We start from the raw sequence: 125,168 nt of genomic DNA on the forward strand, positions 1-125,168 counted from the left end.
TCAAACTTAGTATAGTTATTCCTCATCATGACCAACATCATATGACACAAGAATCATAACTCCCACTCTGATATTTCATGAGTTATCCCACCTTTTTAGCCCACCATCGTCCGATGGTGGGCTATTCAAATCACTGACTCTGTGTCCCTCGTCCGTCCGTTCTTCCGTCCGTCCGTCCGCTTACAATTTCTTGTTATCGCATCTCCTCAGAAACTACTGGGGGGATTTTGACCAAACTTTGTCAGAATGATGTATTGGTACCCTATTTGTGTCCTTCTGAAAATCAGACTGATTCAACAATTTTGAGTGACTTATGGCCCTTTGTTTATTTTTATAATTTATATAGAGAAAAACTTTGAAACACTACTTGTCCAAAACCACAGGGCCTAGGGCTTTGATATTTTGTATGTGACATTATCTAGTGGTCCTCTATTAAGATTGTTCAAATTATTCCCCAAGCATGAAATATGACCCCGCCCTGGGGGTCACATGGTTTACATAGACTTATATAGGGAAAAACTTTGAAAATCTTCTTGTCCAAACCACAAAGCCTAGGGCTTTGATATTTGTAATGTCGCATCATCTAGTGGTTAGCTACCAAGTTTTTTCAAATTATCCCCTTAGAGTCAAATATGGCCCCTCTTCAGGGGTCACATGGTTCATATAGACTTATATAGGGAAAAACTTTTAAAATCTTCTTAAAATCATAACCTACAACATTCAGATTTAGACCATATGTATAGCTTTGAGTGGAAAGATGAACCTTGACATGAGTTGACCTTGATCTTGACCAAGTGACCTACTTTTACATTTCTTTAGCTACAGCCTTCAGATTTGGACCACATGCATAGGTTTGTGTACTGAAACAAACTTTGACCTTGATTTTGACCTAGTGACCTACTTTTACATTTCTCAAGCTACAGCCTTCAGATTTGGATCACATGCATAGTTTTGTGTACCAAAATGAACTTTGACCTTTAGATTGACCTAGTGACCTACTTTCACATTTCTCAACTTGAAGCTTCATGCTTCAAATTTTGACCACTTGCATAGTTCTGAATTGAAATTTGACCTTGATTTTTACCTCGTACCTACTTTCACATTTCTCAAGCTACAGCCTTCAAATTTGAAGCACATGCATAGTTTTATGTACCAAAACGAACTTTGACCTTGAAATTGATCTAGTGGCCTACTTCCATATTTCTCAAGCTACAGCTTTCAAGTTTGGACCACATGCATAGACCACATGCACAGTTTTGTGTACTGAAATGAACTTTGATCTTTATTTTGACCTTGAGCTAGTCTTGAAATTTGGAACATTCAAAAATTGCTCAATGGTGGGCGCCAAGATCACTCTCTGATCTCTTGTTTACTTAAAATTTCAGGTTAATGTTTTGGTGCACTTCCACTCAATCTCGGTTATTACTGCCATGATTTGCTTTAAGCTTTAAATGGTTGTTCCACATCCTTAAATGTGGCACCGGTTTTTCATGAATTATGCTCCCTTTTTACTTGGAATTTATGTTAGTTTTGATGCATTTTCACTGTATCTCTTTTATTTCAGAAGCGATTTGATTCAGACTGAAAACAATTGTTCCACATTGTCATCCATATCATGTGATACAAAGGCCATTGCCTTGGCCTCAATATTATATGAATTATCCCCCATTTTTACTCAAGTTGTGATGCACTTTCACTGTGTCTCTGTTATTAGCAAACATATTTGATTTAGACTTAAAATAATTGTTCTGCATCATCACCAACGTCATATGAAACAAGATTCATAACTTTGGTAAAATATTTTATGAATTATCCACCTTTTTACTAAAAGTTTCCAGTTAAAGTTCTGATCCACTTTCATTATGCCCCGCTTCGAAGAAGGAGGGGTATATTGTTTTGCAGATGTGTGTCGGTAGGTTGGTAGGTATGTAGACCAATCAGTTTCCGGATGAGAACTCAAGAACGTTTGGGCCTAGGATCATGAAAGTTGATAGGGAGGTTGGTCATAACCAGCAAATGACCCCTATTGTTTTTTTAGATCAGTAGATCAAAGGTCAAGGTCACAGTGACCCAGAAGAGTTAAACGGTTTCCAGATAATAACTCGAGAATGCTTGGGCCTAGGATCATGACAGTTGATAAGGAGGTTGGTCATGACCAGCAGATGACCCCTGTTGATTTTGAGATCAGTAGGTCAAAGGTCACAGTTACTCAGAACAGTTAAACGGTTTCCAGACCGTAACTTCAAAAGGCTTGGCCCTAAGATCACAAAACCCAATACGGAGGTCGATCATAACCAGCAGATGACCTATAGGGAGGTCGATCATAACCAGCCGATGACTCTTATTGATTTTGAGTTCGGTAGGTCAAAGATCAAGGTCACATTGACCCAGAAAGGTCTACAGTTTCTGGATGATCACTCAAGAACGCTTTGGCCTAGGATCATGAAAGTTGATAGGGAGGTTGGTCATGACCAGCAGATGAACCCTATTGATTTTATGTTCAGTAGGTCAAAGATCAAGGTCACAGTGACCCGGAACAGTTAAATGGTTTCCGGACGATAACTTGAGAACACTTGGGCATATGACCACGGAACTTAATAGATAGGTTGATTATGACCTGCAGATGACCCCTATTGATTTTGAGGTCAGTAGGTCAAAGGTCAATGTCACATTGACCTCAAAGGTCGATGTCACATTGATCCAGAACAGTAGGACTTTTTTTTGCCAAATAACTAGAGAATGCTATGGTCTAAGATCACGTTTGATACGGAGGTCACTTATGACTAAATGATCAAAATTATTGATTTGAGGTCAGTACGTCAAACGTCAGTGCACAGTGACCAAATAATGTATGTTCCATGTGCAGTTACTGAATGCATCAAGGGGGCGCATTTTGTTTTCTATGAGCTCTTGTTCTGTCAGATTTGATTCAGACATAGAATAGTTGTTCTACATCATCACCCATAACATATGACACAATATCAATAACTCTGGTACAAATATATTACAAATTATTTCCCCTTTCTACTAAGAATTTCAGTTTAATTTTGATGCTTTTTCACCAAATATCTGTTGTTATTAAATGGATTTGATTCAAACTTAAAACGGTTGTTCCAGATTATCATCTCGATCATATGACGCAAGGTCCATAATACGGGCACCAATATGTTATGAGTAATGCCCCCTTATCACTTAGAACTTCAGGTTTTAGTTGCGGTGCACTTTTGCTATTTCGGTACTTATTTTACTAAGTAAATTTGATTTAAACTTAATTAGTTGTTCCACATTATTAGCCACATGATATGACACATGGTGTATTACTCTTGTAGAAATTTTTCATGAATGAGTCCCATTATACTTATTTAAAGTTTTGAAACACTTTATCTCTGTCTCTGTTATTACTAAATACATTTGACACAAACTAAAGCTATTGTCCTAAATCTTCATCACATTGGAGTAAATAAACACTCCAGTGACAGCTCCAGCTTCCTCAGATGTGCCCAATTTATCTGTCCAGCATAGAAATAGTCGAGCACGCTGTCTCCTGTGACAGAACATAAGGTTTGACAGATGTTTCCATGTATCATTGATAGGCACTGGATTATAAACTTTGATAGGCAAATCAACCGAGATGTTCTCTTAGTCTGAACATAATGACCAAAGAAATATCTACGAAAGGGTATCGAGCAGCTCAACCAAGGTGCACCCTCAATGTCTTAAGTAATAATTGGTGTATTCGTGTAACTTTGGTAGGTAGATCTGCGAGATGCAGTCTTAGTATGAGCTGATGACCAAAGAATAGCCTGTGTAAAGGTCTGAAGGTATATTCGTGTAACTTTGGCAGGCAGATCAACCGAGATGCTCTCTTAGTCTGAACTTGTGACCAAAGAATCGTCTGAGTAAAGGTCTGAAGGTGTATTCGTGTAACTTTGGCAGGCAGATCAACCGAGATGCTGTCTTAGTCTGAGCTAATGACCAAAGAATCGTCTAGTAAAGGTCTGAAGGTGTATTCGTGTAACTTTGGCAGGCAGATCAACCGAGATGCTGTCTTAGTCTGATCTTATGACCAAAGAATCGTCTAGTAAAGGTCTGAAGGTGTATTCGTGTAACTTTGGCAGGCAGATCAACCGAGATGCTCTCTTAGTCTGAACTTGTGACCAAAAAAAATCGTCTGTGTAAAGGTCTGAAGGTGTATTCGTGTAACTTTGGCAGGCAGATCAACCGAGATGCTCTCTTAGTCTGAACGTATGACCAAAGAATCGTCTGTGTAAAGGTCTGAAGGTGTATTCGTGTAACTTTGGCAGGCAGATCAACCGAGATGCTCCCTTAGTCTGAACTTGTGACCAAAGAATCGTCTGTGTAAAGGTCTGAAGCTGATTCGTGTAACTTTGGCAGGCAGATCAACCGAGATGCTCCCTTAGTCTGAACTTGTGACCAAAGAATCGTCTGTGTAAAGGTCTGAAGGTGTATTCGTGTAACTTTGGCAGGCAGATCAACCGAGATCCTCTTTTAGTCTGAACTTGTGACCAAAGAATCCGCGTCTGTGTAAAGGTCTGAAGGTGTATTCGTGAAACTTTGTCAGGCAGATCAACCGAGATGCTCTCTTAGTCTGAACTTGTGACCAAAGAATCCGCGTCTGTGTAAAGGTCTGAACGTGTATTCGTGTAACTTTGGCAGGCAGATCAACCGAGATGCTCACTTAGTCTGAACTTATGACCAAAGAATCCACGTCTGTGTAAAGGTCTGAAGGTGTATTCGTGTAACTTTGGCAGGCAGATCAACCGAGATGCTATCTTAGTCTGAACTTATGACCAAAGAATCGTCTGTGTGAAGGTCGGAAGGTGTATTTGTGTAACTATGGCAGGCAGATCAACCGAGATGCTCTCTTAGTCTGAACTTATGACCAAAGAATCGTCTGTGTGAAGGTCTGAAGATGTATTCGTGTAACTATGGCAGGCAGATCAACCGAGATGCTCTCTTAGTCTGAACTTATGACCAAAGAATCGTCTGTGTAAAGGTCTGAAGGTGTCTCGTGTAACTTTGGCAGGCAGATCAACCGAGATGCTCTCTTAGTCTGAACTTATGACCAAAGAATCGTCTGTGTAAAGGTCTGAAGGTGTCTCGTGTAACTTTGGCAGGCAGATCAACCGAGATGCTCTCTTAGTCTGAACTTATGACCAAAGAATCGTCTGTGTGAAGGTCTGAAGATGTATTCGTGTAACTATGGCAGGCAGATCAACCGAGATGCTCTCTTAGTCTGAACTTATGACCAAAGAATCGTCTGTGTAAAGGTCTGAAGGTGTCTCGTGTAACTTTGGCAGGCAGATCAACCGAGATGCTCTCTTAGTCTGATCTTATGACCAAAGAATCGTCTGTGTAAAGGTCTGAAGGTGTATTCGTGTAACTATGGCAGGCAGATCAACAGAGATGCTCTCTTAGTATGAACTTATGACCAAAGAATCGTCTGTGTAAAGGTCTGAAGGTGTATTCGTGTAACTATGGCAGGCAGATCAACCGAGATGCTCTCTTATTCTGAACTTATGACCAAAGAATCGTCTGTGTAAAGGTCTGAAGGTATATTCTTGTAACTTTGGCAGGCAGATCAACCGAGATGCTCTCTTAGTCTGAACTTATGACCAAAGAATCGTCTGTGTAAAGGTCTGAAGGTGTATTCGTGTAACTATGGCAGGCATATCAACCGAGATGCTTTTTTAATCTGAACTTATGACCAAAGAATCGTCCGTGTAAATGTCTGAAGGTGTATTCGTTGTAACATTGGCAGGCAGGTCAACCGCGATGCTCTCTTAGTCTGAACTTATGACCAAAGAATCGTCTGTGTAAAGGTCTTAAGGTATATTCGTGTAACTTTAGCAGGCAGATCAACCGCGATGCTCTCTTAGTCTGAACTTATGACCAAAGAATCGTCTGTGTAAAGGTCTTAAGGTATATTCGTGTAACTTTAGCAGGCAGAACAACCGAGATGCTCTCTTAGTCTCAACTAATGACCAAAGAATCGTCTGTGTAAAGGTCTGAAGGTACATTCGTGTAACTTTGGCAGGCAGATCAACCGAGATGCTCTCTTAGTCTGAACGTATGACCAAAGAATCGTCTGTGTAAATGGCTGACGGTATATTCGTGTACATATAAATTTGGTAGGCAGATCAATCAAGATGCTTTCTTAGTATGAACTTATGACCAAATAATCGTCTGTGTAAAGGTCTGAAGGTGTATTCGTGTAACTTTGGCAGGCAGATCAACCGAGATGCTCTCTTAGTCTGAACTAATGACCAAAGAATCGTCTGTGTAAAGGTCTGAAGGTGTATTCGTGTAACTTTGGCAGGCAGATCAACCGAGATGCTCTCTTAGTCTGAACTTATGACCAAAGAATCGTCTGTGTAAAGGTCTGAAGGTGTATTCGTTTAACTTTGGCAGGCAGATCAACCGAGATGCTCTCTTAGTCTGAACTTATGACCAAAGGATCGTCTGTGTAAAGGTCTGAAAGTGTATTCGTGTAACTTTGGCAGGCAGATCAACCGAGATGCTCTTTTAGTCTGATCTTATGACCAAAGAATCGTCTGTGTAAAGGTCTGAAGGTGTCTCGTGTAACCTTGGCAGGCAGATCAACCGAGATGCTCTCTTAGTCTGAACTTGTGACCAAAAAAAAAATCGTCTGTGTAAAGGTCAGAAGGTGTATTCGTGTAACTTTGGCAGGCAGATCAACCGAGGTGCTCTCTTAGTCTGAACTTGTGACCAAAGAATCGTTTGTGTAAAGGTCTGAAGGTGTATTCGTGTAACTTTGGCAGGCAGATCAACCGAGATGCTCTCTTAGTCTGAACTTATGACCAAAGAATCCGCGTCTGTGTAAAGGTCTGAAGGTGTATTCGTGTAACTTTGACAGGCAGATCAACCGAGATGCTCTCTTAGTCTGAACTTATGACCAAAGAATCCGCGTCTGTGTAAAGGTCTGAAGGTGTATTCGTGTGACTTTGGTAGGTAGATCATCCGAGATGCTCTCTAAGTCTGAACTTATGACCAAAGAATCCCCGTCTGTGTAAAGGTCTGAAGGTGTATTCGTGTAACTTTGGCAGACAGATCAACCGAGATGCTCTCTTAGTATGAACTTATGACCAAAGAATCGTCTGTGTAAAGGTCTGAAGGTGTATTCGTGTAACTTTGGCAGGCAGATCAACCAAGATGCTCTCTTAGTCTGAACTAATGACCAAAGAATCGTCTGTGTAAAGGTCTGAAGGTGTATTCGTGTAACTATGGCAGGCATATCAACCGAGATGCTTTTTTAATCTGAACTTATGACCAACGAATCGTCTGTGTAAAGGTCTGAAGGTGTATTCGTTGTAACATTGGCAGGCAGGTCAACCGAGATGCTCCCTTAGTCTGAACTTATGACCAAGAATCGTCTTTGTAAAGGTCTGAAGGTGTATACGTGTAACTTTGGCAGGCAGATCAACCGCGATGCTCTCTTAGTCTGAACTTATGACCAAAGAATCGTCTGTGTAAAGGTCTGAAGGTGTATTCGTATAACTTTAGCAGGCAGAACAACCGAGATGCTCTCTTAGTCTCAACTAATGACCAAAGAATCGTCTGTGTAAAGGTCTGAAGGTGTCTCGTGTAACCTTGGCAGGCAGATCAACCGAGATGCTCTCTTAGTCTGAACTTGTGACCAAAAAAAATCGTCTGTGTAAAGGTTAGAAGGTGTATTCGTGTAACTTTGGCAGGCAGATCAACCGAGGTGCTCTCTTAGTCTGAACTTGTGACCAAAGAATCGTTTGTGTAAAGGTCTGAAGGTGTATTCGTGTAGCTTTGGCAGGCAGATCAACCGAGATGCTCTCTTAGTCTGAACTTATGACCAAAGAATCCGCGTCTGTGTAAAGGTCTGAAGGTGTATTCGTGTAACTTTGACAGGCAGATCAACCGAGGCTCTCGTAGTCTGAACTTATGACCAAAGAATCCGCGTCTGTGTAAAGGTCTGAAGGTGTATTCGTGTAACTTTGGTAGGTAGATCATCCGAGATGCTCTCTTAGTCTGAACTTATGACCAAAGAATCCCCGTCTGTGTAAAGGTCTGAAGGTGTATTCGTGTAACTTTGGCAGGCAGATCAACCAAGATGCTCTCTTAGTCTGAACTAATGACCAAAGAATCGTCTGTGTAAAGGTCTGAAGGTGTATTCGTGTAACTATGGCAGGCATATCAACCGAAATGCTTTTTTAATCTGAACTTATGACCAACGAATCGTCTGTGTAAAGGTCTGAAGGTGTATTCGTTGTAACATTGGCAGGCAGGTCAACCGAGATGCTCCCTTAGTCTGAACTTATGACCAAGAATCGTCTTTGTAAAGGTCTGAAGGTGTATACGTGTAACTTTGGCAAGCAGATCAACCGCGATGCTCTCTTAGTCTGAACTTATGACCAAAGAATCGTCTGTGTAAAGGTCTGAAGGTGTATTCGTATAACTTTAGCAGGCAGAACAACCGAGATGCTCTCTTAGTCTCAACTAATGACCAAAGAATCGTCTGTGTAAAGGTCTGAAGGTGTCTCGTGTAACCTTGGCAGGCAGATCAACCGAGATGCTCTCTTAGTCTGAACTTGTGACCAAAAAAAATCGTCTGTGTAAAGGTTAGAAGGTGTATTCGTGTAACTTTGGCAGGCAGATCAACCGAGGTGCTCTCTTAGTCTGAACTTGTGACCAAAGAATCGTTTGTGTAAAGGTCTGAAGGTGTATTCGTGTAGCTTTGGCAGGCAGATCAACCGAGATGTTCTCTTAGTCTGAACTTATGACCAAAGAATCCGCGTCTGTGTAAAGGTCTGAAGGTGTATTCGTGTAACTTTGGCAGGCAGATCAACCGAGGCTCTCGTAGTCTGAACTTATGACCAAAGAGTCCGCGTCTGTGTAAAGGTCTGAAGGTGTATTCGTGTAACTTTGGTAGGTAGATCATCCGAGATGCTCTCTTAGTCTGAACTTATGACCAAAGAATCCCCGTCTGTGTAAAGGTCTGAAGGTGTATTCGTGTAACTTTGGTAGGTAGATCATCCGAGATGCTCTCTTAGTCTGAACTTATGACCAAAGAATCCCCGTCTGTGTAAAGGTCTGAAGGTGTATTCGTGTAACTTTGGCAGACAGATCAACCGAGATGCTCTCTTAGTATGAACTTATGACCAAAGAATCGTCTAGTATGTAAAGGTCTGAAGGTGTATTCGTGTAACTTTGGCAGGCAGATCAACCAAGATGCTCTCTTAGTCTGAACTAATGACCAAAGAATCGTCTGTGAAAGGTCTGAAGGTGTCTCATGTAACCTTGGCAGGCAGATCAACCGAGAAGCTCCCTTAGTCTGAACTTATGACCAAAGAATCGTCTGTGTAAAGGTCTGAAGGTGTATTCGTGTAACTTTGACAGGCAGATCAACAGAGATGCTCTCTTAGTCTGATCTTATGACCAAAGAATCGTCTGTGTAGTAAAGGTCTGAAGGTGTATTCGTGTAACTTTGGCAGGCAGATCAACCGAGATGCTCTCTTAGTCTGAACTTATGACCAAAGAATCGTCTTTGTAAAGGTCTGAAGGTGTATACGTGTAACTTTGGCAGGCAGATCAACCGCGATGCTCTCTTAGTCTGAACTAATGACCAAAAATCGTCTGTGTAAAGGTCTGAAGGTGTATTCGTGTAATTTTAGCAGGCAGAACAACCGAGATGCTCTCTTAGTCTCAACTAATGACCAAAGAATCGTCTGTGTAAAGGTCTGAAGGTACATTCGTGTAACTTTGGCAGGCAGATCAACCGAGATGCTCTCTTAGTCTGAACTTATGACCAAAGAATCGTCTGTGTAAATGGCTGACGGTATATTCGTGTACATATAAATTTGGTAGGCAGATCAATCAAGATGCTTTCTTAATATGAACTTATGACCAAAGAATCGTCTGTGTAAAGGTCTGAAAGTGTATTCGTGTAACTTTGGCAGGCAGATCAACGGAGATGCTCTCTTAGTCTGAACTTATGACCAAAGAATCGTCTGTGTAAAGGTCTGAAGGTGTATTCGTGTAACTTTGGCAGGCAGATCAACCGAGATGCTCTCTTAGTCTGAACTTATGACCAAAGAATCGTCTGTGTAAAGGTCTGAAGGTGTATTCGTGTAACTTTGGCAGGCAGATCAACCGAGATGCTCTCTTAGTCTGAACTTATGACCAAAGAATCGTCTGTGTAAAGGTCTGAAGGTGTATTCGTGTAAATTTGGCAGGCAGATCAACCGAGATGCTCTCTTAGTCTGAACTTATGACCAAAGAATCGTCTGTGTAAAGGTCTGAAGGTATATTCTTGTAACTTTGGCAGGCAGATCAACCGAGATGCTCTCTTAGTCTGAACTAATGACCAAAGAATCGTCTGAGTAAAGGTCTGAAGGTGTATTCGTGTATCCTTGGCAGGCAGATTAACCGAGATGCTCTCTTAGTCTGAACTTGTGACCAAAGAATCGTCTGTGTAAAGGTCTGAAGGTGTATTCGTTAAACTTTGGCAGGCAGATCAACCGAGATGCTCTCTTAGTCTGAACTTATGACCAAAGAATCGTCTGTGTAAAGGTCTGAAGGTGTCTCGTGTAACTTTGGCAGGCAGATCAACCGAGATGCTCTCTTAGTCTGAACTTATGACCAAAGAATCGTCTGTGTAAAGGTCTGAACGTGTATTCGTGTAACCTTGGCAGGCAGATTAACCGAGATGCTCTCTTAGTCTGAACTTGTGACCAAAGAATCGTTTGTGTAAATGGCTGACGGTATATTCTTGTAACTTTGGCAGGCAGATCAACCGAGATGCTCTCTTAGTATGAACTTATGACCAAAGAATCGTCTGTGTAAAGGTCTGAAGGTGTATTCGTGTAACTATGGCAGGCATATCAACCGAGATGCTCTCTTAGTCTGAACTTGACCAAAGAATCATCTGTGTAAAGGTCTGAAGGTATATTCGTTGTAACATTGGCAGGCAGGTCAACCGAGATGCTCTCATAGTCTGAACTTATGACCAAAGAATCGTCTATGTAAAGGTCTGAAGGTGTATTCGTGTAACTATGGCAGGCATATCAACCGAGATGCTCTCTTAGTCTGAACTTGACCAAAGAATCGTCTGTGTAAATGGCTGAAGGTATATTCGTGTACATATAAATTTGGTAGGCAGATCAATCAAGATGCTTTCTTAGTATGAACTTATGACCAAAGAATCGTCTGTGTAAAGGTCTTAAGGTGTATTCGTGTAACTTTGGCAGGCAGATCAACCGAGATGCTCTCTTAGTCTGAACTAATGACCAAAGAATCGTCTGTGTAAATGTCTGAATGTGTATTCGTGTAACCTTGGCAGGCAGATCAGCCGAGATGCTCTCTTAGTCTGAACTAATGACCAAAGAATCGTCTGTGTAAAGGTCTGAAGGTACATTCGTGTAACTTTGGTTGGCAGATCAACCAAGATGCTTTCTTAGTCTGAACTAATGACCAAAACATCGTCTGTGTAAATGGCTGAAGGTATATTCGTGTACATGTAAATTTGGTAGGCAGATCAATCAAGATGCTTTCTTAGTCTGAACTTATGACCAAAGAATCCTCTGTGTAAAGGTCTTAAGGTATATTCATGTAGCTTTGGTAGGCAGATCAACCGAGATGCTCTCTTAGTCTGAACTTAATGACCAAAGAATCGTCTTTGTAAAGGTCTTCAGCAGTTAAGACTACTTTTCACGCTAAGTCCCAACTCAGTCGTTTTGGTCATGATTTCTGACATGAGAGAGCGTCTTGTTAGCAGCAACTGTCAAGTTTGACGATTAAAAGTAGATGTTTGATCCATCCGATCCTAACGCAGATGATAACTTCAGATATGAGGGTCTGTCTACCCAGGTTAGGTTCAATGGGCAGGTAAATTCATCCGGCCCTTGTACGGGTTATTCTTTGGTGATTGCTACAGACATGAGAGGGCATTTGGTTGAACCTTCGGAGGTAAATTCGAGTAGCAGAGTCAAAAGTGGTGTAAGTGCAGACGTACATAAATCATGTCATGTTTCACCAGTCATCTGACAATTATGGGAAGCCGTAGTTTACCCCCGGAGTACTATTAAGTTCTCTCCATATAACCATATATGGCTATTCTTCTACTTCCCGTATCCATTGTTGGAGAAGGAGTATTCAGACTATATCGTGTTCTTCTCTACCGATTGTAAAAAAGGACGAAGAACAACCAACACCGGTATTGTACATCTCTCCATGATTTTTCGACGAATCATCTAAACTATGATATACGTGTTCTCTGTCGATTTTTGTAAGGAAACGAAGAACAACTGACCGCATGTTATACAATTCCTTCGTTTTTTGTTTTTTTTTTCGATTTCCCAAACTATATTGTGTTCTTCTCCGTCGGTTGTTAAATTAAAACTTTAGGAAAGCCGTAGCTCACCTCAGGAGTATTCATTTTTTTTCTATATAACCATATCTGGATGTTCTTCTACTTCCCTTATTCATTGTTGGAGAAGGAGTATCCAGACTATAGGCTATCGTGTTCTTCTCTACCGATTGTAAAAAAAAAGACGAAAAACAACCGACACCGGTGTTGTACATTTTCGACGAAGCATCTAAACTATGCTGTGTTCTCTGTCGAGTTTTATAAGGAAATGAAGAACAACCAACCGCATGTTATACAACTCCCTTGAATTTGTTTCGATACTTTGAACTATGCTGTGTTCTTCTCCGTCGGCTGTTAAATTAAAAATTGAGAGGAAGAACAACTTTTCTACGCAATACTATAAGATTCTTTCACTGGTTGTAGGTGCAGATGGGAATTTCCGGCCTCGAGGGTATCTGTTTAGGCGGTAACGAGGTTCCTATCGAGTTACCGCCTAAACAGTTACCCGAGAGCCGGATATTCCCATCTGCACCTATAAGCAGTGACAGAATCTTTTTCTTGCATACAGATATAAAGATATAATAATAAAAATAAAATCAGTTGAACGGCTTTCTTTTTAGAACTATTTCTTATAGCAGCGTATTTAAACAAAGCGTAAAAATACCGGAATTCCCCGTCTGGTATGCATGAAAAATCCATCTTAAGATGACTCTCGTGCTTTAAATGACGTATCACGAACTACATATATGTAGAAGATTTATGTAGTTATTTATATTTTATTTCGAAAAACGGAATAAGAATCCAATACCTTGACAGTTCCTGTTTGTTCCTGATAGTATATTTCTCGATTCAAAACACGTTATTTTATCAAAAATTCATAATGTTACGCTGGAACTGATAAAACAAAACCGGAACTAAACATTGTTATTTGTCTTTGAAACGTCATGACGTCTTTCCTGTTTACGGACGTTGATTTCTCGCGCTTTGTTTAAATACGCTGCTATAAGAAATAGTTCTAGCAAGAAAGCCGTTCGACCGATTTTATTTTTATTGTTTAATTTATATCTTGATATCGGTATGCAAGAAAAAGATTCTGTCACTGGTTATAAGTGCAGATGGGAATATCCGGCTCTCGGATAACTGTTTAGGCGATAACTCGGTAGGAACCTCGTTACCGCCTAAACAGTTATCCTCGAGGCCGGAATTTCCCATCTGCACCTATAACCAGTGAAAGAATCTTATATTCCAGCACCGGTAAAAATACCGGAAATCCCCGTCTGGTATGCAAGAATTCTCTGTCTCCTTCTCCAGCAATGAAGGTAGGTAGAAGAACAGACATATATGGTTATATAAAGATACTTAAATAGTACTCCGGGGGTGAACTATGGCTTTCCATAGGCAATAGTACTGATACCTTTGATCATAACTTTAGACAAACTGGCACTTTGGTAGACCTACCTACAGCTGTTAGGTTTTATATACATGACACGATGTCTTTAATCAAATCGTCGCTGAGAACATACGTCACGCCAAGGGATTGAACTCAGATCTGCGTTCTCCCTACTGAGCTAAGCGGGTGGGCCATCTTAAAAGAATCACATATCAAGGTAACACATGATCATTTTATCATTACTTCGAGTCATGAAGAGGCATTTTGGTAGAACCATCTGATTAATTTATCCAACACTTGCACATAATTATGATTCTTTTGGTCATTACTGCAGACATGAGGATGGGGAGGTGATGTTGGAAGAACCGCTTGTCAAGTATAGATTAGATGGATACAGCCTTATAACTTCAACCACGAAATGTCATCTTAGTATGTTAGAGTCTTATTACTTCAGACATGAAATGGCATGCTGGTAGAACCATATATCAAGTTTACATTAGAGTAGATAGAAACGGGACGACTTTTCACAGTCCCCATACGATTGCCCCCCCCCCCCCCCCGCCACCCCACCCCACGGAAGGCTTATGATGTGATAGTTAATCTAGAAGATTCTCTGGAAGTATTGAGTCTGTTCATGAAATTTTTAAAGTTAATAACATTTGTACCACAACTGATTCTCCCTGGTATCGGCTTTAGTGGAATGCTATCATGGACTCCGTGATCACGAAGGACCGTAAAACATAACAACACTGAGTATGTACAGCTGTTAGATTATACATGTTTGCGGCGAAAAACCACATCCGGACCGCCATTTCTCTCTGCTGGACAATTGCAAATGCTAGTCTTACGTGTTATTTAAATAACATGCTTATGGCATAACAGGACGTAAAAATAATAAAATTTGCACACACGCTTAGTTTAACATATCAGAAATGTTTAATTGCGAAGAAACATCGGCAAGAAAATAACAACAGACAATATTTTATCAATCTTTGTAAACAAAGACAAAGTTAATAACATTAATAACATCAAATATAATGTTTTATAACACAATTTGTAACAGATTTCATTTCGTATGATTTCGTTCATACGGCAAAAATAACCTAGAGCTGTGTATAACAAGTAAAGAAGGGCAACTACCTCTAACTAAGGACTGTCCAAAAAAGTCGATTGTCTCCCTTGAAGTATTACTTGTCAATGATCATGATGCCCGCACCATACTTTCTCCCGCCAAAAATCAATGCACTGGTAACTCTTTCGTGTCCCAAAATACCTGCTACTCTTACTTAAAGATTTTTGATGACACATAATAATTTCAAACATCATTTTTCGATCATCACCAAAAAGTTCACACTCTGGCAATCAACGCGCTCAAGTGACAGTCAACACCAGTACAATACTAAAATATATTCGTGCAGAAACATTCCCCACTTTTTGTACTTTCATTCAGATAATGTATAGAACCAATCTGATTTTGTTTTTTCGCTATCTGATTTCATTAAGCATTAGGTAAAAAGCGTTAATGAACTGTTAATGATTTATGATTTATTAAACAATTTTATGGTCAAATTGAACGATTTTATGATCAAATTGATATATAATGACAGAAACAAAAAACAATAACATCATAAAAACATGAAAATACCACTGTAGTACTTGTATGACTGGTCCAAGATCTTTTGTGAGAATTTTTCTGAATTTGATATATTCTTACAGTTGACAAACATACAGGTATTTATGAAGGTAAAAAAAAAAATATTGTCTTAAAATGGTGTACTTCTAATTCTTAAAACATCCTTCAGTTTTGAGCAAAGGCAGAGTACCCGTCCAGCCGACTGTGTACAAGAAAAAAAAATAAACTGGCAACAGAATGAGTGAACGAACGAACAAAAAATATGCACCGACATTAAATCGTCAACTACTAGTTTTCGAACCGCACCTGTTTTTCGATCATGTTAACTGTTTGTGTTACTTTCGGGACTTGAATACACGAAACTACAGCTGTCAAAATTAAGAAAAAACATCAAAATTTTTTTTATTTGTTTCATATACAAAAAGGAATGTTTTTCACTAAAACGTTTTGCATGCTTCACATGTCATATTTACCTTGCATGAATCAGTTTCTTTCCTGTTGGAAGTTAATCATTGCCAGCTCATTAAGATAAATGTGTGCAATTTACTCAAGCACATGATTTAGCCTATGTTACCTGAAGTCCGAAGAAAGGCTTGATAAATCTCAGTTCCAGAAATCTAAGTCATTGTTACAAAAAAATAATTGAACGGTCGTGACAATTAAGTTTTAAGTTTTACAGAAAACAATGACTAGAAACAATTTGGATACCTAGCTGGTTTGCGAATGTCATCTCTGCCATTGCATGTTATATCTGGCTCTGGGAAAGTGAGCTGGCACTGACAAAGTTTAACGGGCATTTACAAAGTGAGCCGGTGTAATGAAGTATTTCGACCCCCATAGAATAACGACCACCCGGTCATTATTCTATAGAAAATGTGACTCCTTTCCTGTAAAATATTGACTCCCCTTATAAAAAACTGACTCCCTTTGAAAACTCTATAGAATAACGACCCCCCGGTCATTATTCTATAGAAAAACTGACCCCTCCAAGTAAAATACTGACTCCCTAAAGATGACTCCCTTCGAATCTCATAGAACAACGACCCCGGTTATTATTCTATAGAAAAAGTGACTCCTTCCATGTAAAATACTCACTGTCGAAATTACTACATTCGAACTCTCATACAATATCGATTCCCAGACATTATTCTATTTAAAAAAGTTACTCTTTCCGTGTAAAACACCGGCTCCTAAAAAGACTTTCGACGATAATATCTATTAAAAAGTGATCTCCACCAAACCTAACGGACAATTTTACTAGATCTACAACTCTAATACCCTCCATTGCAAATAGTAACATTTTGATTGTACTACTATTACTGGTGCCGCTACTTCTATTGCTATTACTACATGTACTTCTTCTTCTTCTTCTACTACTACTACTACTACTACTACTTCTACTACTACTTCTACAACTGCTACTACTGATACTACTATACCTGCTTCCACTTATACGTCTTGTATTCACCTGGAGGGGATTACTTTTATTTACACTGTGCCATGTCTTTGGAACATCGTGGCGGTAAGAGTGAGGTTGGGTGCGCACCATAAACCGGTTTAAGCTCCCCAGTGGTGTTTTTGCAACTGACCGTTCCAAGGCGGTGCCCCACTGTGTTCCTTTGTTTGTTCGTTTTGTCCTTGTATGTTGACTTTGTGTGCGCGCGTGTGTGTATGCTTATTGTTCGTCTCGTCCTTATGTGTTGGCTTTGAGTGTGTGTGTGTGTGTTGTTCGTTTTATCCTGATGTGTAAGCTTTGAGTGTGTGTGTGTGTGTGTGTGTGGTGCACGCGTTTGCGTGCTGGGGGGTTCGTTTTGAGGAGGCTGCGCTTTTGGTGCGTGGCATTCCCTGTTTGATATTTTTCTTTGTTTTTTTGTACATCTACCTCTTCTTCTCATGCTGCTGTTGTTGCTGTCACTTATTCCTCTGCTGCTGCTGCTGCTGCTGCTGCTGCTGCTGCTACTGCAACTGCCACTACCACTGCCACTACTACTACTACTACTACTACTTCTATTACTACTTTCTATTGTTGCCGCTACCGTACTTTACTGCCACTGCTAAGTATTGCAACTTCTATTAATACTAAGTTCTATGCTAGCAGTTTCTTGTGCAGTTTTCTTCTGAAGATTACTTCATACCGAAGTTTGCAGGGATTATTGACACTGGCGTGTTTTGTGAACGTATTGTGAATTATTATTTTCCTGAAAAAAATGTATACACCAAGATACAGCGTCTAGAAATAGAATCCCTTTTCCCGTTGCGGAATGCTCTGAATTCTGTGTCAAGTGATGGTATCTGGGGCTAATGGTCAAACGGAAGGACGGACGGACGGACAAGGGCAAATCTATATGCCCACCTCCCCCGAGTGGGGGCATAAAATGCAGCAATTAGGCCTTAGATAATTGAGTTATCACTAAATTTGACCAAATGACCGGGGGTCGTTTTTTTATGGGAGTCAATATTCTTCGTGAGGTTCAGTTTACTTCACGTGGGGGAGTCATAGTACTATGATCTGGAGGTCATAATACTATGACCGGGGGGTCATTTTTTCTATAGAATAATGACCGGGGGGTCATTATTCTATGGGGGTCGAAATACTTCATTACACCGGCATTGAGAAAAATATTGAAATATTGATGTTCTTTTAAAGATAATTAAGAAGAACCTTTATCAAAATGTACATTTATAGACTTTAATAGTAGTTACAACTTTTGAGTGATAGGTGGTTCGAAAACAGACGATTGATTCTGGCGACAAGTGTGAGTACACATGGAATCAAATTTGCATGAAGATGTGTATTCTACAATTATTTTCCCCCTCTTTAAATGCGCAAGTGACCACTTTTATCTCGAAAAATTAAACTCATTTACATCCTGGATTTATGTTTAAAGCAAACCTGTTTTCCTGCCAACTCCACAAAGCTTGTCAGAGACAACTTACGGTGTAGGAATTACTAACAAAGGCAAAAACGTCACGGCTTATACGACGTGTCAAATTTGTTCAGTTTCGAGAAACAACGAAATGCAAGCAAGCATAAACAGGTATCACAACAACTGTCATAATTTCATTTCAGACCTTTAAACATTCATTAACCAAAGATTCAATGAACTTGTTCAATATGGCTTGTGTTCGGAAGCCAGTCTTAAGAACCCAACATGTCACTGGTTGATTCTGAGCACAGTCTAAACATTAGCCAATGACAAGGCTGGCCTCTCAACACTCATTTACTTTATAGTGTTGCGCAACTAGACATACATATAGTAGCCAGTCAAAGTAGCACAATTCATCCATACTTATTCTTTTATTCACAAACACAAGAATATTTATTCAGCACAACACAATTATTCTTGCTGATCAATACATTCATCACACCGCATCAGACCGTTTTCATCACACTGCATACATCGTAAGGCACAAAACTCTTCAGTAAATTCATTTCTATGTAGAGACTTTTTCGAGCCGTGGCAGAATGTGCACGGCAGGTAACGGTAGCCACCACACTTATCACAGGAGGATCGAACTTGTATTTTCTGAAGAAAAAAAAGGATAAAATGTATGAGGTAATAAAGACAGTTGTGGTTTGAAGGTAGAGCGCATGCGCGAACATTAACTTCTGTTGCTAAGAGTTTCGCAATGTGTTAAAATTCATCCATAGATTTGACTATGTTTTGCACGAGCACAATCGTGTCGTTGTCAACTGACAAAATTTTTTGGTCGAAACTAATAAGTTACTTTTTCGACTTTTATATCGCTCACCTGATACACAAGCGAGATGTGATGAACACGGATGAAGACATGCTGTCAGATGTGTGATGAAATAGTTTTACTTGCTAAGTCGAAGTTAGAAGAATCAGTCCTATCGGGCCCATATTATACAATTACCAAGGTATTTTGTATAAATATTAAATATTGCAAGAACTGGTCAAAAATGAAGTACCTTCTTTGTATGAAACACATAAGCACATAAATCGAGACGTCATTGTTCAATTTCTTGACCGAGATCATATGAGCATAAATATTCTATTTAAACATCTGTAGGACTAGTAAAGATATGAAGCTGGTAGATAGTAAAAATGGTGAAATACAATTTTTAAATTAAGGGCACCTAACTTCAGACTTACTGCTTCGATTTATAACATCGTCAACCGTCATGATATTTTAACAAAATGCATTTCTTGACTATTTCGATAGCCAAGTCTCATGAATAATTGGTTTGACTGGCCCATAATTGAACTTGGCCGATGTCCTATGGCCATACATAGTGTCCAATTTCGGCTAAGATTGCTTCAGAATCGACAAATTAACAGTTCCCTCCCAAAAGCTCATCACAAGAAATTTGTGCTTATTATACGTTTGGGAAAATAATTGTATTAACCCTTATTATACTGGACACGACTGATTCTGCCTTTGCGGACAGTGTAGATCTTGATCAGCCTGCACATCCGTGCAGTCTGATCAAGATCTGCACTGTTCGCTATTCGGTCAGTATCTTTTTGGTTAGCACCATGGAACTGCCCAAACTGAAAAATGGACAAGTTCATCATAGAAATTTAGCTGGGTAAGGGTTAACACGTCCAGCAATCACACTGCTTGTGAGTATGGCGGACGCAATATTGGCGATGCAATCAAGAGGCGGACTTGACGTTTGAATGGTAGTTTGTGTTCCTGTTTTAAGTCTTGAAAGCCACGCTATGACATCATCCAAAATCACTGCATGCGCTATAATACGAATGTGTCCGATACTTAGAGACAATAGAATCAAAGTCTGACGTTTGCTACATTACATATTAACAGAAGAAAATTGACTAGACTCAAATCACTGAGATATCATAAACTATTCTCTTTGAAGTATTTATGGACATTCCGTATATTCAATAAACAAAGCAAGTTAAAAGCTATAAACGGTAGGTTTTATGGGAGTTTGATGTAGAAATTTGCAGCATACGACTGGATAATTTCAAGCAGACGAAAAGTGACCTTCCCATTTTTCATACATGCAAAAAAAACCAAAAAACAAAAAAAGCAAAAACAAAACAAACAAAACACAACAACTTACTGTAAAGTTTTTGAACATGCTCCTCAGCTCTCCGGTATCATTCAATTTATGTACTTCATCATAGTCCTGAAAAAAGTGTACATCACATTATAAGACTTGTCGTTTCGTAAACACTCATGTTTTACTGCGTTCAAATATATCCTTCCTCGTCGCGACTAATGACTTTTTCGTCAATATTCGAACTTAATATTCCTTTAATTATTTTCCTTTATCCGTCCGTCCGTTCGTCTGTCTCTTCAACCGTCAGTCAAGACAGATAACTCTTTTCGTTGACTTTTAAAGTACAAAATTTTTCATGAAACCTGACCTATAGATGACAGCTTATTAGAATAATATACAGGTAAGTCAAACTTGCTCGAGAGACCATGTCTATTAAGAGACCACTCGGATTCAGAGATCGCTTCTTCAGTCCCTTTTGTGATGTCAAAAAACTACCTTGTATTAAAAGACCATTAGTGATTAGAGACCACTTTCTGTCCTTCACCTAGGTGGTCTCTTGCTAAAGCTGTACTGTACTTCGATAAAGTTTCAGTCTTAAAAATATGGTTTCTATGCGAATATAACAAATGCCTCTGTTGGTTGAGGACTTCCGTTGCTTGGCAACAGTCTTGTTTCTATTTGGTAGGTTGGGGGTTTGGGTATTCAGTGGTTTAGAAAGACCCTAAAGTGACCCTCTTGGCATCATTGCAGGAATGAATGAAAACCTGACCTTCCGCTGGATAGCTTATCCACACGAAAGAATTGTACATAGCAAGTTGGGTTTCGAGCCGAGAGCGACGAGAGGCAAACGATTCGAAATCAGCGACGTTATCCATCTCTACAATACGGCATAGAGAGGCAATGTTTGATTTTTTTCTACCTTGAAACTATCGCGTGTTATATAATTACAGCGATGGAATGTTGATTCAATGACTTATCTGAGATACTGTAGACTATTTCCATCAATTATTCAGAAGAGAAAAGTTCAACCTATTGGCTTATATCGCATTCATTGTTTACTAATTAAGGCATTTGCTTTAGTGCTTGGAGGTAAGTTTTCAAATTTTCATAACTTGCAGGTGAGGAAAATGTAGGTTCATTAACCATTTACTCTCCGCGAGAAAGACGTGTTAAAATGGTTGCTATACACACATATCACTATATTTGCAAAACGAAAGTGTTTGTTATTTTTGTTGCTATTGTTTAGAGGGTCAAGGGTGGTTAAGTATGCTGACTTCAACCACGTCACCCTCACCTCTGCGGGTTCGAGCCCTGTTCGATACGTCATGTTAGGAGGCAGTCAAGCTGGCTTCTGGAAAGTTCTAACCAGATACAATAACATCCGGAGGGAAGCGTGAAATTATCATGCATGTAGCGAAACTTTAACATATTGATACTGTTGTGTGAAATTATCAGGCATGTAGCGGTACACCATTTTTTTTTTACATAATATGAACCAGTGATACTTAAATTCCATTTTGTGTTGTACATGAACACTGGTAAAAGATGTCCTGCGAGTATGGTGTAAGGTCCCAATTAATTATCTTGCGTTAATCGCGGAAGAGAAACAACGTTCTAAAATCAACTTACCCCTATATAAACACCATCCGCGAAAACCTGCGGCACTCGTATTGCACTTAGACCTAACCGTTCCGTCAATTCTTTCTGATTTTCAGCACTCATAAACATGTCTCTCTCCTCATACCGTACCATGTGAGTCTGTAACATATTTCTCACAGCCTTACACTTATCAGCAGCCTCACGTACCACGGTCATACTTGTTGTATACACAATAATCTTCCCTTTCTCTTCTTGTCTGTAGTTCCGCTGCTGCAAACCAAAATGCAAAAGATAAGTAACTCGGATTTGTAACAATCATTTTCTTGTCCTTTCACATACAAGGCAATGAACTAAATACAGCTAAAAACTCGACGCAGCTTCCTTCGAATATGGTCCATTAAACTCGAACGCTTATTGTTTTTGAGTACTGCTTCTGCTAGTTAAAATCATACTAAATGGAATTCATAATGATAACGCTGAATAATATGAATGGCAACAATACTGTTTATATTTAACATCTACCATTAAAAGCCAGTTTTGGCTCTCCCAAAAGAGTTTGACCTTATACAGGAATGTAGCCTTTATTAGGATGTAGGGGTTTCCTCATAAGACAATGAAGGAGCTGATGCAAAGAAGGAGGTTTCTCCGTTTCGTGCCCAGAAGTTGTTTGTGATGGACAGTTCGTGCTGGTTTGACCAAGCAACACAAGTACACTCACAGTTTCATTCATATATTCTTTGACAGGGTATTTAGATTTTTATAAAACTTTTTTTTTCAAAACTAATTGTAAGTTAAACATCATTTTAAAGGTGTTGAAACAATTCTTTGAATTCTGAAAATTTCTCTTCTGTGACAAGGAAATTTTGGTTATGGACAGGATACAATATTTATGCATGCATAAAAGTAATAACATTGTTAAATGTAAATACAAGTTTTGTTCTGTTCTGTTCGGTAAATACAACAAAGGCACGAAGTGCTTAATTATGGGGTTATTTAGAATCAATGCAGAAAATGAGACAAATTATCGCTTGTACATAACATGTTGGCTGTAATTTATTTAATAATTATGTCACAAAATAAATCTGCCAATAATTCAGTTTCGATTGCTGTCTAGATTCAGTCGCAGAAATAGATTTTGGTGCATATTTTGAATCAGAGTTGGCGCTATACCAAAAGGAAAAAAAAGAAGAAGAAGAAAAAAAACCCCTCAAAAGTACATTCATCAATTACTTCCTTCTTTACTTTGTTACTTTAAAATAAGTAATAGATCTATATTTGAGGACAATGCACATTAAATTTAGAATATCCCCATCAAATGAATTTAGTTAGGCGAAATATAATATGGTTACTATAACAGTAGTTCGATCTGGGTTGCTGTATTCGGCTCGAATGGATTTTGCCAGATCGGATGTCACGAGGCGCGCAAGCTCCGCCGAGTGTGATCCGTCCTGGCAAAATCCACGAGGGCCGAATACAAAGTCCCAGATCGAGCTACTGTTGTAATGATCCTATTATTATATACCTCCGTTTTTTTTTTTTTTTTGGGTTCATTTTGTTATCTAACGAAATCTTTATTGTTTTTTCGATGTTAAAATAGAAACGATTGAAGTTTTTGTGTGCGCTATTTATAGAACTGTGTCAGGTCGTGAATATTAAACGACAATAGTCCGGCAACATGCAATACAAAAGGTACAATACGGATTTTTTTCTGGCTGTTCATATTTACTTGTGAAATACAAGCGGTATCTTCGACAGAATTTATATAGGTATATAATAAATGAATTTACTGTGATTTTCACCAGTGTCATGTATCAACAGACATATGTATGGTGGCTGATTCCTGCCATTTCGTACTGGCATGTTGGCGCGTTCGAAGAGTGCCAACACGTCAACACCCAGAATGAAAAATACCATGCCAATGTAATGACTTGTTACACCTGTTTTCATGGTAACTAACATTAACCTTGCAACCTGTCTCTGACGGCCGCCCTGTCATCTATAAATTCCAAGAATGGGTTCTAGTCTGATCTCAAAACTTTATAACCTTTGATTCAGAACTTAGATCTAGTTTTTTTTCCACTTCAGTTAACACGTTGTCATATGAGAAACACCCGTAGTCAAAAAGTATGTATCTGTTACCAGACGACATTTTATGTTTGGCATCCCAGACTACATTTCTGTTGAGCGCGCCTCCAGCTGATTTAATAAATGCTTTAGATACATGTGTGATATGCAAATTATAGTGTATTAATGCAAGTATATATATAAGTTTGTTAAACACATTTATATATACACGAAGGACGCCACAGCAAACACCTTGGGCTACAGACAGACATCGTATGGTAAATATATATTATAAAACACAACATCACGTAACTTATAAGTGCTACTTGTTTTCAAATCTGGTTACGTGAGACAACATATTTACAATCGCACGACATATCTCACCTTTATAAATAGGTCTTCATCGCTTCCCTGTAAAGATTTAATATCATGATAAAAATATATCTTTAACCTACCAGGTTAATCACAATAAATTTTGTTCGATAAGCCATCGAAACATACGTTTTTTTTTTATTGATGTCATGCGGCCTAGTGAACATTTGTTGTTGTTTTTTTTTTTGAGTGTCACATCGAAAATTCTTGAAATCTCTGTAGTGTTTACGAGCAAAATAAATATTTTGATATTACATGTAAAACAAACACATTTTTTCACGTCTGTTTAAAGTTATCCAATGCTCATCTTTTACCTCAATATCGTATTCTAGGTATTTATTTCAAATGTAGAAAATTCTAGCAAAATGTACTTAACTTCACTAAGTATATAAATAAATGAGCTGTGCCATGAGAAAACCAACGTAGTGGCTTTGCGAACAGCACGGATCCAGACCAGCCTGCGCATCCGCGCAGTCTGGTCAGGATCCATGCTGTTCGCTTTTAAAGCCTATTGGGATTGGAGAAACCATTAGCGAACAGCATGGATCCTGACCAGACTGCGCGGATGCGCAGGCTGGTCTGGATCCATGCTGGTCGCAAACCCACTATGTTGGTTTTGTCATGGCGCGGCTCAAATTGTGTATAAAGAGCTAAATTTATAAAGAACTGTCATACAGTAACACTCGTTTGTAACTAAAAAAACTTGCAGTATTTTAGTATGTATCTTTTAAACTTTATACAGTAGTTTCATACCAGCGATAAATATCTTTAATATGTTTGATATTTTTCACTCACTGAAAACTAGTTGAAATATTTCATTATAAAATCATCTGTATAGCTCAACAAGTTAAAAAACGTGAAGTAAATAAAATTACTTCTAAGAATGTCTTGGAACTGTCAAGGCCATTCTATAGTTATATGTTTGCTCAATATCATGATATATTTCGTTTAAAGAACAGAAGAAAAAAATGTTTTCAATAAAATGAAAATTGATATTTTTACCTAAATGTATTAAAATGACATTACTTTTACGAGCAGTTTCTCTTATCACCTGTTTTAACATAAAACAGATATCAGACGAAGTTATAAAATTTTGACCTCACTGAAGTTTCATAAAATTGATAAAGAAAACATTTGATGGCTTTCCGTTTGATTTATCTACAAGCCCCCTACCTCGAAACAAAAGGCCTTGTTCTCCATGCAAAATCAAACGCCAAAATACGGAAGTATATCGAATATTTGGCATACTGCAGAATAAAAAAGAATACATTATTTGGTTTCATGGGAAATCACGTGACATTGCTGCGTCATCATTTTTAAATCATTATTGTTGCGTTTATTTTTTTATAGAAACATCACATAATTTTTATTTATAAACCCCAACTGATATGAAGTGCTTACATTATTAATATATAATTCAAAGGAATGGGCTGTATTAATAAATAAACTGAAATGAACTGTCTGAACAAATTGATTTCAATCTTAACGAACTGTTTTAATTAATTAATATTGAAAAGAATTATTTAAGTATTAACATAAAGAAAAAACGGTCTGATTTATTGTATGCAAATTAGGCCAAATACTTCAACGTGTGTTTTGCTAAAGTCAGATTACAACCTGCGAAAAGATACCACAAACTACTGTTTTGGCCTCTCGGTCACATTTTTGTGTTGAAACTGATACAGTCAAATTGCAACATTTGTCACGGGTGTGCCTAAAATATGATCTTTTTTGACTGAAATCTGATTTCCCCAGTCGGGTATTTTTACATATGCACATCAAATTCAGTTAGTTTGTCATCAAAGTGAACAGGCTGTATATATATTTTGTTCAGTAGTAACGCTACACCATGTAACAAAATAGAAAAGCGATACAAACTAAAATGTACACAGCTAATTACATCTAGGAAGTACGTAGATATATGTCATGTTAATCATTATCAGTCATAAACATATTAAACATGGGTGCTCAGTTGTATTATTTCATAGTCGTGCATTCATTTAAGACTTTTCTGTAAGTGTAAACAGCAAGACTGATTTTGAAATCTGTAACAACAGTAGCAGCAGCAGCAGCAGCAGCAGCAGCAACAACAACAACAACAACAACAACAACAACAACTCTTGTCATCCCTGTTTTCGTCCATGACCGTAACAGTTTATCATATAACGACTTTACTTATAATGACCTTTCTGTAAACAAGGACTGAGGTGTTTTTCCGGCGTTTGCCTGTCGACTGATACCACCGTCTAATGGACAGTACTTCAAGATAAAATTTAAATTCTGTTCCGCTAGTTGCTACTCCCAGTATACATATATTTACACAAACCATGTTAAAAAAGCACGATAATCAATAAGCAAAGTAATTACCCCAAGAGCTGCTAGCTAGGAAATTTGCTCCATTGTAAATTTAAGTTTACTGAAGTTGCTTTTTGTATGTACTGGGGGAGGCCATTGAGGTTTTTTTCTGAAAGATTCCATATTTGGTTTGGACATATAAAGTTAGAGAAAAAAACCTCAATGGCCTCCCCCAGTACATACAAAAAGCAACTTCAGTAAACTTAAATTTACAATGGAGCAAATTTCCTAGCCAGCAGCTCTTGGGGTAATTACTTTGCTTATTGATTATCATGCTTTTTTGTAGCATGGTTTGTGTAAATATATGTATTGCTGAGGGCCTTACGGAAAACTGACTTGTTCAAATGTTCTTACTCATTAAATAAAGTCTTTATTATTATTACTACTACTACTATTGTTATTATTATTATTGTTATCATTATTATTATTATTATCCTTACTATTATTGTTATTATCATCATGAAATGGAAAATTTTCGTTCACAACGTTCTGTTCCGCTAGTTGCTACTCCATGTATACAAGACAACCTTGACGTGTTATACTTAATGTTATATACTCCGTGAACTAGAGGAGATATACTTTGTCAGTTGTTTACATGTATATGTATTTTGAGTTGCAGCTGTACATATTAATTTTCATGTTCATGAACAAGGACACTTTGTGAATTATAAACAGCATTAAGATATACATCATAATGCCACGTGTTGTGAATGATAAAGTACAGAAGAAATAGTAAGAGCTAGTCCTAAAAAAAAATACAGTAAAAAAATTGCGCCAAAATTTAATGTTGTGTGATAAAGGCGTTGGCTTATCCCATAACTTTTTAAAAACTTTCAAATGTACTTTGATGGTGGTTTTGGAGATACAATGTTCCCAGATCATAAAAAGTCACGACTGACTTGCTCTTCCCACTGTACTGACCGGACGGGCAGGAGAATAAAATGCAAAAGATAAAACTACTTCCTTTTCAGTGAATTTAAAAATTCTAAATAAGAGACAGAAAAAAAAAATACGAATTACGTTATTTCGCGTCTTTACCACAAGATAAGGAAGTGTGATAAATAATTTACGTTTTGTAAAATCATTTGACACCATTTACGGTGCATTTCATTGCAATATCTTTACAGTGGTGAAGGAAATCTTAAACCGTGCCCCTACTTATACATAGTTTTACTAGCTCATCTTGTCAGAAAGCATGGCAAAACGTTTAAAAACATTGCACACGATCATCTTGTTGTTTGGTGCTACATGCATCATCTTAATAACAAGTTTATCATTGCCTCCAAAATAGATGTTGCGTGTGATTATTATTTATATTTTGGCGGGAAACGCAGCTTAAACGGTTCTATATAGCCGTAGTTGTTCCGAATTAGTATTATGTATTATATATGAATTTCTGTTATAAGGTCACGGACTAAAGTTGTATAGCTTCTTAGGGTGCTTAGATATATACACGCTAGCCAGCATTCATTAAATTTTCCGAATCGTTTACAAGAAAAAAGAAAAAAAAATACACTTAGTCTTTTAAAAATGACAGACACAATTTGACATTGCATTTTTATCGCAAGTGCAGGAAGTTTGATAAACAACTGCGTTTCATAAATATAAATTGACCCCCATTTATCGTGCATATCAATGCAATATCTTGAAATAAGTGGCGGAAAGCTCTTAAGATTTCTTCAATTATGCCTCTATCTCAACAGCCCAATCATACACCCAGATAGCTTGGTGCAGAGTAATTTCTTCTTACCTACAGTTTGTCAATTTTATATTCAAAATTTAAAAAAAAAAAACGTTTTAAGTTAAAATGGTTATAAATTTACCCAATGAGAACTTTAATGCATTTTGTAGGAAATACGTGTTGCAACAAAAGCGCTGTGTCATTAAAGGCCCATAATGACTTTGTTTATAATCTGGCTGCCACATTGTTGTTACGAACTTAAAATACATACATTTTTGTTAAATTTTAATTTCGAAAATTGTTTTCTCATTTTTTTTGTCAAAGGTTTGAATACTTGGTTCATTTAGTAGGAAGTATTACTGAATCTGTTGTTTTTGATTATCTCCCTTTAGGATGCTCATTATGTAACATCATGCGAGTGCTTTTCTAAACATGTCATTATGAATACTCCTTATTTGAACAGCTGCTTGATCTGTTTTTGATATAAAATCAAAAAGCCTTAAGGGACTTTAAAGAGAATAATTCGCTTTATCATTTTATTAATAATATACACTACTTAATATTCAAATTTGCGCATACAGATTAAGCTAGCTGTGTGAAATTGAAAGTAAAAACAGCATAAAACTGCTACTGTTGTACTGAAGCATAGTATGACTGTAAGTTTTGTATTGCATTATCTTCAAGTTATATAAACCCTTATCATTTTGGACACGATGTATTCTGTCTTTGCGACCAGTGCAGATCATGATCAGCCTGCACATCCGTGCAGTCTGATCAAGATCTGCACTGTTCACTATTCAGTCAGTATTTTTTTTTTGGAAAGCACCCCTTTTAACAGTGAATGATACTGTCCAAACTGAAAGATGGACAAGACCATTAAAGAAATTTAGCAGGGTAAGGGTTTGTATCATTAGAAACTGAAGAAGAGTAGCATTTGAATATGAATTTCTATATTGTGCCTTACTCAATGGCTTGTGGCATTTTAAATCTGTCAATGCTTTTTAATCTTTAGTTCATACTTCATGTTCAATATTAAGACAGACAGGTCAGACAGCATGAATATCGCTCTAAATTACAGTTTGAAACAAGAAAACACAGTATTATAGTGTCTTATGTGTCTTCATCCATATACCAATAGCGACTTACAAGGCGAGTTAGCAATTCCCCACTACCATATACAATGGTGTTTTACGAGGACAGATCTAGCCCTGTCCCCACCACCATGTACTATAATGTCCAACCGTGTCTCCATCATCATGTCCTCCAATAGTGTCTTGGTGGGAGATAAAGCCGTGTCCCCATTATCATGTCCAATAGCGTCTTAGGAGATCTAACCGTGTCCCCATCGTAATATCCAACAGTGTATTAGTTGGAGATCAAGCCATGTCCCCATCATTATGTTCAATAGTTATTACGGGGAGCTCTAGCCGTGTCTCCATAACTATGGTCAATCGTGTATTACGTAGAGATCTAGCCGTATCTCCATAACCATGGTCAATAGTGTATTACGTGGAGATCTAGCCGTATCTCCATAACCATGGTCAATAGTGTATTACGGGGAGATCTAGCCGTATCTCCATAACTATGGTCAATAGTGTATTTCGGGGAGATCTAGCCGTATCTCCATAACCATGGTCAATAGTGTATTACGGGGAGCTCTAGCCGTATCTCCATAACCACGGTCAATAGTGTATTACGGGGAGATCTAGCCTTGTCTCCATAACAATGTTCAATAGTATATTACGGGGAGATCTAGCCGTGTCCCCATCACTACGGTCAATAGTGTATTACGGAGAAATCTAGCCGTGTCCCCACTACCATGTTCAATAGTGTATTACGTGGAGATCTAGCCGTGTCCCCACCACCATGTTCAATAGTGTATTACGGGGAGATCTGGCCGTGTCCCCACCACCATGTTCAATAGTGTATTACGGGGAGATTCAATAGTGTATTAGGGGGAGATCTAGCCGTGTCCCCACCACCATGTTCAATAGTGTATTACGGGGAGATCTAGCCGTGTCTCCATAACCATGTTCAATAGTGTATTACGGGGAGATCTAGCCGTGTCACCACCACCATGTTCAATAGTGTATTACGGGGAGATCTAGCCGTGTCCCCACCACCATGTTCAATAGTGTATTACGGGGAGATCTAGCCGTGTCCCCACCACCAAGTTCAATAGTGTATTACGGAGAGATCTAGCCGTGTCCCCACCACCATGTTCAATAGTGTATTACGGAGAGATCTAGCCGTGTCTCCATAACCATGTTCAATAGTGTATTACGGGGAGATCTAGCCGTGTACCCACCACCATGTTCAATAGTGTATTACGGGGAGATCTAGCCGTGTCTACATAACCATGTTCAATAGTGTATTACGGGGAGATCTAGCCGTGTCCCCACCACCAAGTTCAATAGTGTATTACAGGGAGATCTAGCCTTGTCCCCACCACAATGTTCAATAGTGTATTACGGGGAGATCTAGCCGTGTCCCCACCACAATGTTCAATAGTGTATTACGGAGAGATCTAGCCGTGTTCAATAGTGTATAACGGGGAGATCTAGCCGTGTCCCCACCACCATGTTCAATAGTGTATTACGGGGAGATCTAGCCGTGTCTCCATAACCATGGTCAATAGTGTATTACGGGGAGATCTAGCCGTGTCCCCACCACCATGTTCAATAGTGTATTACGGGGAGATCTAGCCGTGTCCCCATCACCATGTTCAATAGTGTATTACGGGGAGATCTAGCCGTGTCTACATAACCATGTTCAATAGTGTATTACGGGGAGATCTAGCCGTGTCCCCACCACCAAGTCAATAGTGTATTACAGGGAGATCTAGCCTTGTCCCCACCACAATGTTCAATAGTGTATTACAGGGAGATCTAGCCGTGTCCCCACCACCAATATGTATTACAGGGAGATCTAGCCGTGTCCCCACCACCATGTATATATATACGGGGGAGATCTAGCCGTATCCCTACCATCATGTACTACAGTGTCTTATGGGGAATCCGGTATAACCGTGTCCCCATTACCATGTAAAATAGTTTTATGGGAGATCAAGCTGTGTCCTCATCAGCATTTACTGTCTCTATTACCATATTCAATAGTGTCTAGCCGTGTCCCCATTACCATGTTTAACAGTGTCTTTTGGGGAGACCTAACCGTTTCCACACCATCATGTACAATGATGTCTCAAGTGGAGAGATATTTACCAAAGTTCCCTTCGCCATGTACTAAAGTTTCTGACGGGGGAGATCTAGCCGTGTCCCCACCATCATGTACAATAGAGTCTTATGTTGACAGCTGGACGTGTCCCCACCACCATGTTCAAAGCACAACAGCACCAGTTTCCCTGCCCTGTATAGAAACATAAGGTATATGACTACAGCGCACACGGCGGCACGTTTGAAACATCCCCGATATTAATACCATATTAATACCAATTCCGTGATCGATGCTGTATATATCCTTTTACAGATTGACATTGTATACATGTATTTCCAAGGAAACCTTATAGATAAATCTATAACATAGACACTGGTCAGATCCGTTATTACGGTATATGTAACGGCAATTAGAAATCATTTGTAAGGCAAGAGAAACATATAAAATAATTAAATTATACATGTTCATATTTTAACTCTAAGTGTTTTGTGATAAAACTATACATGTTTAAGATGCCTGAGTCAAAGGCTTGGTCTACCAAGACAGACAAAAGATTTTGTACTTATAACAGAAATTTTTAAATAATTCGTTTCTTTAAAGACACTGTGTGTAAATTAGTATCTTTCCGCCTTAAATTTATGATCCAAGAACTATTTTTTTTCTTACAAAATAATAGCTATTTTTAATTTTTTTTTTTTAAAAATACATATATACGTGGAAGACCGCACACTTGTGATATGGCTTGAACTTTTGTCAATAAATCGTTATCTCTCTATTTTGAAACATCGTATAGATATATGAATTGTTATAAACTTTTATTACGTACGTAGACAAGGATTTATCTCAATTTTAAGATATTGAGGCATACCGATGAATTGAAAGATATGTATACATATATAGTCACAATCTGACATCAGATAACTTGGCCCTTGCTCTGATTTTAAGCCTAGTTTCACTTTCAATTACCCAAAGATGATCCCCAATTTGCAGATGAATGCTAATGGTAAAGGATACTTATTTGGCGTAGGCAGATGAAGACAGCCCTTGCCTGGAATAAATACCTACTGTAGCCGAACCAATGTAGTCACGTTTCCTGTATTCTTTTTCCCGGCATCCAGCATAGGCCGCTACTGCTTGAATCAGTACAAGTTTCAGTGTAAGTTATCACCATCATACGGAACACTTGTTTGGATAGCAGTTGTAGCCCTTGAATCGCACCCAGGTCAATAGCACCACGGTCCAACATGCTACTGATTCCATATTTATCATTTTGTTATTTATAAATTAATTACCTAGTAATAATCAGATATAATGCTTACCCTTTAACCCTTACCATGCTGGATACGATTGGTTTTGTCTTTGCGACCAGTGTAGATCATGATCAGCCTGCACATCCGTGCAGTCTGATCATGGTTTGCACTGTTCGCTATTTTTGGTAAGCACTCCGTTTAACAGTTAATGGTACTGTCCAAATTGGAAGATGGACAAGTTCATTGTAGAAGTTTAGCATGGTAAGGGTTAAAGATAAATCAGACGGTATTTGGTCACGTGGATCCGCTGATCTTGTGCAAAGCGATGTTTCTTTACTCTTCGCTTTATTGTATGCCCTGACTAGATGTATCTACTACTAACGTGTATTAATTAAAACACTCTTAGCATTCGCACATTTTGCAGAATTATATTGCTTTGAAGCCTTCTCATCATTCGTATTCGACCACAAAAATAGCAACCCGTTATATCTCCCTTGCTATTGATCATCTCACGAAGTTTTCTACATAGGGCCCTTTATCAAATATATGTTGCGAGGCTTGCAAAGGAAAAATTACACTTTTGCATATGCCAACCGCCTCCGTGAGGGTTCGAACGTACGAGTCCACATCCTTTCATACATTCGTCTGTACTACATCGCCGCTTAAACTCGCTGTTTCTCCTAAATAATATGCAACTCTCAGCATTTTAGCCATGTCAATATTTACATTCATATACAGCCGGATTTTGAGGGTTTTTTACGACATACGTATATTTTTACAACGGCTTTAGAAGATTAGTCAGTGCGAACATGTTGCCTTTTCATTTGACATTACAAATGTTTTAGACAGTTTTGTTTCATATCATGTAAAGCGGTGATATTTCACGACTGCAGATGTGTATTTTTGCCCTATGGGCTCGGCTGGACAAAAGTAGTCGATTTATATCTTGATGATGTAAAATTACAAACTAATAACACAAGTCCCATGGGCGTCGTTTATAATAATTATGTTGAATGTGGTTTATAAGTACCGTAAGTTACGTCTTTCCCGTAGAAAAAAGTATTTATCTGTTAACCCTTTTCATGCTAAACACGACTGGTTCCGCCTTTGCGGCCAGTGTAGATCATGATCAGCCTGCACATCCGTGCAGTCTGATCATGATCTGCACTGTTCGCCATTCAGTCAGTTTTTTTTTGGAAAGCATCCCTTTTAACAGTTAATGGTACTGTCCAAATTGGAAGATGGACGAGTTCATTATAGAAATTTAGCCAGGGTATGGGTTAAAAGTTTCAGCAGCCTTAATTTAGGTTCTGTTTTAGCCCATTTTGTCGCAACAATTAAGCCAGTAATGAACAAGTAGAACATTTTTGTTTTCTTTAGATTGTGCAAAGAGGTTAAAAAAGTAAGGTTTATAATGCAAATACTTGCAACAGAATAGTTTTGTCCTAACTTTTCTATTAAACATTTTTTGTAAACGTCATTTCTTTTTATGTATGCCGATTTCGGATATTATAGTCAGGTTTTGGTGTATGAATACGCATAATGCATTCAGGAAGTTTCTATGGCAGTCAGTTAATTCGTTTTATTTTTATTTTTAAATGATAGGTAACTTCCTTGTTAGTTTTTTTTTTCTAAAAGGAAAAAAATATATCGAGTTCTTTTATTTGTTACACCATTTAGTTTCGAATTACCTTTTGACATGTGACACATAAAGGCAGGTAAATGTTTGCACTGCATGTCTTTACAGTTAGTTGTATATAAAAATGGTGTATGGTTACTTCTTTCAGTTGGACTTTAAGCCGTCGTTGGATATGCCAGCGGCAACGCAGGTGCCCGAACCAACGACTTCCTGTACCAGCGTTTGTCAACTTATACTTTAAACAACCCTTGCAAAGTTGTAGAATAAAGCATCAAAATTCAGTTTGAAATCAGCGAAACATTAATGGTCAAAATATTCCGTTACCGAAAACGATAGGCAAAAATGTCACGGACATTACATGAACACCGGTCCATACAATATTCAGTTATTAACGCAAAATCTCGCTTCGCTCGTATAGCTTAACATATCATACGAGGGGTTATTTGTATTTAAATAAACAGTATCATAAAAATGACAGTGTTGAACGAATATAAAAAAGTTCAAATCGCCTTATATTATTTGTAACAGACTTGATTCTTTGTTTCTTTCTTTTACGTGACCAGGCCATTTTATCGCGTAACTTCGCGTATGCACGAAACGGGCCTTAATTATTGCAGACAATGCTCATCGCAAAATCATGTATCATAATTTATCCTTTGTAGTGACATTGGCTATGTATTGATCTCTTTATCAGGTATAGCTATTTTGTCACACTAGTAAAACTGTAATATTTTCCTATACAATAGTCATCTGTTGAGCAGATATATTATTTTGAATAATTAATATGACACACGAGAATCAAACCTTAAGCTTTTTTGTTCAAAGGCAATAGGGTATCATTATCGGAAAGTGTGTTTCATGGTGACGTCAGCACGTTTTCCTGACAGATCTTCAAATATTGTCACATGAACATGTGTAACAATCTAGCAATCTGTTTTATGAAAAGATTACGTTGTCCAGATGGTATACACGGCAAAAGACCACACATGCTGTGCTACTTATGAGAACTTGACTGAATAGTAATGAAGTCATACAAAAAGCCAGAAAACAAACTTTTACTTATAAGGATATACCATGGGGTCAATTAGGAGTATCATAAAACCATTGTGTAACAAAACTTTGAAGGTGGGAGGGGGGTGGGTGGGGAAGGGCATAAATAAAAGGTGCTTTAAATCGAGGTATTTTCAAGCAGATTCCATAAAGGGAGGTATCACTAAACTCAATTCAATGAAGTGATTTATTTTATGTCAAAATAATCAAAACGTGTGTCATAAATCGAGGTAGTTCAAACTGACTTTGTTCAGGTAGTAAAATCGCGGGTTTTTAATATTATTCACAAAAATAAACCTTGCAAAAGCGGTCATGAAAGGGAGGTAATAAAAATGGCTTTAGTAACATTTTGTACAATTAATGTCAAATATTGAAACCCATGACAAATACATAAGGAAATAATTATCTAAGACAATGTTTCACAAGGAAAAAATATGTATAATATATTCATAACAAAAAAATGTGGCAGCCACGTTATATATCAAAGCATTATGACCCTTTAAATTAAAAGAGAAAAAAATGTTGCTAATTAATCGGAACGGATGTTTAGATACACTAAAGCATACGAACTACATATACATCAAAACAGTCTAAAAAGTTATATCATATAAATGTCTACATCTGACCTTAAAATTAGTATGAAGTGTAAAATGCCTACTTATTTTCATGACTGTTGACACTACTATTTTATGTAACCTATCGTTAAAACACTGAGCTATTGTTCTTTACAAAGAAAGACATTCAATTAAAACAATGCACGTTTTTGTCTTAGTTGATTTTTCGGTTTTATGAGAAGTCACGATTATCTACTTTTCTCAACTCAAAGCGCATGTCAGAGTGCACATGGATTAAAAGAAATGATTCATTAATTTTACGCTTCTTTATAAGTCGAGGCGGGGTCCATTTGTTGAAAACAGTGACAGTTTTATATAGGTGTCTATTTATACAAAACTTATGTTTTATAAAAGGTTAGCCCTACTATTAACACAAGTGTCCCACTAGCTTAGAAGTATGGTGGCCGATATGCGCCGTTTCGTTACTTCGTTCCGTCGCCCCGCCTAACAAATCTGCCACCATGAAGGGATGATCACTTTAGTGTTATCATAAAGTATTGTTCTTACTTGAATGCATCATGTTGAACTTTTCTAATGGACCATTCACACAAGGTCCATCTGAAAGAACTCTGTTTTCCCCGTCATGTTTCTTCAGGATAGAAATCAAACATGTATATACTGCCGAAAATAGATGCGGACATATTGTATTTGGCTTCATTATAAGTTCACCATTTACATTTGAAGGTTGAAATTTTGTGACTGATTTATCTTATCTTTAACATCTTTACTACCGTAAGTCAGTAATTTCATTGAAGATAACTAGTAATTACGTTAGTCATGATGTAAACGTTACAACAACGACTCTAGCTGCAGGTATATATACTTCTACCATGGCGCAATGATATGTAAGTTTGAAATTTAAAGTCCCACAATGCTTTAAACAAGAGGACATCTTCAAAGGACGTTTTGTAGCACTTTCGAATTAAAGGGAAGTAATCATATTTCCCCCTTAAACTGTATAACGTTCAATTTATGTAATTCATTATGAAAGATAAAAAATCAAGAGTGGATGATAGATTTTTGTTTCTTAATGTGATGCGCATATTTCACACGTGCACTGCATCTGGAATTACGGAAGGAGTCTTTAACCATGTCGTCATACTTCTTTCAATAAACTTTCTATTCAAAAGCAACCGAATATCCTTACATTTGTTTACAAGCTGCAGCGTCTGTGTATTATATCTATGCTTTTCTTATACTTAAGCATTTCTTTGTGTGACAACACTCTTAGTGTCGTCAGTGCCTGATGAACAAGATCAGTAAACTCTAAGATCTCGATGACACCGCCGTATAAAATTGCTCGTCTGTAGGTTTGCATAATCCGTCTAGAAACAGGAAAAGATGTTTCTTGCAACATGATAGGGAAAACAATATTTCTCACTTTATTTTTTCAGATACTAAGCGAATGCGGAAGATACAGAGCAATAATGGTTTCTTTAAAAATGCACCGGTCGCTATTGTCCAGAATCGTGGTCTGGGAACAACAGACATTACCTGTACATATATAAGCGACCAGTGTCGAGCTTTTTGACGAAAAACACGGCAAAACTTTCTTCAGAACAGATCAATGTATGCATTTAGTTTTAACAATATACTTTAACCATCTTCCGCGGGGAAAAAAAGCCAGCTTACATTCCCCATTTTCGGTGTCCCCCTTCATCTGGTAATCACGATCGATTTATTGCCGTTTAGTGCCCCTACAAATATTTGTTTTCTATATATCTTGAGATGACAACATCGACCTTTATTACAAACATGAAACATAAAGATTCTTCTTCTCGGGCAACAGTATTAAGAGAACCATAAATATACTTCAAGTAGCTGACCTCGGCGTTGTTATTACTTTATAGCGAATACTGTAAACTTGTGAAACACAAAATCCATTGTAGATATTTGGCATCGATTCTGTGACGGCTATGAGAAAGTAAAACAGTAAAAAATAAAAGTAAAACCTGATTGACAACAAATATTGAAGCCTTGGTTATATAGTTCTTGTAATTAGGTGTGTGTTATTAGGTGATATAAATAATTAAATAGGGGGGTAACTGACTTGTAGATTGCTTTACATGGAAGCCAAAACCTGTATCTTTACAGGATTTTCAGAGTTGTTCCGTATTTATAATTAATGAATATATCTACAGCTTACTATTTCCTGTTCTCAAGCACCTTGTTCCTTTATTGTTATATATTTATAACAAACCATACTTCAGATAACAATGGGTTGCTGTTGTTGTTGTTGCTATCAATATTATTTTTTACAAGGCAATTTGTTATTTATGTAAAAAAAATCAAGTTTATGTATATTAATAATGTATTTTCTTTTATTTAAATTACTTAATATCTCAGTACATTGTAATTAAGGCTGTCATTTCATTGTGTTGAACATTTAAAAGAAGTGACAGGTACGTAAAACATTCAGTAGGTAACAGCTAATTAGGGCTTTTACATCGACCCATTGTGGCCGTTATATCATATCGAATATAAAGGTAAATTGTATAATTATGTGTACACATTTACTTACTCTCAATCGTTACAAATCTTTTGTATAACATGTCTTAATGCGCAAAGTTTTCTGTTCTTAAACCGGGTAGGAAAATATAGGGTGAGAAATTTGTAAGTACATATAAATGCATTTGGGTTTAAATATATTTGAACGAAGTCCAATTGTTTAAAGTAGCATATAAAAGAGAACAATATGATAATCGCAAGTGATATTTGTAGTTTTGAACGATACGTACTTTTGCACGTAAATATGAAAATACGCTGAAAATAAAGATAAAAACTTACGGAAAATCCATTTTGTTCGATGAAGGTCGCTATTCCGGCCCTTACCCTATTTTTAAAACCTCTCACACTACCTCTTGAGCTCACAATTCGTTTTTCATTTATTGTTGTCGGGTTTGATACATCTCTCCGACCCGCAAAATGGTCGGTGTCAATGTCATGGTCTTTATTTCTGTGAAAATCTATAGAACTCAATGAAGCAACTTTTATCATTCCGTTTCCGTTGGAATTTTCTTTTACTTTTGCAAAACGGTCGCCTAGCTTCGAGTAGTTTTTTTCCATTTGTTGTAAATGACAAAATGTCCTCTCGGAAGCACTCCTTTTAAACACACCCGGTCCCGGATGTGCAAGTGCACCCGATGTGGTGCCGAGCTGCGAATCATCGTGTACGGGTTCGTTTGAATCCCTCATTATATAATAATTATATCACAGAAGTATTCCAAATTTTGATAAATCCACTTCCTCAATTTCTTTCAATTTTTATGAGCCACTAGCAATCTGATACATTTTTTTTATTAATGCTTAAACATCTTTAAATATTGACATACGAGTATCATCTGCACTATCGATTCTTTAGGGCGCGGTTTCCATATTATAATAATTGACTTTCAGTAAAATAAATCCACAACGATTTCTCTCTCAAAACAGACGACAAACGATGCTTTCTATATCCGAATGAGACTTATCGGAATAATAACGTTAGTGAGATCAAAAAGTCGTTTCACAGGTAAACGTGTCACGTGAAAACTATATTTACCTGTATGACGTCACGGAATCCCCCATTATTAATGGCGATAACACAGAGAGGAAATACTAGCGCTGCAAATTAAATTCTTTTATACTCCGTATTTGACACAAAAATGTCATTAAATAATGCAATAACGTATTTTAAACGTGTTTTATAGCTTTCATAATACAAGGCGAAAGAAAAAAAAAATAACTGGTGGTATGCGGTGTTGTAGAGATAAAGGCCGTGTAATTGATACTTGAATGAATACAGTAGTTGATTTAAGATTTCTTCCTTTTGTTTCTTTCGTTTGAAGTATTTGCGATTGTTTTATGACATTTTAGGGAGGTTTAGTATTGATTTAAATGGAGATAAAGCACACCATGATGTAATTTATTCACCACCTATCCAAACATACTGGTATTTTTACCGTTTAAAAAAGCATTAGATAGAGAATTTTCGTTAGGCCTAGATAGAAAAATTTATTGAGCAGCTGGAGTTTAATAGAATATCACTAAGTAATTCGTATAGTCATATAAATTATATGTGCATATATACCAGTTTAGTCGGCTGTTTCTAACATATCAGATATATTTTTCAGAGCGCTGAGGAGGGAAGTAATTTGAATAATAAAAGGAGGTAGGCCTATATTATTTAAATTACTCCCCTTTAATTTGTTTACGCCATTTACTTGACTTTTACTTGACTAGAAAGGAAAACATTTAAACATGGGGATTACTCGAAGGAATATAATAACTGTTGTTTCAATAACATCAGCTATTTTTATGGTATATAAGTTTTTGAAAGCTTTGACGAGAGACAGGTAATTAAATTTTCTAACTATTGCATGCTAAGTTGCATTTTTGTTCATGAGTCATATATCTCATTATCTGTTTACTTGTGAAATTAGATCTATTATTTTTTGCATGACTCTGACACAGTGGTTGACGAAAAGTGCAATCACGGTCATTTTTATCAAGTCAAAATAAATTATTTGTTCTGTTCTGTTCTGTCATTTTTATCTTCAGGTTTTATATCTTATCACACCAATTATCACACTGGCCATAGCTTTATCAGATCAAGTGGTTCCAACGTTGTTTGAGCGGTGAATTTTACGCCGATCAGATGGAGAAATATGGCCGATACTACAAATTTCAGGTACTGTAAGTATGACTTAAAGGAATTTCTACCCGTTAAATAACGAATCAAATGAAAACGATGGGTGCACCTGGAGCGCAAATGTGTCGATGTTTTAGCACATATGTCCATTTAGCTGAGATTTGTGCCGTTTATTCAAACACTAATGTACATTCCGGCGGGGGAAGGGGATTTTTGACAGTTTCTGACAATATTGCCTCAAATATAGTGTTTATCGGGAACAAGTAACTGTTAAAACACTTTTTATGTAAAGGGCTACTTCTTTAAACAAAGCGTGTGTATTTCCATAAAATTATTCAGCGTTGTTTCTGAAAAATCGGCCGAAAACCTAATGCAACGCCGTTTCGAGTGGGTCGCAATGCAACGCAATCAAGTGGATACCGTTCTCTGTCTTACTTGCGAAGTCTTATCCGTCTTAAAAACCGTCATTAAAGCCTAACAATAAATAAATTTAGAGAGTTTTTTATCATTATAATGATTCCGCCATTTCTAATATATTGTACTTTTACATTTTTATGCTCGCTTAACATTTAACATATTTTTGCGGACATTGTCAAAAAACATCAACACAAAAACATAAAGCAAGGATGAACATCGAACAATATCACCAAGTAAATAATAGTAATAGTTCGTAAAAATTAGAACCAGTTCACGGATATTTATCTCCTCCACGAATGTTACTAACCAGCATACCAAAATCGGGTTGACTCTTTAAATCAGTATAGTTACAGTTGGTTACTTTTAAGTCCCTTAAAACCAATACATTTTGAGTTCATTACTGATTTATTGTGCATTTAAGCTGTTCATACAAAATAAATAAAATTTGGCCCATGATAAAAGTATTGATCAGTTGTTTGTACATATTTTCATTCATATTCCTGTGGTAGCGTTCATTTATTTTCAGAGAGATAAATCACAGAGAACGTTAAAATTGGCCAGGGAAAAGACAATATTTTATTTGTCCTCCATAAAACAGAAACGACGTAATAAAACTCTATGGCTGCCGTTTAAATATGAAAATACAAATGAAATACAGACACCAATGAAAGAAAATAAAACGGGACCAGCAATACTAATAGAGATGTGTCATTAAACAAACGATTAAGAGCGTTTTCTCCATATCCTCAAAGTGAATAAAAATTTAAAAAAAAACAACCGAAAATACTGCTAATTCCAACTTCAAGCACCAAAATATCAAGAAAAAAAACCTGTTCACAATAAGGTATTAAAAGAGAGAGTTTTTATGTGATGAAATGTTTGAAGAATTAACAGAGGAAGAGACAGATTTTAAGACAATGCAAGCGACAAGGCTATCCTGAGACAACTTTCTGAAGCAAAAGATACATTATTTTACAATATTTTAACTCTTATCAATTCGAATAAGTAGAATAAGTACCCGTTGGCAAACATCGCTTTTCTTCTTTGGTAAGAGACAGTTAAATAGTACAACTGTGGCACATCTCTATTAGTATTGCTGGTCCGTTTATTTTCTTTTATTGGTGTCTGTATTTCATTTGTATTTTCATTTTTAAACGGCGACCATAGAGGTTTATTACGTCGTTTCTGTTTTATGGAGGACAAATGAAATATTGTCTTTTCCCTCAGTGGCCAATTTTAACATCCTCTGTGATATATCTCTCTGAAAATAAATGAACGCTACCACAGGAATACGAATGAAAATATGTACAAACAACTGATCAATACTTTTATCATGGGCCAAATTTTATTTATTTTGTATGAACAGCTCAAGTGCACAACAAATCAGGAATGAAATCGCAATGTATTGGTTTTAAGGGACTAAAAAAGTAACCAACTGTAACTATACTGATTTAAAGAGATTTTTTTATGTTTTTGCGTTGATGTTTTTTGACAATGTCCGGAAAAATATGTTAAATGTTAAGCATAAAAATGTAAAAGTATAATATATTAGAAATGGCGGAATCATTATAATAATATAAAACTCTCTAACTTTATTCATTGTTAGGCTTCAATGACTGTTTTTTTAAGACGGATAAGACTTCGCAAGTAAGACAGAGAACGGTATCCACTTGATTGCGTTGCATAGCGACCCACTCGAAACGGCGTTGCATTAGGTTTTTGGCCGATATTTCACAAATAACCATGAGTAATTCTATGAAAATTCACACACATTGTTTTAAGAGGTAGCCCTTTACATAAAAAGTGTTTTAACAGTTACTTGTTCCCGATTAACGCTAAATTTGATGCGACATTGTCAAAAACTGTCAAAAATATCCTTCCCCCGCCGGACTGTACATAAGTGTTTGAATAAACGGTGCAAATCTCAGCTAAATGGACATATGTGCTAAAACATCGACACATTTGTGCTCCAGGTGCACCCATCGTTCTCATTTGATTCGTTATTTAACGGGTAGAAATTCCTTTAAATCATACTTACAATGCCGGAAATTTGTAGTATCGGCCATATTTCTCCATCTGATCGGCGTAAAATTCACCGCTCAAACAACGTTGGAACCACTTGATCTGATAAAGCTATGGCCAGTGTGATTATTATATACACCTCAAAATGGTTGACAGGTAGATATAAATGTTTAATTTTAACAGTTTTAATACTTTTGTGCGTTGAATTGGCCTTCAGTTTCAGACGGTGGCAATTGCACTGAAGATTTCAGTTTGAAAAAAAAAAGTTTTGTTTCAGGTTAGGCCTGGCTTTTACAATTGGACAATCGTGGGATGGAAAAGATCTTGCTCACCAAAAAGCGGAAGTAACTATTAGTAAAGGGAATGGAAACCACGTAGTGATGAAGGTTCGAGCCCCTTTCTACAATGATCCAGCAGCACCCAGTGGCCCAGCGGGGCAGCCATTTCCACAACTATGGGATTATGAAGGTAAAAAACTACACATATTGATTTAGCCGTACATAATGTCTTCACCTTATATGTGCAGTGGCAGAAGGTTTTAAAAAAGCTCATTAAATTGAAATGAGCCCGCCAATAATCTATGATACTTGCCCCTCAAGCACGGAAAAGTGAATAAAATGCAGTATGCAGTAAAACATTTGTTCCGTAGTAAAACTTGTTCATTGATGCGGTTCCGAAGAAATACTTATCAACTATATGCGGTCTCAGTTTGAAAAATGCAGAGATTATTTTAGAATAAAAACCACGCATGCTATAGGAACTGAATTATTATTTGTGATGAAGTATTTTAGGTAGAGGCAATATCTACGAACAGAATGTGGACAGGAAACAAAGAATACTTAACATCGGGCCTTAACTGAGTGAGAGAAAAAAATTAAGGGAGACAAACAGTCAGGGATTGTCATACTTTTGAAAACAAGAATTTACCCCCCTTCTACAATAATTATATAAACCTCCGAAGGTATTAGCTAAGTTTTGTTAATCTACGTCACCTTAAATGGCCGGAATATCTTTTTATTGTTGTATCTTTTTCAGTTGTTGAAGCGTTCTTTTTATCTGATTCGGGGAAATATCTGGAAGTTGAGCTTTGTCCGTAAGTATTATCTATCAGTTTGGCTGTTTTATTATGTATTGATTTTAACTGTACATAGGCTAATTTTGTTTTGTTTGTTTGTTTGTTTTGGGTTTAACGCCGTTTTTCAACGGTATTTCAGTCATGTAACGGCTGGCAATTAACCTAACCAGTGTTCCTGGATTCTGTACCAGTACTAACCTGTTCTCCGCAAGTAACTGCCAACTTCCCGACATGAATTAGTATATGAACAACTAGTATTATTCTCAGACCGGGTTTTCTGTTATCGAAGTAGAGTTGTAGGAACTATCAAAAAGAGAAAACACGTCAAAACGTACGGTCTGGCATGTTTCCTTTTTAATAAAATCTTGTGAATGTAAAAAATATTGAGGTGAGTTCAATTTTACTCTCGTTTATTTTTCAGCCACGGTCAGCATCTTGTTCTGATGTTAGATGGAAGAAGAAATATGATAAAGGTGAGTATAATTATGATTAAAGTAAAAATGTAAAATTGTATAAATAATGGTGATATAATGTAATCTAAGAAATCAAATCGAATGAATAGAGGGAAATAAAACATTTATAATAAACATAGGTTGATTTAGGCTCAAGGGAATTTTGTCAGGCTTGCTTCAAACGAGACGCGCACGCGTTGGATGTCATCCGACATTGTAAAAACGAAGCATGGATTTGCAAAAATTGAAACATTACCGAAAATTGTACCTTGATACTAAACTGTCTATTATATACTATGTCTTTTTCGAAACTGATGTTTATTGAAATATTAAACCCTTTCTTTGAATACTTATGTCGTATTTTCTTTTATTTATATCTTTTGTTTGTTTTCTAGGACAAATTACCTATACAATATACAAGTAATATTGCGGGCAATGAATGGACTGGGACGGCAGTTTTACCGGCAGATTATTTCCCGCCAAATGTTTCTAAATTTAATGCTTACGCAATTCATGGGTCAGGAGATAACAGACAGTATGAAGCCTATAGGGCCGTGCCGGGAGACCAGCCAGACTTGTAAGTGACCACCTTAAATATTTTAAGAATTTCAAGTAATTTCAAGTACATCTCATGTGTCTTGAAATTTGGATATCTACGGAAGCTAAAGACTTGAACGCAGTATATTCATAAATGATCTTTTAGATCTGCTGTTACGAAGTGACACATGATTTTTTCGTATATGGCTTTAAATATTCGGCATCTGTTCTTTAATGAATGGATTAGCTTACCATGGTTTTATAAGGACTACGAGGTGGCATTAATGTCCGCCACCGTTTGTCTGCAGACATTTTTACTGTGCGCACTTGTGACTTTAGCAGTAACGACCTTCTGCGTTCAGCGGATAACTTCGTGTCATGAAAGGAAGATACAGTGTCGCTAAGCTCACGACCATATGGTCCCTTTTTTAGCCTTACTTTGATAGGACTCTAAAAATTATTGGGCTAAACTACAGCACTAAATACAGCGAAACTTATCTGGCACATCTTAAACTCCAACACAATCCTCCCCTTATCGGTATAGTAGACAACTGGGCTGAATATCAGCCGAGTTAAATTTTTCATTTTTAGCTCATCTGATTTTTTGAAAAAAAATGATGAGTTATTGTCATCACTTGAGCGGTTGTCGGCGTCGGCGTCGGTGTCGGCGTCGGCGTCTGCGTCGGCGTTGCCTGGTTAAGTTTTATGTTTAGGTCAGCTTTTCTCCTAAACTATCAAAGCTATTGCTTTGAAACTTGGAAGACTTGTTCACCATCATAAGCTGACCCTGTATAGCAAGAAACATAACTCCATCTTGCTTTTTGCAAGATTTATGGCCCCTTTTGTACTTAGAAAATATCAGATTTCTTGGTTAAGTTTTATGTTTAGGTCAACTTTTCTCCTAAACTATCAAAGCTATTGCTTTGAAACTTGGAATACTTGTTCACCATCATAAGCAGACCCTGTACATCAAGAAACATAACTCCATCTTGCTTTTTGCAAGAATTATTGCCCCTTTTGGACTTAGAAAATCAGTTTTCTTGGTTAAGTTTTATGTTTAGGTCAGCTTTTATCCTAAACTATCAAAGCTATTGCTTTAAAACTTGCAACACTTGTTCACCATCATAAGCTGACCCTGTACAGCAAGAAACATAACTCCATCCTGCTTTTTGCAAGATTTATGGCCCCTTTTGGACTTAGAAAATATCAGATTTCTTGGTTAAGTTTTATGTTTAGGTCAACTTTTTCTCTTAAACTATCAAAGCTATTGCTTTGAAACTTGCAACACTTGTTCACCATCATAAGCTGACCCTGTACAGCAAGCAACATAACTCCATCCTGCTTTTTGCAATAATTATTGCCCCTTTTGGACTTAGAAAATCATTTTCTTGGTTGAGTATTATGTTTAAGGCAACTTTTCTCATAAACTATCAAAGCTATTGCTTTAAAACTTGCAACAGTTTTTCACAATCATAAGTGGACACTGTACATCAAGAAACATAACTCTATCCTGCTTTTTGCAAGAATGATGGCCCTTTTTAGACTTAGAAAATCATGGGTAGGACAATATTTCTATTATACAAAAAAAAATCAGATGAGCGTCAGCACCCGCAAGGCGGTGCTCTTGTTTAAATCTTGCTGTACAAACTTAAAGTTCGTATCTCAATAATTAAATATTATATATTTTGCTTGTAAAACGAGCAAAGAACTAAAAATGATGCAGCAATCATGACTAAGATTATTTCTTTTTCTAGTGTTGTGATATTTTTTTTATTTTTTTCAGTCATCGACTGGAGTATTTCGCTAACGTTGACTTTTCGTCAGTTCTTCCACAACTGTCACATGTGTCGCAGTACTGGCAACAGAAACCCGGCTCGGGATAAAGCCTGTTTAGACAATTTCATAATATTTATTAATTTAGAAATAGTGGGTATAATATTCTTAACTGCACTGTGAAACAAGAATAAAATGTTTGACCTATAGTTTTTTCCTTGTTTTGCAATAGTTCTTTTTCAGTTTGTACCGTGTGTGTTCATTGGCACTCGTAACCTGTCATTTCAGCAGCATGACATGTGCCGCCTTGTCGGTGCGAGTTTGAGTCCTAGCATGCAGTGTACACATCTTATTTATCACAGACCAGTGCTATTCATTTTTCGATTTCTTGTTACAGGTGTACAGTTAGGATAACCTTAAATTCTAAAACCATAACTTCAACTTATGTGGTCAATCTGATTTTGGCCAAGGGAAGAGTTCGTTCGAAACATTCAACGTCTAATCAGTTACCCTTATTTTCAATGAGCGCTTAATATAATTCAGTACTGTCGTTTAATTTTGATGATGTCGCTCTTCAACTGCATTGGTCAAACTGGTTCATTTCTATAAAACAATACAAATGTGTTGTCAAAATTCCAGTACGTCTGCCTTTTATTTATAGAATCATACCTTTAATTGATAGAAACAAGACGTTGCTAAATTCCCACAATGCCATGGATGACTTGTTTATTGCGTTTATACTAACCATTTTATACTATTTTTGGATGAATTATTACGACAGATAGTAAGGGGGCGTGCCCACATACATATAATTCGCGAGAGGAGGCGGGACTCCAGCAGGAGCAGCCATTCACAGGGAATCAATCTTCACTGAGATGAACGGGAATCTTTCGAGGAAACTGGTCTTCCCTGACATTGTCTGTACACACACTGGGGCCAGATGTGTTATAGTCCAAACAGAGCAAGGAGATACTTGTCGTACGACTCACTGCTCAACGGGAAGAAAGATGCGAGGAGGCCTTTTAGAGAAAATTTGCAAAGAACTCTCAACTCACACATGAATGTAGGGAAAAAGGATGGAGTGCGTGACTGTTTTCAGACGAAGTGGATTTCAAGGGTTTGTCCACTCTATGTGGAAAGCAGATAGTTAGGGAAACGAATTACAGTTTTCATTTCAACTATTACAGTTATGTAACTCCATTGTAGTTTCTTGTTAAAAAGTGACACTGCCCCTAATACAGCCGTATAGCCCATTTCCAGTTTCGATTTACCTTTTAAATTGGGATAAAATAATAAAAAAAAACACCGCAACCCTATGAGCTTTGTTACCGCCTAAAAGTTTCCCTGAGTTTTTATCTCACCTGAGCACAAAGTGCTCAGGGTGAGGTATTGTGATCGCTCACCGTCCGGCCGTCCGTCCGTCGTCCGTCCACACTTTCCTTTAAACAACATCTCCTCCTAAACCAACAGGCCAATTTTGATGAAACTTCACAGGGATGTTCCTTGGATGGCCCTCTTTCAAAATTTTTCAAAGGATTGAATTCCACGCAGAACACTGGTTGCCATGGCAACCACAAGGAAAAACTTTAAAAAATCTTCTTCTCAAAAACCAGAAATCCTAGAGCTTAGATATTTGGTGTGAAGCATTGCCTAGTGGACCTCTACTAAAATTGTTCAAATCTTGACCCCGGGGTCAAAATTGACTCCGCCCCAGGGGTCACTTGATTTTACATAGGAAAATCTTCAAAAAATTTCTAAAAATAAATAGTAGTGCAAATGGTAGGCAATATAACCGGTCTACATCTGTATTAAAACAAAGGTTTTTATATATCAAAATGTTCGTTAGGATCTGTAGAGTATAGAACTGCTTGAATGATGCAGTTGCAATATCTGTGGTAGATTACCGATATTCAAGATGGCGTCCAAGATGGCCGCCAAAATAGATAGGTTTACATTTATTTACGTTTACGTGTAAAATAATAGCATATATTGTGTTATTAAGCTGATATTGACTGGACAGTAAGATATACATAAGAAAAACGCAGTAATATAGAGAAAAGAAACAAATAATACTATAATTAAGGAAGTTCAGGCCAAAAACAAACAGAAATAGTACATTTCATAAGGGTTTCCAAACGGTTTTGCTCTGTATGTATTCAATATTGCAAAGATAGATTAACTACAGGTGGTCCCTTTTAATACTTCTTAAACATTTTTATTTATGGTACACAATATACATTTACTTTCCCAGCTGGTTATTTATCTGTGTATTTGACATAGTTATTTCCCTTGTTACCATTTTTGCCATGAAAAAATCTGAGAAAGAAAACAACTATAAAGTATAAGGTGCATAAATAATTTCTTGTAAGGACAATCTTCTTTTAAGATGTACTGTCCATATGTAGATTTTAAACTGAATTTAAGGGTCATAACTTATTCATTCAAAAGTGTAGGTATACGAACAAAAACAAGAACACCTCCGTTTTCAGACAATAAAAGGTATGGCATCCTTCGTACGAAGTACAAATGCAATAGAAAAAAGTGGAAACTTCACAGGTCGCCCAACACGACAAAAACGAATATGTTGCAGGCTCGGTTTGATTGAGCCTGTTCGTGGACGGTAATGGAAATGCATGCTACCGTCCACGCCCTCTAGCCCCGGGTTGAGCAGAACTCAACATTTACACATTTTAAAAGTACAAAAAGCAATGTTGAGACATCCGCAGGTCATATGTAACTCATATAACTCTAGAAACTAGTAAATTTTTACAGAAACATTGTATAAAAATCCAAATGGTCTAGGAGGGCTTGATTCCATTATAATGTATATATCAATGAGTAGTTCCATGGTAGCTTTTGATCACTTGTTTTGGAACTGAAAACCCAAATTGCCTAAAATGTCTAGAGGTACGTCCAAAGATAATTTATAAAATCTAAGAATCACTTGGATAATTTGCTCAAGATGTCAGTCTCACGGCTTCACATGTATCGCTCAGATATCAGGACAAACTTGATGAGGACATCAACTACGGGGTGGGAGAGGTAATTGATTAGAAGTTAGCAACATTAACCAATACAATATGGAAGTTCTTATTCCAAATTAAATTGTCTTTCTCATTATAATATCTCTATTTCTGTACTGTATCTTCCTTTTTCTCTTCTTGCTGACAGATCTTAATTTGTTTTGACAAGTTGAATTCTTTCTGCAGTTGTTTAAAATCATATCAGGCCAGGGCGCAGCAGTTCATATGTGTTTACGTTCAACAGGGCAAGACAGAAATTAAACATAACTTCTATATTGTCTTCATTGCTTCTTGGTGATATTAATATCTGCAATATCCAATCATGTGACCTTGAAGAACAAAACAGACTTGACAAAACCAAGCATGCAACGAAGAGAATATTTCTAAAGGTGCTTAGTGGCAGCTGTAAAAAGTTTCCCCAGACTGTTATATTTTTTGTTCCGTTTTAAGTTCATTCAAAGACTATGTATGATAGAGATCCGCTTTAGTTTGATGTGTCAGGCGTGTTGCACATTTCATTTTCGCATTAGAAAACTCAGTCACATATTTTATTATATTCTTTTGTTCTATGCTTTCATAAGATCGGCTTATCGAGTCTATTAACGAAGCAATAGTAACAGATAAGATATAGATACCAACTTCAATCAGTGTGTGTCATGTAAATGTTTTACATATACATTAATGTCAGTGATAAACACATATTCATAATGGTTAGTGTCTACAGACGATTGAGTAAAGATAGAACCAAACTGTGAACTGTTGAATGTAACAGTTGAGTCTATCATCCTTAACAGGTTGTTAAGTTGCTTTGTCTGTTATGAAATACACCCAGTTTTTTTTTTACAAAGAGTGCAATGTGCAAATACATTTCCATAGGAAAATCCTGATTATTTGATATAAAAGGAATTATAACATTGTTGTCTTGAAACAAATATCTTATTACATATCAAAAGGTCAAGTTGCACAGAGGTCAAAATCAGTATTACAGGCAATTCAAAACCACCAAACACCTCATCCAACAAAAAAAAGGTTATCTTATGAAACGTACATCAAGAACATTCTTGACATCAAAAAGACAACTAGTAAAATTAACTCGGAATGCACTGGTTAAGCAAACATACTTAATAAACAGTATCAGTTTCTTCCCGGAGTTCTGCACTCTCACTGACCCAACTGTGTAAGAATGCCCTTGGAAAAACCAAATACCCAACTATAGCTGATATTGTCTTTGACCCCAGAGGTATCCTGAAACTTATCCAAAACCTGCTGCCCCAGATTTGATTAAGCCCCTTGTCCTGAAGAAGCTCTGATATGAGATCCTTGACATAGTATTACTGATTTTTCAAAGATCCCTAAATATTGGTCAGCTTAAATCGGAATGGACGAAGACAAATGTTGCCGCACGGTTTTAAAAAGGTGATACTAGTGACCCCGCAAACTATATGTCCATATCTCTAACGTGTGTTCTATGCAAACTCTTATAACATATTATTGCGCTAGCCTATCCACACACTTCTCAAAACAGAACACTATATATGAGCTGCAACACGGGTTCCAGGAAAAACGGTCCTGTGAGACCCGGCTAATAGAACTTGTTGATGAAATATCAAGGAATCTTTCCTCAGGCAAACAAACCGATCTTATCCTACTAGACTTCAGTAAAGCCGTCGACAAGGCCAATCACCTTAAATTAATATTCAGACTCCAAGAACATGGTGTTCCCAAATAAATCGGGTCTTGGATCAGATTCTTCCTAATAGGCAGATCCCAGTCTGTCGTGGTCAACGGCCATATGTCTGATCACGTCCCTGACACACTAGAGGTCCCCCAGGGCTCTGTCCTTGGACCCCTGCTCTTCCTACTGTACATTAACGATCTCACTAATACAGTCACCTCCCAAGTACGGTTATTTGCAGATGACACAGCCGTGTACCTTGCAGTTTCCTCCCTCACAGATTGCCAAATGTTACAAACTGATCTTCTAAACTTAGGAACTTGGGTAAAATGTGGGATATGGAATTTAACCTTAGCAAGTGTCAGGTCCTTCACATCACACGTAGCAGAAAGCCCACCTAGTTTCCCTATAAACTACATGGTCAAACACTGTCCCTAGATAAGGATGCAAAATACCTTGGTGTCGACATCAGCCACGACCTCAACTGGAACACACATATCAACAGAATAACAACAAATGCAAACAGAACATTATGTTTCCTTACATGCAACATCAAAACAAAACACGAAAACGTCCAAGCACTCTCATATAAAACACAGGTCAGGTCACAGTTAGAATTCGTCTCATCTGTATGGTCCTCTAAACACATGTTAACATTTAGCTCTCCTGTAAATACATAAGTCTCCATATACAGAAATTTAACAATTTTTGGTGGCCATTTTGGATTCCATTTTTAATATGAGTTATCTGCCACACAAGATGCAACTGCATCAAGCAGTTCTGTAATCTAGAGAGTGAAATGTGTAAATGCATTTCCAAAAGACAGTATTGATTATTTGTTTAAGGAATTATAACATTGCCAGTTTGTCCGCAAAGTCTTGAAACAAAAATCTTACTTAATTTGGCAGCAGTCTTGAACGCCATTTTGGATATTAGTGTTTTTTCATAAAAATAACCCTTTTATTATCTTTTTGACAACATAACATACATTTTAGTGTATTTCAATAAGATATATACAATTTAGCACCCCTGTATATCCATAAGGCTCCATATACAGAAATTTAACAATTTTCGGCGGCCATTTTGGACGCCATCTTGAATATCAGTTATCTACCACACATGATGCAACTGCATCATGCAGTTCTGTAATCTACAGATCCTAACAAACATTTTGGTATATAGAAACCTTTGTTTACGGAGATAGTCCGGTACCTTGTCAGTTATGCTTAGGTATTTGCAGTAGTAAAACCAGAAATCCTAGAGCTTAGATATTTCACATGGAGCATTGCCTAGTGGACCTCTACAAAATTTGTTCAAATCATGGCCCCCGGGGTCAGAATTGACCCCGCCCCAGGGGTCACTTGATTTTACATAGGAAAATATTTAAAAAATCTTCTTCTCAAAAACCAGAAGCCCTAGAGCTTAGATATTTGACATGTAGCATTGCCTAGTGGACCTCTACTAAAGTTGTTCAAATTATGACCCGGGGGTCAAAATTGACCCCGCCCTAGGGGTCACTTGACTTTACATAGGAAAATCTTCAAAAGTTTTCTAAAAATAAACCAGAAGGCCTAGAGCTTAGATATTTCACATGTAGCATTACCTAGTGGACCTCTACAAAATTTGTTCATATCATGACCCCCTGGGTCAAAATTGACCCCGCCCCAGGGGTCACTTGATTTTACATAGGAAAATCTTCAAAATTTTTCTAAAAATAAACCAGAAGGCCTAGAGACTAGATATTTGACATGTAGCATTGCCTAGTGGACCTCTACAAAATTTGTTCAAACCTTGTCCGCCGGGGTCAAAATTGACTCCGCCCCTAGGGGTCACTTGATTTTACATACTAGGAAAATCTTAAAAAAAAATAATTCTAAAAATAAACCAGAAGGCCTAGATCTTAGATATCTGACATGTAGCATTGCCTATTAGACTTTTACAAAGTTTATTCAAATCATGACCCCTGGGATCAAATTGACCCTGCCCCATGGGGTTACTTGATTGTACATAGAAAAATCTTCAAAATTTTCTAAAAATAAACCAGAAGAGCTTAGATATTTGACATGTAGCATTGCCTAGTGGACCTCTACAAAAAGTTTTTAAATCTTGTTTTTAAAGTTACTTAAAGAAAATTTCAACTATATTTTCTCATAATTCTTCTGATTGATTTCTATTATGATCTTTTGACCTTGAAGACTTGTCCTTAAGTGCAATGATAACAGGTGAGCGATATAGGGCCATCATGACCCTCTTGTTTTTATTACCAGTCCATACCTACAACAAGTGAAAGATGCATTACCATGATGTGTGACATGATCTATCCCACCTGGCATACCTTCTGATGCTGTGTTTGTTAACTCTTTTCGCAAGATATCACCACCTGGTGAAGCTGTCAAGGCATCCATGTCCTTTGCAATAATTTGTATGAGAAGCTGGACTCAAAATATCTTCCTGGTTTATACCCTGAACAAAATTGGCATTTTTTGTAAAAGATAGTCAGCAACGCTTTTATAATGTTTATATTCGACATTACTTAAACTGAAAGATTTGTGAAGCACATATACCGGTACACCATCTATACCAGTTACACAAAGAGGAAACAACTTTCAATTAGGAGTCACTCCGTTTATTGTGCTACAGCCGGTTCTCAGCTTGACGATGCTTTTGCGATTGCCCGCACAGAAGGCAAGGTAAAAAAAAACTCCTTAGGATTCGAAACCGTCAGTTCTTTTCGTCGTTTTTAAACAAAAATCCTAACCTGTCGAAACGGACCGAAATAAGAGTATTTATATTTGATGAATAGACTTAGCTTAAAGACTGTTAGAACTATGAGAACAATTTTGTTAAATTTGTCAGAGAGTCGAATCGACGAGTGTATGTTTAGCAGCAATTCATTAGAAATGCAAAAAAATACAAATTTTATTACCTCCCTTTGTATTGCAGTCGAATTTGACTGAGAATAAAGTGGCACTTTTTAAGCAGTTTCAGAACTCATCCCAGTTCAGAATGTATAAATATCCCAATATCTATTAAGGGGAAGTGGCACAATATCACAATTATTTGCCCTTGGTTGACCACAATTAGGAATTGGTTACGCGGAAATAGGTCCTCTGTTTGATGGTGAATATTAGTGAATTTTTGAGTGAAAGACCTGCAATAAATGGCATAATTGAATAGAGGAGATATGAAGTAGTAGGTACATGTACAATTTGACAGAATGAGAATGTCAGAATATGCATAAGATGACTTTTTGATAGGGCCAGTTTTGCCTGTTTGCTGCCACCCACAGAGTATTCTTCATACGCATGCGATTTGGTTTAAAATGGTGGAAAAATGAGCCAGTCAACACCATGTTTATTATGGCTGGATTTTTTTCCTCTTGAATAGTTCTGTTGAGTTCAGGTATTTTTAGGGGGTTTGGAATGTATGCAAAATTGCAATAGTGTCCAGTGTCTATATAGAACATATAGTAAAATAACTGTGGTCTTTTGCCTGAAGTACTAAAATATAAATTACTAAAGGTAAAATAAATACGCGAGCGTCTGAATACATTTTTCTGCAAAGTCTTATAAAAAAAAGAAAACATATATTTCTTACAGGGATCCTCATATGGATTTCTAACAGAAGATATGACATATGTCATAAACTGTGGTTTGAGTGAGATTTGTTGGGTGTTCTTTGAAATACTTTTTTGTCCATACAAAGCTCATGAAAAAAAGGACCAGCTAGTTTTGGGGAAACAATCTCTGTAGTGCAAATATTAAAATTGTGGGCTTGCGATTATGGCTTTTGGAAGTCAAGAAAATAAAATCAAAGTCAAGAAAATAAAATCGAAAACTCTTTCTGTAACCGTATTTTATTTTACACACTTGATATACTTTGTTAATTATATATACATAATCTATATAAAACACTCTGATTTTCGTAATTCTGAAACAAAAAGACAACTACATAATATTAACAAGTTAAAATTCTAAACAATATTCTACTAATGCAGATTACAAACATCCACTGTGTATGTTTTTTCTCTCCACAATTTAAACGTTTCAAAATATTTTAGAGTGCCATGTCGAGACATACATTCAAATAATGTGTACACTCTTTCAAAGTTTGGTGTGATCAGTGTAAGTTGAATTTTATGTATTTCTGCGTAGAAACCAAAGAGTTTTGTTTTGCCTGAACCGAACATTTATTTATTGACAGGTATCTACAACACTGATCTCTCGTGCAGACTCAGTGCCTCTTTATATGCCACAGTTTACTTCGGTAATCAGTTTCAGAATGATGAAAAAAAAATATCATTTTCTCGTGCAGTGAATGAATGCGTATCAATCGTAAAGGAGGTACTACACATAAGTGTGACATTAAAGGAAAAGGATTTGAGCGAGTTGAAAAATGTAACGTATTTCAAACACACAGTAATAAAAAAGGTAAATATATATATAAAAATAATATGCATTTTAAGAGGTATAAAAATCTATTTAAAATCTAAATAAAATCCCAACATTGTTCAACAAAACACACATACATTCTGTATTTGAAACAGACAGTTGTATGGAAGACAAGAAGTATCACAATCTATCAATAAAGTTTTTGCTGAAGTACAATTCAGTTTGAAAGATTCACGTGCGGAGCTTGCCTTAGCATCGAATGCCAACGATATAAGCACAGCAGATGGGCCTTTTAACGAAAAACTAGTTTTCAGCATTTTGTTGGTTTTCGAGATTCCATTATTCGACGCTGATATTTCAATCGAACTAACAAATAAATGTCGATGAGGAATAGTGATAGTAGATATGAGATTTCATGACGTCATTGCACTGTCATCCATGAGTATTGTTAAATGAAAAAAAAAAACGTCGCCACGGGCTCACTGTTTTACAAACTTTTGTGGGGAATAAGCCAACACTTTGGTCCCATAAAGCTTGGCGCCTTAACATCAGAATAAAATATTTTCTTTGCCGGATAATACACCAAACGATAGGATTAGAAGCTACTCTGATCTAAACATATTCCTGGCGCAATCGGTAATTAACATTTCCAGTGTCAGACCTAAAGTTTAGATCAAACTGCACACAGACAAAGTAGTACGTGTACATATTTCAGAATTATGCTAGCTGTCGGCAAATTCCCCTTAAGTGTTATATATTGTGTTAGAAATTTTGATAAGAAACTGTTAAGAACATTTAGAAAGCACATAATGATTTAGTGATGTTAGAGGGCGGTATATACTCGGTGACCGTAAGACTAAAGTTTCGTGAAAGTTGGTTCAAAGCCCGGATTGTCTTTCCCATCAAAATTTCTCTGTGTCGTCTCGTCCATATTTTTTTCACCCACCTGAAAGTAAAATGAAAGAATCACAAAATAAGATATATCACACACAAGTCGTTGATATTTAATGATAATCATTGAACCAAAGGTATAGAGAACGACTTTCTATAAGAAAATGTTCTCCTGTTTCAAAATGATATTGTTCATTCTTCAATAACACTGGCCCATCAATTGATATGCTCCAAATCAAGACAATATAGCACAAGAACGTATCTAAAACAAACAACAAAATGAATCAAAGGATTAAACACGTTGACTAATGTGGTATTTTTAGACTATAAAATGCATATTACATATTATACTAGTATATTTTCACTTAAATTACCTAAATGTGTAACTGATTATAATTCAACGACAATTAGTGTTGACTTATCCGCTATCCTCGGCGTTTACCGCAGTATTGTTATGAGCTAAAAGTGCAGACACGCCTCGATGCATAAAGTTGATCTATACTGGTAGGCCATTTTTTGTCTCATGGTATACTAGTTTTGCTCAGCTTCTTACAGACCTTTACGGGAAACACAGAACTCAAGCAAGCAACATAATATTGCTGGTGCTCAAATTATGTTTCATGACAGGTAATGAAATGTGCAACACTCCTTAAAATGCATTAAAACAACAGCAGTACAATATTAAATTGGAATAGTAACAACTGCGTCACGGACGTTGATGTTAAAACAAATTGAAACAAACTAAACGATTAGTTATAGATCTACATGTAAAATTCGTTTAATTTACTGTTAGTCAAATTAACATTTAAAAACTTGAATTAAACCCATTGCTGGTCACAACCCGATGCATTACAAGCATGCCGGATGACTTGCAATAAGCGAATGTCATGTATAATATATCCCATACATATAGCAAAGCAATTGTCTCAGTCTAACATATTAGCTATCCATAATAGAAACTAAAACTGAAATTTCATTGGACGATTTCAGGTATGAGCCGAAGTCAACATCTCAGTCCGCTTTACTCTCAGTCCGCTTTTCCCCCGCCTCCGCATTTCTATAGATAATGTTAAATTTACATTTCATCCTAAACATGCTTGTCGTTTTTAAGAGGGTAGACAACTCAGTAAGCAAAAGACGTCACTTGAAACCATAATACACGGAAGTTTTACACCAAGTCCTTAAGGTAACATTTGTATCTATTGAGCAATTAGATATAAATGTAACACTGTCATACATGTAGATCTTGAGATAATGATGATAACACAAGTAAACATAGGCACTAGAGTAAAAAAAAAAGCTGTTGTTATTATACCCGATCAGGCACTACAGTCAGTACTTCGTATATACACTTGCAAGCATTGTATCTAAGTCCACGCAGTACTTATCTTCTCTTATCAGCTTAAAGCCATGTTTGTGAGCTAGAAATTTCAATTAGCATAAGAGGATCAGAATTTCCCCTGTGTTATAAGACATGAAGCCAGCAGGATCCATGCTGTCCGCTAACGGTTTCTCTAATTGCAATAGGCTTTGAAAGCGAACAGCATGGATCCTGACCAGACTGCACGGATGCGCAGGCTGGTCTGGATCCATGCTGGTCGCAAATGCACTATGTTGGTTTTCTCATGGTGCGGGTCCGTTCTTCTTTTTTTTACCAATATCTAACAGTAATTTTCTCCCATTTTACAATTTTTATTTTCTGTGCAACTTGTACATTTTATCTCAAACTTTGTTGAAATGAACATGTTAAAGAATTTCATCCCAGCTGTTGGCTAGTAACTTTAAAAAGTTATTTGATTTTATAAAATAACATGATTTTCAGAGATATTTGTAGCTTTAAGAGTCAAATTCACACAAAGTTTTCATATCAATCTGTGAAAATAAAAGAATTGCAGGGATGAATCCGGATCCTGAATTTGACCAAGTTGCCAGGAAGTTAATGAATTAGTACAGAACAAAACAGGCTGTGAACAAATCTTACCTCATTTCTACCTATCTGTGATCAACATTAATATGTATGTTTAGAATACAGATATGCCATATGTTTCAGAATACAGATGTACACGTTATAAAATCTACATGTTAAAATCAATATTTATGTTTAGAAAATAAATATAAAGCCATATATGTCAGAACATAGAACTATGTACTATATCATTTACATCTCTAACTAACATTTTTTTCTAGATTTTTTCCCTTTTCCCGTTAAATTTTGATACCCTTTTCGTGATCTGAATATATGTCTACTTGGGGTTATTTTACTCGGACTTTATCCTAGACTCCCCGTGTTATATATCTTAACTTCAAACCAGAGCAGGTTCAACTGTATATATAAAGAAACAAACACAATAACTCCTACCTGCTCTGTGAAGTGATAGGGCTGGCCCTTTTTAGGCTCCGGAAAGTCCTTGTCAATCCACATCTTATCTCCTGTCAGTGAACTTAGGTTTCGTTCTCCATGATCTTGAGGTCTCATCTGGTGATCCTGTAAACCTATTGGTCTGAAGCATAACTTGAAAGTCTGTAAAGAAATAGATGAACTGATTCAAAAATAAAATCCATGTGCAGCTAAATTTTACTATCATGACTAATACTAAATAAAAGTGGCTGTATTTCTTTTTTTTTGGAAAATTTTACGTTACAGTAAACCGTGAGTAAAATTCATAAAAAGTATATACGAAAAAGAATCCTACCCACAAATATTTTATTATTGGTAAGCTATGTTCTCTTCCTTTCTCGTTTAAGTTTGAACTGTTAAAATTTTGCCGAATAAGTTACTGATAGACAAAGAGATATAGACTAGGTTCCAAAGTTATTAAACTGAGTTTTGGTTCCAAAGTTATTAAACTGAGTTTTGAGACCGATTGCAGCATTCCTATTGGTCAGTTTGACGAATGAGACCACAATCAACCAATCAGGTGCTAGAGTTTTGAAACTGGTCACCAAACCTCTGGTCCAGTACGTCATATCAAGAGGAAAACAAATCTAAATATAGACGGTTTCTACCATAACATGTGTAAATACATACCTCCCAATCTCGACCATATCGTATAATGTGGTATATCCATCCAATAGGAATCCATATAGCTGCGAATGCTGCCATTGACCAACCAATACCCACTGCCCACTGGGGGTACACGTATGTGCCTTTAGGGCGGCTGTAGCTCAGCTCGGAATAATCTATCGTACTTAGTACGAAAATGGTCTGGAGCGAGAAAAAAACTTGCATGATCACTTTGATAAAACCGTACTGATTTATACAGTTTTCAGTGTATATTTAAACTAAATCGAAATGCGAACACGTGACATATAAAAGACAAGGACGCCTTGTTTGATCTTTCATTTATCATATACGTAGCTGTTACACAGTCGGAAATAGATCACAATTCATATTAAATTCGGTCAAGAGTTATCTTGCTTGATTATTACGGGACTCCTTATATAAATTGCCGGTCCACTGTTTGTGCTATATGACTCCGGTCTTTTTTTTCTACATATACAAATTGACTAAACAGTGAAACATTTGAAAATAAAACAATAAAGTTTGGTTTTCGACTTACTAAATGGCTTGCCGGTCTATTGGCCTTTTAAGTAATTCAATAAGTGTATAAGTAGAAAGCCTTCGTCCAATATTTGAACGGGTAGGCAGATTTTGGCTTCAAGTGTGAAAAAACTTTGACCAAGGGATGACTTTGACGCCGACACTAGGGTGAGTATAAAAGTTCTCACTATTTGTTGCGCTAAAAAGCATGACTTATGCACCAAATTTGCCAATAAAAGAGTAATATACAAATACCATGCAAAATATAGGTGAAGTTACTGTCCAGCCGATTGCCATGTAAGGGTTAATTCTCCAACCATACATCATTTCTATGTTATCATAGAAACGACGAACGCCTGAAAAAAAGCATAATATGCATACCTTGAAAATGTGTCAGTTTTAAATTACCTTTTAGTGATTTTAGAATGGTGCAGATATAAATACATTTATTATAGTATAAAGTATAGGATGATTTTTAACAGCGCAATGAACTTGTAAGTCGTTACCATGTACTTCCGAAAAGTTTGCATTGACGTAAGTTGTAGCCGAGATCCAAAAACGTCATATCCTGTATGTGTTATATCTGCTAGTTTTCAATACTTTTGTGTTCTTATGTGTTTTTTATAATGTTATTCGTATTTTTGTAGAGTTATTTGAAGGAAACAAATGTGAGTAAAAGCTCGGTGATTTTACGAGTTGAGATATTTTGCTTTTTTACAATTTTGTAGAATATTAGAAAAAGTGGAATATTACCGTAACACCAGGCGACTGCGACACACATAAAAGCTGCTACAAAGAGGATGATTCTGCTTCCGGAATAGTAATCAAACAACTGGAAGACGTACATCCCACCCTACAAAGTAAAGATAATAGGGTTATTATAACAGTAGCTTGATCTGGAATGCAGTATTCGTCTGGAGTGGATTTTGCCAGATCGGACCTCACGAGGCGCGCAAGCGCCGAGTGTGATCCGACCTTGCAAAATCCACGAGAGCCGAATACAAAGTATCAGATCTAGCTACTGTTATAATGACCCTTTTATTATATACCTTTACCATTTTGATTCTTGTTTTGTTCTTGAACGAAATCTTCAATGTTTATCGATATTAAATGGAACTTTGTGAAGTTTTTATGTGCGCTATTTATAGAAATGTGTCGGATCATGCATATAAATGAAAATAGTCCGGCAGCATACAATACGGAAGGTACAATACGGAATTTAAAAGATTTAATACGGAATTTTTGTCTGTCTGTTCATATTTAATTGTGAAATACAAGCCGATTTTTTACAGAATTTATATAGGTATATAATAATTATTTTTATCTTATACCTATATAAATTCTGTCAAAAATACAGCTTGCATTTCACAAGAAAATACAAACATGCTGAAATGAATCCCGTATTGTACCTTCCAAAAATCCCGTATTGTACCTTCTGTATTGTATGTTGCCGGACTACTTTCATTGATATGCATGAGCTGACACAGTTATATAAATAGCGCACACAAAAACGTAACTCATTTCATTTTAACATCAACAAACAAAGATTTCCTTCGATTACAAATAAACAAACAAAAAGGCGGAGGTATATAATAAAAGGGTCATTACAACAGTAGCTAGGGATTTTGTATTCGGCTCTCGTGGATTTTGCAAGGACGGATAACACTTGGCACATGCGCGCCTCGCTAGATCCGATCTGGCAAAATCCACTCGAGCCGAATACAGCATCCCAGATCGAGCTACCTTTATAATAACCCTATTAGATTCCTTGGAAGCTGCTACAAAAAAGAGGGTGATTCTTCTTCCAGAATAGGAATTAAACAACTGCTCAACGTACATGTAAATAAAATTTGTGCAGGTGCTACAAAGAGAATGATTCTGCTTCCAGAATAGTAATCAAACAACCGGAAGACGTACAGCCCACCTTGCAAAGTAAAGGAGCATTTATAAACAGTAACGCTGTGCAGTATAGCTGATATACGCCATAGACAGTCTCATAAGGAAATATGGAGAGTGGCGAATTAAACTGGGCACGTACCGTAAACCATAGGAATACCCATAAGGAACTGTAAAATACGGTGAGTGGTAATTTTGACGGGGCACGTACAGGACAAACCATAGGCAGAAGGGAACAATAAAATACGGAGAATCTGGCAAATTAGGCTGGAAACATATCGGACAAACCATAGACAGTTGGTTAAGGTCGCTAACTTTAAACCACTTGCCCCTCACCGATGTCGGTTCGAGCCTCGCTCGGGGCGTTGAATTCTTCATATGAGGAAGCTCTCCAGCTGTCTTGCGGAAGGTCGGTATTTCTACCCAGGTGTCCTCCCGTGATAAAATAATGCACAAAGGGGCACCTGGGATCTTTCTCCACCAACGAAAGCTGGAAAGTCGCAATATGATATATAGTTATGCCTGTAAACCAAGCAAATAAAATGTAAATTAGACATGGAACTTACCGGACAAACCATAGGCAGACCTATAAGGAACTGTAAGATGCAGACACACCCTATAAACACTTCTCGGCGATGACCTCTTCTGAGGAATCCTGGGAACTGGTCTACAATAGCGGTAACCACTCCTTCAACCCCCACAAACTGAAAACGATTCGAAATCATTTAGATGATTTAACTGTTTTGCTTAGTAACAAAGTATAAAGATTTAATTTACCTAACCAATGTTCTTGGATGGACTAGCTCTCTGTTAGTAATAATTTTCCCGTATAAAAAAGATTGATATCATTCGAATTATAGACATAATGTCTTCTATCAGAACATTCTCCTCGTCCGGTGATGGAAATCCCGGCCCTTTGTTATTGTCTGATATTATCCACACAGATTTAGAGAAGTACTGCAGATTGTCTTTCAAGTAGCTCCACCCATTTTATATCATTTCAAAAAGAGATGCAGACGTTTATAATCTAACAAAACTACTACAGTCTACGTCAATATCGTAAAGATGTACTGTCTAGCTAAAATCCTATTAGAAAACCTACCGGATTGCATAGACCAAAAATATGACTATGCTTCAAAACAAGTAACATACCCGATTGTCTAGACCTAACATTATGACACAGAGAAGGACATCATGGACCAGAACGAGACAACTTACCTGACTGTCTAGACCTAACATTATGACACAGAGAAGAACATCATGGACCAGAACGAGAAAACTTACCTGACTGTCTAGACCTAACATTATGACACGAGAGAAGAACATCATGGACCAGAACGAGACAACTTACCTGACTGTCTAGACCTGGCAATATTACACAAAGAAGAACATCATGGACCAGAACGAGACAACATACCTGACTGTCTAGACCTAACATTATGACACAGAGAAGAACATCATGGACCAGAACGAGACAACTTACCTGACTGTCTAGACCTAACATTATGACACGAGAGAAGAACATCATGGACCAGAACGAGACAACATACCTGACTGTCTAGACCTGGCAATATTACACAAAGAAGGACATCATGGACCAGAACGAGACAACATACCTGACTGTCTAGACCTAACATTATGACACAGAGAAGAACATCATGGACCAGAACGAGACAACATACCTGACTGTCTAGACCTAACATTATGACACAGAGAAGAACATCATGGACCAGAACGAAACAACTTACCTGACTGTCTAGACTTGGCAATATTACACAAAGAAGAACATCATGGACCAGAACGAGACAACATACCTGACTGTCTAGACCTAACATTATGACACGAGAGAAGAACATCACGGACCAGAACGAGACAACTTACCTGACTGTCTAGACCTAACATTATGACACAGAGAAGAACATCATGGATCAGAACGCGACAACATACCTGACTGTCTAGACCTAAAATTATGACACAGAGAAGAACATCATGGACCAGAACGAGACAACTTATCTGACTGTTTAGACCTTGCAATATTACACAAAGAAGAACATCATGGACCAGAACGAGACAACTTATCTGACTGTCTAGACCTAACAGTATGATACAAAGAAGAACATCATGGACCAGAACGAGTCAACTTATCTGACTGTCTAGACCTAACAATATGATACAAAGAAGAACATCATGGACCAGAACGAGACAACTTATCTGACTGTCTAGACCTGGCAATATTACACAAGAAGAACATCATGGACCAGAACGAGACAACATACCTGACTGTCTAGACCTGGCAATATTACACAAGAAGAACATCATGGACCAGAACGAGACAACATACCTGACTGTCTAGACCTAACAGTATGATACAAAGAAGAACATCATGGACCAGAACGAGACAACTTATCTGACTGTCTAGACCTGGCAGTATTATACAAAGAAGAACATCATGGACCAGAACGAGACAACTTATCTGACTGTTTAGACCTGGCAATATTACACAAAGAAGAACATCATGGACCAGAACGAGACAACTTACCTGACTGTCTAGACCTGGCAATATTACACAAAGAAGAACATCATGGACCAGAACGAAACAACTTATCTGACTGTCTAGACCTGGCAATATTACACAAAGAAGAACAACATGGACCAGTACGAAACAACCTATCTGACTGTTTAGACCTGAAATATTACACAAAGAAGAACAACATGACATTACGAACAAACAATACTGACTGTTTAGACATGATTTTTACACAAAGAAGAACATCATGGATCGAACGAACAACTTACTGACTGTTTAGACCTAACATATTACCAAGAAAAACATCACAACGAGCAAACTGGATGTCTGCTACGTGATAGAAAAAAGGGGTGGTGTCAGTGCTTTCGGATAGGCAATAAAAGCCAACCCTGGACCTGAAAATAGACGAGAATCGAGAAAGATGATCGAACTGTTTTTTCTTAAATTTGATATAATAGCAAATGGTAAACTATTGTTCAAGTCTCACGCGGTTCTGGGAAAACTTATGTATGAAAAGAACAGGAACCACGGCCTTTCCCTCACAAGATCGTAAGCTGCGACTAATAGGGTCTGAACACTTAGTTTTGTTGTATCTTTATGATTCAAGCGGGTAAAAAAGTTTTGCTTCCATACCCAATAAATTTATTTCAATGTAACCAAAAGTTTTAGTCATGTTTGGTCCCATATAACCTGTACTGTGTTCGTGCGCGGTAAAATCCAAATCAAATCAACTAATGTTCATGTGGGTGTAAAATTCTGTACTAATCCGCTGCTACTTATTATTTAATTTTAAATATTTTACCTACTCCTTAACGTTAACCCGTACCATGGTGGACAAGATTGGTTCTGCCTTTGCGACCAGTGTAGATCATGGTCAGCCTGCACATTCGTGCAGTCTGATCATTATCTGCACTGTTCGCTATTCAGTCAGTATCTTTTTGGTAAGCACCCCTTTTAATGGTACTGTCCAAATTGGAAGATGGACAAGTTCATTATAGAAATTTAGCAGGGTAAGGGTTAAATTTATTATTAGATTTCATCATCTAGTATAGCGGATAGAAATGTGAATTATTTTTTCCTATAAGTAGACCAGAAAGATCTTTTCTATTTAATACATGTATATCATTTTAATATATATGTAATAAATGTAAGTTCCTTATTAAACGAAGCCTTCACACATTAACCTACTTTAGATAATAGTCATGATACAGTATTAAGTGATTGTTGAAGATCTTTTTTTCATGTTCGGTTTAACGTTGCACCGAAAAAAAATTATAGGTCATATGCATAAGGAAACAGTCAGTGTTTCTACATGCCCTTTTAATGCTGGTGCGAAATCAAGAAATACGATCAAGGGTTAGAAACCATCGCATAAATCTCGAGGTATGTTGAAAAACGATTTTATTCCAAAAGAAATATACACTCACACACAAACTTATCTAAAGAAAGCTCTGTGCTCTGCTCAAGAACCAATCACTGCCGAACTCTGTTAGGAGAAGAACTTTGCTCTTGATCCCACATTAAATTGTTAAAAACCTCAGTCTGACTTATTTTTTTAAAAAATATTTACCACTATCAACAAACACATCAGCACATGTATTACCTGCTTCAGCAACGTCTCCGATGTCTTTGTTCTGTATTTTCGACATGTGTCCCAGAATGGAGAATATAATGAAACCAGCAAAGATACTGGTTCCACTGTTCGCTAAGGCAAATATTACGCTGTCTCTGAAATTCATTGGTAACCAGATGTTTGCAAGTGAAGCGTGTGATGTTGAAGATGAGACTACAAGTTTTAATGCTGCTTATTTGCAGCTGATGTGAACATTTATAATCATCATCTGCACAGAGTTAGATATTCAGTGAAACCAGTCCGTAAAGACCACAGGTAAATTTAAACTATTTACTGTTAAGCGGAAGGAGAAAGCAAAATGGCCTTTATATACAGGTTATACAGTACGTGCCTTTATTCGGATGTGGTCTTTCGCGAAAGTTTGACTGTAAAATATACGCCAGGCATAGAAACATTATTATTATCATTATTATTATTATACCAGATTTATATAACGCCCTTTTCATGATCAATTTCACGTTCAAAGGCGCTTTACATAGTTCAAATGCAGCCACACAGGGCGCATAATTCATCCTCTACTAGTACAGACACAGAGCGATCTGACCAGAGGGACAGAGTGAGACAAAGCCCCCGCGACAGAGAGGTCAGAAATCAGATACAGGCTTGTCCGGCTAACTTAGCCTAGCTCGTTGCGAATAGACAGTCTGGTTCTTTAACGTGCCCAGTGTATAGCACTGATACACGCACATTTACAGATGTAAACATATTTACAGATGTAAAACGCTCAGGCTGTTGATTTTGTTTGTTTCTTTAAAAAACATCCAAGACGTTTACAATTGTTTTCGTACTTACGAGATATCCTTTGTAAAACGTCTTATTTAAATAAGTTTATAGACCAAAGAACAAAATTATGAGTGTAGGACAATCCCCTGCGGACAAAACCCCCTTCGCTCATTTTTGCATAGGCGGACAAAACACCCTTCATCGTTTTTACAAAGAGGACAAAATCCCCTTCGCTGAATTTTACAAGGAGGACAAAAACCTTTTCATGTTTTTTACAAGGAGGACAAAACCCCCTTCGCTGTTTTTCACAAGGTGGACTTATGAAAGTTGAAGGGGGTTTTGTCCTCCTTGCAAAAAACGTGAAGGGGGTTTTGTCCGCCTTGTAAAATTCAGCGAAGGGGGTTTTGTCCTTCTGGTGAAAAAGATGAAGGGGATTTTGTCCGTCTGTGCAAAAATTAGTGAAGGGGGTTTTGTCCGCAGGGGATTTTGTCCGGATCCCCAAAATTATGGGAAAAAAATTCTAATAATTTTGAGACGATTTGAGTTCTGATAAATGTGAACGAGGCCAGCATTTTAAACTTTTTGAGCGTAAATATATCGGTTTACTTATATCTAAAATAGTCTGTAAAAGTACGTCTTTGTATTTCGCCAATTAAAACTAATAGACAGACATTAAAACATTTAGCACTAAGTAGACTCGACAGCTTAGCTCAATCGGAACAGCAAGGGGCCGTGAGTTCGATTCCTGGGCGATGTGTATGTTCTCCGTAGCGATTTGATAAAATAGATTCTGTCTGAAATCATTCGTCTTCAATCTCTTATTCATGTGGGGAAGCTGACAGTTACTTGCGGAGACCAGGTTAGTACTTTTGTAGAATCCATGAATCCTGCCCGCCGTTACTAATGAAAACGGCTATAAACCCAAAACAAACAAATAAAAAAAATCCAATTCCGTATCTTGTATGTGTCTGGACTATAAAATGAGCCATGCCATGAGAAAACCAACATAGTGGGTTTGCGACCAGCATGGATCCAGACCAGCCTGCGCATCCGCGCAGTCTGGTCAGGATCCATGCTGTTCGCTAACAGTTTCTCCAATTCCAATAGGCTTTAAAAGCGAACAGCATGGATCCTGACCAGACTGCGCGGATGCGCAGGCTGGTCTGGATCCATGCTGGTCGCAAACCCACTATGTTGGTTTTCCCATGGCACGGCTCAAATTACTTTCATAAATATATTCATGGCCCAGCAAACAAATACAGTTTCATTGAGAGTTCATAGTCATACTTTAAATATAATTAAAACACATTAGAATTACAACAGGTACATCAAAAAAGTGTTGTATATATTTGCAGTTGTAACTCTTGTTCAGAAAGGTTATTTTGAATTCCGAATAGAAACACTAACATTCACGCATAGACTGAATGCAAGAGGACTTTTAAGCAATGTAAAAGCTACTTGAGAGAACTTCAGAGCAACTTACCTGTACGAATTATGGTGAAACTTGTTGTAACTTCCGAGCGCTGTAAGAGCTCCCAATGAAATGGAGTAGGAAAAGAAAATCTGTGTACCAGCGTCTACCCATACCTGAAATATATTACAGTATATAGTATTGGTAAGTATGTGTGTTGACCAAGCCAGTGTTTGGTAGTTTTTGGTCTTTACATGTACTTAAAGCAGAAGGAGGTCCAGTACTTGTATCGATGGCTGTCACTGGCTGACAAATTACAGGCGTGTGTGCCAACAGCAATGACGGAAGCAATAGCGGGACAGCTGAAGTATGCTTTAGGTATTTTCGCTTGTTCCAGGTCCAAAGATGCAGCACAAGAACCATGAATTCCATTGGCTGTTTCGGTATACACAGGAGGTCCGTTATTCCTCAAAAGCAACTATGGTAGCAATGGTCGGACAATCGAAAAGGCCAAGCAGTCCTACCTGGGTATCCTTCATCTTTTCAAAGTCTGGTTTGACGTAGTAGAGGATGCCATCGCCTGCACCATCAAGGAGACAATTTCTGATCAACAAAACCGTCATAAAAATGTATGGTGAAGTTGCGGTGACGTACATGACCTGGAAAAAACATTGAGATGTAAAATGAACAATTAATTTACGTAGAGATCAACGTATTACAGCTCCAGATACCTGTCATATCTTTGTTTATAATTTACAGATATATACTGATGAACGTTGGCTGCACTGTCTGACGGGCTTGGATGGAGTTTAATACCAAATTTTATTGTAATCTGTGCAAATTCAACTCAGATGGGACACAAAGAATGTTTAACATTTTGAAAGTCTCTGTTTAACTAGTTATACCAGATGACCGTATAGGAGAATAAAGGTGAAAAAACGTAAATATCCAGATTATAAATCGACAGCTATACTAAGAAATTGCACACTCCGAAGGGACTGTCGTATTCATATAGTTTGGCGATGTTCGAGCTACCATATGACTGGTCCAAATGTTGTAATTAGCAAAAGTGGGATTTTCCACCATTGAAATATGGAAGGAAAAACAACGTTTTAGAAACAAAGTTCTTTTTATTGCGGCGTGGTCTTAATTTAGGACAGGTCTTAATTACGGCTTTCACAATACTGTAGATATTATGTACCTTTCCAGATGATCTGATTCCTTTACAGATGCAGGCGTATACGACAATCCAGGCGAACAAGAGACACAGAACTAAATCCCACTTCGCCGGTCCCATATCATCAACACCTTCCGAAATTGCAAGCACCTTGTTCCTAAAAAGTAAAAAACAGATTGTTTCCATCTAATGTAAAATATTGCAAAATAAAATGGCACAAATTAGCCAATTTCATTTCTGGATTCACCTGTTTACACTTTGAAACTAATTGAAAAAGTTGTGTATGTATGTAGTATTTTGCATTTAAAGTAAACAAACTTTTGTAATTTCTGTTTTGATTCATAATTTCTGCAACAGAGTGTTTCGAAAATTTCTTCTCCTAGAAACTAAGTGCAAACTCAGATAGTATTCATAAAGTTAAGTTTCTCAGGGCGGCAGTAGGCTAAGATATTTCAGTTAAAAATCTTCAATGGCCAAAATGTATTTTCATACATGTGTAAAATTCTCTTCCATGAAAAATTAAGAAGAATTATCTTTTCCTAACTATAAACTAAACTGTCAAACGTACAATCTATACTTGATAAAATGTTGTGTCAGAAGAAATAAAGATAACTTACTCCCAATACTCTGTTACCGGTTCTACTTGGTAGGAAGGCGCCGTGGACGGGTCATATGGTGTAATGTTAAAGTTTGTGAGGGCAGTGAAGTTATCCAAACACGTGCCATTAATCAGCACACCAGTCTCCAGTTTATTCCTGGAAAGTTAAAAGTTTTGTTACAGGGTATATCATCCACATATAAACACACTTTTTTCATAAATATTGGTCGACTACTTTCGTTATCAGAAGGAAGTCATGGGCAGCAGATTTGGAAACCAGTCCAAAACTCAGGCATCTGACTGGTTGCTTCTGAGCATAAATTAAAATTTGACCAATGGCAAGGCTATATTCCGAGACTGGTTTCCAGAGTTATTTTTAAAACATTGGAGCATGATTGCTATTCTCATAAGAAGCATAAAGACTTCAAAATTTGTGACAACACATTTTCATTGCTGCATTGAACCAGCACGTATTTAAAGCATGCATGTTCCGTAATTTCCATGCGAACTACGCATAAATATTGAATAGCATATTTCTCTAAGTAACTACTTTTGAGAAGCTCTAGCCTTTTTTCATCAGATATAAGGTAATGGATTTGTCATGACCATCGGCATTTTCCGTTCATTTACGCAATCTCCGTGTGTGATTTCGCGATTCTTCGGTTGTTATTTTTCTGTTAATGGCCGAAGGATGCCGAAATACGTATAAACGCACGGAAATTGCCGATTACGGGCTATTGCCTTAAATTCATTTTTCAACGACTAGTAACTTTAATCCATGCCTAAACTTATAATATGCATGTACCATACATTTTAAACACCTTTCATTTGAAAAAGTCTCATAGGTTCGGTCTTCGTGATTAGATTACTACACATCTGAACTCAAAACCGTGTTTTATTTGCCAACAAAGCACGCAAAACTAAAATCTATTTCCCAAATAGCCGTTGTTCTCAGCTTGCCATTCAGCTTGTTAAGAGGAAACGAGACGGGTCGGAACTATCTTAAATCATGATTATATTGGACTTGTAAGTTTGCAACATATTTTAAGTGTGGTGTCATTGAGTCAGCTGAGCAGTTACGCAGCAACCTAATTTAATGAGAACCCAAATTTCGAATACATGAACGTTTTTTTCTTTTTGAAAATATTTGTTTCTAAACACGAGAACTTACATTGTTGTGTTGTATTTGCACCTGTTGTCCGGGTCCGGGTCGTCAAAATTCGTGCAATGCACTGTAGCCCAATCGTCATAATCACATTCACTCCACGGTAGTTTGCTGGTGAAAGAAGCGAAGAAATACCGGAATGCCCAGGCCAGAATGACGTTGTAATAACAGTTGAGGCAAAACACGATGATTAACGTCGATAAGCCAATACCTGAAATAATCAAATACATTTTTTTGTAAATTCATTCTATTCGTTCAATAGACAGAACACAAGTTTTACAATCCGGGAGTGGAAGATTCAAATCCTGGGCAAGGCGCATGGCTTAATGTGGGTACCGGCTTTTCTAAAAATTTGTTTCCATTGAATTTGACAATTATATAATGCAAACCTCGATCTAAACTACAATGTACTGCTATTTTGAGCGTCAAATTGAAATTGAAAAATACACTACGTAATGCAATTGTAATTCGACATTCTAACTTCTAACGAAAAACAAAATAGTTTGAACGATGACTATGTACAGAAAGCAAAAGTAACTCGTATTTTACTCAATCCATGCATCAAAGCAAGAATATTATTTGTTACTGGTTGTAGATGCAGATGGGAACATACAGTCCAACGGTCATGTTTTGGCGGTATTAAGGCCAGATGGGTTCTGCCGGTTTGGTAAAATCACACTTGTCCCCGTGCGCAAGAACAAATATTGCACTGGTCTACTTACTGACCAATGTCCATAGTTTTACACACCTCTCGGCAAATAGACTTAACAACAGAAGATAGTGAATAAAATATTTCGTACACTTTTGTCATCTCTGAAGGACCATGCCTACAGTTGCCTGGATAAAGGTTCATACGTTAAATACTAGTACATGTCATCCATGTTGTACTCACCTCTGAAGAATGGGCAAATGTTCCACGCGTTTATTCCAGCCACGCCCATAAACTGGCCAACAGCCACCTCCAGATAAAACAGCGGTATACCGCCAACCACCACACATATTAGATATGGGACAAGGAAGGCTCCTGAAAGTTAAAAATTACATTAAATTAATTCCTGATTTATAAAAGACCTTTCAGAATTATGATGGCCCCTTTGGGATCATGGAGTCCATTCAATAGATGTGTAACAGAGTTCCGGCTAAGCGGGTGCCAGAGGGCGTGAGAGGTGTTGCACATTTTATTGCCTCTCATGAACAGACTCGGTCAAACCGAATCTTCTATTATTCTGCTTGGTTGCATTCTATGCTTCCAAAGGATCTATTTACAGATTTTATTGACCTTAAAATTTAAGGAAATTGACATGAGCACGATATACAGGAAACGCACCGTCTTGAATAGCGTATAGCTCCTTAGATGGATATATCAGCCACATTACTTCAATCAGTCATTTTCTAAAGCAAATATCTGTAACAAAATAGATCTAGTGTAAATACTAGTTTCAGGTAACACCAGGCTAGAGCTATATAGGCCCTACATTTAAATTCTGAAAATAAACTGTAAATCGTCTTTGAAAACTAAATTATTTGTAAAATACCGCAGAAATACAATGTTCCGAAAAGTGTACATCTGTCAATGTAAACTTGGACAAAGTCAGAAAAGAGAATGACACAGTTTGAGCTTCGAACTGAAGTAAGTTGCAGTAATTCGAAGTGTGTCGTCGAAATGATGAAGCTCAATAAACGCGCAAGTTTGAAATAAAAGGTAGCCTACTCTGTAACATAAAGAATCCAAGAACGGCTACCAGATAGAATACAGATCTAGATCTTATTGTTACTTGCCTTTTTGATCTTGTTTATTTTTGTTACTTTTTTTTTTCTCATTTCAGTAGACCAGTTAGTACTTGTTTAACGCACATAAAAACTACCACACCGTGAACAACATTTTTTGTCAAGTGTATAGACTACATCTCTATATGAAAATTATACCATGACAACAATTTAATAAATTTTGAAGATATTTTGGAAGTTTCTTTAACAGTCTGATGTACTTTATTTTTATTTACTCATCACAATAACAAAGCTATTGTATTCATTCTGAAACATACCCGTTTAAAATATGAGGCCACTAAATGAAAACAAGACCATCGTAAAAACAAATTTTGTCCCATTTTTTGGTCGGCTTGAGAAACGCCATTACATTTTGAGGGAATCTAATTTCAACAAGTAAGGTAATAAATAAAGTTTAAATATTTTTTTTTGTATTGAGCTAAATAATGTGATATGTTTTGTGTGGGTTCTATAATCATGAAATCGTTTTAAAGGGGTAAAATGAAACTATTATATTTCATACAATTATTTTCACAAAAGCGAGCTGCGGCATGTCTTGTATATCTGCGCTGTATGATATAGAAATACATTTGTAGTAAAAAGAACCCAAAAGATTCGTTATCTATTGAATATATTTTAAATTATATAAATGGACTAAAAACCCACAGATTTTGAAGACTAATAATGTTGATACGTTTTAGATACATGTACAATTCACATTCCATCATCATCGGTTTTATGTGCTGTGAAGTACTTGTTGTACTTGTTTTCAATATATTCGCGAGGCCATACATCTCGAGAAAATTAATCCTTGCGTAAATGTTCACCATTAGTACAATTCAAATTTTAAGTATGACACCATTTTTACAATTTCGAGAATATTAAACCTCGCGAACATACTCAAAATTCAAATTCGCGAAATTTTGACCCAGCGAAAATATGTGCTTTTACAGTATTCTGTACTGTTACGAGGTAAGAATAAAGACCACACTAATGTATTCGTTTCTGTTAATAGGTACTTTTTTTGTTTAATAACAAAAGAAGTTCAATAGATCGAAGGTCATTGTTTTAAACTATGATTTTATTTGACTTTTAAAACTGGGACAAGTTGTTAAAGCTACTCGCCCATAGTTTGAGTGATTTTTTTCAAGAGTTCATTTTTTCAAACTAGTTTGGCATAGAATGTATATATCACACTGAAAATGATAAATAATTAGATATACTATGGATTTTTAATGCAAGAAGAAGGTATTTTTTCGGCATTATTTCAAAAGCGTTGCAACGGTTTAATACCTTCTGCACAATATGTTTGGTTATTTATAAGAATATTTTGCCAAAATCTTATGTCATATGTCACTAGTCACTTTCAGAGTACTCATTTTTTTTATGGATATTTGAGAGAACTTACTTTTCGCCTAAAATATGTGGGTTAGGTCCTTTAAATAAGCTAGAGCATAAGTTTTTTTATGTCCTAGTTTCTTCTAGCCTTTTTTCAAACTAGGGCGATTAGACACCTATGTTAATGTCGGCCATCCATAATTCTGATTAACTGTAACGCAGATGGAATTTCGCGAAAGTGGGGACCACATTGACACTGACTGCCTGATAGCTAAGTTGATACAAGCCGTACCTGTATGTAACAGACCCTAGCCTGAATTTTGCTACAGAAGCAGACAGATGTTTTATGCCCTACTGATCTTGTCTACTTTGTTTTGCATTGGATTGCTTTTAAGTTTGTAAATAAGACATGGTATTGTGCAACACTTTCTTTCAAAAGTTTGTTAAAGAAGACACTGATTCATTTTTTGTTGGGTTTAACGTCGCACCGAAACAATTACATGTCATACGGCGATTTTTCCAGCTTTGATGGTAGAGGAATACGCCAAGAGCCCTTCGATGCATTGTTTCATCACGGGCGGGCACCTGGGATATAATCACCGACCATCCGTATGCCAGCTGGATAGCTTCCTCACGTGAAGAATTCAACGCCCCGAGTGGAGCTCGAACATACACCGGTGAAGGAAATGTGATTTGAAGTCATCAAACTTAACCACTCGGCTTGACACTGATTCAGCAAAAATACAGTATCACCTACAGCTTCCTACAAACTTGTTTCAGACTATTTGCGTATGTTTGTTTCATTAAAAGTTAGTTGAAGTAGAAAAAATAGAAAGACTGTGTTTAAATTAAGCTTTTCTGTTTGTTTTTAATTCTTTCTTTTTTAAATCTAAGCCCATTAGATACTTTATGAATGTATCAAAAAGCATTTAAACAACTTAAATATGCCCATTATAAGATTGCTGCTGGTTCAAGTTGGTTTGAATGTGCATTCGAACGGGCGCTGTCGTTTTCTTTTTCCGGGATATGGGCCCAAGAGGACGAACGCTGTCGTATTATCGGTGGTGGCTCATTTGAGAAAGGCATGTGTGTGGAAATAATCTTGCGTTACATACAATGCATTATGAGTTTTTGCCGATGGTTTGTTTTTAACATTACTGTCGCATAGAGACTTTGAAATGTACTTGTACGAAGAAATCGTAGATGCTCTCATACCTTTTCGAAATTATCATAACATATATAAGTAAGGCAGTTCTTACCGATGTTCCAATGATTTATTGCGAAAACTTTTAATAGACTGTAAGAAGAACCCTCTTGATCCTTCAACCAAAGTCATCTCACGAGGAAAATCGGCAGTTACAGCATTCTTATCAATAATTTATCAAATCGATGTTTATAAAGTCAAATTCTTCTTAGCGTGAAAAAATCCAGTTTGAGAGTGATTAACCCTTAAAATATATGCCTCGCCACATAGAATTATACCACTATATTAGTCAAGTGATAAGATACAAAAAAATGCAGCCTTCCAACTTGAAAAAGCCTGAAAACGTCATGACACATCTCTGATTAAAACTGTCTTTTACTCAACACATTTGTCTGGAACCATTTGCCTGCTGGCGGCAAGTGATTCTGCCTTTGCGACCAGTGCAGACCAAGATCATCCTGCACTGTTCGCCATTCAGTCAGTATCTTTTTCGTTAGCACCCGTTTTAACAGTACTGTCCAAATTGAAAGATGGACAAGTTCATTACAGAAATTTAGCAAGGTAAGGGTTAAGACAGAATAATCATATTTAAGAATCACCAGAATGGTTTGGCTGGTGTATACGTGACTTATAGTAGGGCAGTAACGTTCCATAGCCTATTAGGTAAGGTTATTGAAATACTTTCACTTAATCATATTTTATTCTTCTTGAAAAGAAGAACAACGATTTTAATGAATGTATTCATGTCTTCAAGGAAATCCTATTAACAACTCCCCCCTTTCATATATCTTAAACAGCTTTCCTTGTCTTCGCTCTAATAACAACTTGTCAAAAAAACCCCTCAAATTTAAAGATGGTTTTGCATTTAATATGTGCGTTTCTCTATCATAATCTACGTCAGGTATGCGTTACTTGACATCTTTTATGTGTGTGTCTTTATACAGTACAAAGAAGGGTAGAATATTGAATAACAATCTTATTTACATAAAGTATTTAATAATATGCGAATGTTTAGAGAATCTGGCTCCCAGTTTTTATCAGATTTAGTATAACCTCAAAATTGTTTACAAATCTTATGTATAGCCTGTGACATCTAGATGAAAAACTCTAATGTAAGCCAGTAGAGCAGGGTCTTTTTGGCTAAAGTTATTGACTTACTTCAAAATGCAAAATATTTTCCATAGAAGTTATTAATTTACGCGGTAACTATCCGTAGTTCTCTTTTAATCGATTTATATATTTTCTTTTGATTATTTGATAGCTGACTCGCACTAGCGCAAAGTTAAATAAGAAAGCCGTTTGTGTTTTTTTCTTCTTCTTTATTTTGTATCAAGCAATTGCTGTTTTAAAGCTTTCTTTAACATCAATATCAAATAATTGCTTTCATGAAAAAAGTTATAAAAGTGAAGTCTCACAATGTGATTCGACACCACCTAACACGACAACAAATCAAAAGGTCTACTCAACATGGGAACTGTTGAGAATGGGATTTAATTCAAAATGAAGGCCTTAATAAAGTATAAAAAGATTTGAGCCGTGCCATGAGAAAACCAACATAGTGGCTTTGCGACCAGCTTAGATCCAGACCAGCGCAGGATCCATGCTGTTCGCTTTCAAAGCCTATTGTTATTAGAGAAGCCGTTAGCGAACAGCATGGATCCTGACCAGACTGCGCGGATGCGCAGGCTGGTCTGGATCCATGCTGGTCGGAAAGCCACTATGTTGGTTTTCTCATGGCACGGCTCATTTATTTCTTGCGTTTTTTTTTTGTCGTTAGATAATTCAAAATGAAGTTATTTACCGAATACATATTACCTTAGTGCAAGCATTGATATTTTGTATTTCTATAACCAAAATCATTGTGTTTGCGTTCGGAACGAGAACAATTTGCCACAAGACCACAATTATTTGCCCTTGGTTGACCAATAAGGAAGTGGTTATGAGGAAAATAGTTCCTCTGTTAGATGGTGAATGTTGTTGAAGTTCTGAGTAAAATGGTAGGCCCAGTTTTGCCAGTTTGGGACTATTCTTTATACGCATGCTATTTGGCCTCGGAAATTAAAATTTAAGTATATTTTAGAAGAAATAAAAATTACCAGTCAGAACGCAAAGTTTTCGTCATTCGTCGTGTGATGGTATTTTTTAATGTGACGACAAAAATGTTCATACTTTTATACATAAATATTGATCGCATGCCAATGGGAAGAATTGAGGTGTAAAAGTATAGAATTAGTAACTATTTAAACCGAAAGAAAATTTACAAATCATTGTGATTTAAAAGAATTTTTTGTTTTCTCACGTGACAACCAAGAAACATATAAAAACACAATACAAAGCAAAAACGTTTTTAAAAGTAACAATGCGCTGCTTTGCATGAAAAATAATGTATGGGTTACACAAATATGTACATAAACGTCGTTAAATATTAAATAGTCTAGGCAAACATTTCACTGTGATTGAAATTTGCTTTAAATAACAATGTAACTGAGTGCCATGCATTAACTAGGTCAATGGTGGATTGAGAAAAAAAAGAATAAGACACGAATGTTGAAATTTGAAAACATGAATAAGGTTTCTTTAAACAATGTGTAAATAATGGTTGCTGATTTCTGTCAAATTCATCCTGTCAGTTTGTTGTTCCCACCACTGAAAGAACGACATTTTGCTGTAATTTCGTTGTCATTGTCTCGTACTTTCGTTCCTGCCACAACGAAAGAACATTATTTTGCTGGTTTTTGTTCGTTGTTTATTGCCCCGCCACAACGACAGAATGAGAAACGCCACGCGATAGAATGAAAGTACGAAACTTCACATGCCGAAACAGCGCCCTAAAACTGTTATATTCGTGCATATTATCTCTGAATTTTAGATGCTAGCAAAATAGCTCTCCTTAAACCTTTTTTGTTATCCATGTTTAGAATGTGGATTTTAAAACATTTTACAAGAACAAATATACGGTTGTTTAAAACGTATTAAATGTACATGTATATAAAATCAACTCCTTTGAATGAAGTACTTCGACATTTCTAATCGTGCTGTAAAATCACCCCTCGTGTGCATTGATTTTGAAAAAAATTCTATTCTGTGGAAAGAAAAGTTTTCTTTTTTTCTGTTTCAGCAATTGTAAGGGGGAAACTCATTATTTTAACCTAAAATATCGCATAAAATTCATCGCAGATCGGACACATGGTTTTCTCGAGAAGCTGAATCATCCGATTTATTTCCACGCATGAATGATTTCAAAGTTTTATTGAACGCAATAGGTCTAAATATATGAGCCGTGCCATGGGAAAACCAACATAGTGGGTGTGCGACCAGCATGGATCCAGACCAGCCTGCGCATCCGCGCAGTCTGGTCAGGATCCATGCTGTTCGCTAACAGTTTCTCCAATTCCAATAGGCTTTAAAAGCGAACAGCATGGAGCCTGACCAGACTGCGCGGATGCGCAGGCTGGTCTGGATCCATGCTGGTCGCAAACCCACTATGTTGGTTTTCTCATGGCACGGCTCATATCTTGATATCAACCATTTTATTCAAAATGTCCCTCATAAGTTTTGGCACATCGACAAAATTGTACGTTTTCAATGCCGTTTAGTGCTTTAAGAGTATATAAAGTGTGTAAATAAAGGTTCAAATATATTGTTTACACACACACCTATAATGCCTGAGTAGGAATATTTGTTCCGGGTACAACTTTACCTTGAAATGAATTTAAGAATGAATAAAACATGTTTTGATATTTCCGAAATCCGATCTTTAATTTTCTAACACATAACGAACTCTTGTAACTAAACTTACTATTAATCCTTAAACTAAGGTACAATGCAGCGTTTTCAAACTCTTACGCAGTAATATCCCTTGCCGCTACGCTCTCATTGAGAGCTTAGCGGCAAGGGAGATCACTGTGTAGGAGTCGAGAGCTTAGAGGCAAGGGAGAGCACTGCGTAGGAGTTTGGCACGTTATGGGCCGTCTTCTATATCTTTCATTATCATATAACTAAATGATGACGGCTATAACATTTTTTTTCGATTTACAGCCACACAGACACAATTCAGGTGATACGTCGACTTTTCCAGCTTTTTTGGTGGAGGAAGACCCAGGTGCCCCTCCAGGCATTGTTGCTGGCATGGGCGAACACTTACACAATGTAGGTAGAACCATAGACTAAAAGTAAGGCTATGAATAAAGATTCAGTGTTGTTCGACAGACCATCTAATGATAATTGAACTCGTCTAAAATCCCGCAACTCGAACTGCTAGCAAGAAAAGACATTGGCTTTTAGCATGACGACTCTGGTTAGTCCAGTTTAAATTATGTATGACTTTTTCTATGAAGGATGAATCTTTCCGGCAAACACGAATCTCTTCCGCACAGATTATCAGTCTATAGTATTTTAATATAAAGTTATAAATGTAAGGGCAACATCAACTGTTGTTATATTTTCTGGTCCTTTTGGGATCATGGAAAACATTCAACCTTTCTTTAATAATTCCGCTAAAACCGGTCTCCGGTCTTATGGACGTAGGGGTGCTGCACATTTCTTAACTTCTCATGAAAATGTCACTTAACCTTTAGTCTGCTGGTATCAAGTGATTTTGCATTTGCGACCAGTGCCGACCATGGTCAGCCTGCACGTCCGTTTAAATAGATCGGGTAAAGCATTAAACTAAATATATATCTTATTTAAATACACGTCCGTGCAGGTTGATCATGGACTGCTATGGTCGCTATTCAGTCAGTAAATATTTAGTGAACATCCCTTTGAATCATAAGTGGTACTGCACAAACTGAATAATGGACCAGTCCATTGTAGAAATTTAGCAGGGTGAAGGTTAAACACCACAATCGAAACTAAATTCCCGGGGATACACAGTTGCATAATAGACATTTGGTGACCTTTTAAATCTCATACACAAAGAAAATGTACAAGAAAAAACGTTTTCAGATGGACAGGATCAATTGAACTTAGCCTCAAAATTACGCTCCATCTATAATTGAATAGGCACCAGAGCATATATTATGTCCCATTTTCTCACGTTGGTAAACAGTTTAAATTAGTTAACGCAAGAATAATCATACCTTTTGTAAACTATTTGAAACAATTTTCATTCTCTGATTCATTTGAATAACAAATGTCGCACGGTCTTGAAGAAAATAGAAAAAAAAATCTGTAATTGTCAACTGCTCATTATACTGCACTGAATATAACTAGTAAGCATTGTCGTACGTAATTTTTAACTGAACGGGCCTCTGTGAGAACCAGGTGTAAAGTCATTGACTCGATTTAGCTGTCCTTCAATCAAGGAAGCCTAGGTAAAGGTAAATTTTATTTACCGTCGCTTTGTGAAATAATGAACATAAGCTCTGAATAGCTTTTGAGCGACTCTGTTTTAAGAACAGTTAAACCCAATTATACCTCACCCCCAGCAATTTGCCGCTACCCATTTAAAGCTGGGTCGACGGAGGCTATCGCGATAAAGGACACACCATATAGGGAGTAGCCAGGTATCGAACCCGGGGCCTTCAGCTCTGTAAGAAAGCGTCTTAGCCCTCTCGACTGATGCGTTCAGCCTGGTTGGCTCGGGAAAGTCAGTAGATCTTTAAGATTATTCCTTCTTGCATACAATAATAATAATAATAATAATAATAATAATAATAATAATAATAATAATCATAATTACAAAGCAAAATCATGTAATTACAAATAATCGCTGCCAATTTTCAGTTGAATTAAGTTTAACACACATTTTACACAGGTATAATAAATGTCTATACCTATGTGATTTAAAATGATAAATCCTTTTTTGAAAAAATAAAGCTTGCCAATATGTGATTTAAAATGATAAATCCTTTTTTGAAAAAATAAAGCTTGCCAATAAAGTTTCAACTATATTATAGACTCACGCCTATAATGGATGGTTGGGCATGAATTATATTATTGTAACTAGCATACTCTTACCTTTAACAGCCTATGCTTAAAACTTAGACAAGGTCCCGCTCAATTATCAGGATGATGAGACTATGTTTAAGAACTGAAATTGAGCTCCTTATGTACTTTTTCATTGGCCTCTTAAAAGCTAAAATGACAAACATTCTTCTGAATGAAAATGTGTCGGTGTTTAATCTAAGGTTACTGTAAAATCTTAGATACTAAAATTTTAGTGAAATTAAAAAAATACATAGATCTATAATGAATGAGTAGGTTTGAGGCAAGTTAAAGGCCTTCTGTAGCTTTTTTCATTCCTGAAACTTGCGCCAACTCGGAGTCCGAACTTGTTTGTATCGGAGACGACATTGGAGACCTTTTTTTGTCACATCAGATGCAACTAAGATTTTAATCTCCCCTTTGCCTTCACCCAACCTGACTTGTACAATTTCAGTTCGGTGCAGTTTTACATTTTTGAGGTATTTGTGACATTTTAATAGCGTCTATGTTATAGTAACGTTATTTGTTTACATTTAACCAGATAAACTTTATAGTCTACTATATAGCTGGGGTAACTATTTAAAACTGCTATAAAAGAGCTGGCAACGGTTCATTTGAGGCCACCTTTGTTTGTTTCCTGCGATATAAGTGTTAACAGTATTTCAGCTTAACAAGTCATCCAGTTGACTTATTAGTCTTTTTTTTTATTCTATAACGACAATTTCCGGAAATAACTGAACATTTCCACACGTGAAAATAAGAAACAAGAGGGCCAAGATGGCCCTAGGCCGCTCACTTGAGAAACACACCATAACAGTATAAACATGTTTGACATAGTGATTTCATGGAAACAAATATTCTGACCAATTTTCATTAAGATTGGACCAAAAATGTGGTCTCTTGAAGTGTAAACAAGTATTTTCTTCAATTTGACCTAGTAACCTAGTTTTTAAGCAAAGGTAACCTACATTCGAACTTGACCTAGATTTGATCAAGGCAATCATTCTGACTAAATTTCATGAACCCCAGTTGAAAAATACAGCCTCTATCGCATACAAAACGTTTTTCTTTGATTTGTCCTAGCGACCTAGTTTTCGATTCCAGATGACCCGTATTCAAACTTGACCTTAATTTCATCAAGGCTATTATTCTGACCAAATTTCATGAAGATCAATTGAAAAATACAGTCTCTATCGCATACACAAGGTTTTACTGAATTTTATGTATATCCAGTGTAAAATGCAGCCCCTATTGCGTACACAAGGTTTTTCTTGAATTTGACCGGGTGACCTAGTTTCTGATCCTAGATGACCCATATTCTAATTCGACCTAGAATTCATGCAGATAAACATTCTGATCAAATTTCATGAAGATTTGGTGTAAAATGCAGCCCCTATTGCATACGCAATGTTTTTCTTTGATTTGACCTAGTGACCTAGTTTTTGACTCCAGATAACCCATATTCGTAACTGGCCTAGATTTCATCAAGGCAATCATTCTGACCATATTTCACGAAGATCAATTGAAAGGTTTTTCTTCGATTTGACCTAGTGACCTAGTTTTTGTAGATTGAAAAAAACACAAATGGGCCGCACCGGGAGAAAACCAACATAGTGCGTTTGCGACCAGCGAGGATCCAGACCAGCCTGCGCATCCGCGCAGTCTGGTCAGGATCCATGCTGTTCGCTAACAGTTTCTCTAATTGCAATAGGCTTTGAAAGCGAACAGCATGGATCCTGACCAGACTGCGCGGATGCGCAGGCTGGTCTGGATCCATGCTGGTCGCAAACGCACTATGTTGGTTTTCTCATGGTGCGGCTGAAATAGTGCTGATATTATTCCGATTTATTCCCACAAAACGCTCCCCCTCCCCTCTCTCATTTTTTTTACATTTACGTATCCAAAGTAGGGGTTAATAAACAGGGTATGTTACTAAATACGTGTCTGAGAGACAGAAAAAAACTTTTGAAAAGATATTAAGTATATTCCTAAATTTTTCATAGAGAAAAACATATAAAAATTAAGTCAAGGTATTGATTGTTAGGCCCTTTGAATAACCAAAATGATTTTACAAATGAGAATTAAATGAAAGTTTTGTCTATACCAAAACTGATGTATTTAGTAGCTGTGTTTGAAAAGACTTACAACTCCTGCCTCAGGTATGTGCTTCTATAAGTTCCCTTCCCTTGCACTTACACAACAGAGTGGAAAATAAAGACGATTTTAGACACAATGTACCAATTTTATTTTCACAACAAAGACATTTAGGATAGATATATTAGTAAGTGTACGATTAACCCTTGTCAAAGTGCGTTTTGACGGCTTATTTATAGTAAAAAAACAACTTGTAACAATTCGATAATGAAATGCAGTATCACTGTGTACTTTATAGTGAAGATGCTACAGTTTTGCTTGTATCAAAATGTCACATTTATGAAAAAGTCTGGTAATACATAAAGGTGTAATTATATTTGTTTTTATAAGCTATGCCTGTATGGAATAGCTTCTCACTTGTAATCTCTTTTAAAACATGTTGGTCTTTAATTTCTAAAGAACAGAACAGAACAGAACAGAACAGAATATATATTTTTGTTTTTTAAAGAACAGCAGCCCATATAGCGTAAAAACATATTTGTAGTTCTGTCAAAAATTCACATGGAGAAACACATGTTTACTTCATTTTTTGTGGCTTTAAGTAGTAGGTACATGGTAGGCTATTGAATAACAATCCTATTTACCTAAGGTATTTAATGACATGCGAATGTTTAGAGAAACTACGTCTCATCTTTTTACAGACGTAATATAGCCTCAAAAACGTTTTCAAACTTTATAACCCGTGACATCTTGATCATTTTATATATAACTAAGCCAGTAGAGCGATAAACTTGCTGAGTTTCGGCAAAATTCAACAAATTAACCCTACAAGGTTATAATTTTACAAAGTCATTTCGCAAATCGTTACAAAATATTTATTTACGTTTTTTGTTTGTTTGATAGCATGACTTGTCCTCTCGCATACTTAAGAAATCACTTCGTGTCCTCTTTATATCACGTGATTGTCGGCTGATGGAAAGTTCAATAAGATGAAGTAATTCTTTTTTTAAGTATCAAATTATTGCTGTCTCACATATGAAAAACAAATTTCAGAAAGTAAACACTCTCAGTACTGTATGCCATCACCTAAAATCGACTCTCTCAGTACTGTATGGCATCACCTAAAATCGACTCTCTCAGTACTGCATGGCATCACCTAAAATCGACACCGTGGAGGCTCGTATTTATTCATAGAAAGACGCAGTAGAGAATGTACACGTGTTTAGACATGGGTTTCACAGACAAACTTAGTTACCAATCTAAATTCTAAAAAAAATCAAGATGAAGTAATTCACAAAATAGATAGCAACTTAGTGTCATTGTGAGTTTCAATAAGCAAATCTTATCTGATGCCTTTGTGTCAAGGGCATTTATTTAAGAACACTAAAACACATTCGTTAGCTGTCGAGTAAAATAGCGTCATCATTATATATCAATATATCTGTTTGGATATTTTTCTTTAACAGACAAATCCAATATGTTCTGCAGTAGAAAATATATATTATGCATATTTTGTTAAAGCATATAAAGTAGAAACGAAATAAGTACAAGGCTTAAAATAATATTTTTTTTACGGCAGAGTTGTAAAGTTATAAAGCATTGTTATAGAAGGCAGGTTCTATACTTTCTCAAGTGAAATAAAAGTGAATGAATTTCAGTTTTCAAAAAACATTAGGAGAAAAATCAACTTTATAAAAACGAAGGTATCACATCGCCGCCCTGTTTGATAATGTTTTGCACATAATGAGATCAAGGTTATACAGTAAATAATGGTCGTTAACTTCAATAGAGCATGCAAACATCTTTGTGTAAATGAAACTTGTTTCATATATAAATGTTATTTAGGGCTGAAACATGAGTTTATGCAACAACTAGGCCTGCCTTGAATTTACAAAAAGCAAGATACATCACAGGTTTCCGTGTTATTTACTACGGAATACTGTTTTGTTCATACCATCGTTATTCGCCTAATTATCAAAGCGCGATGGTAGAATTGTAGGATGGCGATAGTAGGATGGCGATATATTGTAGGATGGCACTATATCATCCTATCATCGCAATGCTACTATTCTAATATCGCTATCCTACTATTTTATCATCGCCAATGTTATAATCATACTATCCTACCATTGCCCATGCTACCATCCTATTATCCTACCATGGTTGTTTACAGTGTACCTTCGTAAATACATGCAAAAAGCAGTCTGAAAGCATCTCATTAGTTTCTTTGAATATGTTGTATTTACCTTAAACCTTGTGTAAGAGTTTTTAATTTTATCAAAGACTATTGAAATGAATATTGTATGTAATGTTAGAAACAGTGGCGCGAAGTGTTTTATAGGCCGCCAACATGAATTATGTTAAAAACAATAGTTAGTCCGGCGTTTTTTTTCAGTTTCTTTTCAATGTATAATTGTATTAGTAGCAAGAAAGACAACCAAGTGTCTAAACTTAATATATATAGCAATATCCTGACATATTAATGCAAGTTTTGTTTTTGCACAATTAGATATTATTCTTTTTACAACATGTGTCATAGACCTTTTTTTCATTTAGAAATAATAATATATCTACTTGGCGACAAACCGGTTGTTAGAAAACTAATAATTATATATTTGATCATTAAATAAATATGTATACAAATCTCATAAATGTTGTTTGCTTTTAAAGTGTTAAAGCTTTGTGAACAATTGATGCGTGTAATGTTTCAAATATAAATACTTTCGTACTCCTCACTTTATTTTGAAATGATAAAAAATGAGCTTCGTCTGTTTCTTTCACTACCCCATAAAACATAAACTTACATTCTTGGGAAGGAGTCTCCCTTCTGGGAAACTTGTTGCATCTATATAATGACTTCTAGATGTAAAAGGAAATAAACGCTAATATTTATGGTGTTCCGTTTGGACAGTCGTGACTTTTTATTTAATACTATACCGCGACGCACGATGGTACGATGACGAAAACGCGATGGCACGATGGCACGATGGTGAAAACGCGATAGTACGATGATGAAAACGCGATATTACATCGTACCATCGCAACATCGCGCTATCGCGTTTTCACCATCGTAGCATCGTTGTTTCATCATCGTGCCATCGCACCATCGCGTTTTCGTCATCGTACCATCGTACATCGCGGTTAAGGATTCAATAAAAAGTCACGATTGTTCAAACGGAACACCGTAAATATTAGCTTTTCTTCATTTAGGACCTCCCTTGTGGGTAAGTAATTGGTAGTAATTATATGATGAATTCTAAAAGTAAAGGCAAGTAAACGCTCGTATTTGGGAGATTCCCTTGTGGGTGACCAATATCAATTATATGTCGATTTCTAAAGCTGAAAGGCCTGTAAACGCTTGTATTTAGGTATTCTTCATTCTTGAAACTTCCACAAATTCGGACGCTGAACAGAAACATATAGAATGGATTGTTTCCTATTGTAAAGGTAACCTATAGAGCATGAGCATTCACTTACAATTTTACCCAGGCTGAATTACACCGTTACAGCTCAGCGCAGCCATACATTTTACATGAAATGCATTCGTGACTTTTTCATGTTTCAAAATCGTAAATTGCAGGGGTGATCTTGACCTGTCTTTTTTAATACTATTATGAATGAACGAGAAATATCAAGGCTTTAATATAAAACTTAAGGTCCCCTTCGTTTGTTTTTACCAGTACCGTAACCAAACCTACATAAAACACCGAGACATGCCTGTTTTTATGGGCCGGGCGCATATGGGTCTTAGACTGACAAGTCATCAGTAATTTTGAGCTTTTTTCATACGCATAAAGTTGCATAGAGTACAGCGTACGTTTCTCGGTTGAGATTTAAAAGGATGGAGAATTTTGTTGAAAAGTACACAAATCAAGTCTGAAAGTACACATTACTAGTCTGGATGATCAATATGCAAGTAGGAATTGGGAATCGCGGTTCTCGCCGAGAAATTTTGAAATTCAGCAAGGCATCGTTGCGCATTTCAAAGCCGACTAAAAGAGAAGTATGTTGAAACGTACACACTATCATGATTGTCTGAAGTCCTGCAGGACAAATGGCAGATTTTAAAGCCATTTTAGGCAAAGATATTAGAAAATCTGACTGTGATATATGTACAAAAGTATACATAAGTAGGGAGTTTATGTGTTTTAGGGTGCGACTATTTGTACAAGTTACCATTGACTCTGTCAACAAGCAGCATACGCGACTGCCTTTAAAAACTAAGACTATGTATTATTTTCACGGAAATATTATGATTTGAGCATTTCTTAATGTGACACTTTAACGATGTGTTTTAATAACAAACAAATTCTGAAATAGACAAATAACAATATATTACCATAGTATAACTAAGTGATTTTCTCATCGACTCGGGTTTATAAAAGTTAATCTAGATCTACTTTGGTATTTTCATGAGATCATAGGGAAAAGTAGGAGACAAATGTGGTATTTTTCATACAAACGTACACTTTTGAGATATTTGTATAATATCTTTCTGCCTCGATGTTGTTTTTTTTCAACAAAAGGAATTGCAATTTTTCACACACACATAGATGCATTCAGAACAGGTTCCAAAAATGTGCTTTCCTATAAAAAAAACCCAAAAAACACCGAGACATTAGATTCTGCGTCGATGCGCTTTGGTATAGTTTAGGCACCGCCTACGTTGCGGTTAAAGTCAGTTTATCTTTAGATGGCGGCAAGTTGATTTATTTCATAACAACCTCAACCCGTTCTCTGCAAGTAAATGACAATTTCCACACAAGAAATAAAGGAAAAGCTAGTGAACGAGTAACTTTATACGTATTTTTATTATCAAAATTCTCACGGAGTATACTGGCCTTTTTTGATGACAATGCATATACGTTAAAACATCTAAGGGACAAATAAATTTCACATCAAATTGATGTTTATAAATGAATGGGCAGCAGAGCATATACCATTTACAACTCTGGGGTCAACACTTTAACAGCAAAATAATGATATCTTTTGAAACCTAATTGAACCAATTTTTATGTTGTAGATACATTTAAGATAGCTTTTCCCTTAAAGTAACATCATCTCGTATCTGTATGTTTAAAGAATGTCGTACATTAAACCTTACGAAACGTGAAAACACCCACTTTCTTTGACAATACAATGATTTTGTACCAATTAAAGTGTTGGAAAATGTTCTGAATTCTCTGTTCTTTCAGTCTGAGAGAGAATTTGCTCTAGTCTGAAGGTAAGACAGAAGAGCACGGTTGGTTATGCCTGGTGTTAAAATGATCAAATAAATATGGAAAATTTCTTTAGGAGAAGAATAATAAGATACATGTACAAACATTGAAAAGATAAACTATCATTATATGCATTTTATTATTACACAGGCGGCGTTTATTGCGATATTTTGTCGAAATGAGTGATTATGAATTGAACATGAAAGGAAAATAACAAAGTATCGTTTTCATTGTCTATTTGAACACCCTGTCCTTCAAATTTTATATATACGTTAACATAAGGGTGTAATATTTGTTTAAATAATCAGGCTGGACAACTGCTCATTTTCTTTAACCCTTATCATGCTGGACATGATTGATTTTGCCTTTGCGACCAGTGTAGATCATGATCAGCCTGCACATCCGTGCAGTCTGATCATGATCTGCACTGTTCGCTATTCAGCCAGTATCCTTTTGGTAAGCGCCCTTTTAACAGTTAATGGTATTGTCCAAATTGACAGATGGACAAGTTCATTATAGAAATTTAGCAAGGTAAGGGTTAGATACGTATAGTAGATCTTTAATGTAAAAAAATCTGCAGATATATGCTATATTATCCTAACATGTTATATATATTCAAGCTGTCAATTAAATTAAAACCACTCTTCCGTTACTTTTGAAATCTGGGCCATCTATTCGATCACTAAAACCACGAGAACAAGGTAAGATTTATACAATATTTTGTAATTTAATCATGTTTTGAATATTTATTATAGTTTTTTTTTTGTTCATATCTTTTGGTTGTACAGTTGAATAGGTTCCGATCATGAATAAGCATTCGATATTTTCAAGGTCGCTTGAGCATATAACAGTAAATATTATGTTGCGGTATGACAAAAGATATATAGTGGACGCAACTTGACCCCGATGGTTGACCTTTGCATTATAATACATAATGAGGCACAACCTATTATTGAAAAGGAGTGTACGTAATACACGAGCTGCACGAGAAAAAGGAAATGTAAATTTGTGCAAATATAAATGAGTGTATTGGAAAGTTTTAACTGATCAAATGTAAGTATATATACGTTGATACTGCATTGTATACAAACTAATTCCATATAAATATACACGGCTACCCTAAGCACCCTTGATTTCTATAATGAAATAATCGATATGAATAATCAGCCTAAGGTCAACCATCGCGGTCAAGTTGCGACTACTTTTTTTTTTTATAAACGCACTGGCTTAATTGTTTTGGCAGAAATTGTTAATTAGTTAATAGTGTATCCACAGCGCTTAACGTTATTCAAGAGAACGATTCTTGGGATGAAATAACGTTCAAGCTGCCTGTGCTGTCCAAACAAACTTGGTTTTTTGAAATTAGATGTTAGTGTTTTCTTGTATAATTAAATGGTATATGGACACAAAATAGGAAAACTGCGCGAAAAAAAAAGTTGTTTCATAATGGCGGATTCAAATAGTTCTCAGTATTTTTAGCTGTGTTGAGCTATTTTGCTTATTTTCATTGCAATTTATTTGCCGAAATCACATGCTTGATATTATGAAGGTAGCATATTCATGACGAAATAATAGCATGAGTGAATTTGTCATAGAAACTTAAGTCATACACCACCGCTGCATTTTGGGGTCTAATTTTTTTTTATACTGAATTTGCAGTTTGTGTGTTTGACTGAAAATATTGCTGTTGCATCAAACATGACCTCCACTATTCTTTTGATTTTTATTCAGCACTGAAAATATTCTTTAAGAAAACGTAAGTTATAGACATTTAAGATGGGTCCTGGTGTTTGCTACAGCCATTGGAAATTTGTCCATTTTATATAGAATAAAGAAGACCAGTTATTTAATGTCTTCATGCCTATATTATGCAGTCACATGCAGATAGCATTTTACAATTTCGGTGCTGGTACAGCACGCAAGGCTAGGTCATCATACTGGATGTGCCTTCGCGCCCGTGCAAAAGTAATTCTTACGTCTTGTGAACGTAAATCCAATTGCGAAAAAAAAATTGCGAAGAGTTATTTCATACTTCTAGCAAGACCTGGTCCAAATCACCGGTTATTCATCATTTGAACCAACAATAACCCCTCCACGTGCACAAATTGATTAAAAAATATTTTGACTTATTCTTACTGCTTCAGATTAAAAGGGGAACGTGACTGTTGATAATGTTATAATTTTGAAGTCCATATTCACATGTAAGAAATATTATGCTGACAGCATTGATATGCATATAATGGATTGATTACTTGTAAATTTATTTGCACCCACAATAATTTACTGCATGTTAACTTAATGTAGATGTGTTTTGCTCCCAGGCAAATATTGTGCGGGCGAAACGTTTATAGCTACATTTGTTGAACTTATTACACGAAAAGATCTTTTTAACCTAAATGCACATTCATCTGTCATCGTCATAATATATGAAATGCTTTAAACGCCAAATAAGGATATCAGCACGTTTAAATCCTTTTAAAAATATGGTCCACTAATATATAATATCATGAATATGTAAATGATTCAATAAACCTTAACTTTTATAAAAATTGTCGAGAAAAATTTCGTCATAATAGGTCTAGTATTGAATTAACTGACAAGACAGGTTCCGATTACCGCCCTTTAATACAACACTGAGTCAGTAATTATACAAAAAATACCCCAAAAAACAAAACAATCTGAGTGATAGTTTTTCTCTTTTTCTGAACATGACTTCCAAAGCACTAAGCACTATGAAACTAACACCATTTTTTTCGAAAATGTTCGAAAACACACTGAAATGTTAAAATGAGCATGCACGCGTGTTTGGTTCCGATAACACACGTGCGTGCACGTGTATTCGTTACAATACATATTGATACGATACCACTTGTATAAAACAACGATGTGTGTTTAATTAGGGAATGGTCCATTGACTTTAAATACATGGGTCGTGAGTTCTAGATCCCGCTTCTCCAACCAAAGAAGTATAAAATACACAGAATGGCAACTGGCTGTAATCTCGCGTGAACTCGTGTCATAGCGTGAACAGAAACTAACATTGGGATAAGAGTCCCGTATATGGGTGCTTTACATCTTGCACATTAAAGAACCAGGGAAGCTTCTGGCATTGGAGCGTCTTCTGTATCTTGAACTATTCCATCAGTCTTCAGGGATAAGTCGCCCACATGGGCTAACGGTGGCAAGTAAATATAAAGGGTCAAACAAATAAACAGTGTTTTATTACTCTATTTGTCAATTATGTTCATTTGTGCTCATATTCTTACCATTATTTAAAACCTGTTTAAAAAATACTTTATAATGACTTAAAACCAGCTGTTCTATTTTGCAATAGTAATCAAGTTTCTATAAAAAAATGTTCGCACATCATACAGTCCTCGTCTTGCTTACAATGCGGATTCATCTAAAATCTTAATAATTAAGACAACTTGCCCGCAGGGACGCATACAAAATAATTAATTACTAAACTTCAAATGTGTTGTCATACACAGCAGTTTAAATGTGTCACATGCTAACTTGAACTGTTGATATACAAGCGTTGTAAGTAAATATTAGCCGTACAAACATTTTAAACTTAGCAATGGCTTGAAATTACTTTTAGAAAACTAGTAAATGAATATATAAGCATAAAATGCAAATACAGAACTAGCAAACCAAACTTTGCTGTAGTCTTTTCCGTTAAAATAATTATCTGGCACACTATTAACTATATTGTTCATTTTGCCGCTCCGTTAGTTTTGCACTTGTTCAATGGAAGTATACACTGCATTTGAACCAAACCAGTTTTATTGATCAGGAACGCCCTGTTGTAAGCGCCACTTTGGACGCCCTACTTTTAAGCACTACTTTGGAGCGAAATATTACTTTGTAACTTTGTTTTGTATGTTTGCTTTAGAAATAACATTTTATTTATTAAAATACATTTGGAACAGTATTTCCTATTTATACCCCTATTCTTTCAGTATTTGACATACTTTAAGCAAACAGAATGTTTGCAAGAAATCAAACAAAGTATATGTTTGAGCATCATGTATATGTAAAAAAAAACAGTCATTCTGTAGGAATTCAAACCAATTTAAATTAAATAAGAAACAAAGGAAGTCTTACCTCCACCATTTTTATAACAAAGGTATGGGAATCTCCACACATTTCCAAGACCAACGGAAAATCCTATACACGCGAGCAAAAAATCAAATCTAGATCCCCATGTCTCTCTTTCCTTATAATCTTCAATATCCGTTTCTTTTTTCTTTTCTACCGTCCCATTTTCCTGTTTTCCCATTTTTGCACACTTTTTTCCGTAAGCGTTTTTAATTTTTGTAGACCGCGTTAAGTACTTTCCAGTTTTTAATCATTTGTTAAGTTTACTGTAGTTTACGGCCAACTGCAGGTACAGAAAAGTTGAAAAAGCATTCAACCCTTACGTAAATTTTTTTTCAAAGGAACAGATCCTCGAATATTGACAAGCGGCTCAACTTAAAGAACTACCCAAGTAGGGTACATACAGTCCTTTATTTTGTTAAAATGAATATAAATATTTATGAATACGACTAGTTCAACTCCAATGAACATTTATTGATACGAAATATCCCAAAATAACACTTAAACTGTATTTCAAATCAATGAAATAAAGTTTAAGCTTTTAAGGTTTAAGATTTATAAGCGCAGTTTGTTGAACAAACTCAACACCGAGTGTGGATCTCTATCCATGCATAAACACATGTAGGATTTTGTTGTAACTCCACAAATATTTTATTAATCATCATGGTGCACGAATTGTGTGCATTTTAATCTTTTTTAAGTTTGTATCCGCCATTGGGAATAGTTTTTGTACTTCTTTGTGATTTAACAACATGATAAGATGTGCAATAAATATAAACTTTAAAGCGGCATGCCTCCAGATCGTTCAATAACAAAAACATTTTTTTTTTAGATATCTTGAAATAAATGCTTTATTTCTTAAGAAGGCTTTAAAACTTAATTACTGACAAACTTTATGTTACGGACACACATTAGAATTTGCTGTTTTTACTGCTTTTTGCGATGAAAATCGAAAAGCTTTTACTCCAGGTAAACTGTCTTGATTATAAATATCTATAATTCGAAGTCATCATTCACTACTTCAGCTATAACGCTATTGGTTACGACGACAGGAAAATGCCTTTATTGCCGCGGCGGTCCGGGGTTCGATTCCCGACGCGGTCATCTTTTTTTTTTTATTTGGAACTTTTAAAATATTTTAGAAACAAAAATTCACATTCTAATGTTCATAATATGACCAAACTTCAATTTGAAAGAAAGATTACTTATTAGCCAAATCTGGAGGCATGCTGCTTTAAGGCTGTATTCTGATTTAATATGTACAAAAGCCCCCCTCATAATATACGAGAAACTGCACATAAGAGATATTTATTTACATTCACAATGTTGACTTTCTAGGATGATTTATTTTATGTACTTGTACTTCACAAAATAATTTCTCATTTAACCCTTACAATGCTGGACACGATTGATTCTGCCTTTGCGACCAGTGTAGATCAAGATCAGCCTGCACATCCGTGCAGTCTGATCATGATCTGCACTGTTCGCCATTCAGTCAGTATTGTTTTGGTATGCACCCCTTTTAACAGTTAATGGTACTGTACAAATTAAAAGATGGACAAGTTCATCATAGAAATTAAGGTAAGGGTTAAAAACGAAATAATAGTGGTGTGTTCGATTTGACTCGACATATATTTGTGACATGTTTCTGGAACACGATTCAGCATATAATCGAAGTATTTTTAGTATTCTGCCACATTGGTTGGTCAATTAAGAAACATGAAATCCTCTCATATTTTTTACAAATAAAAGAAAAAACCAATAACAAAGTACATTTTAGTCAGGAATCTACGACATTTTTACAACCCAACAAACAATTGATTGCTCAAAAAAGTTCCTTGTTATTGCAATTCCCATCCTCTCGCCCAAACCACAATTCTTTACCCATGCCATGTATCTTCAAAACCTTGTTTCGTTGCCTCACTCAGTCTTAAACCATCACAATACATGCTATGTCCCTGAAATATCAAAGAAAGATGTCCTATTTGGTAACAGATTTTAGTTTTGCGTGTTTTGTTGGCAAATAAAAAACGGTTTTGAGTTTCGATGCGTAGTAATATAATCACGAAGGCAGAAGGCCGGAGTGATTAATTACGACGCATCTGAACGAAAAAAACGTGTTTTATTGCCAACAAAGCATGTAAAACTAAAATCTATTTCCATTCTAACACATGCGAGTTACACCAGGAAGGGATACTAATCTGGAATAAAATGCGTTTTTAAATACGAGGGAGTAAACCGGAATAGTCAAAAGTAGGTCATTTTGCGAAACGTGTTCTAATCGACAAGACAATACACGGTAAAATCCTTCTTTGTTTATATAAAAAAATAAATTCTTAAAAGTGTTAGAGCAAGGTTAATGCACTAATTACTGACGAAAGTTTCTCCGACAGTTTTTTAATTTTTGTTCTGATGCTATGTCAACGTTTTCATTTATTGAATCAAAATCTAGTTTATTTTGTAGATATTTCTAAGACAAATGATGGTAAGACTACCATGATACTGGCCGTATGATGTAAACTGTTCCATAGCATACATTAGAAATATGAAATAAAACACGACTGTAAAAAATATCACAGTTTAGGAGATCAAAAGTGATAAGGATATACAGAGCTTAGTGGCTTCATTTTTATCTCACTAATTCCTAAATCCGAATAAAGATAGGCCAAAACTCGCTAAGGATTAAATTACGGACGAAAGAAGAAAGGATTAAATTACGGACGAAGGAAGAAAAAATGGCAAGCCATCCTTGAAAGTGCAAAAAGTAAAATAATTGGATTAAAAGCCAATACATTTGTACTGTAAAATTTAATATTTTCGCAAGCTGCTAAATTTCTAAAATGGACTGGTCCGTCATTCAATTTGGGCAATACCACTTATTATTCAAAGGGGTGTTCACTGAAATTTACTGACTGAATTGCGAACAGTGCAGACCATGATCAGCCTGCACGATCAATTGCTACCAGCAGACTAAAGGTTAAAGTTCACTTTTCTTGAAGTAATATGTGGTTCGCGTGATAGAATATCTGTGATATATGATCAAATTGTGTGTCACATTTAAAGGCTCATAATGCATTTGTTTAAAATGTGGCTTTTCGTTATAAATATAACATATTCTAATTTCTTGTTAAAATTGATTAGACCTACAATTTTTGATAAAGGTTTGAATATTGATGAATATAATAGAAAATTTTATTGAATCTGTTGTCTTTGGTAACCCCTCCCCACCCCCCTCCACCCACCCTTTGTAGTCTCCTGTGCTGTATTAAAACTAACGCTTTTCTAACCATATAAGTTTGCATAACATCTATTTGGACAGCTGTTTATAATATTTTTTAACATAGAATTCAAAGGCTTATGGAGCTTTAAAACTGTGCATAGATCTATGTTTTGTGAATACAAACAAATCAACTTGTGTGTCATTTAGAGAACTGTGCATATTCGCAAATACAAAGAAATGAACGGACAGTGAGCGAGTACAGCGAAAATAGATATTTCGCGAATAGTTTCGATTCTTCAGGACGGTGACTCGATAGACCCTAACTGTTTACTTTCACCGAGAAAGCTCTTAACTGAAACGAGATAAAATGTTTAAATTCATTTATTACATTGAAGTACAAAACATAAACCACATAAAAAGTTGTACGTAGGTAAAAAATAAGCTTTAACAAAATCATATACCTTTCAGAATATGAGTCACATTGTTTTGTATTGATAAGTATGACGAAAACTGTGGAGAAAGTCATGGTTTTCCCCCTAAAAGCAAACGTTCACATGTACGTAATGAGGGGAATGTACCTGCCAAAATTACGCATCAAGTACGTAAATACTGGTAAACATAAGCGTCAAAATTTATGAAATATAACTTCCTTCTATTAACCCACCACTTTCATCCAGTAGAGCTCAAGTTTTATCCGATGCATCTAGTTCAGTAGAGGTCCAGAGAAATAATTTATAGGAGGATTAAAGAAAAGAAAGACTAAAGAAGAGTAGCTTTAAATAGTTCGTGGCCATCTTGACAGACACCTTGCAGGCGCGTAGCGTGGCATACTCGGTTACTCAGCTGAGTATCATTTAAGATCCAAAAATAAAACATAAAAAGGTTAAAAACTCCATATAAGCAATAAAAAACAGATCAGGAGTAGGTATGGAGGTATGGACAATGTCATAGCATATGAGTATGCTGTTGTCTTGGTCCTTGACTTTGTTTTAATTTTTTGTGACGGCAGACTGTTGTTGCTCTTTTATCAAAATTTCTAAATTTTGTTTTTTTCTTGCTCTACTTGCTCTTGTTATTGTAAATACTTATTTAAATTTAGATATATTTAAAATTCTAAATACACATTTGATTTCAGATGCATATATACTATAGCTGCTATTGACCATAAGAACAATCTTCCTAATGGCAATTGTCCATCAATAGTAAAATAACAATTGTGTCTGTAACAACTATGAATTCCCAAGTATTCTAACATGGCTCGATTTGATTTCCAGTTAAACAATGACGGAAATGTTGTGATTTATTGTTTAATTTACCACGGTTCAGATGCTTCAGTATGTAACCACTCGGGCTAACACCTTGGTGGTTCAATTCCTACGCATCTGAACTCTGAACCGCGGGAAATTAGACGATAAACCACTCGAAGGCCTTGATTATTTGTTAATTATTTCCTGATTCGCTACGCTCAAACAAAAATAAATTATCTATCCCATAATCAAAGAGAATCAACGGGAGCAAAAAGAACAAATTCATAAATTAACATTTAGGCTTTGTTATCCGCATTGCCATAGTATAACACTCAACATCAGTAATATAAACTATCAATTCATTAATTTCTACCTTATGAATATACTTTCTGGGTCATTATGCTAAGAGGCACCTACTCATCCCTACTTCACCCAGTCGTGGGAAGGGGGACTATAGAGAAACAAAGTTTCAACACCAGTCACCTTCTTATGACCCGACGCCCATTTCTCAAAATGTATTGCCAGAAAAATACATCAATCAAAATTATCTAACCATGGAATAATTATACATCCTACACCTCAATACCTTTGACATACGGTAATACCTCGATTTCTTTAAACCTAGGATACACATATGTAATAAATGCTCATAACCAGCCAGCATTTACGGTAAATTCTCTTTTAAATATTGCAGTTGAAGTATAATGTTGTAAGCATTATATTGATTTCTATACCAAGGTTATTTTAGCCATCTGTTGCATGTTTACAAGTTGCATGTTGCATTTTGATATAACAATCGTCCTTGTCATGAACATTGATTTTCAAAAACATGTATCTCTACATCCTTGGAAATCAAGTAAATAATGGTACAGAGACAAAAGTCTTGTGACAGATGTTAAGGCTGAAATATAAAATCCAAGTTCACGAAACGATAATAAAGGAAATGTGTAGACGATATTAGTAATTAAATATTTGTACTTGAAGAATGAAATAAGAATCTATTGAAATAGCTTCATCGTTTTTTTCGGTTTTGAAATTGTGCATAAATCAATGTTTGTCCTCAGCAGTCTAATCAGTTCCTAGGCAGTTTATAGTATTTATTGCAGGGTGATTTGCATATATTCCGTTGTAACACGTATGCACACATGTGTACTTTATTTAAGAACTGAATGCTATTTTCTGGGACTTCTTGCAAATTCATGAATCGCGCTAGCGATTCTTTTGATTGATTGGCAAGAAGCCTTCCAGTGTGGTTCATGCCCATATAAACGCACAAAAATACCGTTCAATTTTACGACAGCTTGCTACAAAAAAAACTGATTTACTTTCCAGGAGTATCAGAAAATCAAAATAAATGTCAATATATCGATCTTTTAGTCACAGTAAAAAGACCCGCCCACGTTCAACTATAATTCTGATAAAAATACAGTTCCTGGTTTTTTATTTAAAATATCGTGAGCTGAGCGCGAAACTATTGTAACTGTATATGAATAAAGAACAAGATACAATAGTTTCGCGCTCAGCCCTCGATATGTTTAACTCCAGTGATAATTTATACAGTCATATCATTCAGCTGTGATCTTTGACGTAAGAAAAATTAGTTAAAGCTATAATTAAATGTTCTTTTTGAATGCTTTGGCGTCCAATTTTGAAAGAATGTTTGGAACGAGGCCATTTTGTTCCTGTTTTTGGTGAAGGACGTCAGATTACGCGTGCAATCTCGCGGAAAGGACCGTCATTGATATTATTACTGCAATTTTTAACGCTTTTGTCTTTCCATAGTAAAATGTATAGTGAATGCAAATTTTGTATACAACAAATAAGTTTGGAAAAAGAGCTCATGTTGCTTAATTTGTGAATAACAAATTTCGTCCTGAATAAATAAACAGCCTAGTTCAAGTCCTTCCAAAATCCCAGCCCCACCCCTCTCACCGACCCCGATTTGTATCGTTCATCAACTTATATAGACCTTTCTTTACATTCCGAGCCGTTTGTGAATATTTTGTTCAAAACTGAGGAAGCATAGTTTTGGTGAGGAAAGTCACAGGAAGCCACCCTGCTTTCTCTAGGTTTGCTCTAAAGTTTCCACGGGGGAGGCTCCTCGGACCCAGCCAGAGGAGGGGATTCCTCTCCCCCACACTCTTCCCTTGAGTAACATCTAAACTGATCACGCTACGCCCCTGCCTTGGATGTTTCCGAACATGATGCGACCACACAATCACCCTTGATTTTCTCGCATCTAAGATATTACTTTAATAGTTTCCAGAGAAATTTTCTTTGCATCTCTCGTACTAGTCTGTGTTCAGACCGTATGTTTTGGTCATAGGAGATAACTCCTGAGGCTATTCAATTTTTGTATAATTATGTCCCTTTTCTTCTCAAAACAAAACATAGATAATCAGAGCCAAGACTGATGAAGTGAGAATATATAAAAGAATTATTTTTTTCTAAAAAAAGATTATCTAGTCAGTAGCCAGACTACTCTCGTGCACCCAGGCAACATTTTTCCCTTTCAAAGCCATAAATCTCCTTCGTAAAATTATCAAGAAAGATACAAACCGCGCAGGCATTTCCGTTTTCATTGTGATACCATGTCATCAATATAACAATGTTTCACCCAGGGCGGACGAAAAATGATCATATCGAAGGGTCCATACAATAAATGGCCATTTATTTGTATACACATGAACCGCTTTGGTACTTAGCTCTTAAAAAGGTAAAAAAAAACACCAATATATAACATGCCCACTTATACCAATCTTAATGAATTATTCTGAAGAAAGATTACTGCTCGTTTATATGAAAGTAGTTCCAACAATATTGAAGTTAAACTGAAACTCGATATCTCGAACTCGCTTTTCTCAAAATTCCGGCTATCTCGAATGCATTTTAAAGTCCCGTCCTGCAAACATGTGACATCTCATTTAAGTCGAATTTCGGTTATCTCAAAGTAAAACGCTCGATCACTCGGAATTCGGGAGACTGAGTTTCAACAGTAATTGGTCTCTAAGATTCTGATATATTTGTTACCTTTGAGACCAGCATCAAATGACGTATCTCCTGCAGTATGATAGTGGTGGTAAGATCCCGTCGCCCTACAACAAATCTGTGCGAAAACAAGGGGTTTAGTAACGTCAATAAAACACTATTTTATTCAGATTCAGATATATGTATAGGTATTTGGATAAAATTTCACATTCTGTGTAAAAGACCTGAAAAGGTATATTGGAAGAAAGTAAACGAACGCAACCAAGAAAAATATTAGCTGACTAGGTTTGACTGACGCTGTCCATGAGAGGTAAATGAAAAATGCATCACCCCTCACCCCTAACTCCGGATTAAGCGAAACTCTTTTATATAGGAAAAATGAATGGGCTCCGTGATTGCAAAAAAGGTCAAATATACTAACATTAACGTGTAGATGACTTTTTATCGAAGGTCCCAAGCTTGTTTAAAATAATTAATGTATGAAAACTAATGGTCGTAGATCAAAACATTTCGAGAAAGACACCCCGAAATATCTACATAAGTGTACTAGTAGAGTAAAATGGTTTATTAGACGGAGGAAAAATTGCTAAGATTTACAAGAATATACATAGAGCAATGTGAATGAAGACTGCTTAAATAAGTTCACTTTTGGAGCGTAGGGAAAACATGAAATATATCTCTATTTTTTCTTAATCCATGCACCCATCCTCTGCAATTGCCTCGATACAGTATATACTGATAGTTAATATATATGTATACTTATATCTGTCTGACTTTCTTACTGTATGGAGCTCTTTTTTAATTTAAACAAAAGGCATTCTGTTTTCACAATATGATACGAAAACAACTGTATTTCAATTGAAAGTTAAGAGTTACAGAGGATATTATCTCTCTGTAACTGGGCATTAACACGAGCACATTTACTTGAAAATATGTCCACGGTATTGAAAATAATGTTTTAACTTTTGTCAATAAAGAAAGTATCGCGCATATCAAATGGTCATTCTAAATGTATGTTTCTTTATAAATAAGTGTCTCGGGGAATGTCTAATTTTTGTTGGGTGTACATACTTTTGAACATTTTTGTCATAGAAGACGCTAGCTTGTAAGATAACGATATATTACACTGATGAGATATGAAAGCGCAACAAACATATGCATGAATATATTTTTACTACAAAAAGCACAACATTAAAATGTTCAACACATACACATCTCGATACTCTATACCCATTGTGTTCAAATTTAATCATCACAACAGACCGTACAATTAACACAGTCCACTCATATGCTTCTACATACTTTAAAAAAAAATGACAACCTTTCAACTTTTGTACTCATTCAACGGTCTCGTGTCCAATACCATTATTTGCATTTGACAAAGGATAGCAAACTTTCGTAACAAGCCAGGTATACCTCAATAAACAATGAAAGGTTCCATTTACATCTGTGTGAAGAAACCTATTGGAGTATAACCAATTAAATAGGTTGCTTCACTTTGACAATCAGAATTCTCTGAATTTTCAGCAAAAGACACTTATTCTATAATGTATATTCTATTCTCTGCACACATTGTAGCTATGCCCTTTGTAGTAAAAGTTTCTCTGTTTATTTCAAATCAAGCACCATATCCTAACACCTATCACCTAATCTATCTCAATTATTTAATTACTAATCGCATAAATTTGGTGTGACAATGAATAAATCTATATATGAGCCGTGCCATGAGAAAACCAACATAGTGGGTTTGCGACCAGCATGGATCCAGACCAGCCTGCGCATCCGCGCAGTCTGGTCGAATGGTTCATCTTTAAAGATTTGAATTGGAGCAAAACGTTAGCTATATGAACTGATTCCTGACAACTGTCGCGTATGCGCTGGTGGTCTGGATCAATGCTGTCCAAAGCCCACTAAAGTTGTTATTTCCAAAGGCAGTGGCATCTATATAAATTTCTATTTGCATGCAAGAGGACGATCTCATACGGTGAATAAGCCTTTATCTTTAAAACATCAATTCTATTCATAGCTGCATCATTGACTGTCATATATTTCTAAAGATTTTTTCTTGTCAAGAAAGTGAAACTTGCCTTTTCCTAGTTTTCTTACACTGTTTATACGAGGAGCCATATTGGGGCACTTCAATAGCTACGGTTATCCATTTTCTAGACTTAATATGTCTGTGTATCTATGATTAAAACATACAGAGAAGAATTCAGGTTAAACCACATATTATCGCATTCTGGCTAACACCCCAGTCACACATACGGCGTGGACACGAATAGAAACGTAGTAATCCGTATCGATCCGTACTGAGCCGTACCTTAAGGTGTCGGTGAGCCGTACCTTACGGTGTCGGCCCAGTACAATTTCTCCTTCTTTGCTGTATAGTAAAACAAGCACTTTTGGACATGAATTGTGAATTTCACAACAAAATTGCAGCATTGACAGCTCTGTATTTCTGAAGAGTAATACTGTCCCAGTCAATATATCACAGAAAAACCCCACCATCAACAATGAACTTTTTTGCTACACATCAAAGTCTCTAGTCAATGTTTAAATTTCCCACTGACATCTGTCATGGCCGCCAGTCTGGTGTAGTTTTTTAATCCTTCCGCACAGAAATGTAGTCCTGAAAAAGACACATAAAACAACTGTTAAAGACATCAGAAATAACAAAAAATGTACACAGTATCAATAAATACATTTGGAATTTAACATGTCAAAGTAGAGATAGCGTTAAATTGGGAACTTCAAAATTTCAAAGAACTACTTCCTAGGATACAACGACCCGGAAGTACTTCAATACCGGGGTGACACCTTAAAGTAGTAATCCGTATCAATCCGTACCAATCCGTACGGCTCAGGTACGGATCGATACAGATTACTACGTTTCTATCCGTAGCTAGACGTAGCTATCTGCGCCGTATGTGACTGTGGTAATACTGCCTGGTGACACGTTTCTAGCGTGGTCTGGGGAACCAATTCAGACTGCGTATTATTTCAGTTAAGTAGTTTGTTGATATCATGTTTACCAAAGGGTAACCAGAAGGAGAAAGAATAACCTCCCTGAGACCTGACAAGTGTTTTGTTTTGCGTTGTTTCTTTCACCTTGGTGTTTCGTTGAAGTAGTTTGTTAATACAGGTGTTTAAAGAGAGGTTGTTCGAAGGGTTTACGGCAAATTATTTTGCATTTGTTACAGTTGCAAGGGTCTGACCATACAATGTAAAATCATGTTGTATGTCAGTTACCCGGAAGTGTATTTTCCAGTTACTTTGATAGTCAAGATAAACAGTGTCGTTAACAAAGTTTCGGACATCGGATAATACCTGATCAGGCAGATCATTAATATACTAGGCCCTCTTACAGAAGAAAGAGGCAGACCATAGGAACAAACAAGGTGCCACACGATCTTCAACAGATTTCTGGCCAACACTTTAGTTCTACCTAATGAATCCAGTCGGGAGTGCAGCCTATGATACTGTGCTCATGAAGTGTATATAGTAATTTAGTGTGACTAACTTTATCAAAAGCCTTGCCAAAATCAAGAAGAATGCTTCTAGCTATGTTATCTACCAATGGAAGGAATTTTGTTTCACATTAGCAACGTTCTTTGAATCACATTTTTTATTTTATACAGAAGTTTGTTATAATGCAGTTAGTAAAGTTAGAGGAAATACTGACTGAAATATGTTTAGTCAGTTTACAAAGAACCAAGAATACAGTTTGATGGATCACACGGGAGTCATTTCCTGTATCGAGGGAACACATTCCGTTTCGTCCAGTCTGATCGGAAAGTACAAGTATAAGGAAATGTTAAAATAAGACGTTTAAGGATAGGTATCCTATTTCTTTCATACAACACACACATGTTATATGTCTTTCTGATGTAAAAAAATAAACAAGGTCATTTCATGATCCATTTAACCACATTTTATGTTTGTTGAGTTATCCCATAATCGATCATTAAGACTATTATGACGTCTTCAAATAAATGTAAATTTGTGATTAGTACTCTTTTTTAATTTTTTAGCAGACAAACCTATGATGTCGAAATACCGAATGTATTGAGAGCGGATATTTGATATATGAACTCTTTATGAACTATACATATATACATTTGTTTATTGACTTGTCCAGCGATTCTATGCTGACTTTGACGGCAAACAGCAAAAAGATAATATGTAAAAGTATATTTGATACAATTCTTAATTTGGTATTTCTTAAATAAAAATATCGGAAGAAAAGGTTAATTCTGGACTACTGACCCGTTTTTTTGTAAAAAACAAAACATGTTTCTTCGACAGATATATAGTAAAAGTGGATGGATCTGCGACCCTATTTCATCGATGACGGGAGCAATGGACGGGGGAAACTCATTAGGCCTACAGGTGTATATAATATTATTGGCTTTGAATATTAGCCTCACGGTAAAAGCAATAGATGCACAGAGGATATATGTTTGTTTCAAAAATTCACGTGTGGTTTAATTAAATCATGTTTTTGGTACGAATTTCCGAAAATTTGTAATTATTAATATTCTTTAACATTCAAGTGTTGTTTTGTACTAATGAAAAGTTAACTATCTTTGACCTTTTTCTCTGAGAAAATACCAGGTATACTTCACTGTGAAATTACCAGATATGTTTTATTGTTATAAACATATTGATTCACTTAAAAATGTAAAAGAATATTGAAGATTTCGTTCCATAACAAAACAACAAAAGAAACGTGGAGGTATAAAATAAAGGGGTCATTATAACAGTAGCTAGATCTAGGATTTTTAATACGGTTCTCGTTGATTTTAAAAGGTTAGATCTCACTCGGCGCGCAATTCGATCAGGCAAAATCCTCTCGAGCCGAATACAGCATCCCAGACCGAGCTACCATAAAGATAACCCTATTGCATTCCATTGAGGGAGAATGAGAAAATAGTAGTCTAGTGACAAGACATATATTTCGTATTTTTGTTCGTCTAATGATCACTGATCACTTACAGAATGCAAAAATGAAACAGGCTGCTTCTGTGGATGAGACGGTACAACCAAAATAGATGTCATTGTTTGGTGCACTGGCTTCGCAATCGGAAAGCCGTCGGTATAAACATTAAAAAAGAATTGTTCATATTGGCCTAAAACTTAGGAGTCAATATGACAGCCTTTCGCTTACTGCATGACTTTTATGAAAACATAAAATATAACTGTAATATTTATTGACCATATCGAGTGTCATCTTATTGTTTTAAAATCGTGTCGTATCGTTTCGTTTCGCGTATGTTCAAAATTGCATTTCAGTGCAGCACTATTGCTTGGTACATGGTGCATTAAGTTGTCCATAAGCTCTCCTTTTAGTGGTAAGCGTACACGATCGAGGTAGTTGGTATTAAACAGCGTTCTAAATTTTTCAAATATTTCATAAATTATGTTATATATTAACTGACATGTCAGATATGTAAATCATGTTATATTTGTTTTTGTTGTTGCTTTGTTGCTATGATGTTGTTATTGTTGTTATTTTTTTCAGTCTTTCTTTTTTTCTGATTTTTTTTTTATTTGTTTGGGTTGCCGTCATTCCAACACAATTTAGGTGATATTGCAACGTTCCGGCTTTTGGTGGTAGGAAAAAACTAGGCGCCCTTCCATGCATTATTTCTTTTAAGGGCGGCCCCCTGGGTAGAACCATCGACCTTCCGTAAGCCAGCTGGATGGCTCCCTCACATATAAAGAAGTCAACGCCCCGAGTGAGGTTCAAACCCACATTGGAGGGGGCAACATGGTTCGAAGTTAGTGACCTTAACTACCCGGACATGGAGGCCCTGTAAGTAATGTTGTAAGAATATCTGCTGATTAATAATTTATAATATTGAGCCGCGCCATGAGAAAACCAACATAGTGGATTTGCAACCAGCATGGATCCAGACCAGCCTGCGCATCCGAGCAGTCTGGTCAGGATCCATGCTGTTCGCTAACAGGTTCTCTAATTGAAATAGGCTTTTAAAAGCGAACAGCATGGATCCTGACCAGACTGCGCGGATGCGCAGGCTGGTCTGGATCCATGCTGGTCGCAAACCCACTATGTTGGTTTTCCCATGGCACGGCTCATATGTAAATCTGCGCAATCAAATTGAATGTTTCATACACTTTCGTACATACAAACATGTTTCATTTTGATTAACAAGTATCCTACATGAGTAAAATTTTATCTATCGGCAATCTACATTAGCAAAACTTTATATTCTTGTGGTGCCCATTGGACCCTTAAAAACAACTTTCTCTATGAAAAGAAAAAGTTATAGGTTCATGAAGCGTGAAAAGATTTTTAAACTCTCACAGGTTTTGGCGTAATTATAGGTTGAATAAGAGCAATGTATATCATTAAAGGCCAAGGTAAGTTAATTGAAGGATCTTTTTAGTTTGATGATTTATCGATGTTAAGATAGAACTGAGTGAAGTTTTTATGTGCCCTATTTGTAGAACTGTGTCAGGTCATGCATATTAAATGAAAGTAGTCCGGCAACATACAACACAAAAAGTACAATACGGATTTTTTCTGCTAGTTCATATTTACTTGTACAAGCCAATTTTTGTACAGAATTTATATAGGTGTATAATAAAATAAATAACTGAATACATAAAAGGACAAGTAAAACACAAAAATGAAATTGATCTACAACAGTTTAACTGAAAAATGTACGTCTCACAAAAACTTAGCATTTTCGTTTAAACCTGCACACAGTAGAAGACGTTCAGGACCGGAAAAATGTTGAACGTGTCCATACGTGAACCATTGCTTGATCACGAGTTAGCGTACAAATTTGTTACATATGCCACACCTACGGTTAATTAACAAACTAACAACAAGCACCATGTAAACCCATAATGAAATAATGTATCAGCGTTGTTAACAAGTAACTCTCGCTCAGTGGACAGAAAGGGCCCATTTGAGTTTTCTGTTTACTCAAGTACAATAACTATGAACAGTACCAAACTATAATTTTCAAATCTAATGGCTTTGCAAAGTTAGCTAGCTGTTCTCCTGGTGTAGCATAAACAAGGTAATGCAAGCATAGCTAAGCTTTCGTTTGTTGTATTATATGAGCCGCGCCATGAGATAACCAATATAATGGCTTTGCGACCAGCATGGATCCAGACCAGCCTGCGCATCCGCGCAGTCTGGTCAGGATCCATGCTGTTCGCTAACAGTTTCTCTAATTGCAATAGGCTTTGAAAGCGAACAGCATGGATCCTGACCAGACTGCGCGGATGCGCAGGCTGGTCTGGATCCATGCTGGTTGCTAAGCCACTATGTTGGTTTTCACATGGCGCGGCTCATATGTGATTAAGAGGAAACATTCGCCTCAATGTGAACACCGTCCTTATCTCCCGTTAGACTTCTGTTATTGTACGGAATCACCAGAGTCTTTTGCATCTCCAACATGATTCACCAATTGTAGAAATTAAAAGATTTTAGTTTTATTTCTATTGATTTATCTTTATACTTGCCTAGTGTATGAAAATGAGAATTTCATAATCTTCCGCGGGAGAATTCCCCACTTTTTAAGACTACTATAAGTGGTTAACATACGTTGAAGATATGATAGTTTAATGTTTTAAATAGAAAGAAAATCTTCAGACTGAAATATATATTTGATACTAAGAGCTTACAATGTATTCTGAGCTACAGAAACTGGTTTTGTATGTATGGGCCTACCGTTTCGTAAATAATTTGCCCTCATGTGGCTTTTACCTATATAATACATAACAATATACAAGGGGGGAAACTCTGATACCTAGTGTTTTAGGTAGCACGGATTTACTTTTCCAACACAGGTTGTACCTTCCGTTTGGAAATGATATAACGGATTTTTACAGAATGTAAGTGCCTGCTTTTTACCATTTACCTAACCAGGGGGTAGGACGTAAATGGTGTCTTTCGGTGGTTTAAGTGAAAAAATTGCGTCTATCTGGTAAATATGGCGGATTCTGTTGACAAATCATTACCCTAGGACGGATATTTTTTCTTTTACTTTGGAAACATTGCATGCGTTCAATCTGTGACCACGCTATTTATCTTCTCCCAATGGTAACCAAGGCTTTAGAATTATTAATTCTTACTTACGACTGCAAAGCACAAGTACAAGAAATTTTTATTGTTTATGCCGATTTCAGTATCTTACGGGGAACTTTGGAAACATTGCATGCGTTCAATCTGTGACTGCGCTATTTATCTCCTCCCGACAATTTATCCTGTGTCTGTACCTGGCGCCTTAAAAAATTAAAGTTATTATATTATCATTATTATACCAGATTTATATAGCGCCCTTTTCATGATAAACACGTTCAAAGGCGCTTTACAGCAACTGCAGCCATACAGGGCGCGAAATCATTCTCTACTAGTACAGACACAGAGCGATCTGATCAGAGGGACAGAGTGAGATAAAGCCCCCAGAACAGACAGAGAGAAAATTTCAGATACAGACGTGCCCGGCTAACTTAGCATAGCTCTTCTCGAATAGACAGTCTGGTTCTTTAACGTGCACGGTGTATAGCACCGATACACGCGAAGCCGTTTTTCCTGGGAAGAACCAGTACAGGCCTCTAGTTAAGTGGGAGACACTCAAGAGCATCTCAGAAATTTCCAGTGCCTGGACCGGGATTCGAACCCCGGACCTCTGGATTGACAGTCAAGTGTGTTACCACTAGACCACCTGCCCACGAACGCTTTATACGGAGATAAATAGTTCAAGTCCCGCTCAAGTCCACTTATCCAACGATTTTTGTAAAAAAACCCCCCAAAAATACAAGTTCGAACAAATGTATGGTAAACAAGGCTTTAGAATTATTAATTCTTACTTACGACTGCATAGCACAAGTTCAAGTACCTTTTAATGTCGAATCTTTTTCTTGTTTAAGCCGATTTCAGTATCTTACGGGGAACTTTAAAACAATCTGGTCTCTATTCCGGTCACTGTGTACTGCGTTAGAGTTACTAGTATGATACCATTTCAATGTACAAGTAAAGTTTGTATTGAATTACTACTATTTGCAGATCCAATTGCCCTTTCGTCTTTTCTTAAATCGATAAACTTCACGGGTGGTAAACGCGCAATCCAATTCCCACTGGGAATACGCTAAAAATGGGTTGCGCGACTTCCGGTGCTGGTGTTGCGCATCAGTATATACAAAATCGAGTGAGGTGGGTTTTTGTTTTTGTAAACAATGACACATTTAAAAGTGCTTTCCAAAAAAGCAAAATGCTATTCGACACAAAAATGAATAAAGATCATATGTGTGAAATACTAACTTATTAATTTAAGAATCAGCTCTGTTATCACGAAAACTCTGCTGGCTCGTGCTGTCAAAAAAACATGGAATCATGAAAAATGCAAATTTTGTAACTCTTGTGCCTTCTTTCCGGAAATGTGACGATTTTAATGATCAAACGCGTGTAAAACAGTCATGAATATTACATACACTTGAATTAACGTTTGCTTTTGGGGGAAAGATTGGCAATAAATAATCGGGAATGGGGTTGCGCCCCGGGAATGTAGTTGCGCGTATACATTATATACATTATGATGTATACGAGCAACTCCATTCCCGGTGCGCAACCCTATTCCCGATGATTTTTTGTCTATTATGTCCCCGTAAGCAGGATTTGAAGCAAATGTTTTTGATATTCATTACTTTATATCAGTTGAGTTATCATAAAAAGCATCAGATGTCCTCAGATTAGGCAAATGAGGTCAGAAACTTCCATTTTTGTTGATTTCATACTTTTTTCACGCTTCGTGTCGCCCGAGTTTTTGTGATAATAGAACCGAATCGTAAATTACAAACCAGATATTTCACATATATGATGTATTATCATATTTGTGTCGAATAGCATTTTACTTTTTTCAAGAAAATTTATTCTTGTCTCATACTAAGCAAAATCATAACTTCACACACCGCAATTTCGTCATTTTTTACGCGCAACACCAACACCGGACGTTGCGCAACCCATTTTAAGCGTATTCCCGGCGGGAATTGGATTGCGCGTTTACCACCCGTGAACTTGTACCTTTACAGCGATGCTGGAGCTATTTTTGGATCTCGTCTATACAGGTAACTCCGCCTTTCCGATACGAGTAAAAATTACTGAATGAACTCGTTTACATACCCTGCGTTTAACTGGATTGTAACAGATGTACTAGAACTAATCTTCATTTAAAATTAAAATGAATCTTGCCACAATGCAAACTACATTTAGGTAGCGTGGATATGAAAAAAGACACCCTCTTGTACATTACAGGGTTTTTTCTGCCTAAATTTCAGTACCTTTTGCTGCATACTTTCAAATAATGCACCCCGTGTTTATTTTTTAACAATAATTATAAAACGTTACTGACTCGAGTTGTTGGATTCGCTCATGGTTTATTGAAGGGCATAAATTCGATTCCCGGAACCGACTATGCTTCCTTAATTGAAACAAGAGGGCCATGATGGCCCTATATCGCTCACCTGAGTGAAAGAGAACATATGCAATACTTAATCAGATCTGTGTTATTGCTAATAATAACTGTGCTCAGTGATAATCCAGAGGGTGACTGTTCATAACAAACAGGATATCATTTCTATGGCAAGCAAAATTTTAAACATTGCAGACCTTTTTGACTCAAATATGACAAACTTCATTTATCAATTTATATTTTTTTTTATTTATTGACAATTTAACATTTTAAACTTATCAACACATTCACAGATGACACTAAACTTTCAGAGACATACATGCTTGTGGTAAAATATATTTGTTAGTCATAAATACTTATATGTTCATTGTAGTGTATGAAGAGGGCAACCTAATAATATACATGGTTATGGTAAGCATTTGAAGCCTAAACCATTTGCAATATTGTATATATAGAAAAAATTACAATTATAGTAAATTTATAAATTTGCTGCTGTTATTGTCTTCACTACTGAAGCTTTATTTTATACTTGCACAAGGACTATTTAATACAGCCAATTCTATATTTCTAACAGGATATCTAACCTAACATAATCTATAGATTTAGACATAAAAATATCATTAAACTTTACACATTGCAATGCCATGAACAACACATTCACTTTAGTAGTTAGTAACTATAAAAGGTTTAAGTAAGGTACAGTTAACACTGAAACTATGTAGTACTATGTATGTACAAGAGGGAAATGTGAATCATAAGAAAAATTGGAAAAGATGTGCTGTTGCAAATATTGCAAAATAATTTGTTCCAATTTAAAATGAGTACAAAATAAGTTATCTTTTTATTCATATTATCTATAATATTAATACATATAGCTTGATCAGTAATAAATTCATGAATTTTTATAAGCTACCACACAGCTTCATCACAGCTGCAGCATACCTTTCATTATGACTAGCAGCAATAATTTCATGACATTTGATATCCCTACATACAGCTTCATTATACAGCTTCATTAGAGCTGCACCATACAGCTTGTTGTAATTAGCAGCAATAAATTCATGACTTTTCATGAGCTACCATCATATTTAATACAGAACACTCTCAGGGTTCTTGAACACTGCCAAACTCTTCAGCAAAGCATGTGCCAAGATTTAACCTGTTTGCTTAATGTAATATTTGTAGACTGAAGCTTTCAGTTAAAACCAGTGTTGTAAATTGTGTTCACATTTTTTTAACAACCATGCACAAAACTTAAATATGCTATTGAGTAAATTGCAAATGGTATGTCATATTTCAGAAACACTTATAGTCACAATGTTATAGTGTTTCAAATTCCAAACTGGAAGACAACTCTTTTGCAATAATTGCAACAAAAAACACAAATAAACAGTACATTACACAAACTAATTTTAATTTCAGATGCCTCCTACTATTACTTGATTTTTCCACACAATCTTCTCAAAAAATGGCAATGCAAACTGGAAATAAAAGTTTCTATCAAATATTATTTTAACTGCAGCATTAATTCAAAGTAAATAAACTACAGATTACAAAAGTCTACAACATAATGTTATTGTGTGTATGCAACCCATGATTACAATAGGTAACAGTTAACGGCCACGCGCCACACTTTAGCATGCAAAACCACAGGTAATTTATATTGAATTTTATATAAAATAGACTCTATTTTGACAGGGGTCACTGTTCATAGTCAGGATTTTCATGCTTTTTCAGTGACAATTTAAGGTTAAAATGTAGGACTGGAGCAGGTCTTTAAATATTACATCAAAGCTGTTTCACATTTAACACAAATACAACAGCAATACAAATTCATCTACAACTTAAAAAATGGAAAACTTTGTTAAAATGTTTATAATAAGACCAAAGACACATACTTATATTGCAAATAGAATGTAACAAGTGGCCACCCTGAAACAAAGTTAAACCACTATGAATGCCAACCTCTATATGGAGAGGTTGGCATTCCTCATACCAGGAGGATGAAATTGTTAAGAAGTGATTTTAATTCAGTTTTGTGACTAGTTCCAATGATAATGCAAAACCTTTTATGTATAAAAGTAAACAAGTTTGTGATCTGACCAGTATGTTTCTACAGTTCCAACACTGCCACTGCAATTTGCAAATACCAGATCTATTGTTGACCCGTGATCGGTTGTTGGTTCATGCATCATTTGTTGGCAACATAATCTTTCGTTCATAAATTGTTTTAGACTGTCATTTTGTGAAACATCTATATTGAAATCTCCCATGATAACTAACGGTTTATCCGAGTCCAGGTGCTTAAAAAGCTGTTTTTCAATAGTTGAAGCAAGACTAAGAAAAGGAAGACCAGGTGATTTGTACAGAATTACAATTTGCATTTGCATTAGCACATGTTTTACATCTATGACTATCCACTCAAAATTCGTTGTACTATAGCAATGGCATTTAGAAACTGTGACATCATTTTTAACATACAAGGCTAAACCATGAGATGGTCTGATGTTATGTTTTGTTTGGTTTTGGTCATTTCTAATTAGCTGAAACCCATTAATTGAATAGTCTGAATTTTCATCTCTTTGGACTAATCTTGTTTCAGCAACTCCAATCACATGTGCTGACAAGATATTCTGCTCTACAGCTACATCTTCAAAATGTCTGTGCAATGACCTACAATTGTTATAGACTATTTTAAAATGTTCATCAGAATTGACTGTGTCAAGTGGACATAACAGAGTTGAATATTTGCTTCAGAACAAAGTCTTTCCATTTCTACTTCTACACGCTCATCCAAGATAATGCCTGTTCATTGAAGTTCAAAATATGGAGATTTTTAATAGACCTCACTCTGCTTAAGGCTACATAATGGATATGTGGATTTTTTCTTGTTTACGTTGTGACAAATCTATAACAACTGGTCAAGAGTGGTTCCCTGAGCTCTGTGAACAGTTCTACCTGCAGACGGTTGTAATGGAAACTGTATTCTCTGAATTGTATTTTGTCTCAGTGGAAATGTTCGCTCTATGTCAAATATGGGAGTCAAACTGTCATCAATTAAGTGATGATAAAAGCCTCTACTGTGATATTTTTTTCGTCTTCATTGCCTATTCGTGGGTCATCAAACTTTACCCATATAATACTGGTCTATTTGTTTCAGCTTGCTTGTACTCTATATCTTTAACTACACAAGAGGCACCATTAGTTAGCCCATCTTCTGTGTCAATATTAACAGTCAAGTCGTATAACATGCCAACCACTACTGTCAAAGAGTAGTGCAAACCCATCGTACTACAGGCATCTCTTGGTAATTTTTTCAAAATATCATTTTGTCTATCCTGTGATATGTTTGCTCCTACTACTGAGTCATGACAAGAAATTTCAACTTTTGAGAATTAATGTTATTGATGATTTTGTCATTAAATGCTTGCATAAAGCAATTTTCTGCAAATATATGGGGTGCATTCTGTGGGTATGTTACTGAGTTTGGATCAACCTGACATTGTTGGATCTGTTCTTTGTCATGGTCTGTCATTTTATTGTGTCGTAACCTGTTTAACAGCTCTGCAAATTTATTGTCATTCTTTTGTCGCATGATCTCAGTCAACTCAAACATAGAAAAGTGATCTTGCCACAAGTTAGATGCTAAAGCAGATGCATCATGTGTAAGGTCTTGAAATATCCAAGATCCTGCCACGGGCTTTAACTGGTACAAGTCACCTACAGCTATGATGCTTTTTCCACCAAAAGGTATTCTTGTGCCTGTCAGTTCTTGAAGTCTTTGGTCAATAAACTTTAGCATTGAATTGCTAACCATTGATATCTCATCTATAATGACAACTGAAAGGTTTCTATATTTTGACCTAAAGGTGTTGAGCTTGTCACAATTTAAAGTTTGTTCCTTTTGCTTGAATTTTTGAAGAAAAGCTGTTGATATTGTTGAACCATTGATGTTATAAGCTGCTTTACCAGTATACGCACACAACAGTACTCTTTTCTCATCTGCATTTTCACCTTCTCTGAGATTAAAATACCTGTACAAGGTCTGATACAAAGCCTTGATTACAACACTTTTACCAACACCTGCTCCTCCAGTCAAAAAAGCATACAATGGCGCATCTTTTGTTTTTACCCAATGTATAACATGGTTGAAGAAGTGTCTTTGTTTTGTATTCAAACATCTCAGAAGTTCTCTGTAGTGTTCATCTGGCAACACATTTTCATTTACATCAATAGTAGCAGATGAAGAACAGCTTCCTAGTTCAATACCAATATCATATTCTCTCTGCTCAATAGGTCTATCAGGATTAAAATAAACAAATGTCTCAGATTCAACTGACTCTTCCTCAGCTGTTTCTGCTTCAACTTTGTTGTTGTTTTCTGGCGCTATTTCATCATACGCATCAAAGTCATTTTCTGCAGCTTCCCGTGCCATTTCTAGCTCCTCAACATGGTGTTCATACAGTTTTGCACTTGCTGTCAATTTGATGCTTTTTTGCTTCATAATGCTCCTTTTACGTTTCATAATTGGCTATCAAATCTGTCGTTTCATTTCTCCATGACAGAAACAAAAGAAGTTTTTCTCGAAAATGATTATCTTCATCTGATTTGAGATTAAATCGAACATAACGTATAACTTTGTGGTTTTGTCTCTTTCTAATTTTGATACCATTTTTCAGTACCAAGAGAGTTTGGTCATCACTGAATACTTCATGTTCAACCATGTTATCATCGTCATTCACATCTTGGTCAGCAGGAGGAGTATCATCATCATTTGGATAGACAATTTCTAACTGTGATACATAATCAGCAAGACACCAGTTTTCGAGGCATTTTGGTCTTCTTGAATACCTTTTGATGATATTGTCAGCTACAATATCTGTTGAAGAATCTGGCAACTCGTCCAGTACACTTTTTGTCTTGAGAACCTGTATTCGCTGATTTGGTTGTGAAGTGTTAATAAACACTACATCTCTTGTACTCCTAGTCAAAGACATTTGAAGTACTAAGTAAGCTGCTTCTTGGGCACTAACCTCAACACTATTTGAAAATACATTTCCAATGTGTCTAACCTGTCTCTTTATATCAAAATTTCCATTTCTGGCCTCCTTTGCAGCAGCATGTAATAATGTACTCATTCCCCGCTGTGATTTACTAATATAAGATACAATGTACATTGCACAAGCATATGGGTCTAATACAAATTGAATATCAATGTTTGCTTTCCAGGCTCTTAAGACTGCCTCGTTGTACAAGTTTACACGAATATCTTTAGGTGTCCTTTCTAGAAATACTTTAGATGCTTTCAAAGAACTTCGTATGCACTTAATATATCTTCCTCTGTCATTTCCAAAAAATCAGTTAAAAACTGTTCATATGACATATCTAATCCATCTTTTTCAGAATTCATTTTCTCTTGTATCTTTTTGTACATTTTCTTGTACTTGTCAACATCTGACTCAAGTGGCTCTAGAACCATTGTCCGATTTAATGGTGGAAGTGGGTAACCAAATCGACAAATTTTATCTTCCTTTTTGTGACAGGTCCTTGAATGTTTATAAATTTTGTAATTGAATTAAATCTTGTAAATGTACTTCATCTGAACAGCATTTCAAATACTGGTCAACATATGCAGTTATTTCTTCATTGGAACAACTGTTATATTTAGGAGCATCTTCCACCCAAACTATCATATGAATATGTGGAGAACCTCTCTGTTGAAATTCAACTCGATAGAAATAGTCTGTCATACAACCAAGGCAGTTGTGAGAACTTTTCAGAACAATTTTTATAAATTGCTGAACCCTATGCTCAAAATATCGAGAACATGTTACAGGTCTTTTTTAATCAGCTTTATTTTCTGTTCCCATGTCAAATTGTCTATCTGCTCTTCAGATATTCAGTGCCATCATTAAGATTTGATAACATATTCAATAATCTGTCCATCTTGTATCTGCAGATGAAAGTGACATGAACCAAGTTGGCAAACCAAGCTGTCGTATCATTGCAAAAAATCTTTTTTCTTTGTTTCTAAATATGACGGAGAATTTCTAAGCTGTTTGAAAATGTAATATCCTTCATCTTTTTGTACCATGTCTTCATGTAGTCTGAATTTCTAGCCTGAACTGCTGTCAATTTTTTCTTCTCAAAATTACCTCTTCTAACAGCAAGATTAACTTTGTCATTTAGTTGCTTCATTTGAATTTTTTTCAATTTAAAAAATATATTTGGTACACTATTGGCTGCTCGTCTATCACTGCTTCTCAGTTCCCATTTAGCAATATCACTATAGCTGACAGGGATTAATCTTTTGCATTGTCAGTTCTCCTTTGTCCACAAAATATGGTAGGGAAACATAAAAATTCTGAATCTGTATCTTGATATATACTAAGAGGTCGCTGACCTTCTCCTGGAGCAAAGGTAAATGTGTTGTTTCTATTCTCAAGATCTGCATCATCAAGAAGAGTGTCTATGTTTCCTACATTTTCTTGTGGGTTTTCTTCTGCATCTGAATCATAAATGGAATTTTTCTAGACTTTCACCTTGAAAAGTAGAAATAAAATTTTTGTCTTTTTTTGTAAAACTGTCAGGTGTTGTCGTATCAGATGAAAAAAATTCTTGCACTGTATCTTCACAGTCTTTTGTTACATGTGCAGCCCATTCTTCATCTATTAGCACTGTTGAGTTTTTGTAGAAGTCACTATTTCTCTTAAGCCAGTGCAATGCTACTAAAACCCGTAATGGTCGCACATTCTCTGAAAACGCACAGGATTTGTATGACAATTTCTTTTTCAATTTAACAGCTACTGTTATATTTTCATCAAATGGTCTTGGAAGTGCATTCACAACAGTTGAATATCAACAGGAACATTGACAACATTCCCTTCACAGAATACTGACGACCTCTTGGCAACTCTCTGACCTGCATGAATGGTATACGTAAAGAAATTAATCTTTCTTCCAATGGATACAAATGAAGCTCATTTGGTTTTTCAGGCCAGCTCATACCATTCTTTACAGATAACTTTGGAACTTTTTTGTTCAAAAGACTGGTTTTACAAGTTGTACATATCCATTCTAAACCATCAATAGACAATGTCCCAGTCAAAAACTGTGAATCAATAACACCTTTAACGTTGCTAATATTGCAAACACTTTGCTTAAACCAGGTCTGCTTACAGCAAGTGCAGACAAACTGAGGTCCAACCTTTATGCTTTCATGAAATAGTGAGATGCAACTGTCAATGTCTCTTCCTTGCTTCGTTCGTTTAGCAGCAATGTTCTCAGTTTGCCTAAAATCAGGCTTCTTTCGCTTTTCAGCTTTTCTAGTCTTATCATTAAGTAAGTATCTTTCTTTTGTCCTAGCATGTGAACGAGATATTAGTTTTGTTATCCTTTCTCTTTCTAACACATAAGGTTTCATTCGAGCACTTCTTTTTGAGGTTCTTTGAACAAGGATTTCCTTACTTCTAAACTCTTCATCAGCTCTTGCTTTTCGTTTTGAAGTTTTCTGCATTTCTTTTTCTTTACCTTTGAACTCTATGTTGGCTCTAGCTTTCTGTTTTGAACTTTTCTGCATTTCTTTTTCTTTACCTTTGAACTCTATGTTGGCTCTACCTTTTTGTTTTGAACTTTTCTGCATTTCTTTTTCTTTACCTTTGAAATCTATGTTGGCTCTAGCTTTTTGTTTTGAACTTTTCTGCATTTCTTTTTCTTTACCTTTGAAATCTATGTTGGCTCTAGCTTTTTGTTTTGAACTTTTCTGCATTTCTTTTTCTTTACCTTTGAAATCCATGTTGGCTCTAGCTTTTTGTTTTGAACTTTTCTGCATTTCTTTTTCTTTACCTTTGAAGTCGATGTTGGCTCTAGCTTTTTGTTTTGAACTTTTCTGCATTTCTTTTTCTTTACCTTTGAAGTCTATGTTGGCTCTAGCTTTTTGTTTTGAACTTTTCTGCATGTCTTTTTCTTTACCTTTGAAGTCTATGTTGGCTCTAGCTTTTTGTTTTGAACTTTTCTGCATTTCTTTTTCTTTACCTTTGAAGTCTATGTTGGCTCTAGCTTTTTGTTTTGAACTTTTCTGCATTTCTTTTTCTTTACCTTTGAAGTCTATGTTGGCTCTAGCTTTTTGTTTTGAACTTTTCTGCATGTCTTTCTCTTTACGTTTGAAATCTATGTTGGCTCTAGCCTTTTGTTTTGAAACTTTCTGCATTGCTTTTTCCTTATTTTTGAATTCTACATCAACTCTAGCTTTTTGTTTTGATTCTCTTTCTTTGTTTGCATAATCTACATCGGCTCTTGCTTTTCGTTTTGAACTTTTCTGCATTTCTTTTTCCTTTTCTTTAAACTCAGGATTAGTTCGTTTACCTTGTTTAAATTTCTTAAAGTACTCTTTTCTATCTTTCTTTTTATGTCTTACAACAATCCAATCTTCTTGTTCCCCCAAGTTCTGCATAAGACTGCTTTTTTGCTTACTCATTTTATGATCTCTTCTTATCTCTTGATCTTCAAAGTATTTTGCTAATAGATCTGAGGCATTACTACTTTCACCACCTGAGACAGCTAACTGCAAGGGCAATATTTCATACTGACAAGACAGATCAATCCTCATGCTGCTATACATAGCATACATAAAGGTAACAAGATCATCTAGGCAGATAAATGACATCAACACACATTTACCATCAGGACTAGACAACCCATCTTTACCATGTGAATGAGAATCAAAAAGCCAGAACAAGTCATCTTTGACAAAAACTGCTGAACAAATTGCTCCAATCATCACCAAAACATGTTGTACATTTTGAAATGCTGTATGTAAGGACTGGTGTAAAGAAGGTAAAGCAGAACTGCCAAACTGTTCAACAGCAACTCCTGATATAATGTCTGCCTTTTCAACACAAACAAGCCTTGATAGAACGTTTACTTTATCTGGAATTTCGTCAAGACTCAACAATCTGTGTCTAAATTTTCCAAGACCTTTCAAGGTGTTTAAAACATGTTTATATATCTGATCACCTGTATTAAGCACATCATCTAATAATTCTCTTGATGAAAAATTAGAATACTTTGCATAAATTAAAGCACATAATGAGTTAATAGTACACTGACTTCCTCTTGAATCAATAGAAAATCTGACATCACCTTGATGGTAGGAACCAAATATTACTGACCTACTACTTTCATTCATAGATTTAACAGGATAAGCATAATACATAGCTTTATTTTTATTCGCTGATGCAACATTTTCTACGGTCATAATGACACGATCTTGTAAAATTTTATGTACATTTTCAACTCTATTCAGTGAACAAATTTCAGGCTCAGTATAAGTCTCATTATCAATCTGAATTTCAGGCTCAGTACCAGTCTCATTATCAATCTGAATTTCAGGCTCAGTACCAGTCTCATTATCAATCTGAATTTCAGGCTCATTATCAATCTCAATATCAATCAGAAATTCCAGCTCATTATCAATGCACTCAGATGGTCCTTTATCAAATAAAGGACTAATGGGGCGGGCTCCACCCCCATCTGAGTTAACCAGGCGCCCATTTTCTGCATCATTCCTCTGAATCACTGCCTTCCTTGCCTGTGCTCTTCTCCAGTTCTTCCCTCTAGGCATCTCCTACTAGTATATCACTACAAAATCCACACTTCACTATAAAATCCACACTATATCTACACTATTATTATGTCACACACTATTGATCCACAAGTTTTTCACTCGTCACTATCAATAATACAAATATTTATAGTTTATAGTCTGTTGGAATATAATTCTTGATATAATTCATGTAAACCTAGAAAAAAAGAAAATATGGTATTTAATTGAATCATAACAAAATAAAACTAAATATAATTGCAAAAACAAATGATTTTTTTTTTAATTCCTATATAAGTCTATGTAAAACTTGAGACCCCTAGGGCAGGGCCTCTTTTCACCCCAGGGGCATAATTTGAACAATCTTGGTAGAGGACCACAAGGCAATGCTACGTACCAAATATCAAAGGCCTAGGTCTTGTGATTTCAGACAAGAAGATTTTTAAAGTTTTTTCCTATATAAGTCTATGTAAAACTTGGGACACCCTGGGTGGGGCCTCTTTTCAACTCAGGGGCATAATTGAATAAACTTGGTAGAGGACCACTAGGCAACGCAACTACCAAATATCAAAAGCCTAGGCCGTGCAGTTTCACACAAGAAGATTTTTAAAATTTCTTCCTATATAAGACTATGGAAAACTTGGGACCCCCGGGGCAGGGCCTCTTTTCACCCCAGGGACATAATTTGAACACTCTTGGTAGAGGACCACAAGGCAATGCTACATACCAAATATCAAAGGCCTAGGTCTTGTGGTTTCAGACAAGAAGATTTTTAAATTTTTTTTCCTATATGTCTATGTAAAATTTGGGACCCCCGGGGCAGGGCCTCTTTTCACCTCAGGGGCATAATTTGAACAAATTTCATAGAGAACCATTAGATGATGTTACATGCCAAATATAGAGGCTCTACGCCTTGCGGTTTTGGACAAGAAAATTTTCAAAGTTTTTCCTTTTGGTTGCCATGGCAACCAGAATTCTGTATGGAATTCAATTCTTTGAACAATTTTTAAAGAAGACCATCAAGGAACATCCCTGTGAAGTTTCATCAAAATTGGCCTGTTGGTTTAGGAGGAGATTGTTTAAAGGAAAGTGTGGACGGACGCGGACGGACGGACGGACGCGGACGGTGAGCGATCACAATACCTCACCCTGAGCACTTTGTGCTCAGGTAATTTCAGGCTCAGTACCAGTCTCATTATCAATCTGAATTTCAGGCTCAGTACCAGTCTCATTATCAATCTGAATTTCAGGCTCAGTACAAGTCTCATTATCAATCTGAATTTCAGGCTCATTATCAATCTCAGTATCAATCAGAAATTCCGGCTCATTATCAATGCACTCAGATGGTCCTTTATCAAATAAAGGACTAATGGGGCGGGCTCCACCCCCATCTGAGTTAACCAGGCGCCCATTTTCTGCATCATTCCTCTGAATCACTGCCTTCCTTGCCTGTGCTCTTCTCCAGTTCTTCCCTCTAGGCATCTCCTACTAGTATATCACTACAAAATCCACACTTCACTATAAAATCCACACTATATCTACACTATTATTATGTCACACACTATTGATCCACAAGTTTTTCACTCGTCACTATCAATATACAAATATTTATAGTTTATAGTCTGTTGGATATAATTCTTGATATAATTCATGTAAACCTAGAAAAAAAGAAATATGGTATTTAATGGAATCATAACAAAATAAAACTAAATATAATTGCAAAAACAAATGATTTTTTTTTTTAATTCCTATATAAGTCTATGTAAAACTTGAGACCCCTAGGGCAGGGCCTCTTTTCACCCAGGGCATAATTTGAACAATCTTGGTAGAGGACCACAAGGCAATGCTACGTACCAAATATCAAAGGCCTAGGTCTTGTGATTTCAGACAAGAAGATTTTTTAAGTTTTTTCCTATATAAGTCTATGTAAAACTTGGGACACCCTGGGTGGGGCCTCTTTTCAACTCAGGGGCATAATTTGAATAATCTTGGTAGAGGACCACTAGGCAACGCAACATACCAAATATCAAAAGCCTAGGCCGTGCAGTTTCACACAAGAAGATTTTTAAAATTTCTTCCTATATAAGACTATGTAAAACTTGGGACCCCCGGGGCAGGGCCTCTTTTCACCCCAGGGACATAATTTGAACACTCTTGGTAGAGGACCACAAGGCAATGCTACATACCAAATATCAAAGGCCTAGGTCTTGTGGTTTCAGACAAGAAGATTTTTAAAAATTTTTTCCTATATGTCTATGTAAAATTTGGGACCCCCGGGGTGGGGCCTCTTTTCACCTCAGGGGCATAATTTGAACAAACTTCATAGAGAACCATTAGATGATGTTACATGCCAAATATAGAGGCTCTACGCCTTGCGGTTTTGGACAAGAAAATTTTCAAAGTTTTTCCTTTTGGTTGCCATGGCAACCAGAATTCTGTATGGAATTCAATTCTTTGAACAATTTTTAAAGAAGACCATCCAAGGAACATCCCTGTGAAGTTTCATCAAAATTGGCCTGTTGGTTTAGGAGGAGATGTTGTTTAAAGGAAAGTGTGGACGGACGACGGACGGACGGACGGACAGACGGACGGACGGACGGACGGACGCCGGACGGTGAGCGATCACAATACCTCACCCTGAGCACTTTGTGCTCAGGTGAGCTAAAAAAGTCGGAATATGTGAGTCTTAGTCTAACTAATCTGACGCGATCCTATGAAACAGTTACGAGTAGTTTTCTCCGCTCGAAAGAAATTGTCATTGCCAGATTTGGGTTTAAATGCTGATATTGTTGTGAATATAAGATAAATTCAAATAAAACTTACATGTATCAAAAGGTAGCCCAAATAATTTTACTCAAGAGTTGAATATCGTTATATTTTTGACTGGTTGATAACTTAATAACAATTATCTAACTATCTATTTACGTCCGATACATTTCCATACACAGGTTTATTTTTAGGTTACACGCCACGTCTATGTCATCGACATTTTTTTATTTACTCCATGTACTTTACTATTCGCATTATGGTAACAATTTCGTTTTTACTGTATGTTTTTAAATTGATGGCATTTTCTTCTTATTAAAGATTTTTCTATTGTGTTTTTGCCTTTTCTAGCCGAAAGTCCAATTTTATTTTTCGCATTGATTTCAATTTATTTACTTATAAGACATAATAGCTATTTGCGATCGCGCTGTAACAAATTTTACCGGTAAATTTATGAAAAATCGGCCGTTTTTATGTAATTTTGATTAGTTTAAAAATTGTATCTTAATAAAAATGCCCTAATATTCTAGCTACATCTATCTTTTATCCACGTTGAAAGTTTGAAGCAAATCTGTTGGATATTAAAAGCTCCACACGCGTTTCCTGTGTACGGGACACCTAAATTTCGCGGTATTATTCTTATCTAAAATTTACCTGGTTACCTAGCTGTCGTCGTCTACGTTTTCACTACTGGATTTTCCTATGGTGACTTCTTTCTTATATCCATTACTCTGCTCTGTATGTTGTTTATGCCACTGTAGGTCCCTAACATCTATTTACAAATGCTTGCCTAAGTTTACTGTAAATGATATTTTCTTCCTATGTTTACTATTAGATTTCTTATAGTTGTTTTATTACCTTTGTTTCTGTTCTATGTAAAACATGTTAAAGTTGTTTCAAATTTTGGTTAAAACTGTTAAAACTAGCTAAAATATGATAAAATTTGATAAAATCAGAATCGGCGTGTGCAAGCGATAAAACCAGTAAGTGCTGTGATTTATCCTCAATTATTTAGGTCCTTTTAGAGTGACCTTCACAAATATATTACAAACTAAACGTCGAATTATTTTGACTTATGTGAGTCTATAACTCGTCCATTCTACAGATAGAGGAGCAACTCCAATTTAAACATGTCGACACAGTTAAATTTTCTATACTTTTTGGTATTATCATTATTTTGCTTTCAAAATTAAGGAGGTATGTTTTATACTGTCTAAAATCGCACTGAAATGTCCACTAGAGATAACTAATTTTCGAACTCATATGTTTAACACATGCACATAAGACCAAAAATCTATGTCGGCGATCTAGGGTTAAACTAAATTGTATGGTACTGAAATTTGAATATCGGGACAATTACTAAACTGTTATGCTCAAATGATTGGTTAATGATATACATCTTGAACAAAACATCGCCTTTTTAAATATGTGTCAATCATTTGTATATTGATCGCGTACCTATTGTGTCGGCAATTTGGACAACAGATACGTTACAGCATC

General features: G+C 36.3%; 2 protein-coding genes and 1 pseudogene across 5 annotated transcripts; 1 reads left to right on the forward strand and 2 right to left on the reverse strand.

Moving 5' to 3' along the window:
- Window positions 1–14,679: 14,679 nt before the first annotated feature.
- Window positions 14,680–39,895, reverse strand: LOC123557274 (glutaredoxin domain-containing cysteine-rich protein CG31559-like). Of its 2 annotated transcripts, XM_045348668.2 has the most exons (5): window positions 38,978–39,895; window positions 24,440–24,466; window positions 22,022–22,261; window positions 20,453–20,518; window positions 14,680–18,926 (listed from the first exon to the last, which is right to left on the reverse strand). In XM_045348668.2, exons 1-5 carry the CDS (start codon window positions 39,383–39,385, stop codon window positions 18,738–18,740), a joined length of 930 nt encoding a protein of 309 aa, XP_045204603.1. In that variant the 5' UTR covers window positions 39,386–39,895; the 3' UTR covers window positions 14,680–18,737. The 2 variants fall into 2 exon arrangements, with proteins under 2 accessions (XP_045204603.1, XP_045204605.1); XM_045348670.2 differs by lacking the exon at window positions 24,440–24,466 and having other exon boundaries at window positions 38,978–39,882.
- Window positions 39,896–40,165: 270 nt separating this feature from the next.
- LOC123557275 (UPF0462 protein C4orf33 homolog) lies at window positions 40,166–47,303 on the forward strand. 3 transcript variants are annotated; one of them, XM_045348672.2, is made up of 6 exons: window positions 40,166–40,340; window positions 43,537–43,727; window positions 44,295–44,352; window positions 44,756–44,807; window positions 45,182–45,363; window positions 47,107–47,303. In XM_045348672.2, exons 2-6 carry the CDS (start codon window positions 43,640–43,642, stop codon window positions 47,204–47,206), a joined length of 480 nt encoding a protein of 159 aa, XP_045204607.2. In that variant the 5' UTR covers window positions 40,166–40,340; window positions 43,537–43,639; the 3' UTR covers window positions 47,207–47,303. The 3 variants fall into 3 exon arrangements, with proteins under 3 accessions (XP_045204607.2, XP_045204606.2, XP_045204609.2); XM_045348671.2 differs by lacking the exon at window positions 40,166–40,340 and adding an exon at window positions 40,365–40,524; XM_045348674.2 differs by lacking the exon at window positions 40,166–40,340 and adding an exon at window positions 43,378–43,415.
- An 8,329-nt stretch (window positions 47,304–55,632) lies between these two features.
- On the reverse strand, window positions 55,633–94,057 carry LOC123557276 (sodium- and chloride-dependent taurine transporter-like; annotated as a pseudogene).
- Between the last annotated feature and the right edge of the window lie 31,111 nt (window positions 94,058–125,168).

Source organism: Mercenaria mercenaria, chromosome 5 (assembly GCF_021730395.1).
Source record: "Mercenaria mercenaria strain notata chromosome 5, MADL_Memer_1, whole genome shotgun sequence".
Taxonomy (NCBI): domain Eukaryota; kingdom Metazoa; phylum Mollusca; class Bivalvia; order Venerida; family Veneridae; genus Mercenaria; species Mercenaria mercenaria.

Bases quoted from the DNA above. Each gene is read 5' to 3' on its own strand.
- LOC123557274 (XM_045348668.2), bottom strand. From the start codon at position 39,385: ATGAGGGATTCAAACGAACCCGTACACGATGATTCGCAGCTCGGCACC. The intron at 24,467-38,977 runs GTAAGTTTTTAT...AAATCTTTACAG, and splicing joins TCGAACAAAATGGATTTTCC to GGAAGCGATGAAGACCTATT. The intron at 20,519-22,021 runs GTAAGTTGATTT...CACTTTTTTCAG, and splicing joins CGGATGGTGTTTATATAGGG to GACTATGATGAAGTACATAA.
- LOC123557275 (XM_045348671.2), top strand. From the start codon at position 40,430: ATGGGGATTACTCGAAGGAATATAATAACTGTTGTTTCAATAACATCA. The intron at 40,525-43,536 runs GTAATTAAATTT...GTTTTGTTTCAG, and splicing joins AAAGCTTTGACGAGAGACAG to GTTAGGCCTGGCTTTTACAA. The intron at 43,728-44,294 runs GTAAAAAACTAC...TATCTTTTTCAG, and splicing joins ACAACTATGGGATTATGAAG to TTGTTGAAGCGTTCTTTTTA.